We start from the raw sequence: 144,179 nt of genomic DNA, 5'->3' as shown, positions 1-144,179 counted from the left end.
GTCATACGTCACTGGAATACTGTGTAAAATTTAGGTCACCCCTTTCAAGGACAGACACAGCTGTGCTCCATATGGGGGAGATCCACAGCCACAGCCCTGTCACAGGGCCCCCGAGCATGTGCCTGGGCTCCCATGTTTGTGTCTGGGAAATCCTACGCCATGCACCGCATGAGCAGGAAACCCAGCCTGTGGGAAACGTGAACGACACAGATGGCCAGCGAGCGAGCAGCCAGCCCGATGCTCTCCGGTTGCATGGGGCTCACCAAGATGGGTTGACTACATGGTGCTTTGAGTTGATACAGCAGAGAGGCTCCAGAGATAGCGTATATAAGCTTCTCGTTTGTCCTTTCAATTTCAGGTAGGTCCAAGCTGTGTTGCAGAGCACTGATCAAATAACCCAGCGCACGTAGGGTACGCCCAGCATGTCCCTGACACGCCACGCTCATTGTCCAGGTGTTCAGCTGTCAAGCTGCATCTGTGTTTGTCCGTGACTTCCAGACATCAACCAGACTGATGAGAATGATTGTGCTGAACCAGTGACCGTATGTTGTGCCAAACACTGCTAATGCAAGGAAAAGAGGAGACGGTAGAGCCATCTCTTGTTCTCCAATTAATCTCTTCGTATATGATGCAGGAAAATGGACTTGACATGAAACAGGTGCAGACAGTTGCTTCTAGGAGGACCAGAGAGATGGAAAATCCATCTCATGAGAAGAGATTGTGAGCACATCTGAATAAACAGGTGCAGATCGATGTGAGCCTCAGTTGGCCTCATACTGGCCCAGAATCCATATAGACTGAATTATCATGGTGCTAATGAAGTCTCCAGCAGAACTCACCAGCTCAAGCTTAGCATTACACTGGCACGGTCCTGTAGGCATCAGGAGAGGGCAAGTTTGCATCCAAGCTCACTCAGATCATTAGCTGAGAGCCTGAATCTGTCTGCCCTCCTCTGTGCAGATATGCCCCACAAGTTTGGCTCATCACTGTGAGCAGAATGGTGCCTGAGGGGATAGGACTGCCCTCTTCAACAGACGAGAAAGGGGAGGCAGGAAAACCACCTCAGCAAAGAGACAACATTGGCATAAGAACAAACAGGTGTAACTCTGCCACAGATACCTTTAATCTGGAAATATGAATAATTCCAGCCATTGTGGCAGCAAGACCCTGGAAGCGCTCTCACGAGCAGCAGGGGCAAGAATGAAACTAATTTTAAGGTGATGCTGGGCGCTTCTGAACCGAAGTCCGTAACACAGAGGTGCCTGAAATACTCCTGGAGTCCCTGTAAGATCCCACCCCGAAAATCTCTGTTAGCTGTGAAGTACAAACTGAAATCCAATTGAAATCAGGAATTTAATTAAAAACAGCTCTTCCGAGCCGGCTGCTGGCAGGCACTACGCTGGTAAAAAGTGACAGCTGCTTCATTGGCAGCACAATGTCAACGACTGTAAAAGAGGCCAAGGAATAGGCACGGGCCACGGCTGCCTGAGGACCACCCTGTTTCGGAGAAGGTATTTGTAAGAAAGGCTTCAGAGCTTATATCTAGGCTTTCATCAGCTGAGATACTTTACTCCTACTTTAATTTATATTATGCAGCTGTCTTCCTTTTTTCTTTTCCCCCTCAGTGGGAGCATAATGCCAATTAACATTAGTTAAGAAAGAAAATGTCGTTTTTTTTCCAAATACAACAGAATTGTTCTTAAAAAAATGTTCCCTCAGTACCTAGTAAATCCGGGGTTCATCTGCAATAAATATACATTCCAGAACTCTCTACAAGTGGGCTTAGATCACGTTGATCCACTTTATTTGCACATGTATTCTCCACTTTGTATATGACTCACATTAAAAAAAGGGGTTGTGAATACCTTTCCTAAAAAGGCACCATTTTCTTGGTTTACAAAATTCAAACTTGGTTTCAGGTAAGAACTAGTAGCAAGGGATTAGAACTCACAAACTCAATTTTATTAAAATGTCAGGAATAAAAGTACAGTTGGATTCCAGGAAGCAGGTTTGCACATATGTTAATATTCAGAGGCAATTTGTGGCCTTTAAATTAAGTTTCACAGAGGACGGTGAACCGCTCCAGGTATCCATGATAATTCACTGAGAAGAGAGAATTGGAACCCAAAATTTAATATCTAAGTTTAAAGTAACCAGTTAATCTTTGGGGTTTTTTTCTGCAAGAACTTCAGGTGGAAATGATGGGCCCTATGAAATGATGAGCTGTATCACATAGCAATGCTTGTCACAGTTTTTTCCCTGTGAAGAGACTGTATTGCTTGGTCTAAGAATAACTTTAAAATTCACAGAAAGTAAGAACTGTTGAACAGCTAAAAATAAAGTGTCATAGGAGGACGCGCTGTTAGGCATAAACATTGAGACCCTTCGAATCAACTTGAGCTGTTGAGCTAACCTAAACATTTTGGGTCAGATCCTGATCCCAGTGAATTCAAAGTGATTTGTGGTGAGAACTAATGCTTCTCCTCTTATTTCTGTTTTCCTGCTAATGAGTATCAGATACAACATTGCAAGACTATTCTGTAAACAAAGTGCAAAATTAATCATTTTCAGAGGAACATTTTATTCACAGTAGACTGTGTAGGGAAGGAATTAAGCCTAAGTAAACAAACAATGAAGGTAAATAAGAATACACAGAGAAAGTGAAAAGATTATCAGAAGATGCTGGTTAAAAATTCCTGGATATATGATGAAAGCAAAATATACCGCTTATGAGGATAATTCAACGACTGAGTAAAATGCTGAGTAATTTCATCTGAGCATTAAATTATCTGGTTTCCTGCATGAAAGCCAAAAATAGAACAGAAATTTGGGCCCTTGTTAAGCCAAAGATCTATTCTTCATCCAAGAGCAGAGCAGCTAGCAGGTTTACACAATTTATGTCAATTAAAATATTCCATATAAACAATGCGTACTTGTCCAGACTAACTGACTTCCACTTCCAATTCTTTCTGGGCAAAGTTGGAGAAAGAAATACTGCACTGCAATATAAAATAAGCAAATTGCATCTATTTTGGAACGAGTGAAGAATTGCATGTAGTTTGGATTTGTCAAAATCTTTCTGTCTGGCTGAAGAGGCCTATTATTCAGATGTGTCAAACCTGTCCAGAATCTTCTTTCTACTATTGATAAACAAGCCACACATTAAATTAAGAGATTAAGATGTGTATTCCTTCCAGTTCTTATGTATGTTTAGTCATTAATCCAAAACAACATTGCCAAAACCTGACCACAGAAATAGTAAAAATAAATACCAAAGGTCTGGGAAGAGAAATCCTGAGGTCACAAAGGGAAGGTAACTTAAAGGGAGTATTCTGGAAATTAGGATTTATAAATCACCATGGGCTGAAAGAAACAAATTTCAGCAACTGCATAATGCCATTTTACATGGATAAAAATAATAAGAGTCATGGGGCAAATGCCAGGAAAAAAAAAAATCACTGGAAAACTTCAAACATTTAGGTTCAAAGAAAAGGCTTGAAGCAAGCAAGTTATTTGATGAGAGCCTAAGTGCACAGTGATGGTGCCTTCTATTCGCCTGTTTGGCATGCCAAACGCTTTTAGCAGGTCTGTCATGCTTAAAGCGATTATTTACACAACACCAGGCCACGTTATGTATGTAATATACATTTTAGTGATGTTGGGGATAAAAGGTCAGTAGATTACTCATCTTTGTTCTATATTCAGAAGCAGACTGATACTCCTGCCCTTCTGGGTAAACTCCATTCTTGCTAAAGTGTTTGTTCCTCCACTCTACAGCTTATTCAAAATGGTTAAACCACTGTTGGGTAAAACCATTATATTGTAGAAAATGAGGGTCACCCTGAAACAGATTATCCTAGACATGATCCCTAAAGATTTTTCTTGAATAAATGTTTTTTAAATGCTCTTTTTCCTTCCTTCCTTCCTTCCCCTCTGAGTCTGTTGCAGATTGAAAATTCAAAAGAGTTTGTTGGTTCAGACAGGGTGCATTCAATTGCCTGAAATCCTGAGAACTATTAAATGATTTTACTTTAAAATTCTTTATATTTTACTGTACTTGCTAAGGAAAGGGAGGTGATGGAAATCACACCCTTAGTCTTCAACCCTCCTTTTGTCTGTTACCCTGCTACATGTCTTGGAAAAAATCCTGATCACAAGGAAGGTGCTGGGAGTCTTGCCACTGATCGGTCATGGCTTTCCCCACACAAACCTCAGGGGTCTGAGAGTCAGCCTGCAACAAAGACTGCCAGGCAGCAGTGAGATTTCCCCATGGCAAGGGAGCTCAGAAGAGTGACGTTTCCTTTATCCCAACAAACCCTTGAGTCTGGCAACCTAAAAGCATCCTCCTAACATCTTGAGAAAATACCCTTGCTGCACTGCCACTTTAAGGATGAGAAAACTACCCTCAGTTATCAGCCTGCTACTCTCATCCTTCTAAATGGTGTCAGCGTATTGAAATTAGCTGTCACGTAAATCTTCATAGAGGAGATTTAGATTCAATCTAATTGCATCTCCTGATCCTCCTCTGCATCACACCTGAAAACAGTATGAAGACAGACAATGGAAGAAGCATTTTCTCTTCCTGCCAAGGACTTAATCTGTATTCAATGTGTATAAAGTTGACACTTAAGTATAACTCTATGGGGTTCCACTTCTGGAGTAGACTGTTGTCTTCGCTGCAGTGCAAACCATTCAGATGACTGTAATTACACCATAGTACCAGGGGGTCCAGCCTGAATCATAGAATCATAGAATTGTAGGGGTTGGAAGGGACCTCAAGAGATCATCGGGTCCAACCCCCCTGCCAAAGCAGCTCCCTAGGACATATCACTCAGATAGGCGTCCAGACGGGTCTTGAATATCTCCAGAGATGGAGATTCCACCACCTCCCTGGGCAGCCTGTCCCGGGGCTCTGTCACCCTCACCGGGAAAAAGTTCTTCCGCATGTTGGTGCGGAACTTCCTGTGCTCCAACTTGCAGCCATTGCCCCTTGTCCTGTCCCCACAGAGCACTGAAAAGGGGCTGGCTGATTCCCCCTGCATCCCCTGCTTCAGATAATTATAAACTTTAATTAGGTCCCCCCTTAGTCTTCTCATCTCAAGGCTGAACAGTCCCAACTTACTCAGCCTATCCTCATAGGGGAGATGTTCCAGGCCCCTAATCATCTTCGTGGCCCTTCTTTGGACTCTCTCCAGGAGATCCCTGTCCTTTTTAAACCAAGGAGCCCAGAACTGGACACAATACTCCAGGTGGGGCCTGACCAGGGCAGAGTAGAGGGGGAGGATCACCTCCTTTGACCTGCTGGCTATACTCCTCCAGATGCACCCCAGGATCCCATTGGCTCTCTTAGCCACCAGTGCACACTGCTGGCTCATGGCCAACTTGTCATCAACCAGGACCCCCAGGTCCTTCTCCACTGAGCTCTTCTCCAGCAGGTCATCCCCCATCACTGAGCTCTTGAGTCACAGCAGCTTTGGGGAGTGTCTAGATAATCTGAGTTCCTAGTGCTGGAGGAAGTGTGTTAGCAGCTGCTGCTGAAGTTGACATTGCTGGCTTATCCCAGGAGCCAGCTGTGCACCCCGTTTGGCTGCATTGCCCAGCAGGTCCTTGTGAGAGCCACTGTCATCTCCTGCTCATCTTCTGTACACCTCCACTTCACAACAGGGTAAGACTATGTACATTTTGTTGCTTGTTCAGGAAATTTCTGTTCTTAACATATTCTCACTATGCAGTCTCACCCAGGGGCAGTTTGATAACGCTGTTAAAGCAGTCTGATGGGGTGGTCCTGTTAACTTGCCTGCATGCTGTGGCCATTTCTCTAGAGCCTTCTCTGCATCCCACATGACATTGTGTCCCTTCCCTTCATCATGAGCCAGTTTAGGGAACTAACCTGTCAGGTAATAACTCATTTTTCCAAAGCCAAGCTTTTCTGTCCCCATAGTCCCCACACCTGGTCACCGCAGGTCACTGTAGGACCACACCAGACACAGTGCACACAAGAAGTGAGGAGTGGAAAGCTGCACCTTTGGGCGTTCATCAAGTTGCACCATAAATTGTGCAACTACACACCATTTCAGAGGTCCTAAAGTAAACCTAGTCACCAGACTCCTCTGGGCTTAAAACCAGAACTCTTTAATCCCAAACCTTTTGGTTACCTAGTTCCCACAGGCTGCTAGTGCAACAGGGGCACTACAGAGCAGCAGTGTGGAGGCAGGTGCAGAAGCCCATTAACACATCAGGGGAGCCGCGCGCTTGGTCACACTGCAAAGCTTTCGTAGGTGGCTCCCAGGCTCAAGAAAACGTTGGTTTCCGCTTACTCAGGGTGAGATCTGAGTGTTGCACTCACAGACCCGTAGCTGTGGTATCAGTGCTCCCTCCAAATTAAACAATTCCTTCCCAGTTCAACCCAGAGTCAGCAAGTAGTGGAGAGAAGAAAAAAAAAAAAAAAAAACCCCAACCAAAACAAACCCAAAACGTAAAAAGCTTCAGTGAGGGAATCTCTTTGTCATATATGTGACATACTTGTCATGTAGTCAAAGGCGAAAGTGCCAGGGTGGGGTAGGAGAGTCAAAGTCCGTGGCTCCACCAGTGATTTTATAGACCAATTTGCAGCATGCCACTTTTTTTCTTTCAATTCTCAGAGCTACTCAAAGCACTGGGGAGCTGCTTGACTTTGCATGTTTTTTTCTGAGTCATACATATATTTTTTTTAAAAAAGGGAAAGAAAACCACCCCCACCAAAAAAAGGAAGGGAGCAAAAGAAAACCAGGTGTCATATGAAAGTGGTGAAAGATTGAGATGCAGGTCCAGAGACTGCCAGACCCATGCACAGACTCCAGTTTATGGCAACTTTTTTCCAGCCCTGTTACTAAGAGCAAACAACTGCAAATGGAGTTTATTCACCTCCAGTTTCAGCAATATAACATTTACCCACTTCTTACAGATACCAGACAGGTGAGTGATTTACCAGTGCACTACGGCAGCTCTCTGTAGTCACTTTTTTACAGGAGAAGAAATTGTCCAGCTCTTTTTGCAGGGCTGGATCCAAACTTCAGCAAAGCCTTCTTCGTTTCCTTCACATAAAGTTCTGTTCTAACACATTAACGACATGTAGCTTAGATGACATGAGAGGTGGATCTCTTCCAAAATACATTTTGTTTCCTGTCAGAAAGTATTGCGTGCCTTTGCGCAGGAAATTATAAAATAGAAAATAAACATGTAAATATACCATTTCAACACATCCTCTACATCAAAGCAGACCTGATGTTTTTAATTTCAGCTTTTTGAGGTTTTGTTTTTATAAGTTGCTGAATTTATTTTGTAGCTCCTGTTTATGAAAAGAACTTTAAGAGAGTTATAAATTACATTTATCAAATGGAGAAAAACTACAGCTATAAAGTTCTCAAAAAGGGCAATAATTTGAGCCCTGTATGCGCACGCATGCAGATACACACACACAAACTTATATATGTTTATGTTAGTGACTGCTGAACCACAGACCACATGCAGAAGAGTAAAAACCACCCGTGACCAGATGTGCCACTGTAAATCCCTTATTTCAGGATCTATTTGATGAACTTCACAGTGCACAGGAAGACCTAAGTTCCCACACTATTAGCAGCAGCAATATGGATTCCTAGAAAGACCAACTACCTTCACATACCTAAAAATAATCCAAGATCCAACTGGGAGGTGCAGCCCTTGTGAAATAGAGAGAGGGTTTACCGGAGTGAAAACACATGACTTGGAAAACTGTCCAGCATGAGACAGAAGTGAGAACAGCAGCAACATGTCACTTCAAACCTCCTGAGAACCAAAGGGCTGCAGAAGGAATTCCACCCTTTCCCACGGAGTTTCGTACAAATACACAGGAGCGCTGTGCTTCAACTGAACACATCAGTAGGTGGCTGGTAGAGCCACACAAAGCCACCGTTTCGCTATGAAACAGCGGCCTCCGGTTGTGCTTGAGTTTTCCTATGGCAGGAAGGCGTAGCAGTGGGCTGCCCGAGCAAAATGCTTCAGTTCTCTGCTTATCCACAGCTGAGAAGGAAACCCCAATTCAAAAGTTTCCTTCAAGCTACAAAAATAAAGCAAAGTTGTTTCCAGGGAATGGAGGAAAAGTAATTACCAAAGTCCCTATCCAGCTACAAATACACTACGTAAGACCAAACAGTTTTTTTTTTTTACCTCGGAGTATCTCTGACTGATCTAGTAGAGCAAAGTTTGTTGATATTCAGGGTTGCAAACCCATCTGTTTACTCAGGCTTTCGTCTGTCAGCATAGTTTGAAGAGGTCGCTTTGAGAGATCAATTTTTTTTCCTGGGGGTTTCTTCAGAGCTACCACAATTTGTTATTGCGTCTGTTTAGAGGCTTTAATTTGTGGTTTTCAAGATTGCATAACTGCACAGAGAGGTGGTGAGAGGCCCACATGAAGAGTTCAAAATAAGTTTGACAATATAGTAAATATCTACTCAGTAATTTTCCCTGGACTGAGCACCACGGAATGCCAAAAAAGTTATTAATCAGGCTAGTGTATGAACATGGCTTTTTGAGGACTGAAGCATACATTTCCATTCAGATGCTAAAATGCTGATTTCCCTCCACTTGCTGTTGACACCAACCAAAGACGATGCACGGGGTGGGGGGCTGCAAACCAGATGCCTGTTTAGGTTGCTCTAAAACAGCCTATTCGGAACCAGATAAAGAAAAAATGCAATGAGATTTTAATTTTTCCTTTTATTCAGCCTTCTCATAATAAGTTACATAAAAATGAAGTAAGCTGCCTAGACTCCCATGAGGAGCCCCAGCATTAATTTTTCCATTTTGCAGATGTTAGATGGAAGGCACAGAGACACGCACAGTCACATTCAAAGATGTGTGGGCTTGCACCCAGGCAGAGTTGCCAGTCCTCAGGGTCTCCGGCAATCTTGCAGCCATAGACCTGTTGCCAGCCATAGGCAGAAATGGGGTGGTTAGGACCCATGCACACATTGAATGCTTCAGTCTTGAGTCCCCAGAATCAACGCAGCAGGCACCTGGGTGAGGAGCAGCTATAGCAGCAGCTCAGGGATGCATGAGTTGTATTTGCATAGCAGAGGGCAGTGTTCAGCATTTTGGACAATTAATATCCCATCCTGAAGATGGTGGTGAGGAAATGATGTGCATGCTGCAAGCTGGGAACCCAGCATCAATGGAGTGGCAAGGCTGTGAGCAGAGCTGGTGTATTTTGTCTGGCTGTGGCTATGCACCAAACCAGATTTAAGCTCTGTACTGTAGGACAGGTCTCCCTCCATCTAGTCCAGCAAGAGGGAATTTATAGGCCAATTCCTCTTGACTGGGTGAAGACTGAAGGTGGCCAGTCTGTGCTTAGCTGCGAGTATTACAAACACTTTGCTACTGAAACACAACCCATACAAACTAAAACCAGCCCCTGCATGCCCTCTCTGTGGACAGAGTGTAGGTCTACCTGACCAGGTACATAAAGGGGACACTTCAGCCATCTGCTTAAGGACTTTGCTAGAGCTACTCACATGAGAAGCTTGTGTTTATACTTCACTTGACAATGGAAAAAAATTATTGCTGCCTTCTCCCGGGTCACCATAAAGGAGCCTCTGCCCTGACTTACACCTCACCTGGATGTAGCAGGACCCCCAGTGACGGGGGGACACCACGGAGGCAGGGCTCCCCTGCTGCCTCCACTGTCCTCGATGCTCACCCATCATGGCACCCCCAGGAGAGTGCAATCACGGCTGAGCCGGCAGGAGAAGCCCTGGTGACGCAGGCGCCGGGTGTGTCCCCGGGATGAGACGCGATGACCTTCCCCGAAGATTCCGGGGCCGGCCCAACCAGGCCGGCGTCGAACGCGGTCGAAGGCCGGGCCCCGCCTTCACACCCGCAGCCCCGGAGCCAGCCCGCGCCCCGCAGCCTCCTGCGGCCCTGGAGCTTCCCGCGATGACGCTGATTCCCGAGAGCCCGAGGGCGGCGTCAGTGACCCCAACCCCGAGGGGAGACCCGCCGCCGGGGGGACCCCCCCCTCCTACTCAGGGCCGGGGCAAGGCGTCGGGGCGCAGACACCTCGGGGCCGGGGGGCGGCAGGGCCCCGCGGCTCCCCGCCGCCGCAGCCGCCGCCGCCGCCGCTTCTCGGGCAACAGCTACCCCTAGCGGCCGGAGCGCCGCCCCGCGCCCCTCCTCCGCCGCGGGGCAGCGCCCGCCGGCCCGCGCCCACCTGGCACCCCACCCCCGCGCCGGGGCTCGCCGCTGCCGGGGCCCGGGCAGCCCGCGGGGAGGCGAAGGGGTGCCCGCGGGCCGGGACAGCAGCCGTGTCCCAGCCCGCCGCCGGATGGCGGGAGGATGCGGGAGCGGCACGCCCGCAGGTTCGAGCCCCGAGTGCCCCCGCGGCCGCGGGGCGTGTGGCAGGGCGGAGGCCGTGCCTAGGGGCGACCGGGCTGGCGGGGCGGGGAGGAGAGGGAGGCGCGGGGAGGGACTCGGCGCAAGCGGCACGTCCCTGTCACCTGCAGGCGCTGCCGGGACGGCCCCGGCCCCCGCTCCCGCAGCCGCTCCGGTGCGGCGCCGGTCCCGCGCCCGCACAGCCCGTGCGGAGCCGGGCCGGGCCGCGGGGAGGGCTGCGCCTGTTGCATTGTCCTTGGCGGAGCTGTTTGTGAGCGCCCGCCGCTATCTACGGCCGGGGACCCCGGCGGTGCCCTATCTCGGACTCTCTGCTGGTGCCTGATAGCGGCTGCTCCCTGCGTCGTTGCACGTCCCTCGCAGCTCCCGCCGGGGCTCTCTCCCCTTTTGTCTGTGTATTTTTAGGTCATTAGAGTGGAGGGGTAGGTAATCCCCAGGCTCAAGTTCCAGAGGGGCGGGTTCTGGCCGGAGGTGGAGTCACTTTTCATTTAAATCCCTGACTATAAAATGGGCTTAAAGAGAAGCGGGATCTCAGCTGTGCTGCACAGACCCCAGCAAGCAGGGTGCGTGAGGGCCCCCAGGCAGCCAGCGCCCTGCAGCACAAGCCGCTGCGATGCTCCACTCCCTTGGCGTTCACACCTTGCATCTGCTCACCCAGGCGGCCGCCTGCATCCTCCTCTTCCCCCGCTTCCTGCTCACCGCCGTGATGCTCTGGCTCCTGGATTTTCTGTGCATTAGGAAGAAGATGCTGATGATGCCCACGGCGGAGGAGGCGGCCAGCGCCAGCGAGGGGCCGCCTCCCGACGACCCTCCGGTCTGCGTGTCCGACTCCAACCGCATGTTCACGCTGGAGTCGCTGAAAGCCGTGTGGCACGGGCAGAAGCTGGACTTCTTCAAGTCGGCACACGTGGGCTCCTTAGCCCCCAATCCCGAGGTGATCCAGCTGGACGGGCAGAAGAGGCTCCGCATCCTCGACTTCGCCCGCGGCAAGAGACCCCTCATCCTCAACTTCGGCAGCTGCACCTGACCCCCGTTCATGGCCCGCCTGAGGTCCTTCCAGCGCCTGGCCGCGCACTTCGTGGACATTGCCGACTTCCTGCTGGTGTACATCGAAGAAGCACACCCCTCCGACGGCTGGGTCAGCTCGGACGCAGCCTACAACATCCCCAAGCACCAGTGCCTCCAGGACAGGCTGCGGGCAGCTCAGCTGATGAGGGAAGGGGCGCCCGATTGCCCCTTGGCTGTGGACACCATGGACAATGCCTCCAGCGCCGCCTACGGTGCCTACTTCGAGAGGCTCTACGTCATCCAGGAGGAGAAGGTGATGTACCAGGGAGGCAGAGGACCAGAGGGCTACAAGATCTCAGAGCTGAGGACCTGGCTAGACCAGTACAAAAGCCGGCTCCAGAGCCCCAGCACGGTGGTCATCCAAGTGTAAAAAGGACCTGGCAAGAAGTGCAGGGGTGGAGAGGCGAGGGGAGGGCGGGAGGAGAGGTGGGGAGGGAGAAGGCATTGCGACGCGGATGGCAAGGAGCTGTCTTCCCCCGGGGACACTCGAAGGAGGCTGCTGTGCGAGCTTTCGAGCAAGATGTGCCATAGTCCTTTCTCTATTCAAATCATGTTGATTTGCCAGCCACGCTCTGTCAATACTGTATTTCCATGTGCGTTTTGTAAATAACTCTTTTTTTTCTTTTCTCTTTTTTTTTTTTCTTTGAGAAGCGTTTACTATTTTTTAAGGAGCCTCTCTTCCTATGGGATCTGTTCCCAGCTGCGTGTGTGCGCGGGTGTGTGTCTGAAAAGTTGTGTACAAGTGCTCCGTGCTGCCTAGCAAGTGCTAACTGGGATTTCTAGTATTTCTTTGTGATGACCGATTTTGAAATGGGTTTCTCTAATGCCAGGAAATCGCGTCTGATGTTGTCAAGTACTAGAACTGCCAATAGCCAGAGCTGAACGGAATGTCCTATTTATGTTGGGGGGGGGTTTTGTAAGACGTTCGTTCACCTTTTCTCTTTTTTTTTTTTTTATGAATTTTTTTAAATAATAAAGGTTGAGTAAATAAACGTCTAACCTTGACTGCCTCTATCTTCAGACCGCTACATTCACTTTCCCTTTTGCCTACTTCGCAATACCCTCCCCGCAGCCGAGGAGGGGAAAGCGAAGCGGAAGGCGGGAGAGGATGCGCTGCTGGGGGCTCGGGGGCGGCGAGCCGCTGCCGCGCCTGGCGACAGGCTCTTGCTCGGCTGCGGCGGGAGCGCACACCGCCCGCGACCCGAAAGAGAAGGGGGGTACCGGGCGTCCCCAGGGGGAAATCCAAACCTACGGGGCTCCGGGGCGGGGGGGGGAGGGAACACCACAGTGGTCCTAGAGGTCTACCCGCTGGACTGTGCGCTCCCTCTCTGACCCCGGCGAACCGCCCCCGGGGCTGAGCCCTGGGAGGGCGAAGGTGCAGAGCTGGCCGGCGCCCCGCAGCAAGTGAAACCCGGCCAGAAAAACAGGCGGAGGGAAGAAAAAAAAAAAAAAAAAAAAAAAAAGCCGCCCTGGCTGGGAGAGCCGTCCCGCCGAGGACGCCCCGTCACGGGCGCGCAGGCGGTCCCGGAGCCGGTGCCCGGCCGAGGGCAGCGCGATCCGCACCTGCGGGGGGGCGGGACCGGCCCCGCCGAGCGACGGCGGCTGCGGGGCTCGGGCAGAAGGGCAGCGCCCAGCCCGACGGTGTGAGGCTCAACCTCCCTCCCCGGCGGCTGGCAGCTGCGTTTCAAAGGGTGCGGGGTGCCGGAGCTCGCTCCCCCAGAGCCCGACAGGTGAACCCGAGTATGGAGAGCATTCCGCAATCCTCGCAGGAGCTGCGCAGAGTCGCCCAGAAGCAGCAGGTCTTTAAGCGCCTCTGTTGTGCTTCTGAACGCTTCCTTGTCCTTGACAGCAACGGGACGAGGTGCCCGGGCTGTTCAGCCCCTAAGTTTTGGGGAGGGGCGCACCGCCCCACGGTAAGGCGAGACGCAGCTGGGAGACCGAGTCGCTCCCGCAGTACTAAGCTAAATCTGAGGAGAGCTGTTTGTGAGGACCTTATAGCACCTGTCTGGTCCATAGAAACGTTCCTCTGTCCCCGCAACGTTCCTATCTCTCAACAATACGGTTTAGATTAGCCCGTGTAACCGCTCCCACCGCTACCCCGCAAAACAAGCGCTAAACCAGCGGCTTCGACCTCGCTGCTCTGTTCCCTTCGCCCTCACAGCTCCTGCCCTCGACGGGAGCACAGCGCATCTGGGAATCGGGCCATTTTGGCTGAGGTATCAAAAGAACCGGCTCAGGTGCCCGCTTCGGGCTTCCCAACCCGTCTGCCTGTGCAACTTGCTCTGTCGGCCCTTGAAACCCTTCAGCACTTTCCCGCTGCCCGCATGAGTGGGCTCGGGATGCACCGGTTCCGCCCGGCTCAGGTGTCTCCGGTGATGTCAGGGAAACCCGAGGTGGGTTTGTTTCCTCCGGTTGTGCGTTGGGTGCTAAGCACACGAGCCCTCGACGAAGTCCCGGAGGGGGAACCTTCGCGGCAGCCCCAGGAGGGTCGGCTGCGATCGGACATCACCCCGCTCCTCCAGGCGTGGGCAGCGCCCACCCAGGCACAGCAGAGGTGTGAGTGCCTGAGCCGCTTCCAGCCACCGTCCGTGCCTGGTGCACGGCCGCATGCGCCTCGGCTCCGTCCCCGCAACCCCACGCCGGACGAAGGAGCGCTCTTCCCCGACCCCAGGCTCCCAAGCATCAGCAAACTCGGTTGCCCCTTGCCTAAGGACGGCGACGCCCTTTGAACGTTGCTCCCAACACGGAAGGAACAAAAGTCATGTTGGCTCATCCAGAAGGAGGAGAGAGGAGGCGAGGCAGGCGCCTACAACGGGCTCCAGAGACCAGGTGAAGGTGCTGCTTCTCTGCCAGACCCGGGCGGAGGGCGGCTGCCGGGGCAGCACAGCAAGCCGCCAGTGCCCCGTCGCCCCTCGGCTCCGAGCGCAGCCCTGTCTCTGCCCCCCGCAGTGCCTTTCCCAGCCCCATGCTCGTCGTGCCGTGAAAACCAAAGGTGGAGGAGCCCCTGCAGACTCGCGCAGCAGGTCTCCTTTCTGGAGGCCGCGGGAAAAGCCTTAGGGGGAGGGCGGTGGGTGCCCTCCGTGCCGCGCCGCTGCCCGCAGTACGACCCCGCGGCCCCCGAGCGCAGGCATCGGAGAAGCCCCATGCAGAGCCGGGTCGCTTGGTAGCGCTAAGCTGATGTCGGACGCACCTAGGTGGGGGTCAGAGACCGCGCGGCTCCGCGCCCACCCTCAAAGCCGGCGTCGGGTTAGCCAAGGTTGCACGGGCTACGAGGGCAGCTTCTATCTACTCGATTGCTTTTTCCTCCCCCCCTTTTTTTTTCCCCATAGCTTAGTTTCCCTTGCTTTACAATAAAGCCCTTCTTTGCTTTCTCACCTCGTTATCTCTTTTTCTTATCTGCTTTTGGCATACTTTAGTGGCAATCCGAAGTTACGGGCAACCCCCGGGCACGTCCTCACCCCGGCCCGGCCCCCAGGACATTTTCCGGTCATAAGGACAGAAATGATCACTGTCCTCGCTTGGGGTTTAATAGTTACAGAAACAGCCTCGCCTTTGCTTTCTGCTACTAGCAGATTTTGGTCAAAGGCTGTCGGAGGTCAGGATTATTTATTTTTTCCCTAAATAAGTCAGCTTTCTAAAGCTACATTCCTCCTTTAAACCGAACGCAGAACTCTTATTTATCACTTTCTCTTTAATCAGCAGCCTAAGAAAAAATCACTGTGGATACCCGGAATCCCTGAAAGAGATCACACTTTTCCTTTGCACAAATCAAAGTTACCTGTTCCTATTATATACTCCTCTTAAAATGAATCATAAGCCTCCATCCCACTGAGCTTTCCCGGGGACACTTGTTTAGCACAGACAAGAACAATATGCTTTACATCTAGACAGCCCAGGGTGTCAGAAGTCTCTCCAGCTGATAGAGTATTGAGAAACATCCAATCTTTAAATCGCATTTTTACTTCCTTTCCACCTCCCTAGTGCATGACAAACAGAAGTCTGGGAGATCAGAGAGAGATCTAAGTGCTGATTACCTGTTCTGTCAATAATTAATTGAATTATTTCCTCAGCATAATTATATACAGTCCTCTAGCCAGGAAGGGAAAAGAAGGTAGTTGTGGTGTGGTCGGAGAGGGATCTCAGGACATGGTTCCAGTTCTTAGAAATGTGATGTAACGTTGCAGTCTGGTGTATTCTAAAGTACAAATGGTACCAAACGAAACCAACTACTAAAACATTATTAGCTTTACAGCAGGGAGAAGAAAGCAAAAGCACTTGCTTTCACTAGTTATTTTCATTATTGCTTTCTACTGGGGATCTAAAAGTGTTTTACTATAAACAGACCAGAGGTCTTACTCATTTAATCTAAAAGCTTTGTGTTGTAGGGTTTGTATTGTTCACCACATGCCGACTAAATTTCATGTTTGAAATTAAAATCAAAATCAGTCCTGAAATTAAAATCAGTCCAGCAAAGCATCGTATATTCAATACAAAACTAGAAATGACATATTCAAAGTATCTTGCAAGCAAATTCTTACTTTGACACTAATTTTTCTGTACTTCTTCCAGTCATAAGGGAGATCATCATATCATTATTAATTTATTATTTACTAAGAGCTGTTAGAGTGCTCTTTTGGTACACAAACACAAGAAAACAAAGGGCTTGATTCAGTTCTCACATAAGTTTTGCACTGGTGTAACTTCAATGACACGGGTGTAGTCACTTCAAAACCACCTGGGTGTAATTATGATCAAAATCTGGGCTATTGCACTTCCTTTTCTTTTCTAATGGCTCAAACCCTCTATTTTTCTATAGCATGCTGCGGAAGACAGACAGCTGTTTGAATACAGAGCTCAAAAATCATTCTCAAGTTCCTCCTCACTGCCAGTGTCAGTGTCCTAAATCCTGCCAGATGACACAGTCGTGTCATCACTTTTCCTCACTGCTCTGTGCCCTCCCTACAGCCTGAGAGTTGTAAACCCTACTGATGCATGTTCCCTTCCACATCTTAAGGCACATCCTCTCAGTGTCTTGAGCTTTAGATCAGGTAGCTTTTAATTTTAAACACTTTAGCATCCAGCTGCCAAAAGGAATTTGACACCTGCTTCCTTCTTTGCAAATTTCTCTTTTCAGACAAATTCTTGATGATGCCTCTTGAAAAGGGATTCATTTATGACCTTCGCTTAATTGACTCCTCCATGTATTTCTCATCTTCTTGTCCTTCCACCTGCTTCTTCAGAGATTTTGGAAGTGGTTTACAGTGGTAAATGCACTAACAATTAATGGCCAAAAGCATCCTCGCTAGAACAGTAAGCAGTATTTAATCCTTCCTGCGTGAAAATACATTACTAGACAAAGTTTAAATCCTTCAGCTAATGTGTTTTGTGTAAGAAGCCTTCTCAGGGCATAGTGCTTATGCTCACAAAAGGATCCCGCAGTCTCGCCCATGGAGTTCCTGCACCCATTGAACACAGAGGACCAGGCCTATCTGAAATTTCCTCTCTCTTTCCCAAGTTACTATCTCCTCCTTGACTTTGCTCATGGAAGCATTTGCTTCCAGTTCCCTTTAAGTAATAAATACACTCCATCTCAAAAGGACCTTTAGGACAGATGGGGTAAGGTAGTTCAACCTCCTACACATCGCTCCCCCAGTGCCCAGAATTGCCCTGACACGGAGGCGATCCCTGAATGTCTGACAAAGACAACATCTAACAGTGGCATTTCTGACTGGAGACATGCAAGGACTAATTGGCATAGAGCCCCTAGCAGAAGGGCATCCCATTATCCATTATAGAGTAATGGGCACTATAAAAAATGATAAACAAGTTTTACTGAAACCCTTAGCAATGAGGGTAAGGACCATGGCACAGCTTTCTATCTTTCCTGTCCATCTTCTGCTCACCTAGTTAGGCTTACAAAGCAACCAGTGCTTGAGCAGTCTGCATTTGACTGGACTTTCACATCCATTCCAAGGCATCCTGGCTGAGATTTTTAAGGTGATATTTCTATTTTCTTGTCAGGTCTTTTCTTGCCTGAAGAGTCAGTCAGGACGTACTTCCCTTGCAGTGGCCAAAATTCAGTACGCTTATTTAATCACTGCAGGTTATCAGGCACAAGTCCTCAAATTATGTACCGGACTGTGGAATTTAGACAAGGTCTCACAGCACAGAACCTCACTCAAGTATCTTAAACTTGAAAAAAATTACTTTGAAACATCTTTCAAAGCTTTTTCAGAGCTTGCATAACTTCATAAGTGTAATTATTCCAAAGATAGCTGGTGCCAAAGACCTGATAGTGGAAATAATTTCTAAGAATAAAGATCGTTACATAACCTAAGGATAAAGTTTAAAACATATGTTTATGAAAAGTTATTAAGTGATAAATAAAACTTAAAGGTACATGTTATGACTTTTCAAATGTGTTATAAGGGAGGTGACCCTTATAAAAACTATGGGACTGGGCTGAAGAAGTTCTGGAAGTTGCCCAGTTCAAAACAAGAAAGAAAATTTTTCTAGTTATTCAATCACTTACTATTTGTGATGAAAGACAACCAGGAAAGAATAGGGCACAAGGCTGCTGTCAACTGGATTTGCAGCACATGGACATAGAGAACATACTGTGCTACTAACACAGGCACACATGCATACAATTGCAAACAGAGATCAAAATTAGTCCAAAGTGGTTTTGGAACATTGAAAAGGGAGAGGCAGGGAGTTGTGCATTTTATAGAATGAAAAAATTATTTCAAAAATTGGTAATTATACAAAAATTTAAGCAAATTACCAACTTCATTCCTATTTCTTCTCAAAGTGGAACACATCCATTGCACGTATGTCAGTGAATAATGAACAGTTCTGGGGAAATGGAAAATATTAGATGGAATTCAGTTGTCTCATTTTCTCTATTTCATTTTCTTCTTTTTTTTTTTTTTAACTGTACATTGCCACCTCCAGAATCCATACTAATGGAATGATTAGGTTGAGCTCTAGTTTTTCTGATGTTCATGCAGATCTATTGATGCTTCTAGTTAGTGTTTACCTGACTGATGTATCTCTGGTACTAAATAATCGACCATACCATCAAACTAGTTCTGTCTGCCTGATTAGTGTAAAGGTGTGGTAAGCATAAGCAAGAAAAGGATTTGTAATATGTAGACTCATTCCCCAGAACTGACCTGCAAAACCTTTCTTGTTCCCACCAGATGTCTTCACTTGATTCACTCAGCTGAAATAATTTCTAAAAAGTATCTATTGGGAGGACTAGAATGGAAGGAAAAAGGAGCAGATCAAGAAGAAATGTCTTTGGTGGTGGGTTTTTCTTTTTTTTTTCACTGACTGAACTTTAAAGTCTTCAGCGACATTCTCATGAACACAAAGAGAGGTTTGGGGAAAACCAGCAGTCATTTACCAGTAGAACTGAAGCATATTGGTGTTTACTAAGAAATACATCTGTTTCCTAAAGTTGGATAGGAAGCTATCCAGAGGGATGTGTATTGGCACTTCCTGCAGACACTGCTGGAAGCTGGAAAGATCTCTTTTGTCTTTTACCACATATTCTGTGTTACTATGAACCCTCTATGGAATCTTTTGTTTTGCTAATAAATCTAATCCTTAGAAAAAAGACTTGTCAAAAAGGAAAATCGGACTTTATTTTATCTTTCCAGTTGCTGAACGTGCCCACTGACTCACAATTCATTTCCAGATCTGTCAGGATTTTCTTGCTCAACACAGTAAGACAGAGCTTCATGGGGAAGAAGCCACTGAGCATATGGGGCCTCTGAGAAAGACCACAGCACTGCATTACAAATGCATGAGATATGGCCCAAACTGTGGGACAATGGAAAGAGGGAGCTGGTCAGCTATTTCCCATACACAGCACTGACAGCTGACAGATGTGCCCAGCTAAATATTGTCTGTGAGTGAAACCTGGTACTATTTTTAATGCCAGGTAAGCAATCAGGGCATTCACTGTAATTCCCATGCCATTTGTTTTTAGACAATGGATGTGTCATCATTGTAAAATGGAATTTGGGGTTTTTTTTAAAAGAAATCAACACTTAAGCCATACTTTGAGCAAGTCAAAAGACACCCAAGGGTATGATTGCCTTGTATGCTGCTCTTTTTAATAAGGCCAAGGAAAAGCATCACTGGATGGGATTATAATCAACTGCTGCTTTAATGCAGAGAATCGAAGAAGACTCCTTGCTGATGGTTGTAAATTCATCATTAAGGATACCACTCAGAGTCATTTGGCATGACATTTTTTATGCACAGAACAGAAAAGTGCAGTATTAGTTCCTGAGTGACTGGATGAGTTGTACATCCCTTAATGGGCATATCAGAAAATGTTTCCCAGCTTTGACTTATCTGCTACACAAATGGAGAAGATGCACATTGTCTTGCTGCTGTTTACTCACATTTTTGGTGCATCTTTTCACTGTGTCCAAGATCCTGTTTATTTGTGAACGCATTGTCATCAGGCATTGTAGATTTTACTGCTGACTCTGAGATCATAGCAGTCTGGCTGTGTTCACATATTATGAAATCTACAGGATGACAATATGAGAGCAAATCAGTCACACTAATCGATAATGGATAAACATTTCTCAGTTCACTGCCTTGGGAAATGAGGGAATTGGTAGATCATAAGTCCAGGGAAGCTGGACAAATTTTTGATTGAATGTTTTATCCACCTAAGTTGCCAGTTCAACCTGGCTAAAATCTGTGTGTCATGCACCTGAAAACTGTGAAATTATTCCAACAAAAATTTATGTAAACATAAAAATATTAGAATAAAACCTAAAAAAACCCCCATGCTAAAACCTAAAAAACCCCATCTATTTCATTTGAAATGTTTCATTTCTAAATATAACTGGATTTCATTTTCCAGAAGACATACATAAAAAAAAAAATGCAACTTCATTTTCCATGAAAAAAATCTATGTTTTCCTGCTATACCAGAGAAATAAAATGTACATTATTCAAATTCCCTGCTCTGTAGTCTTTCTTCCTGTTCATGAACCAGTTATGATCTGTTAATATATTCTTTATCCACCCACTTCATCAATCAACTTACATGAACAAATTTCAGCCAAGAACATATCAACTAATTGTTCACTTAGGGTATTTATCTAAGTGTGATATATGGCCACCACTTATACAAATGGTGTCACACTTGCTCCCTGATGGATAAATGATTTTTTTTCAGAGATGAAGTACCAAATATCAAGCCATGACATCTGTCAGATGTGAATTTTCAGATGACTAATCATTAAATATTTCAAAGATACACAAAGTTTCTACCCAGACAGCAGCATTATCCACCTTCAAGCCATTAACATATTTTCAGTGCTCTGAACCAACATATTTTATTAAACCATAGGCACAAACTATAGAATTAGTTTATAGGAGAAAAGAGATCATAAAAATGCTCCTAAAAAAAAAAAAACAGGCCAAAAGAAAGGCCCCCAAGATTTCAGTATTTGGGCTTTCTAAGTAACAGTGAGAATTTAATCATACCTCAGCAGCCAGGTAATTAGTTCACTCACCTTAATGAGGAGGTTCTGGGACAAGCCCGGCCAATGTTCATGGATCTGAACCTGGAATTTACCCTTCCTTGCCAGTGTCACAGCCTGTGAAATACACAAACCATTTCATTGTAAGTTTAGGGGAATAGGTGCTGCTCAGCATTTGTGGGGATGGTTGGAGAAAGACTGCTAACTCTCCTAGCAAAGGGACTTATTTAGGGTATAAACCAGGTATGTTACAGTATCAAGGAAAAAATCAGCTGCATGCCATAACTGTGAGGCTAACTATTTAACTCCAGATAATTGTAATTCTTCTAAATTTTATTCTGACCAGAATCTCTGTTCTGCTTTGAGAAACCTTCCCAATGAAAATTTACTTTTAGCCAGTACATTCCCTCATAAAATAGCTGAATTTACCAGAAATTTACCCCCTCACCCCCCACAAAAAAAGTTTCATTCAGAAGTTTCAGGCCAGCTGTAGGATGGACTTTCAGAGCCGCATGGAACTGCTTTCATTGTCTGATTGGTCAACATGTTTACATATCTCCTCCTGCTGTGCATATGACCAAGCATTGTGTAGGCAGGCATGCTGGCCAATAAAATCCCAAAAAGCAGTGAAACATTCCCATCAGTGCAAGCAACAGTTCTCAGTATAAATAATTGTCTTGTCATCTCTCCCCAGGCTCATTCTCTTTCCTTTCTTTCTCCCTCGCCTGCATTTCCTCAGAGATGTTCTTTCTCCGTCAACATATCCTCGTGTTACTTCTCTGCAGCTCTGCTGCCCTCCATTCTAAAATCTGGCATTACAGTGAAACTTCCAAGAATTCCATTCTCTGAAGCACTATGAGTCACACTGTAGTCTTCAGCAATATTTTTAAAACACCAATGTTTTTTTAATCACTCTTGAGACCCACAGAAGAAAGTAAGGATATTATCTTGCTAACTTACAGTCGTGGTTGTTTTTTCTATTGCCACCCACACTCTCTCATCTTTCTCCAGATACTCTGCTCCAGTCTCTCAATAGTGCAGGCATATGGTATTCAAGCATGCCAGAGACTGACTTCAAGTTTTAGTCATTTTTCTTCCTGTAAAAAGGATGGAGGGACATTAAGCATACAACCATTTGAGAGTTTTCTTTATGTAAGAGTTTTATTAGGGTTTATACTTTAATAACTAAAGTATATGCTATACCATAAAACTAACAGAGAAACATCAGGTGTGAGCCATAATTCATCATCAATGCCATGTGTCTGGTATGTCAGAGGCAGCACAGAATTCACTCATGCAACAGTGAACACAGCAAGGGGAGAATTCCTGCCTTCTCCTTGCAGTGATTTCCAAAAAAGCCATTGCACAGAGAAGATGGTTATCTTTAGGAGCTGTAGTTTTAAATACTTGCTCCTGATTATAAAAATATAAATCTTTATTTGAAGAGATTTCCATTTTAATGAAAAAAAAATTAAAAAGAAACATTACTAAGCTATGGTAAAGTTATCAGTTCATTTTCATTGTATGTTTCAATGCTTTCTCCTTTTCCTGGTGCATAAGGGATGAGGCAGTTTGTATTACAAAAGAGTTATTTGCAGCTTAGGGCAGAAGTTCCACGAATTGCTGTTATCTGCCCTGCAGATGCTCATGTGACACACTGAATAAATACACCTCAAGGTAAGCACATAACACCGGACAATGGGTGTTCAATTAAGAAGATCCCTGAAGACAACAGTTATCTGACCTGCTGTAGAGACCAGATTCTTGCAGGAAACATCCAAGGATGACTGGCTGCCCCATGATAGTCTTTAGAAAAAACTGACAGGAAATAAGAAGACGAAGAGACCTAGATTTCAAATTGCCAGCTGATCATATGAAGAAAGTGCATTCTTAGGTCTCTAAAGTTACTGAAAAATGGTCAGTGAGCTTGTCTGTGCAAGAGATGGTTGAGAGAACTGTGAAAATAAACACATCATTGAGGAATGGAGGTAGGATGAGTGAGATTTGCTTAAGAAAAGGCGAGAACAGTGTTAAGTGAAATAGAAAAGAATCCATATTAAATAGTAGCATTAATGCAGTAAGCCAGGAAGCTACGAGTGATCAAGACTCCTCAAGAATCAGCTAGGTGAGGGACGTTATGCACACACATGCATCTAGTTATTTGTGTACCTAAAATAAAGCACAATCATACTATAAATGCTCCTTTTGCATCCATTGGGCTTTTCTGTCTCACTGCCTCATATCCAGAAATGTGGAAAAGCAATAAACTTGCCTTTCATTTTAGTAGGATTTTGCTCCTACTTTATGTATCTTTAAGAAAGCTTGGCCAATTTTTTTACTTAATTGTACCAATCCTAAGCTTTTGGAGGATGCTGTAACTACCAGGCCAAGATGTTTAAAAATTGCTTTACTTACTGCAGTCTTTTTAAGATTAAAAAGAAAAAGATATTTTTCTAGGAAATGGGGCCAGAATATTAGCACGGTTGCCTAATGCTAAACTTTTCAATCCACATTTACTCTCCCTAGTGTCAGTAAAGTTGTGATACCTCAGTGATAGATATCCACAAATCTCAGCGAATGGCTGTGAGATACAACCCAACTAAACAGCGAACTATTTATAAACTCATTATCATTAGAGATTCAGGAGCTTATTTAAATAGAGACATTCAGTTTTGAACATTTGTCATAAGACTGTAGCAGCAACGGACTAAAATCTTTGCTAACTGCTGGTGTCACTGATCAGCTGTAAAGGTTTAAAATTTTCACCAAAGCTATCATTACTGAAGGGCACCTCTTTAAGCCCCTTCTGATTCATGATTTTGTACAACTTCTAAGAAAAAGAACATTGCCATCTTCTCTGAACCCTCATCGCTGTGATTTCGTGCCTTGGACAGAACAGGATGAAACGAAGACTAAAACAGCCTCTGGTCTGGGCAGCACACGTCAGGCTCAGCAAAGAGAATGTCATCAGTCAAAGATCAATAGCTAAAATTTCCAGATTACTCTGAATCATTCTCCTGAGTGGCCCTCGTACCTCTTACCAGCTTTTCAGGAATAATTAGAAACAGGCGGCAGTTGCACCATTTCTGTAAGTTTAAAGCAAGCTGAAAATCAGAATTGAGTTGCTACATTTTTAAGAGCAGCAAATGTCAACAGCACAGGCAATTTTTGTCTGAATTTATACAGGCTTTTTTTCAGCTCTTCATGGAAAGAAAAGCCAATTGACACAATAGGGAAATCTAGCACATGCAAAGTATGAAGCTCTGAAAATTAAGACTGTTGTGAAATTTAGAAATGTGATACTGATGTGAATGTGCATGTCTCTAAACCAGATTCTTCTATTGCAGATCTCAGATTTGTATATGCCAGACATAGCTGAATAAAAGCCAAAGCCTAGATTCATCCACTTTCTATAAAAGTTGCTTACATATGTATCTGAAAATCAAAACAAAGAAAACAATATCAGAGAGCTCATAAAAAAATAATATTGAATTAGTCAGCTATACAAAAGTACTGGTTCAGGAACTGACTTACCTTGAAGGAGTTTTTGTTTGGTTTTGTTTTTTCTTGCACAAAATATACTTTCAGAATTTGGTTTTCTTTATAAGCATTCTTTAATCAACTCCCAAATGCTAATGATTTAGTCACAAAAATAAGTCCTTCTTTTTCTATAAAATGTCCCCTCAGTATATTTTATGAAAAAGAACAGAAAAAAAAAGGATCAGCATCCAAACAATGTAGAAGTCAAAGACTCTGTTTTACCCTAGCACGGCAATATGATGGGAGTTAGAGCTGTGACAGGCATTTTAACTGGGCAAGGATCAATGTAGATTTGCAGATGGACATCAACGTCTCAAAAACATTTTCAATTTGTCTAAAGGAACATGTGGATACAATGACTTGGTAACCACAGTGTTGCAGTTCTGTACTTGTGTGCCTTCAACCTGGCTTTCCATCAAGCTTTGGGAAAATTCACAGGCCTGTAAAAGAGCGAAGCTACTGTGGAACAAGAGGAATGGTCCTCTTGAGCATTGCTGGCTTTTTCCAGGTTAGGTAGGAAAAGGAGGAGCTAATGGTCAGTTGTCAGACAAGAGGAAGATTACTCACACAGTGTTACAAGATCTCTGCTGGCATCTGTGCTGTTCAATATACTCAGGAGTAAGCTCAAATACAGAGCAGACAGAAATTCTGCCTTCTGCTGACGATATGAAATACTCAGGACAATCAAAACTGAAGCTGTTTGAGGCAAAGTGACTCACGGTACCAAATGATGAGCTGGTAAAGTGACTGAAGAAATTAAATGCCATTTCTAGGTTGGGAAGAAAGGTGTGTACACATTTTTTGCACATAATGGCTGCCTGATGTAACTCTGGACAACAAAGTCTACAGAGTTTTCAATGATTTAACAAAACTATTTATTTTAATTAATTCATATCGGTGATCCCATGTATTCCAGATAATGTCTTTTCATTTCGTTGGCATTTAGACTACCACGGTATTTTTTATAATTCCATTTGGGAAATGAGATTGTCTGCCTTTACAGTGCTTAATAAATCTGAATTAATTATCCTAACACTCTACGAGGTAAATACACTACCAAGCTCTCCTCTCATATGGGAAGAAAACTGAGGGTTTTCAGCTAAATGATTCTCACAAGGTGCTAAAAATATGTTGAGCAACTGTCCACTAGAAAACTCTCATTTCCATTGAACCCTGTCCTAAAATAAATTTAATTTAACCTTTTCTTGACAAAGTGAAAAACACTTCTAAAATGTTGACATATTTCAATCAAAATTCAGTTTAAATTTTCACATTAAAATTTTTGTATTTTAAAATAAAAATACAAATGTTTAAATTTAACATCTTAATTTTAGACAAACTATAATTCAAATGACTTTTTAATTCATTTTAATATTTTATTTTCCTGAAGGTGTTCCTACCTGGGATGAGTTTCTTTTACAAAGCCTCAATTATTTTTTTTTTTGAGAAAGAGAAACAAAAAAGTTCATTCCCTGCCCCTGTTTGTCCATTACATGCCATGAGTTGACAACACCACAACAATTTATTTCTGAGAGGCTCTTTTTAAGTGTTGTCCAGTGACAAGGTAAGAGGCAATGGGCACAAACTAAAACATGGGAGTTTCCATCTGAACATCAGGAAACACTTTTTTTACTGTGAGTGTGGCAGAGCAGTGGCACATGTTGCCCAGGGAGGTTGTGGGGCCACCATCTGTGGAGATATTCAAAAGCTGCCTGCACATGGTCCTGGGCAACTGTTTCCAGACGGCCCTGCTTGAGCAGAGGAGTTGGCCCAGGTGACCTCAGAGGTCCCTTTCAACCCTAACTATTCTGTGGTGTGTGATTCCGTGAAATATTACTCAAACTGATAAAAGATTAAAGAGAGAAAATGCAAAAATGAGGAATAATTAAAATAAAAGTCTTTACCAAGAAAGTGAAGGGAAATACGCCTGAGCAACTAGAGCAGCAGAATCTTTCTGGTACATTTATTTATAACAAGTACTTAATAAAACAGCTAGAAAAAAATATAAACCAGAAGGAGGACATATGCATCCCCAGATCATAAAGGAATGAGCTAGTTAATTTATGAACCACTGACAATTAAATTGGTATGCCAAGAGGAACAGGTACTGAGAAATGGAAACATTCAAAAGGTTAACACTTTTCCTATGGAAGTCCAAGGAATTCTAGCACTTACTTTCCAATATCTCTCATTTCTCCTTCCAGAAAGATAATTGAATACATGCTAGAAAAAAAAAAAAAAAAAAAGGATGAGTCCAGAGAGAGAGACCAAGAGCATACTAGAACAATAAACAACAGAAAACATCAATAGGATCAAAAGATGACAGAATAATTCAGGTTGGAATGTATCTCTGGAGTTCATCTAGTCCAGGCTCTGGCTCAAAGCAGGGTCAGCTATGAGATGTGACTAACTTAGTTATATGCAGTTTGGTGTCAAAAACCTTCAAGGACTGCACAACTTCTCTGCACAATCCATTCCAATGCTTGATTGTCTTCAGTGTGAAAAACTTTTTCCTTATGACCAGTCTGATCTTGCCTTGTTTCAATTTCTGTCCTCCCATCACACAGCACTGTGAATAGCCTGGCTCCAGCGACCTTCTACTATAAGGCTCCCAAAAAGACCTATCTTCTCCCATCAAACCTCAGCTTCTCCTCCTAAGGCAAATCCTTCGATTCCTTGACCATCTTGGTGGTCCTCCACCAAATTCCCTCCAGTGTTAAATTTAAATGACAAATCTACCCACTTCAGAGACAGCCATACTGTAGTGGTGAATAGTCTTTACAGGTACCAGCTCTGCAGATTAGTTTGGAATCCTTCATCCCAGAGAGCTGATAAATAAAAGCCACAATTTGAAAAGATCACTCATTCAGGAATTAACTTAAAGTTTTGCTTAACTTTTATTGAGACAAAAGTCCCACTTAGACAATCAGATTTAAATTTCTACTTGCATTTCTTAACAGAGATAGACTCGAGCACATGTTAAAGTGCTTTCCTTAATTTGGGCAAAATGAGGTTTATTGTATGTAGAATATAACTTGCAACTGGACTTTGATTACAGTGCCTTTCAAAACTTCACCCACTAATGATTCATATTTTCCCAAACACTGACAAAACCTTATGAACTGCAAAGTAATTAAAAGACTGAAACAAAAGGTAATGGAAGAACATATATCAAGTCTGGAAAGAGGTGGTAGCGGACACAACAGAGTTCACTCAGTATTACTTAAGATTTCCATTAGCTATCCATGGTGACAGATAAACAGCACTTATATTTGTAAATTATAGTGTACCATTATGAATACTAGTGAGAAAAATGAAATACAATGCAAAGGAGTCCGAAAATACAACTATGGAAGGCAATACTGCTTGCCTTGCTTATGCAAAATCCCCATTAAAACAATAAGGTGTGCAGAATTTGGCTCCTTGATATAGGAAATAAAGGAACAAATCCAAAGCCCACTGAAGTCAATAGGAGACATTCTTCTGACCTCAATGGGCTTTGGATATCACCCAAAATGAGATTCATTCTGGAAAAACGCAAGCTGAAGGAAATAATCATTCAAAAAGTATCTGGGAGAGAGATGTTTGGAAAACCTGGAAATCAAAGAATACCTAGGAGACTTTGTGTAACATATGATACGTGACACAGTTACAAGATTGCAGCTTTTCTAAAAGCTTTTTAGTCTAGAAATTAAGACAGAATATAAGAGAAAACAACCCATTCCCTACAGTTAGGGAGCAGAAGTCCCAGGGATATCACATCACAGTGCAGGCAGGTTGTTTTGTATAGAATTTACAGTGTGCCAAGTATCAAATAAAAACCCAGCACTAGGATAACCATTCTGTTTAAGAAGCCACTAATTTCTTAGCACCTCTCCCAGGTACAAGTCTGCTAGTATCTAAAAAGATGAAATGCACAAACAGTTTGCACATAGGAATTTATGATCAGACTTCTAGTAAGAGGAAAGAAAGGGTCACATTTCTGATCTGGTCCCCTTCTCGTTTTAGTGATGAAGGTCAACAGAGCCTTTTAAGATTCCATCTTTCCCAGTATAAACAAATACCTTTTGCTAAACCAAGGATGTCCCTCTTGCTCTTTGATGGAAGGACACTCAGCTTTGTTCTCCTATGTCTCTTACTGCTGTCAGAGAAAATTTCTCAGAATAGACATACATCTTGGTGAAATGAAGACCAGTCCTTATTCTCAAGATCAATCGGACTCACAATGCAGATTATAAACTCTCAAACTATCCATCCTCAGCAATTGTTTTCCTACAATCTCACTGCTGACAACTGGAGAAGAGCATCTGTAAGCACATGCTACGTAGGAGAAAAAAATTACAGAACAGTGACAAAGGTAGTTTCCCCTGCCCATCTAGTCTTCTGGCCACAGAAGCACCTATCCTGATCCATTAATTCAATGAAAGAAGCTAAGAATGGTTTGCATAAACATTGTATTGAAAGGTTATGAGAGCCAGACTAACTCTCCCACTGCAGGTTGGAATGGCTTGGTGCTTCTCTGCTGTCACTACTGTTGCTGCTGAGGAGCAGAAAACTTTATTTCTCACAAAAATAGAAAAGAACCCAAATCCCAAACTCCAACACCAGCAACGTATGCCTCAACAAATAAGATTCATCAGGCTTTGTAATTTCCAGCTTCATTGATCCAGACCACCTCTGTGTATTTTTTGCTTGTAAGACATAGATAAGAAAAGCGAAACGACAACCAGACATCCCTGTGTAAATGTATTGGAATAAATATTGTAAGATGATTATGATAAAGACAACAAAGCTCCAGTTCATTCTGGAATGTCTTTAGATTTGTACACTGCAGATGATGTGCTATTTAGTACCATCATTTCTGGTTTAAAATCTTTCTATTCTTAGATTTTAAAACAAGAATAATTATTTTCTTTGGAATTGTATAGCTAACCCTTCACAGAAAATGTTGGAAAACATTGTATTTCGAAACATTCATGCTTCTGCTTCATATATTTTTTGGACCACTTCACACTTAAAGCTGACTGTCTTTTGCTAGAAAACTGTGCCCCAACATGACTTCAATTCTTTTAGTGGGAACAATCCTGTGGAATCCTGAGCACTAAACTTCTACCAACCAATTCTCAAGTTTTCTCTGGATCAGATCCTTTGTGACATCTTAAAAAATTTCAATTGAATGAAGTCACAAATAAGGGATTAATTCACATGGGTAGGAAGAAAACGAAGCACATGGACTTTAAAACATGAAGCCTGTGAAGAAAATTCCTCAACAATACAAATGAGAAAAGAGAAACTGTGGATAACATGATACACAACAGAACATTTCTGAGTAGTCTGCTTTGCAAAATCTTTTTATAAAGATTCAGTAGGTTTTTCAGAAAGTAGATCCCTATGCTCTTACTGTAAATCCTCCTTGATTTTATAACATTGATATTGGAAAAATCAAATCTCTTGCCTGAAAGCTCTAGTTTCAATTAAGGAGGATGTTAAGCATTTTTTTTCAGATACACAAAAAGAGTGACAGGATTATAGACCACCAAATTGTTGGTATTTTAAGAATCTGACAGGATCAGCACCATGTGCCATTCTAGCCTCTCTGTGTATCCTTTGTGGTTAAAACTCTTAAGCACTTTAAATTCTTTTGGTCAGTATTTTTTTCCTTTTAGGGCAGACAACTAGAAGAACATTCCAAGTAACCATTTATGGTGTACAGAAAATTATAAGATACTAAAATCACCTCTTTGAAGGTGTTTCCAGGCTCTGGATAGTAAAACAAATATTTTATTTATAAAAAAACAAAGTTGTTGTTTTAACTCTAGAATATAATTATCTATGTTCCAAATCAAATGAAAGACACAGCACAAAGACACAGCAAAATAATACATGTCAAATCCTAGAGCCTTTACTTGGACAAATCTCCCATCAAGCTTTGGTGGCAGCTTTGCCTGATGAAATATGGCTGAGCCAGACCTGAAATAAGCAAAAATCTAAGAAACCACACCAGTGGAATCAGCTATGAAACTACAAATGAAATATTTATTTTTGGTGTCTGAAAAATAATGACAATTTGGTGAATTATTAGTACAAAAGTAGAAGTCCACTAAAACAGCAGTCCCCAGACTGGTTTATCCAGATACAATAAAAGACCAAAAAGATGTTTGAAGAAGCAGAAGACTTTCCAGAATATTGGATACAGGCTGGGAGAAATATGCAAAAAAAAATTTTCAAATCATCAAGCTTTGGCAAACAAAATTGACTGTAGCTTTGCATAACTTCATTTACAAATGGCTCAGCCCTCTCACGTTTCCACTTTTCCAATGAATAAGACAAAACTGTGGACTGGTCCTGTGCAGGAGACATACCTGGATGGTGGGTCTTATGGCAGGGAAGAGGCCAGCGTTTCTGTGCTGCAGCCAGGAAATGTGCCAGCAAGCATGTTCCCTGGAGCCAGACACCTTGGTAAGAACTGGTGGACATGTAGCTCAGCAGACTGTCCCACTTGACAGCCCAGCGCACCCAGAGGAAGGGGATGAGAGGAGCTGCCAACCACCTGCAGCTGGTACATCAGGTCATGGAGTAGGAGAAGGATTCTGGCACTGTGCTAGGAAAGTATGTAAGACATACCCCTGTCTGTGGGGGTGCGTCGATGCAGGAGCCAAATCTGAGTCTCACACTCAGTGCACAAAAACTTAACAGCTCAGATGGATGGGTAAAATCTGTATCAGTGTAGAAACTGCATGGGATGAAAGCTTTGCAGTGCTGCAGAGGAATCTGGTTCTGCTCTCTACCATCTGTGCACCAATTGTGTGGATCGTTTGTTGAGCTTTGTTTGTTTGTTTTTCTCATTTGGGAAAGATATAGAAGTCAGTAAAAAGAATGCACTTTGGGTCAGTTTAACACTTGGGCTATTCTTTTTTGCCCTCACCACTGTTGATTATAGGTTACAATGTCTAACAGGAGTGAAAAAGAAAATTCATATTTACTATTTTCTGCAATTTATTTCATTTCAAAGACAACAATTTCATTTCAAAGTTTGTTCATGCTACTGAGGAAAGTGGAGAAAACCTGGAAATACAAAAAAGGTAAGATTCAAGGTCTGATTTTCAATGTTAGAACCTTGCAGCTGACAGTATATTTGTATGTGCATGTAATACATGCACAATCTGTTTGAAACCGAATGACCATGTGATAGTAAATACCTGGCAGATCCAGACCTTGAAGTGGATGCTCCCATTAGGTTTGTGCTAATACTGCTAATACCATGTGTGTGCTTGTATGTATTCTTACAATATACTTACAGGTTAGACAGAACAGTTCTGAGCAACAAATAAATCCAACAAGAGAAAATAATATAAATTTATACATACATTAAATATTTCTATAAATATGCACATTCTATGCACATACCACAAACACATTTCAGACAAAGATTTAAAATCTTAATGTCCACAGGCCCTCCAAACATGCTGTGGCACTCACAGAGTGAAATCTGAGACTATTAAAAACAAATGGGAGCCTTGCTTAATCGGGGCTCTGCAGACTGCTGAAGCCCAGAGGGGCACCCAAGAGAATCCTTTGATGAAAATTAAGATTATAATGAAATCAAGGTGAAAAAAGGCATTGCTGCTATCAGCTCCTCCAGAAGCTTCTCTTGACTTAGAGGAAACACAGCACCTTATGCTCTCAATCAGCAGAAAGCAGCAGGGGAAGAGATGGACTAAGAATTGCATAAACATTGGTAAATGTCATACAGGAATGTTTTTTAAAATCTTGATGTTCTTTTTTGGCTTCTGTGGTTTTTGCAAGAGCTCTGGTCTCTAGGCCCATTTCTGTGTACACACTTTAATGATGGGCTTGATTAAGGGACAGTAATTCCCTGGAGGTTTAGCTATCTTATTTATTGACACGAACACGGGTACAACGCCAAAATCAAATGGTTATGTCTCAAACCAATGCAAAATCACAGATGCAAAGCCATGATGGATTCTTCATTTTTCAGGCTCCATGTATTCCTATTGTTTTCCACTGTATATAAGCTTTATAATCTAACCAGCACCCAACCTGCCCTTGCAAGAGATTACCTTCCAGCAAAGAACAAGCAGTAGCCTACATCTGCCCATGAGGGAATTGCACTGAGGTCCAGTTATATTTGTCCCACTAACTCTGCCTGCCAAGTCAGCCAGTTTCCCTCAAACGAGGATTTAAAGGAAGAACACAGATGTTGGCTCTGGGATAAGCTAAGACAGGACTGCAAGGGGAAATTCTAGACAATAAACTGTGTTGTAGGGTAGTTCAGGAGTTAATCTCAAAAGAGAACATGGCAACAAGTTTATAGAAATGAACTTGCTGTCTTCTAACCTCCTACACAGGATTCCAAATTTCCAGTGAGGTCAACAGGATTTGCAGGCACATAATATATCTCAGGGCAGGACTTTATATTCAAAGCTCACCTTATCTCAATGAAGTGCAAGCATTTCTTGGATGACACTTGGAACTGTTTAATAGCAAAAGGGCACAAGATGAAGCTAGCCAGCAGAGCAGAATGTGGGCAAGGCAGCGTGCTTAGCGCTTATAAAAAGTACTCAGAGCTCACTGCTGATCACAACTCCTGTGTCTCTTTAAGATTACTTAAAGACACAAAAAAATATATTCAGGAATAGAACCAAGGCTCTGCTTTTCATAACTGAAAGGCAATATGAAGAAAACCCCCTTGCCATCCCCTTTACTAAACTAATGTCACTGAACTTCAGAGTAATTCGCTGTTTTGTTCCTCCTTGGCAGGCTCAAGAAGAACTGTCAGTTTAGCCTCTGCATTCCCAAGAAAACTCAGTCTTCTGAAGCCTCCCCTCTTGCAAGAGAAAGTGGAGATGCTCCACAACCTGCAGCTCTACCATATATATATTTTTTACTGGAATAACAAATGTTTCTAGATCAACAACTAAAGAAGCCAATGGAGCATCTGTGTGCCAACATTAAGCTCTCTTTTCATCTGTGAGAATTCCACGCTTTCTAAAAGCCTTGCCTTCTCATAGGAAGATGGCCAAAATCTCACAGATACCAGTTTGTGGCAGAAAACTGCTTTGATCACTAATTACAGCATTTCTCCTGCTGAAGACATCTCGGCGTACACACGTATGTTATTCTGCATGCTTTCATTTCTGTCTTATGATGTTCTTCAGTTTGACTTCCATCTGATTTTCAGTTTATTATGAAATTGTGAATATTTCATTTTTCATCTTTTTAAATTTTGTGGTTGTTCTCATTCTGGTTTTAAATGACTTTCCTTTTCACTTGTTCTTTTGTATTTCCCTAAGGCAACAAACCATTCTTGTGGTGCTGGATGGGGATATAAAGAGCTGTCAGCAACATTTTTGATGCCCATGCAATCAAAGACCTCTCACCCATTCAGATCTGTAAAAGGTAACTCTAGGTGGTATTTCTACATACAGTGGCACATTTTATCCAGAGAGGTAATTATAAAGTCTTAATTTGTCTTATTACTTTTATATATCATATGCATAGATATTTGTCACATAACACAAGAACGTAACAAGCACTTATACATATTATACATATGAACATAAGCACATACATAACGTTTTCCAATGCTCCAAGCAGCACAAATAATTCTTAAACAACCAGGTACTTGCAAACACTATTATGTGAACAGAACAAAATGTAGATGTCAACCAGTTAAAAATATTCATGTCTTTTATTGGATCTTTTGAGTTAATTTTAGAAAGATTTTTAGACCCTGATATAATTTCTCATGTCATAATGTCTTTGTCAAGGCTATCTATATGAAATCTGATGATTCTTTTGCTGCGCTAGAAGCCCAACAGGGTGATAATCTTAAAGAACCAAACAGTGAAATAAAGTAGATACAGAAAGCCCTCACAGTCCAGTTTCACTATTATGACAAACTGCAAAACCCAAAATCCAAATATTGAATCTGAGAAATATAAACTATGTTGCAGTTGGAGTAAGTGTGATGCAAAACCTACTGATATCTTTTGGAAAGCAAATGAGTGTCACAACTTACACAGAAGGTCATCAAACTGAGAATCTAGTACAGCAGAGAAAAAACCAGAAAACCAGTATAAGCTGTGTAAAGGTTACTGATGGTTCAATTCAACCTCAAAAGCTGTTTAGTTGAAAGAGAAAGGTGTCAAAGACAGCTAATGAAAATGTGGTTAAAGGCACAATATGACCCTATTAGAAGAAACTGAAATGAATAAGTGACAATATGACACAGGCATCAGATAATGAAATTTTGGCAGCAAGTGCCAAGAACTGTTACGCCTGCAGTGGTGTTTGACAGGAATTCTCAGCAAAGAAAAACATAAAAGAAGCCTCATGTTTCTGATCACTACTGTAAATGTAACAGAGAAAGAAAATGGAGGGGCTCAGTCATAACCTTCAACAGCCTGCCAAAGTAAACAAGAAGGCGTTTGATTTTCTGCCAATAAAGACAAAGTGAAACAGAAAAGTGGGAAAGCTCTGGGTAGAGGTTCTTGTGATAAAGACAGACAGATGTGTGTGATATGTTATATAGTGCTTTGGAACAATGCAAATGATTGGAGAAAATTTATTTAAAACAAAATAAAATTAGAAAGTATTAGTCCTTCAGACACATGCTGAAAATGTTTTTAAAATGTATAGAGATTTTTTGAATAATGAAAATTCAATTGGAAAAGTGCATTTTTGTCCTGTGAAACTGAACTCAACTATGGAATTAATTTTCCATACACATTACCAGACTACCTAGGATAGACTCCTTGAGAAGAGGCTACTGGAGACAACTGATGGATGCAAAAGAGTCAGCAGGACAGAGATATGAAATATTTCTGGAATTAACCCCTTGTACCTGCTGTGCCAACAGCAGGATATAAACCAACAAAGTAATTTCTGAAAAACACTTTTTAATGCATTTCATGAGATGTTAATTCATATTTGCTGCAGATGTTTGACAAAAGTAGCTACACTTTCAACTATGACCATCACATAGCTCCCTCAAACCAGTTCTGAAGTCGTGCTGCCTATGCACAAAGGATCAGTGTCTCCTCCAGCTCTGGAAGTGGATATGGCAGTCGCATCACTGCATGCAAATTGTCTGCCCATCTCTTCCTCTATTTCCTGCCTGCTTTTTTCCCCTTAAGTAGGTCCTTAATGATTTCTTTGATACCCCTTATTGGTGGAAAGGTGAGGATATGATTGTTGATTGTTAAAAGTGTTAAAGCTAACAGAAATAATTTTCCATTGTTTTAGAAAAAATATGGTCCATAGGTAATTATCTTATTAAATTCTGGATACACTGTTTGACACCATGACAGATACTCCCAGACTTTTCATCTCCCAGGCAAGGATGAAATTTAACACATTACTCCATGTCAAAACTGAAATGTAAAATCCTGAAAGATCCAGAGTGCATGGAGAACTATTGCAAGATTGTCTTCTATTCTGCAGAGTGCTTGGTAGCATACCAATCAAAACAGGCTTTTTGAGATATTTTCTGTATTTTTTTCACTAAACAGATACATCCATATGCCCTGTGAGATGACCTAAGAAAAGCAGGAGTCACTAAATAATAAGGAAAGCCAAGCTGAAGGAGTCAGGGAAAGAAAGGATTAAAATAAACAAAGTTCACCACTTAGAGAATCTATCGAGAGAACCAGAAATGGTGACCATCAGAAGCCTTACAACTATTCAGGAAGAAGCATTTAAAAATAATGAAAAAATATTTTACAGTGACATGTATTTATCTTCCACATACTGACCACAGTGACAAACAAGTGTAATTCAAGAAACAAAGCCAAATTTAAGGAAAAAAAAAAACCAAACCATTTTGCTCTTCAAGCCATGGATCTGGTAACAGATGGAAACTGAACCTCTTAAACTGTTTTTACCATAATGACTACTTGGAAAATTTACTAATTCCAATTATAACCAGAATTTTGCACTTTTTAAAGACAACATGAATAAAGCCCTGAGACAGATCTAACACCAAAAAACCCCCCAAAACCTCAAACAAAAAAAAACCCCAAACCCAAACCACCCCGTTTTCTGTTGCATTGGCTTATCACACTCCGCAACTGGAAAAGGATTAACTTTTTTCACCAATTCCCCAGATTTCCCGTGTTCTGGCTTCCAGAGAATGGACTTGTCTTCGTGATTTTTAGTGACACCTGCAGTTCTCTAGGAAAAATGCAGTAAGAAGTATTTTTCCCATGGTGCAAACCCAGCATAGTGGACTCTCTCTCATTTATCCACTACCAGTGAGGCACTGAGCACAACCAAAAGGCACAAAATGGGATTTTCCAGTGGCTGTTGGATCATCCCACTGAGGCATTGGCAGGTAGCATACCTGGGACTTAGAACAACTCAGAGCACTCTCTTACTATCAGAGAACTTAAAACTCTTCCCTTTCCCTTTGGCAGCCCCACAATATATCCCAGTTACACCTCAAGATCTCTCTCTTCATTGACACAGTGTCTCCTAAGCTAGAGGCTTTATTCCAGTCTGTAATACCAGAGACAGAATCCAAGCACTATTTAGTTACTCACCAACACACTGAGCAAATTCTAATGTAACTTCCTATAGTTCCTTCTGATAGAATCTCATCCTATGTCATTAATGGACGTGTATTTTAGTGATTGTTAAACATTATCTGGAAAAGCATTGTGCATCCATGAAGCAGAGATCGAATCCCTCTTAAAAAAAAAGAAAAAACTTCTGGCATCAACAGGTTGTAATGGTGTTGCTGCCTATCACACATAATCACTGTTTATTCAAAGAGCTTCTGAGAAACTGAGAGAAGGCCCATTGCTATTTTCCCCAAAGAATGGATGGAAGCCTGCAGTTGGAATGGAAACAGACTAACACTTCCAATGAAAAAAAAAAACCCCTTCTAGCCAAATTTTAATTGAAGCTAGATAGCAAATAAAACTTTTCTTTTTTATTCCTCCTAAGAAAAGACAGACTTTGAAAACAAAACTGTATGAATGAATTTTGGATTACGTTCATACCCAAAGTATAAATAGAATTATATACAGAAAACTATTTATAAAGCCTTGAGTGAATAAAGAAAAGCCAAAACTTTTCTTCCAGAAAATACTGAGGTGAATACTGATGTATTTTTCCAATGTGAAGATAGTTATCTGTTAACAATCTGATATTCCCAGCTCCATCTGCTCATGGTCATAGGCTAATTCTTAAAATTAATCATTATTATTTTCATTCCACAGCTTTAAACTGAGTATCAACATGTTCTGAAGGCTTCGTTGCCTCTTAGAATTTAACATTCCCAATTAGTCATTAAATAATAGATTGTATTGTATGCACTGTCCCCCTGTTGGAGCAATGTTTATCATTGATAGACAATGGTCTGATAAGTATTCTGTAATAGATTAATTGTTTATCACTACAAGTCATAGGCTTGTCTAGTAATGAATATAAACTGCTATTCTGTAATTCAGTAAAAGAAAAATATATGGCACCCAAACATGCAATTACTGTCCTTTTTATTTACAAGACACACATACTAAAATTTATCAGGCAAAGCAGTCTGGAATCATTAATTATTCCGAGGATTATACTTCTAGGAAAGCTTTGTACAGAAGCATCTTCTGCAATACATACTGACACCTTACTAAATCCTAGCTAAATAGTCTGGATCAAGACCGTAGTTGCAGCATTCCATAAACAAGGATTGTCTGGAAAAAATACCCTTACAATGTTTAGATCTCCCCCCAAAATCAAAACTAGTTACTTTAAAGTTTGTATAAAGCCTGAGATTACAGTGATATTAAAGTGTAATCAGTGGCTATGCAGCAAAGTCGTGGAGGATGAGATAGGGAGCTTAATGTGCTTGTCTTAGCACTGCCTAGACTAGGGACATTATATAGAGATTCCATTAAGTTCAAAAGACAAGAATATCATGCATCCTGAAGAACTAAGTGTTTTCTAAGGGTTAACAGTAATGCCATCATATAGAATATTACCATTGGGCAATACCATCTATCCCTTTCAGTAATTAATTAAATCTGATAAAAGACAGTTTATTCATTCTGAAATACTGGTTGACTTCCTCTCTCAAGTACTTGGATTGCTAGATATGTCCAAGACAGAATGCCTAGCTTGCCAGCAATTTCAATAATCTCCTTCAGTAGCCAGATACTCCACCCAAAAACTGAGTACAGAATGTAGAAAATAAGGGGATCCTATATCACTTGCATGTTCCCTGGCTGGGAGGAAACATAAATCAGGGATGTAAAATGAACAACACATTGCCAAGGCTTACAACCTTCAAAGACTGGAGGCACAGACCATCTAATATTAGAAATTAGTAAAACATTGTTCCTTTTGCAACAGAAGACTCCTGGCAAACAGAACTTGTCTAAGAATTCTTAAGACAGTGGAGCTTAATTCTTGAAATGAAAATGAAGGAATCATTAGACAGCAAATTCTGAGAGTATTGCAGGTCCTAAAGGGGACAGTGCTCTGTAGCTATGAAAACCACCAGTGTTGAACAGGTAATGCAATAAAATGGGAACTTATGTCTGCCACATCAAGAACAGTCTGGAGTGATGTGGATGTGATGAGATGTGATGTGAGACCATCCAGCCCCCATTAAAAAGAGAAAAGAAAGTATTAGGACACAAGAATACAGAGAATAAACCTGTCAAGCAGTTTGAATGTGTGTCTAAGAAAAACAGCTAGTACTGCAATGGTGTTGAGAATCAACACATAAGCCAGTTCAAGAAGCAGAGACCCTTCAAGTAAAGCACATACATAATACTGGGTGCTGTTATGAAGAGTTTAGACTCCCTGCTATAAGATCTTCTTTCAGTGATCATATGAAAGCCTATATCCTCACCATTCCTTCTAGCAGAATGGTTTAAATCCCCATGCCGCACAAGTGACACTCCTGCTGACAGGGACACCCAAAGAGATTTTAAACTTCAAGGAGGAGATTTCTGGCATCTTATTTTTCTCTCCTCCCTGTCCTGCTGAGGAGGGGGCTGATAGAGCAGTTTGGTGGACACCTGGTGTCCAGTGGAGGGTAACCACCACGGCACTATAGGCTTAACTATCTAAAAGATGCAACAATCAGATCCACCAGGGTAGAAACATTCAGGAAGCAATAGAGAATGAGCCAATGTGGATACAGTCCTGCTGTGTTCTGTGGATGATGCCAAACATCAGGTGACAGACTGATCCTGTAGGAGACAAGCACTGTGTGAACATCCAGCATTTTCCATATAGACTGTGCATACCTCTCCAGGCTGTATGACACCCCCGATGCTACTATGAACGCCTCACCCATATGATTAGCCTATGTACTTTCCCAAATGGCACAAGAAATTGTGGCTCTGGTGGCATGCTCAGGAGAAAAAAACCTGGGAGTCTAGCTGCCTTTTGCAAGGTGTTTGCATCCTGAACAACCAGCAAAGGGAAAACCCCTGAGAAACACCTTGGTTGAAAAACCAACATATGCTGCATGTAGACTTGATTATGGGACATAACCTTCACAGAACATAATCAAGTCTACATGCTGGATACATGTTCTGTGTCCTTCACACAGGTGCCAGATTTAGAGGGGAGAGCAGAAAATTTGGGACTGCTAAACATCAAAGAGATTATTGGAAAATGAAGAAATACCAGGACAAAGCCTACATTACAGCAGCTGATTTCTCTTTGCACAAGGTAAACTGCACATCTGCTCCTTCTGTAAACTACAACCAAAGCACCACACCTGAATATTAAAACTTTCAAAGGAATTGTAATACACATTTATTTCTGGTTGCACATAGCATCACCCCTAAAATTGTGCTGTGTTAGCACTTAAATAGTGCTGAAAATAGCAATAGTGCTAGAGTTCCTATCTCTGTACTCCATCACACAAAACACCCCAGATAACTTTTTATCTTTCAGTGTCCAGCTGCACACTGGTGTCCAAGGCCCTGCTAATGAGGACAAAGCAGAAACTCTTATTAATTTCAATAATGCAGAATCTAATCCTACATGTAACACTAGACAAGAGACTGTCATATTTTCAGGCAGATCTTTAGTCAAAGACCATTTGCCTAAGGACAGTATTTTTGCAGAAACCCTCTGTGAAGATAATAAAGGGTTAAGCAGAAAGATTTTGAATCAAAACACTTATCAGTTCTTCCCACTTTTATCAGTCCTCATATCATATCTCCTCAAAAAATAGTGAATCACTTAAATGGTTGCAGCTGGTTATTTGGAATAACCATGAATTTCTACAGCTTCAGCAGCAGCATTCTTTGGCTTAAACAGTCAAAGGATGGCTCAAATTCCAATCATCTCTTCCTCAAATAAGTGCTTTCTCCCCGGTGTGAAAAAAATTAGTAACATGTCAAAGCAGGAAATTAAACAGTTTGGGATCTTACAGAGGAGTGGAAAAAACATAAATTATGTTAAATCTGACCAAAAAAGTAGAATGATCAATTAACTTAGTGTCTACATGAACTTAAAAGTTTGTTGAAGACTAATTGGCTTAATTACTTCAATGAAGACTAACAGCATATGGACAGAATAGAAGGAAGTATTAGGGGTGAGAAAAATTAGTCAGGACAATCAAACTTAAAACGTACTGCTTGCATTGCAGAATTATCCTGTACTGAGCAACAGGAAACAAAATTCATTACCTACAAAGACAGTATCTCTGCCTCTGGAATTTCCTGAACTGCAAACTGCAGGAGCTGAGGAGAATATTCTGACAAAGTAACAATACATGATGACCCTGTTCTAATGTGTTTTTTAGCCAGTGTTGGAGACAGGAAACTGGCCTAGAGTAACCTTTGTTCTAACCTAATGCAATCATTCTAAGATTCTAAGGTAAAATGGATAACAGATGCATAAAATCAATAAAAGCAGCCTAATACATAAGGAAAAAACATTTAAAAAAATCAACTATTATCATAAGAGGTGGTCTTGTAGTCATTATGGATGGTTCTCTGAGAACAGCAGTTCAATATGCAACGGGATTCAAAAAGGCAAACAGCATAAACTACTGGGAAGGAGAAAGAAATAATTCTGAAACTTAAACCTACCATGTTCCTAACATCTATGAATTATGTAGTTCTGACTATCTATCTCAGAAAAAAATTGTAATTTTAGTTTCTAAAAAACTACAGCTTTTTATGAAACTATAGAAAGAGTATCAAAGATGTGGGACCTGTAGAGCAGCTTCACAAAAGAGAACAAAACATACCAAGATGCTTCACTTCAAAAAAACCCCAGGAGACTGAAAGCAATAGATGACTAAAAATGCCTTAATGTAATTAAGACAGTTAACAGAGAAGAATAAATCCTTTATTTGTTACTCTGCAAATAATAAGGCTCACCAGACAAAATTCTCACATGGCAGGTAAGAGGCAATACCAAGCTAGACAGACCTTTGGTCTTATTTCATGTGGCTGATTTTATATTCTAACTGACATCAAATAAAATAGGTCAAGTACTTACATGTAAATATTCAAATAGATATAATATAAATACAATGGATGTCCACAATTATTATAATTATTTATATCCATTTTATGGGAAAGAGCTACTAAAAGTTGAAGCAGGGTAGTGATTCAGAGTTCAGGAACCACAGTGCTTTCCTATAAAATTCTTACACCTTCTTCTGAAAGCACAAATATATGAGCAATTTTCAGAGACAGGATACAGAACCAGATGGAATTCTTATATTCAGATGAATATAGAGTGTAAGTCTTTGAAGTTTTGTTTTTTCACAATTTCTGAATAATTTTCATTTCATAGAGCCTCATATTATTTCAGGCAATGCATTAATGCCTTTATTGGTCTGTATTGACAGTGTTTCTTAAACCTATTTCCCAGCATTGTTTCTTTTAAAATGTACTACTTGTCATGTTCCCCTGCCCAAACATACCCATGTGTTGGGTTTTGTTTTGGCTGTGGGTTTTTTTTAAATTCCAAAAAGATTTAGGCACACTGAGTAAACAGATTTAATATGCTGAACTCAATAGTGACTTCTCCAGTTACATTTTTTGGCAGAAAATGCCTTTCTGCGTTTCTATTTCAGTAAGATTCACTTAATACAACCAAAGCCGACTAGGCCTTGATCCATAATTATAAAGCTAAAATATATGGAGAAAGAATAATGCTGGGAAAATGCTCTCTTGGCAAATAAAAGCTGGAGCAAATTAATCCCACCAATTTCCCACCTTTAATGAGTTCAAATGTTGTCATTGTTAATAATACTGAAATAGTTATTAACATTTATATAAATATAATTAGAGGAGGTCTTTGGACATGCCAGTAGGATCGGAAGCTATTAGAACTTTTATCACATGAGTAAGATCAAAACCAAAGCAGCTATACTCCTTTTTTTTTCCCCCTTGTATTAAGTACCTTTCATAGCCCAAGCATCTGACTATCGTCTTGACTTAAAGTACTTGTCTATAATCCAAAGGCAGGTTCAAATAAGGTTCTTGGATTCCACACACATGCACATACACACATTCTTTCAATCCACCCTCTTTGCATGCAGCGGTCAACAGGAGTTAGAGGCAGTCAGCACCTCAAAACATGTTCAGCACATTGCAGGATGTGGCCCTTTATCCTTATTTGCTCCCCTGTACCTGCTTAGTTCTCTTTTTGCCAGTTCTATTAATAATGTTCCTCTGCAACAAACAATACTGTCCAACAAACACTGACACCTATGGTCATCTTTCCTTGAAGTGCTATACAGTCTATATCCCCAAGTTACTAAATGTAGTTTCTACATTCTATGTCATCAGCTGTTGAAACCAAGATAATTTTGAAAAATAAGACAGGAGCCATGGTAAAAAAGCAGTTATTGAGACAGGCAAGGGCACACCTACTGTGTTATTTGTCATGCATCTTTAACAGATGTTCTGTGTAGCGCTTGACTGACATATCTCCTTTCCAGGTCACTCTTTAGTCATCTATAAAACAGATACAATATTCGTATCAGAAAAAACAGATGTTTATTAATATTAGTTAAATGCTTACACATTCTTGCATTATAGGCACTAAATCAATCAAAAATGCTGAATACTACTTGCAGACTCCTTATTTAACAAGTCTCATGAGATAGCTTATTAGCAAATAGATTCTTAGAAATTGAGAACATTACCCACTGTTAGTGTATAAATTGAACATTTTACAAATTTCATTCTTAGAATCATCTCTCCTCCTAAAAATTTGGCACTAGAAATTGCTTAGCAGTAGCCCCACTATTGGTTTTTGCACTATAACCTGTGTCTACTGTTTCATTAGTATTAATGCATTAGGAAATCAGGACATATTTTTATATTAGTAAGATATAGTAGATCATTCTTGTATGCTTGTCAGAAAAAGTTATACATAATGTATACCAAAGTATACATTACAGAAGTGGGATGATATTACAGTATTCCAGTACATTGCCTTAAATACCCTCCAGAATAGGAACTGAACTCAAAAAGAGTTGCAGTATCTTGTATAAACACTACTTTCCCAAAGTCTATCTTTTGCAGTACGTTTTCTATTTTTAAAGAACATTTTAAGAGCTAGAATTCTACAATCTGTTTTAAAAGACTTAAAATACAGTTATTAATGATGCTTATTGAACAGTTTTGGAACTAACAAAAACTAACAAATAGAAAACCTGAATGGTCTAACAGTTCTTTTTAATCAATGAATTTTCCTTATCCTATGTCAGAAATGCATTTTAACACATTCCACCGATCATTCCCTCTAATAAATCAGGGATAGGAATCCTAAAAATGATAAGCACTCTCTTTAAATTCAATGGTGCAGTACTGCTGATCTCAAAACGTGCGACTGATCCACTTTAATACAAATGTACTTTTTAATCCTTACCATGTAAAAGAAAAACAAACCTGATGAGTCATACATTTGTCAGTAGTTTTATGGCATTCAAATATACTCAGTTTTTTTAAAAAGGCTATTTTCACACTTAAACACAAAAATGTAGCTCAAAGCAATCACGAGAAAGTAAGAATAAAAATAACTACACCTAACTGGGACAAAACCCCAGAGTGACATATAAACTGTAGGCACACATACCCAGAATACATAAGGTTATTAGGTTGTTGGGGATTTTTAGATTCTTTTATCTATAGAGTCTTCTCAATTCTTGATAAAACTCAGTTTTCAGAATTCTTCTTGTGAAATAGAATAAATGTGTTTTGCTGAAATCAGTAAGAAATTCAAGCACTGAAGAGGTAATAGAGAAAAAAACCCCTATGTATCACAGAATCATACAAGGTTGGAAAAGACCTTTAATATCATCGAGTCCAATCATTCCTGTCCTATGCTAAACCATATCCCTAAGTACCTCATCTGACCTTTTTTCAAATACATTTATTTACATAATCTGCAAATTATATTAAGCCACTTAAAACAAATTAACAAAAGTATTAAGCAGACAAAGAAACATTAGGGGATGTTAAACATTCATAAAAAAATGTTCATAGTCTAAAAAGCAATGAATTCTTCATATGCTGAATGGTTGTATGTATTCCAAATTAACAAAGAAGATGAGGAATGATGGGGTGAAGAAAGCACAGTAAGGACCAGGTCCTGGACTCTTTGTTCAGGTGTTTTTCTTCTGCTCATAAAACTGAATGGAACAGTCATTTTATTAAACATCTTTAATTAGTCAGCTACTCTAAGACAATTTTGGGGTCATATTTTGTGGCTCAGTCTGCTCTCACTACAATGCTTGAGCATCAAAGACGACTGGACACTTCTCTCTAGACAGAGCTGGAATCCAGTATAAACAATTGTTACAGTCTGTATGTCACTGGGCATTTTTTAACGTCCCTTCCGTTCCAAACCATTCTGTGTTTCTATGATTCTGTGAACCAGGGAGCAAGCACAGAACATGGGCAAAATAATTTGAGCTGCTGGACTGCCTCATGTAGCTCATAACTGGGGTAGGGAGTTCGAGTGGTGCCCTTTCTGTAATGCTGCAAGGGCTGATGCAGAAGTGGATTTAGAATCTGACAGTCCTAAGTGTCTACCTGCTGGTCCTTTGCCACAAAAATTAATCCATTGCCACTACATGTTGTGAATCCTCATTTCAATGTTTTTATCACACAACTCTTACATGGGCAGTTCTTACGAATGTGTTTGGGTAGTTACAGTAGTAAAGTCCAGGTGCCTAAATCTTCCCCTTGGTCCCTACCCAGGCATCCCCTACTACAAAATATTGCTGATTCACAATTCCAATGGGGAGTTTTCTGCAACTCTCATATGCATTAGTAAATAAAAATAAATTTTGCTGTTTCTGTAACAACCAGGAGCACTTTTGTACAAATCTTTTCTTTTTTTTCTTTTTTTAATGATTTGATAAATCTGTTAATGCTAATGAGAATTCTGCTTGTGCAAGGACATCCACAACAGGGACTAGTCAGGAATATGGAAAAAGCAGAGTACTGTGAATAATATTGTTAATGCCTCTTTACACAAGATTACAGAGTCACATTCTCAAATCCTGAGGGGAATTTGGCTTAGTAGCTCAACCTCTTTGATACTTTTAAAGAACAGAATGTAAGGTGCTAAAAACATTTGTTTGGCAAGAAAATGGTCTGAGACACTTCTGAGGGTGAAATGATTTCACAGTGGGTGGGTCCAGGCATAGGAAACAGTTTGAAAGGTAATGAACAAACTGAGGAGCGTTGTGATTACACAGACAGAATGTCATTATGGACTCACACTCTTCATTCCTCAAAAGAAATGTGATCAGTAACAAACTCACTGCATAACATGTTTCTCTACTTAAGTTCCTTTATCTACTTATTTCTTTTGAGTAGTAAATTACTTAGAGAAGTGGTACTATAGACAATGGACATTTTATGTAAGAATGGTTAGACTGTAGAATCCTGTGGGGTTTAAGCTGGTAAAAAAAATAGTAGCAATGAGTTTGATTTAGAACCTAATTAACCAAGCAAACACACACACACCCAATGAAGGATTATTACTTAGTCAAATATTCTTGAAATTACAACATCTGACTAACAATGCTAATTCCTCAATGCAGAAGTTTGTATTCTCCAAGTGGAAAGAAGTATGTAGAATTTAATGACTGTTTTTTAAAGATAGGTCAATGAAGAATAGGTATTTTTCCCTGCAGAGAACAGGGACTGACATAATTACCCAGAAAATGTAAGAATTAATATTATTTTAGACTATTATAACACTACAGCACTATTTGGTTTCAGCAAAATTTATTATTTTTAAAGCATTCAGGCCTGTCAGACTCTGTTTCCAGAAATTTTTGTAGCACTGTTTCCCAGGAGAGAGCTACTCAAACACAGAAAAAGGCACTCCCTGGAAAAGCTGTGTGACTCCTCTGTCTGGTAGTACTTTTGTTACACAATATTTTGACCAAAACATTTACAACTCTCAATTTAGGATATTTTTTTATTATTATTTCACATCTGTTTGATTTGTTAACTTATTAAAATATAAAAACAAGATCTCCCATCCCAAACCAATTTACTTTAGTACCATGTCCTTCCAGCTGCAGTTGGCAACTCCTATTTCTAAGAAAGCCAGCAAAGAAACATGCATCCACAAATTGTGTCATTTACCACTTGAAGAAACAACTTCCCCCACACCTCTAAAGGTTCTCAGCTTAAAACATAAGGCATGAAATTTAATAGTGATTTGCTCCCAGAGCCAGATTATGAATGATTTTCCTTTTGCAGGATGGTGAGTTCTTATTCTCTTACATAGTCCCAAATGAGCAACTAACAATTTATTTAAGTGGCCATGTTCTGGCTTTCTGTTCTACTTGTTAACATATCAGTAGTTTTGTCATTTCATACTACTGACAGTATATAATATTCTTTAAAAAATGAGAAGCAGGGACATAGCTTTCCCAAGCCAAATTCTGATTTATACTACTTCTAGGAACACTTCTTTAAAAGATTGCAAAGTGAAAAAATTATGTGGGTTTTTTTTCCTTGCAAATTAGATGATAGTGGACATTGAAACCAGTTTAATTTTTTAAAAATATAGCAAAGTAATTGATATGAAAACTATACCCTTGCATCAAATACAGTTCTGGTTTAAAAATTTCTTCTCTCTAGCTTTTCTTAGAAAACACATCTTTTTTTGACTTCATATTATGGGAAATCACAAGGCTCTTTTATTCTAGAAAGATTAATCAGTTGACAAAGAGTCTAACTCAGCAGAGGATTCTGCTCCCTGTAGCTCTCCATTACAAAGACAACTTAACAGCTACACTTCATTGTACTTTTTAATTTTTTTAAGGCTCTTATGTATCCTATTCAATTCAAACAAATTCTCAGCACATGCTTGTATGATCTGTCTATTCAATTTATATTAAAAAGAATTCTTAATACTTGCCGGGTACTGAGGCAGTAATACACATAAGAGAGAGTTGATAGTAAAAGTTTTGCGTCAAATTTAACATGACAGTAACTGAAATCAGTGCAGACAGATTGTCAGACTTGTTGTCATAGCTCTGCCACATACTGTTGGTCTGCTTTCTCTAACTTGAGATGTCAGAGCCCTTTTTTAAGACGGATTGCTTCCAGATGTATGGGGCTGTGTCAGTAGAGTGAGAAGTGATACTTCTCACTGGAATAGTGAAAAAGCAGCCTCCACAAATCAATCTCTCCAATGTATTTGTTTCTTTTGTCCTCTGTTACATACCAAATTTTTATTTCTTGTGTTTTTAGCCAACCATCAGAAAAACTAGACATTTTGCCCGTGCAATTTCTTAGATGAAGCAACAGAATTCTGTTTGCTGCTTTGTTGCAGGCAAGCTGATATCCTTAGTCACACTGAAAAACACCTGCCCTAATGAACTGAATTCAGTGAAGCCTTTGTAAATTGACGTATTGACTATATTCACTATATGAAACTAATATGCTACTCATTGCATACAGCATGTCATCATACCATAATGGGCTGACTCATGTGGTTATTAATGGAAACAGAGTATGACTGTGTTAGATTGCAAGTTCTCCAGATCATTAGTACGCAACTACTATCTGTTTACGACATTATAGCTCTTTCAGTGACCTGTGAGAAATACATGTGCTGACTGCATTTGTCCTGCATTTCTTTACAAATGTCTATTAGAAGAAAACGCTGCCATGGGTCAGGGCAACCCCAAACACAACTACAAGCTGAGTGGAGAATGGATTGAGAACAGCCAAGAGGAGGACTTCAGGGTGTTGGTGGATAAGAAGCTCAATATGAGTTGTCAATGCGTGCTTGCAGCTCAGAAAGACGTCCTGGGATGCAACAAAAACCAGCATGACCAGCAAGTTGAAGGAGGTGATTCTGTCTGATCCACTCTTCTAAGACCCCACCTGGAGCACTGTTCTGTGGGAAGTCCAGAGGAGGAGTGGAGTCCAGAGGATGTCCATGAAGATGATCAAAAGGCTGGGCTGAAGCACCTCTCCTCTCCTATGAAGACAGGCGGAAAGAGTTGAGGCTGTTCAGCCTGGAGTAGAGAAGGCTCCAGGGAGACCTTATTGCAGCCTTCCAGTGCCTAAAGGGGCCACAGAAAGGCTGGAAAGGGACTGTTTACCAGGGCATGGAGTGATAGGACAAGGGGTAATGGCCTTAAGCTGAAAGAGGGGACATTTAAATTAGATATAAGGAAGATAATTTTTATTGTGTGGGTGTTGAGGCACTGGAACAGGTCACCCAGAGAAGTGTTGTAGGTCAGCAGAGAAGGACATTACCAAGGAGCTTTAGCTATTCCTCTTGTGTTATTTGTCCTGCTAATTCAGTTTTGCAGAGTTAGCAATCAAGCCCCTTTTGAAAATATTATAATAGATAAGAAAGTCTGTGTTTATTGCAGAGCTCCCTTAATGTCTATTCTATACTTCAATTAAACACTCAGAAAAATCCTGTAATGTAATCCTAAACAATAGGCCATTAGATGATAAGGCTTCATAGCCAAATATAATGCTTTCAAATGTTTCAGAATAATTTACTTAACTTCCTTTATTTATATTTAAGGCAACATTCTTTTAATTATGAACATGTGAAACTGAAAATCACAATTAGTATTTGCTTTTAGTGCTTACTACATAAAGAGTATTTTTCTAAAGAAAATTTAAAAAGGTTCCCTTCTCAAGACAAAATATGTACAAAGCAAGAAGAACGCTTCAAAAAGCACTGACAGAATTAAGTTAGTATGTGTTTTTCAGTAACATAATATAAAATTAATTAGCTTTTAGTCAACAAGAACTCTAAAACACATAACATCCCATAAAACAGTAAAATCCACCTTCTTATGACTTCAAGCTACTAGTTCTAGCAAGCCGAATCTAGAAACACAGAAGTGAAGATAAAAACAGGAGACAGATTTACCTGGTGTTACTAACTATTGAAGAGAGGAGCTAAGACCAAAGTTTATTCCCTCCTTCATCACAGCCTTATTTTAGTGTAGTTTAAGAGATAAAGAGCATTATTTTGATCACCTCTGATGTAGGCCATGTCTTCACAAAAACAGACTGCAGCCTGTTACTAGCAGTTCCCATTCACAGATCCTCACAAGCATTTCCCTCAGGACATCTGGGTATTATTTTTCCTCAACATTATTCTCCATTTCTTTATTGATCTGCAGAATACCCATAGCAGGGCCAGAAATTCTGAGACCTCTCTGTATTTCACTTTGACAATACTCAACTTTCAGAGAAGAATTAGAGGAGAAAAGGCAATTCAAGCTTCACTTGGCATTCAATCATTGGTAACAAACATTGCCAATAAAATTAACAGTTGGTGTCCAGGGCGACTAGACATGTATGGTTAATTCATGAAACACAGTCCCATTGTATAATATTTTGTCACTAGCAACGGGAACTGGAATTAAACTGATGAATCAGAAGCAAAAGGCTCCATAACTCACCACAAGCCCCTGAATAACATATTCCAAGTATAAGACCATCTGGACTTTTACGTGACATTTTTAAAATAACACTGTTCACTGCATAGTTACTTCTGACCCTTAGTGGGGCACAACTTATACTACTAGTAGTTTTTATTGGCACTTTAAAAATAGTTGTCTCAAGAGAATTGTTTCTTTACTAATTCTTGTTCTGTGGCTACAATTCTGTTGTTGCAAATTTTATGTTTTCACATGGCAGCACCACTGCAGCTTATACCATTACAGCAAACACTGCTCCAGGGGATTGTGGAACAAAGACAATGACCTCTCTCTGTGCACATGAGCTGTCCAGAGCAAGTCTCTCCTTTGGTACAAACACAGACCAAAGAGAGAAAAAAAAAGCAATGCAAATATTTTGCAATATTGATTGAATGCTAGGAAAAAGATGCTTTTATTAGTTTCCTTTTGCTTTTCATTTTAAAGGACAATTCACATAGAAATTAAGAAAATATTTACCTGGAATTCTTTGCACAGATATCAGAAAAACAAGTTGACACAATAGGAACAAACACACTTGTGGATTAAAGTCTATGAAGTACAAGTAACATTTATGAATTCTGTAATATGCATCAATGTCAATATAAGCTCTTTAGTATCCACGGGTTGTATTTTATGGTGCATTCAGTGGTAAAATTTAAGAGGTGTAATTTTCATTTCTCAAGATGTATTTGCTAACTGCCTGGATAGTGGAAAAAGTAAATGAAAGCACTGAAAAAGCTAGACATGTGTCTTTAACTGGGTCTTCTCTGCTTCCTGCTTCCCCCTTCCACTGTCCCTTGGATTTAAATGGAGCATGTGTGAATGGGAAGCACCATAACCTCTTTATTCCCAAAATATATTATTTAGATAAAATATCTCCAAAATGTGCCTGAATATTAAAAAACAAAACAAAACACAAAACCTGAAACCACCAAAAAGATAACTCTCATTGTATTTGAAACATAGTTAGATACATTTCCAAACTTCCAGAGCAGGAACCTTTGTTATGTTTTTAGAAGATGAGTGAAAAATCATTTAATTTCTTGCAAGACCTATCTTCACAGTAAACAAGTACACATTCAGTCCAGACTGGCTCTATTAGTGGGTAAGTTTGTAAAACTGATAAATTGAAACCTCAGAGTTTATTCTCTTACATAGAATTTTGACTTTCCTTATTTTCCCTTAAAATAGATATACGCTGGATTTTTGAAATTTGTCACTGAAAAAAAGAAATTAGGAATATTGTTGTGCTTGTGGATACCAGTGTCTAGAGACACTTTCACCATGAGAGTTAGATTTTAATGCCAGATTTCAAGAGTAGACTAAATACACCTGGTGATCCTGACATGTGAAAGGCCACACCTATGAAAAGCTACCATAGCAGAATACAACTACATTAGTTGGAACTCAAAAATCACAAGAAATCATACATATACCCTGTTTTATAGTCACATAAAGATACACATAGTGCAGCTGTTTGACACATATGTTATCAGCCAATTGCATGCATCACTTGGTTAATTATTCCATGTTATGTTATGTAAATCAAAACTCTGGATTTGTAAATAATAATGTGGCCAACATAACATCTTTTCAACACACACAAACCAATTCGCATTGACGGAGATTGAGATCTGTGTTAACACATACTGCCACTAGAGGATAGTGTTGTCATATTACTATGCACCCACACTCAGGACATTAATGCACAAAATTGCTTATTTTCTAAAGCCAGTAAAAAAAAAGAGAACATTTATATTTCAATAAAGGATTTGTTTTGCCTGACAAAGCCTAAAGCCTTTTTAGAAATGAAAATGAGAGGGAAAAATCACAGGGCAAAATTAGTTTGTGTTTAATAATATTTAATATGCTATTTGTTTTCAAGTAAGTGAAATTCATTTTCCTCAGGCTGAATGTGCTACCTGGGAGCCTCTTGGAAGGAGACAGTCCTTGTGCAGTGGTCTGCCATGCAGCAGATAACTGCATTTTGCTGCAGTAGTGCCAGAAATAGATGGTCTGAGATGTCTGTTAAATGTGATGCAGATCATGGCAAGTTAAGCTGGTTTAAGTACTTCCTTCCACATCTCTATTCTCTCATCCTGCATTCTCTCTTGCTCTGTACTGATCCTTTCAGCACATGCTTTAGTGAGTTTCCTGCCATTTTAGCTCTCTGTGGTCAAGCAGGTCACGCTCAACAAAAAGTGCAGGAATTCACTGCCCAGCAATGTGTGGCACCAAAGACACTTCAAATTAAACTGCTTTGTAATCAGAGTCTAGAAAAAGTGCTTCTCTGCCTAAACATCCATAAATTTCTGCTGTAAATAACATAGCAATCAGATGGAAACAATTCCATTTTTATTGAGTTTTAAAATTATTTACAGAAATATAGACTCTGAAAGCAGGCATTGATCCTTTTGACAAGTGTCATATACAATAGAAAAGGTCTCTTGGAGAAGCCTGCCTTCCCAAAGGGTTCAAAATACATCTGGATGAGATGTCTATTGGATTCCACATTATTCCAAGTATCTTTTTTAGAATGTTATCATTTCATTGTAGCATTAATTTCATTTGCTTGATGAAGCGTGAAGCTATTGGGGAGAGTTAGAGGTATCAGACTTCAAAACTGATTGACAGTCTACTGGGAAGCAGATCAGGCCACACTCATATATGCTCACTTCAGTTCAGTTAGGATTATAACTCCATTAAATTTCATTGGGTCATCTTAATTTAAAATGAAGTGAATCTAAGTAATTTTGAGTCCAGCAAACTCCAATAACAATTTAAAGGGATTTTTTTTCCTCGTGAACTTCTTCATACCTTACAGTTGTAGAGATAAAAATCACCTACTGTGGTTGGTTTTAGAAATGTATTTTACTCCCATTTTAGGAGAATTTTATAGCAGCCTGTGTTAATAGGTTTACTGTCTCCAGATGATATTTAAGTAATAATTTTTTTTGTGTTATCTCCACAGTCTAAAGAAATCCATAAAATCTAACAGATCTGCTAAACTATGAAGAGCTTCATTCACACAGGTTTTTTTCTCCTTAAACTTGTTTTAAGTTGTAGTTCTCATTTTCTTACAAATTAATTTAATTTTCTCTGAAACCTTTTTATGCAATTAAATAGCTCTTACAATGTCAGAACATGTGCCCTGGATTGCTCAATTAAGTCACTGTTATTATTATTACATAATATTATTATATCTGCACTAACAACATACTTGGCTGAAGGCATAAGTGTCAAGGCACATTCAGTTTTGTTTTTAAATTTACATTATTAAGCAACTGTGAATAGATAAATACTGGGAGATGATCTTTACAGAAATAGCCAAGAGCTTTCATAAAAAGCAGTCCAGATACATTGGAATCTGATCTATGGAATACTTTTAACTTCTATAAAGTCTGGTTTGGGTTTTATTTCTTTTTGTAAGAAGCCCTGAAACTGAATTTCACGTTCTGGAGCATGACCACTCACACATTAACCAGCAGTATGAGTTGAATTTTTCTTAAAATTTAATCAGCAAGTTGCACAGGTATTAAGAAAACCAAGAACCCAGATTATTTTCTCCTATATTTTACCTTTCAACCTCTGGGCTATGGTGATACATCTATGAAACACGTACTCCAATTGCCAGTGACTGTGGCGAACCTGACTTTTTAATGTCAGGACTGCACCTAGCAGACATTCTGAAGAGAATAAAATAATAAAACCAAGAACATTTCATACCTCACCTCATCTTTAATACAAAGGCTATATGTGAGGTTGAGTTCAACTGCAGGCTTTACTTACACCACTAAGTCAGTCAGGGTTGTGGAAAATAGCCTTTTCTGAGTGAGCTAGTTATGTTGGTCTAAGTGCTACAGGAGACAGCAATACTGATACCAGCAAAAATGAAACACAGTTTGTCTCATTTGAAGAATTACACTGAAGTATGGCTGCAAAAAGATCTGCTCCTAAACCAGTTTAAGGTCCATCTGTACCTGTTTATCTATGCAAACTCCAGAGTATTTTACACAAGGATGAGCACTAAAACAGAAAAGGCCTTGATGCTGGTCCTTGTCCTGAAGATAAAAAAAAAAGAGCAGTCAGATCAGCAGGAAGATCAGTTTGCAGCAAATCCTTAGAGATGCTGTAATTCATGCTGTCAGTTACCTACCAGGCAGTGGTTACCATAGCTATAGCTCCTCAGTCCCTGCGTACTGCAGTAACACAATCTTGAAGCCACAAAGGCGTAAAAACTGCAGAGACCTGTATCAGAAAAAACCAGCCAAGCCTTTGGGTGTTTAGGTCAGTGATACTACCTGATATTAAAAGCACACACATTTTTAAAAATCGCAGAATAAAAAAAGAACTTTTATTCTACAAATGTCTTGGATCAGGGACTAAGCCTGCATGCCATTTTCTCCCAGGCACATAATTATTTTCCCAGTGCATATAAACTGCCCATTCTAAGGAAAAGAAAAAGATCAATACTTCAAAAAAGCAAGACTTTCAGGGACATTAAGAACTTAACAGCTACTACTGTCTCATTTTAGCTGCAGGCTTTCATTCTGACAACTTTTCAGATCATATTGTATAACCTTTTAAAAAAAACCCAATTCACCCAAATGATAAGACCATAAGTTATGGGTTTGACTGGCTTAAGGTCTAATGCAATGATTTTATTGTGCCTGATAGAACTGTTAATTAAAAATGTTAAAACACTGTCCAAACCAAACAAAATTCTCTAAGTATTTTTGGCCATTCTTCTGACATTTCCAGTAACTTTGATCGAGTTGCACCAATTTATGTCAGCATTCACCTCCCTAAGTCCAAAACGTTACCTTACTCATTTCATAGCATTAAGTGATTTATATCATCAAGTGCTAGATTAGTGTAGTTGTGTCAGTTGTAATAAACTATGATACAAGTTACTCTTTTTTGATAAGACTCCCTCTTTTGCAAAAGTATTTTGAAGCAGAGATAAAATATATTAATATAGTGAAGATTCTTGGGCAAAAAGTAAGATAACTCATACTCATGGACCAATTTTAATGTCACATCATATGTTTTCATGTCTTTTATCTCCTAAACCAGAAAACATCAAGCAACTTGCCATGGCTACTAAGGAAATGTTAGAGCTCAGAAGCTATATAATGCCAAGATAGCTCATGCTGGAATAGCAACATAAAAGCCAGAGCACAATCCATGAATACATTATTAATGATGTTTTCTTCTCAAATCAGCAGATGGACACTGAACAGCTCAAGTGACTTGTAATGGGATACACACACAGCTTTGCATCTCAAAGCAAGTGCTTCAGATATGCATCATGTTGATTGTAACTGAAAGTTACTGTTTGACAGGTATTCAATAGCCAGTATGTAATGACCAGTCTTATTCTAGCTTTTTCTGTACAATCTGGTTAACAAAGCTGGCATGCTGTTTCCAAACTCAGGGTTGAGTAGGCCAGAAGACTTGGTTATCCTTGTATGTCTAAAAGCTCAGCCCTTCAAAACAAGTTTGAAACCCAAGTGTAAAGCACATACTACACTTGTTCAATGGTTAGTTTCCATTAGTGTCTATCAATCAGGCAGGGTTTTTTCCATTACTAAATTAACTTTAAAAACAAAACCAAAACAAAAATAAGAAAATCAACCCAAGATGAATGGGAAACAAAAAACAACATAATGAGACAGACTATTGCTTTCACAAAGCTTGGCATGAAGGGCATGATGTGTTGTTATTCTTTTGTATGCTCGAAACACAAGAAATTTCAGCAGTGATACAAACATACTGTATAGATGCAAAGTATCTGTATCATCAAAAAAGCATTAAGAAATTGATAAAAATTAAGTGATTCTAACTCCTTTTTGCAGGAAGCCTAGAGAAGACTGGAAGCTACTGTTCTCAACAAAACTTAGCATGTTCATAGTTTAGATCTGTATCACTGCATACCTATACAAACCCATTACAAGTATCCTTCAATACAATGACTGAAACTTACTTCGTATTTAATATTACTTCTTATTGTTATAGAATCCCAGTCAAGTCTGCCTCCCTCTTACTCTCTTACTGTAGACACAAATAGCAGTAAAGATACACGAGAGAGAAAAAATGTGAGAGAGAAACGCAGAGGTTAACTTGCCAAAATCACACTGCAACGCAATGGTCAAATTAGGAATAGAATCCAGATCTTCCAATCCCCAGTCCTTTGCTGAGCTCACAGAGTATTCCCCTGGTGTTCTGCTAAGACATTTTTGTTAGCCATTGGTGTTTACCAGTAGCAATTAATGTTAGACCATACAAAGTCACAAAGCAACTGAATTTACCACCTCTCAAAAATCCACTTCCTCTGTAACATTTACAGTATAATCCAAAAGTTTGCTAAGAGGATCTTTAATATGCCTGCTGTACCATATATACTCAAGCCTACAACAGTCTGTTAGGCTAGCTGGATATAGTATGCCAACAGCATTCACAGGAAAGCAATGATCAACACCATAAATGATCAGCTTTACCTCTTCAGACTCAATGACATAGGACCTATATACAGCTGAGTAACCTGGAAATGCACAGTCAAAGCTTTACCACACTCATCTGAGTTAATACTGAGCCTTTGCATCTCATATGGAATGCATACATAGTAAATTTTCTTTATAATTGCACAATTTTTGATCATTTTTCTGTCATTCCAGCTTCAAGCCCACAGTTTATGTATATAGTTAATGTAGCTCTTAATCAAAAAATACTGTTTATGAAGCACACAATTAGGGAAGTAGCAGAAACCAGACTGTTGTGTGAAAAGGACATTTTCTTACTAACATTTTACATGCAGAGCCAGGATACTTCAGTTTTAGGAGCAAATCTATGGTTGGTTCCATAATACAAATAAATTAAAAAAAAAAAAAGAGATTAGCTACTAGCTCATCTAGTTTCTAACACAATTTACTGAAATAAATTGCAAAAATTCACTTTAAGTGGGGTGAGGAATAGGATTTATACACAAAAGCACGTAAAGAATCCTTTATTTAGATGTATAACATATATCTTGCCTTATTTATACACTTTATTTACCTTATTATAATTATTTTCTTCACATGTATCAAGTAAGCTTTAAATTTAAAGTGTCACAGGAATTAAGGACAGGCAGTTACCAATCTGCTTCTTTTTATATGCTAATAACAGGGATTTTCCATTTCAATATGTATATAAAAACAATTAACTTTAGTTAAAATGCCTGCTAATTCTTTCTCTGAAACAAAAAGGAGTCTATGAAGTAATCTGATCATTTATTCTATAAATTAAAATACACAAGAGAGGCAAGGGGCTTCCTATGAGACTATCTTGGCAGCCCCTGTGAAAGGAAGGGAAAAAAAGCTCTCACAAGTGATTGTTGAATCAATGTTACATGTATACAGAACACTTCTCTAAAATAGCCAAGAAATGTACAAACAGAGTCTTCTGATAAAGCTGGAAGGAAACATGTAGGATAGCAATAAACACACAAGCAGAGACATACAGCATGCTGGAGACATGAGCAATTTTATGAAAATTAAAATCTATGAGAATGGCTGTGATTAATCAGCTCTGCTCACATCAATAAATGCCATTTTTATGGACAGAAAAAACTGTTGTCAGCAAAGCAGAGCATAAAGTTATAAAAACCTGAACCTCTTCACAAAGGGAATGCATCAAGTATAAAGATTATGTGTCATGCTTCTGTGGAAGGCAGAATAAAAAAAATCTGTTCAAAGGCCTTGGTTCTTGCTTCTTAGCAATTGCCTTCTGATGTTATTGTCTCTCAGTACTTTTATTTACCCACCTTCTGTTCAAAAGAAATCCTAACATGCTGAAGAAATGATGATATAAATGTAAATACAACTTATACCTATGCAGATTGTTTAAAATGAAAACACTGAACACAAGATGCAGACAAAGTTAACTTTGGGGCAGTATGGTACAGGCATACCAGACAGTCAGTACACAGCAGGGTATAAATACAGATGGAAGAGAAATCTGTAGTCAAGTTTGCCTAACACTTCCTATTATAAGGTTCTAGTTTCAAATGCTTATAAACTTTGCCAATGTTTAATTGCTCAGTTTAAATTCTTTCAGTGCCTGATTTTTTAAACCTTTAGTAAAAATGGAGCTGATACCTTCTAAAATGTGACTAAGCAAAAATATTCTGGTTTGCCAAAGTTGACAAATTCCTCTAGCTCTTATGTTGCAGAACTGAATCTAGAATAATGGACTTGGGAGTTTTGCCATCCAGTAAAATCTACAGCTGAGTTACAGACTAAGACTCCCCACTTCACACGTAAGGAGATTTTGAGTGCACCGACGCTATCAGTTTGAATCATAACCTGGTTTGCTCCAAAATCTCTTCATCTCATAACACACCTCTCTGGTAACATGCAGGTAGGGGGTATGCTGCAGGCATTTCTCTTTTTCTCTTGGTCAAACAAAAAAAGTGTTCCCATTATTCAAGAACCTTTCAAAACTGTTCAGATGTCTCACATGCAAAGATAGACTCCAAGGTGCTGAGAAGTAGTCAGCGCAGACTATCACAGCTCCTGAAGAAAGGGGAACCCTGACTGCAGGAACAACCCTGACTACCAGACAAGATGTGGTTGGGCAGCTTGATATGATGATGATGAAAAAAAACCCTTTCTCCATCTCAGGGTACACAGTGAGAACGGGCATAAACACAGGATGTGAGCACAGCAGAGGAGTGACATTTGTGCTGTCTATGTAAAAAGGCTGCGGAAAGGCCTGCAGAAGACTACAAGTTCCCTCTGAACATTGCACCATGGTGCAGATGCAGACAGCCTGCCCTACGGGGAGAAAGCCAAAAGCTACTCCTCCCATTCTGACCAGGAAGCAGTGATTGCTCTGGAAGCATATCAGAGATCCAGCATGTGCATCGGGAAGGGGGATGCTTCTGAGCATACTTGGAAGCAGACACCCACGCATCCACAAGCTGACGGCACTTGCAGGGTTAAGTCCTGAGTATGCCTTCTGAGTATGTCTTTCAACTCTTCCCACACTGAGATAAAAATATATAGCTATATTAGCTATGACAAATCCTAAAAAAGGCAGAAAGAAGGATGAAGTGTTGAAAGAGAAAATCTTGTGCGGCATCAACAGGAGGTACAATTAATTGGATCTCTTCATTCATTCTATAAATACCATCTTAAATATGATAAAAATGAAGACGTAGGAGTCTTAGCTACAGTCACCTTTATGTTACTAGTCTCACTCATCTGGTACAAAATTAACCTTCACTTTGATATCATGTGGGAAGAAGGAATGGTAGTATGTGAATAGGAACATTGCAGTTAATGCAGCAAAAACCTGGAATCAACAAAGACTGCTAAAAATTGCACCAAAACACACCATAATAATACTCAATTTGGATTAGAATGAGATGAACTAGCAAAAATAAGCCTATACCCTTTGAATGTTAGGCACATTCAATAAATTTTAAAGAGAATATTAGATCATATTTTAAAGTATCCCTCAACTCATTATAAATCCAAAAAATAAAACCACAAAAACAATAGTGGAAACATGAAAGCAGACATCCTAATTTCATGTTACCAGCAGAGTTGCTCCTCCCTGAGTTTATTTGCCCAGAAAGATTCAACTACATGACATGCAACAAAGTCTTGCTTTTATGGTCTTCTTCTTTGCAACACCGAGGCAGAACATCAAGTGATTTGTACGAAGTGGTTTTATGTTACTATTTTTGCAATTTCCATCTCTATGGAACTTCAGTGCCAGCACACAAGTGCAGGCACTTTTCATTGGAACTGGCATTCTGGATAAGACAAATGGTTCATCTGGCTTAATAGCCTGTCTTTGACCATCAGTCAAGTTCCCACAAAGAGATCATTTTAAAACAATAACCACTGTGCAAACTGTGGCCACACACAGAGAAAACGTTTTAACGATAATTAGATATCATGAGATTTTCCAGAATATTACTGATCTCAGTAATGATGCCAGTTGTGGTTTAACCCCAATAGGCAATTCAGCATGACAGAGCTGCTTGATCACTTACCCCCAGTGAAATGGGGGAGAGAATCAAAAGGATAAAGGTGTGAAATTTCATAGGTTGAGATAAAGTATTAGTAACAATAATAACAACAACAACAATAATAATAGTAGTAGTAGTACAAAGGAGAAAACCCAAACAAAACCCCCGACTGCTCACTACCAGCAAAGCAATGCCCAGGCAGTACCCAAGCAATGGCAGCACTGCCAACCTCCCCATCCTCCATCCAGCTCTATACACTGAGCATAATGCCATATGGTATGGGCTATCCCTTTGGGCAGCTGGGGCCAGTTGTCCCGACTGTGTCGCCTCCCAACTTCTTGTGCACCCCCAGCCTGGTCCAGAGAAGTGAGGAGCAGCAAAGGCCTTGGTTTTGTGTTAGCACTCCTCAGCAGTGAAGTAAGCATTCTTCTGGAAGTTTAGTGAAAAGGGGGTTCACACGAGCTTTCATTACTTAAAGGAAAGAGAGTCCTGAATTTTTAACAAAAGTTAAAAATCTCCTAGCAAACATTGTCCATATTTGACTAAACAATTGATAATGTTACTCATTACATTTAAAATCTTACCATTTATTTTAAACTTTAGAGGCAAAAAAGAGAATGAAAAGTTTAAGAACAGACAAAACTCAAATAAATCTCAAATAAATCTGTGCCAACGCAATACTTCCACACAGTCACTGAAAATTCTTAAAGCTGAGATTTAGATAGTATAATTAGCATACATGAGATTTTTAAATTTTAAAATTTTTTACCAGCCCGTGTCCTACAAAAATATAGAGTAATACAACAGCTAGAAGGTATCCAATATTACACTACAGTACGTAGGTATATATGATTAATTATGGTTCTGAATGAGTAACTCTGGTTCTATGTTAACAGATGCCAATAGTTGCAAGTTACAACTACGTGGTCACACACAGGGCTGAAATACCATATTCTTTACATGCATGAAGTTCTAAAATTTGACCTGTTAATCCTTACCTCAAAAGAGCCTGACTTATACAGATGTGAATAAATTACTTTGTAACCTTTACAACACAGATCATCACAGCGCAGCATCCAGCACTAGTGGATATTAAAAGAATTGAGAACAATAAAAGCCTGAGAACAGCCCAATAAATAGGTAGTAGGCAGAATAAATCCATGCTAGTGAAAAAGGTTTATGAAAGATGTTTAAGCTCTCTTGTGAAGTTGAATATGCTGGCATTGCAGCTTTTGATGCTAGGTTGCATAGAAGCAGAGTCTGTGGCAGGTGCTGATGAAGTAGTTTATTCCCTGAATTAGTTCATTCAAACATAATCTTCCAGTTTTACTACTCCCGACAGGAAAGTTAAGGTATAACTAGTAGTTTAGCCTGCACAGGCATGGAAAAATTGTTTAAATTTCAACCCATCTATTCCAGCCTCCATACTGCCAGTGGTGCTTCTGTTTTCAGTTCTCCCTCTACATCTGGCACAGAGTGCCAGAAAACAGGAGATCTGCTTCAGTCAGTAAAGAAGTGTTTTGAGAAATAGGCTGCCAGTGTTTGACAATTACATGTAATGATGACAGTTCACTGGCTTCTCAAACCCAGTCCACGAGCACAGCTGAATTGTTTCAGTTGAGCCAAATTAACAGCTTGCTAGGAAAAGGTCTCATTGTCTCCCATCTTCTCTGCTCAGTTAGCTTTATGCCATTTTAGCAAGGTGGATTGGCATAGCACCCAATTCAACTAGAGAGAGCACAGGCAAAGCACTGCATACAACTGCAGGTGGAAGATGGTCCTATCACAGTAACAGTGATCTGTTCAATAAACTCAGGCCAGAGCACGGCTGCTCAACCACTGTAAAGAGATCAAAACACAAACAAAAGAAAGCAAAACAAAGTATCCAATACAGTTGGAAAGGACTAACTGTGTAAATACTCCCCTTTCATTGGCATGCTGGACACTTGGCCCAGTTACACACTATTAAATATTATCCAGGTGTTTTACACAAGACTTGAAATTTTGCAAGTGTAGACAATATAATCAGTACAGTAAAAAATGCAAATTGGTAGCTATACTACATGCATTAGTTTTTGCTGCTTTAATTATAGAGATAGCCAAATCAGTCTGAAACTGTTCTGGTTTCTGAAAACATCTAGCTTGCATGAAACACATTCAGAAGTTAATGCAAATATGAATATAGTCATATTCACAGCCATATTACATCACCTTATTTACATAGTTAAACCTACTCTGTAGCAGAATAATTTGGCCCACACTGATGTAACGCTGTAGCAAAAATAAGATTTCACCTTAGCACCACATGAAAATACAAGCCACTTGTCTTATTCTCGTATTTTATTAAGACAGTAGAGCATACAGATGGAACTATTTTTCTTGTAAACCACTTCCACCCACTGATTATTTCATATAATACAGCAGGCCTTGAAAAACACAATTGCTTTCTGTTACTGGTGAATAAGGCTCTTTCCACAGCAAGTGAGGTGAGGGGGAGTTAAGTTTTCACAAGAGTTTCTACATCTGTAGCCACAAAGAAAACCTAAATGTTAACTGAGTCAGTGCCACCTTTTGAACCTGCGTTCAGTCTGATGTATTGATTCAAGGTTTCTGGGCTAGCAGCAAAATAAGGACAGACCATTTTCACTGCTGCGATTCAGAAGCACTTGGGTAACAATGATACTGACGGAATTTTTCCATTATTCAGAAAAACTATGAGCACTGGGAAGCACAAAGGAGGCCAAGAGCCAATGAGAAACTCATTAAGCTGCTTAAACAGATCTAAATCTAGGCTGTTGAGGTCACATCTCGCCCCCGCCACATATTTCCACCCCCTTCCTTGGCCAGTGCTAGTGTTTACAGAAGCAGGTGGTTGTGTGCCAGTTCAAGGCAAAAAAAAAACCCAAACCCAAACCAAACAAAGAAACCACACCACCACTTTGGGGGGACAGTTTTTAAACTGATCAATTCTCTGAACTGGTTTGAGGAACTGCACGGTACCAGCATCAATGCAGAGGAGGGAGACAGGAACACAACAGCTGGGAATTAAGAGTAGTTTAAGCTTCTATGAAACTGAAACCTATCAAAGAACTGAAAGCTCTTGAGTTTATCCTCTGCTGCCCTTTCATACACTGATCAAACTCCAGACTAGAGGTGGAGGTAGATTTCTTTCTCACACTGTCTCTTAGCTATCTTAGTATGTTGAATATCCATGTCTGCTTGCTAGAAGTCTTCTTTAGTAATAGTAACTCACTCATAACTTGATTCTTAACAGGAGCACAACAGTGATAACTGCACCTCATTTCTAAATCTTCACACCAGGGAAGATCAGGGAAAGGGTAAGAGGCAGACATGATTTTCTTCCTACAACTTAAGCAGGAAAGGAGGGGAATTGAAGCAAGAGGAAGCAACCTTCCATAGTCAGTAGACTTCTTTGCATTGCCTGGGCAAAGTTTCGTTGTCCTTTCACTACAGCAAAAGCTGTGTTCAAATACAATGGGTGCAAGCTGATGTTAGATACCATCACATCAGACACGTGGTTATTAGAAATCCCAGTTCCTAAAAATGAGAGCAGAGACGCTTGCTCATTCTGGCTTCAATAATCACAGGTTTGGTAAGGAAAGAGATCAATTTCACATTTATGCTGGTATTTATTAGGCTGTAATTTTTCTACCCTTTAATAGCACAGCACTATAAGAATTCAATAAGTACATCCAACCTAAATTTTAAAGGCTTTATGTCTTGGAATTTTTATGAACACTATTATTCCCTGTGTGTTTTCCTCAGCTAACAGTAACTCAGAGCTTAACCTGGGCACGTGAGAGTGTGTAGGTTTTCCAGATGAAGTATATGGACCTTTCTGCTTTTGTCTAAGATTGTTCTGATTTTTGCATTCTGGCTTCGAGAGATTAGAAAGTGATTTGTTTAAAAAATATTATCTCTGGTACAGGTGGACATGATGAAAACAAAAACACCTGCACCCAGGATTTTGAAACCAAAGATACTATTATAATACCAGGCTGTAACTGCACAGAGCTCACCTTCTCCTTATCCACACTGCAAGCATATACTGAAGTCCTCAGAGTGACGATGGCCACACTGGGTTTGCATGAGAGGGCCGGCATGCTTCAGACATGCCCTAGGCTGGGGTATTTGTTCTTCCTTAAACCTTTGCCGCTCTCCAGTGACAGACTCCCGGACCCCGCACGGCGGCCCCACCAATTCCACAGCGGCGGAGCCAAAGCCCCTCACTCAAGAGGAGGCTCCGGACGGCAACTGGGGCCAGGGTGCACCACGCGCCTCTCCCTTCCCGTGGCATGCCACCGGCTGAGGGACAGCCCGCCAAGCGCCCGCAGCGCTGAGGACACCCCACCTCGCCCCACAGCTTCCCCTCAGAGAAGCGGCGGGATCGGGACGCGGGGCCGGTCCAGCTCAGGCAGCGGGGCCCGCCCCAAGGCGTGGCTGGAGCCCCGGGGCCCACCCGCCAGCCCGCGCGGAACAGCGGGAGGCGGAGGCTCGGCCTCGGGCCCACCAGCCGCCGCCGCCGCCGCTCGGGAGCGTGACAGGGGAAGAAGGGGCGGGAAGCCGCCGCGCGCCCTGCCTACGAGGTGACGTTACCGGAGCCGCGGCTCACGTGACGAAGGCAGCCAATGGGAGGCAGCGGTCCGCTCGGCGCGGGCGGGGGGGGGCGGAGAAGGAAAGGGGGGTGGGGGGGGGAAAGCGCTGAGGCCGTCGCCGAGGACGGGGGGGAGCGGCAGCGCGGGGCGGGCGCAGCGCGGAGCGGGGCCGCCGGGGGTTGCGCCGCTACGGCCGCGGCGCGCGGGGCGGCCATGCCGAATAAAAACAAGAAGGAGAAAGTGAGTCGGGGGGTGGTGGGGGGCGCCCGGCCTCGCGGGGAGGCTGTGGGGCGCAGGCCCCACGGGGAGGAGGGGCCTGGGGCAGAGCGCGGCGGGGGTGCGGGGGGGGCAGCAGCGGCGAAGGGAGCCGGGCGCCGAGGGGGCGGCGGGGCGCTCGTTGCTGTGAGGGAGAGCCGGGTGAGGGGCAGCGCCCTCCCGTCGCCGCTGTGTGCTGGCCCCCTGCCTTTCTCTGGGGCTCGACTAGTGAGGAGGGGGCAGCTCCCGGTGGGGCCTAGTCTGGGGGATGCCGCGCAGCCGGGGGTGTTCCTGGTATCGTCTCGCCGGACTCCGGGGGTCGTGGCCCCCCCCCGCCCCTCCCGCCTGCCGAAGCGGGGGCGCGGAGTTGGGGGCAGCCGGAGGGTGGGAGTCGGCGGAGAGAGGCCGTGGTTTTGGTGTGCGGGGGAGTGCTGGAGGGAGGGGATGGGAAACGTGTCCTCAGGCGTGCCTGGCGGAAGGGGAGCTGGGCTGGGGGGTGTTTCTCAGCCGGCCCGGGTGTGCTGCTGGGGCGGGAAGGGGGGTTTTCCATGGCGGCGCGGCAGGGCTGGGGGGTCCGTCCCCACAGCTGTATGCCTGGTCCTCGTCCCGGGAAGTTTAACTGCTCCGTGGCTCTGGCTGCAGCCGAAGTTGTGCTTTGGGGGAGCACCGTAAGCACTCAAGGAGCACTAATCGCAATGCCAGCTATTTTCATCCCCTTTTCCTGACAGTGGGAGAGGTTGTGGGTTTGGCCCGTCTTTGCCTCAGTTTCCCCTGGCGCTCCCGGGAGAGATTTGTGTGGCATCCATGAAAAGGGCTTCACAGGTCGTGGCCATACCTTATGTGCCAGACAATTATCTGTATGAGCGGAAGTCTTAAACGGTGAAGTACAGTCTGTCTCATCCTCCAGACCTTCTTGTGCTTGCTTGGCTTTGCTCTTCTTTTAGTTTTTCAGCAGTGTTGAAAACTAGATGTTGGGTGTTGTGGTTTGTGGGTGGGTGTTTATTTGTTTTAACTTTTTCCAATAGCTTTGCCACCTTCGATATTAAAAACACTCAAGTTTTATTTTTTTGAGAAAAGCTAATCTGAAAAAACATGCTGTGGGTGCAGGATGCAAGCTTAATAGATTGCTGGGAGGGAGAAGCAGGAGTTATGGTCCTGCTTCTTGTACTTGCATTTCTAGATTCTAGAACAGATAAAATAAGTATAAATGTGTACTGCACTGATGCTTATTTCAAAGCTAAACTAAATGTAAGTATTCCTGAAGCTAAATCCCAAAAATTGTAAGGGTAAGTTCTTAGGCATGGCTCAAATCACATATGTTCTTTGCCCCTACCTGCTTAGCTGTAGGAAAGCTCATCTTTATATATTTAATAGGTGAATTTTCAGGCATAAATAAAATTCCAAAACCTTCCTGCAGATGAAAATGTGTAGAGCAGCTTAGTAGTGAGTGGTACAAATTTCTTGACTCAAAAATCTGATCTAGATTTTTCTTTTCAAAGTAACTGAAACTGCGAACTTTTTCTTTAAGGAACCTGCAAAATCAGCCAAGAGTGGAAAAAGTGGCAAAGATGGACAAGATAACCAAGAACATGAGGTAAATATTATTAAGATACGTAGGGTTTTTTCCAGGTAAATATGTCATAACTCTTGAGGAGCGTTTTAAGTTTTTCTAGATGTAGTAATTTTGACATAACACGAGACTGTGAGGAAAGTGGCTGTGGAACAACTACCCTGGCATTTGACTCAAGTGTTTTGACTTAAGATACTTTTGAGGGAGTTAATTTGATTTAGAGTGAGAAAATGCTTGCTTGATTGCTGCCTTAACTAATTTTTTTTGTTTGTGTTGTTACGAGGCATACATCAATCTTTTTTTCTACTTTTTTATGAGGTTTTGGGCTTATTGGTTGCTCATTGGAGTTTTTGTCATTCTCTAATTCCTAGTGCTCTCTTTCAAAGTGTGGATGTTGGCATGTCAGTTAAGTGTCAGTAGCCTGTTATGTTGTCAGGAGACCTTGGGCTTAATCAAGGGCTGCCAGTTGGTTTGTTGTGCGATTTCTTTTTATAGGTATACAATGGAGTGTTCCATTTCTGACTGATCATTCTGTTGTTGATGCTGACTTTTTTTTCCCCCCTCTGCATTCCTCTCTGTTTTGCCCACCAGCCAGGTGCAGTGACTTGAAAGAGTTCAATTAAATAACTGTTCACTCTCTTTCCCACTTTAAATCAAAAATTCAGAGTTAATAGATTTGCTTCATTTGGAAATCCACTGTCTAGGTGGATTCTGAGATTTCCTTTAAAATGTTTGTACCAGCCTGAATGTAAAATGCTAGGCTGAAAAACTTACATGTATTTCAGCCTCTAAACTGCATGTCTTGATACTGGATGATAATGTTTGAGGAAAAAAAATACTCAGACAGCTTTATCATTTTTCCCCTCCCTAAAAGGACTGTTGGGCATAGGTGGATGGGAACATTTAGTATACTTCAGCAAGGCCTCATTTGTTTGTTGTGCAGAAAGATGCATAGTACTGTAATAAATTACTGTTGTAAGCATAAGTGAGTTCAGGTAAGAGTGGTTGAGTTTTGGTGAGGGGAACGTAGCTACTAGGAATGATTTTAGTAACTAGGAAAATTCTTACAATGAAATAAGAAATGTAGTGGTGAAGATGTTCATAATGATGTAAATAGATGTACTTTATTGTGATATGTTCTGTCCTTATGTTATATTGCTGTGATTTTAAAAAGAGTATTACTTCTTGGTTTTAATTTCTGTGTGTTTCTAAGGCTCATCATTATCAGCATCTTTGCTGTACACCTGTTGAATGTTTATTTTCTCAAGCTTCTGAATGTCAAGCTGCTGAGACCAAAACTGATTTTCTTATTCCTTCTTGGTACTTCTGGATAGCATGTAAAGCTCCCAAAGTTAATTAGCAGAGACCTTTAAATGTTAAATGAAGATGTGTATGCAGTTCTCTTTGTAATTTCTTTCTGTGTTTGCAGAGGTAGGTTTGAAGTTTTTTTACTTAAAATGAGAGATAATTTCAATAGGGAACATGTTGTGGTGTTCATGGTTTGGTTTTTTTTTAGTTCTCAACTGTCCTGCCAGGTATAATTCACAGTGAGAAGTACAATTTACTTATGTTGGCTATGGCACCTACACATGAGTAGGGACAGTCTGGGAAAGGGACTAGGCAGTGTGACTGGCACATATATTATGATTGCTATTCCCAGTGGGCATTATTTAGTCTCCATGCAATTTTGAACACCTCAGTGCTTGGACTCATTAACTTAATTAATAGAATAATTGCACACAAATAGGTACGTAGACTTTGCTTTCTAATGTGGCTGGCTGGAATCATGACGTATGTTAACTGGTGCTTATATGACAGCAAGGAGATTATTTATTAATGTAGTGAAGATTAGGAAATACAGAAATACTCTGGGATGTACTGTAATACACAAGAAGGTTGTTGTCATGTTTCCTTCTACATGTGGCTTTAACATGGCTTTTAAAAAAACCCTCATTAGACTATGAGTAGATATAGGAAAATGCTGGTTCATTTATCTTTTTCTCAAGATGCATTTCATGCATTTGCTTTTAATGCAAATGAATTGAATGCAAATGGCAGACTGTAAAGACTAGAAACTGTCTGCTATTCAAAGAACAGGGACAACACAAGCAGCAACATCCCACAAATACTTTATTTATAGACACTTTTATAGCACTTAACTAAATTCATGATGTCTTGGAGTTCTGTGGATAAAAAAGTGCAACAGATCTTAATATTTACAAAAATGAACAAGTGCTTTTCCTGTCTTGCAGTCAGGAATATGAGATTTCAGTCGAATTAAGCTGTACAGCGGGTTTGAAATGATTCTTGGTATAGCCATTCAGGCTGCCCGTGCTAAAAAGCTGTAGAAGTGACTTATGCTGATGCTTGTCATGGTTTGAAAACTTCAGCAGTAGGCCATAAACATGTGCAGAAGTATTAAATAGTAGCTACAGCACACAGGTGATATACTGTAGTAAATGGCTTTTCATTTAAATCTCAAAATCCCATTGTAGTTGTCTTTGAAAGTAGGTCTTCCATCCTGGTATGCTTTTCTTTAACCCAGTGTGTGACTTAGAAGGTTGATTATCTGAGGTGGTGTACAAAGTTGTTTTCATATTATCAATTACTTTATTGACTTTAAGATTGTCATCTGTAGATTATTTTTTTTTTTACCCAAGCCCTGTTTAGCCTCCCCTAGGTGGGAGGACTTTGATTACTTTGATAGTCCTCTGTTTCCGTGTTCTCCATTTTGTGAGGGAGGTACCAGAAATGTACAGTAGGTATGAGGTGACGGTGCCTTGTCATTCTGCACCCTGAAGCAATTATTTCAGATTCCAATTGCACATATTGTTCACTTTTGAACACTTAAGAGCAAATATGATTAAGCTCCCTTCTACCTTCAGTTTGTAGCCTATTAGTAAACATGAGTCAATTAGGCTCAATAGGTGTCAGAACAGTCAAATCTGTTCTTGTAAGTATAACCTCTTATTTCAGCAATTAGTCCAGTATATTAGTGTCTTCAGATTGTGAGCAAAGACATAATCTGTTATGTATTGTTTTTCCTTTGTGTGGGTGTAGTGTCTGTTCAGGTGAAATACTTGAATGGGTGGGGGTGAAGGGGGTGTTTACTAGGTCCCAAAACTTGCACTCAGAACACAGACAAATAATGAAGGAAAAAAAAAAACAACCTGGGTGTGAGGTTTGGCTGTGCCAACAGTTAGTAATTTGTGGACATATTCCCTGTGACCTAACTGGCTTTTGCAGAAGTTAGTTGCCTCATGGGTAAGCTTTATTGTGAAGTTCTGTTTTGTCACAGGGGTGTGGAAATGTGCTTTTGAGTTAAGGCAGTAGTAACTTATGGCCAGTCTGATTTCTTTAGAAAGAAGTGGCTTGGTCATAGTTAAAGTTTGTTGAGAAACATTACCTCTTTTCTATCTCTGGCAAAACCCTAACACTTCTAAGGTGCTTCTTGCAGAACTTTATCAGTAGTTTTCAAATAAAGCACAGAGGAGGGAAGTTAGAATTTTTACCCTGTAGGCTCTGTTTTGCCTATGGAATGCCTGTGCTAAAACTTGCACTTTTCACCAACTACTGAAGTGGTCTAGGAGCACTTGGACAATTCACTGTTGTTTCACCTGGGTGATAGAAGGCTCAGAAATACCTGGCAACCTGCCATTCAAGGCAGTAGTAGGTGATGGAGTGATAGCATCTTCTGTGTCTAATTGCAGTGGCTTAAGAAGGCATGAAACATGTACCTTTAAAACTGCATTCATTTTGCATATAGGTGCTGAATAGTCTGTAGAAGGGAAAGACTTGTTCTATTGCTTAAAGTATTGGCTTGATGACTCTCAACAAATAAGAACAGAAATCATAAGTCTGTCTTCAAGTTCTGGGCCTACAAGAAAGCTGGAGAGGGACTGTTTGTAAGGACGTGTATTGATAGGATGTGGGGCAGTAGGTTTAAATTAATAGAAGGCAGATTTAGATTAGGTATCAGGAAGAAATTCTTCCCTGTGAGGGTGGTGAGGCACTGACACAGGCTGCCCAAAGAAGTTGTGGCTGCCCCTTCCCTGGCAGTGTTCGAGGCCAGGCTGGATTGGGCTTTGGGCAACCTGGGCTAGTGGAGGGTGTCCCTGCCCATGGCAGGGGGTTGGAACTAGGTGGGCTTTAAGATCCCTTCCAACCCAAACCAGTCTGTGATTCTATGAAGTTCTTCTGCCATGCAGAACAGGAAATGGAAGACTGATGTGGTTTAAGCAGAGAGTCTCTGTGTGTGTCTGTGTGTTATATCACTGTTTCCATGTGCTGCCCTCGTTCTATCTACTTCAAAGGGTGGGTTTTTTTAATACAGACAAATCAAAATGTAATAAGATATAAATGGCATTGGCCAGTCATTTTGCTGTGCAAGAAACTTCTTGGTTTATTGACAGCATGTCTTGCCAATGTTTGACTATAATCACCGTTGAAATACTTAAAAAAAAAAAAAAGAAGGTTTTGTTAAGTACTGATCCATGCTTCTGTCCTGCCACTGTCTCTCAGCCATCAACTTTCAGTAGGTTTATTAAACACTGGCAAATAGCTTCCAGTGCAGCAATTTTGTCAGGCTTTGTTTTCAGAGGTTTTTTCCCTTGCAGTGTGGAGCCATTTTTTTTGACAGTTGATTTCTGAAGCTATTCAACACAGTGAATATTTTTGGGGAATGGTAATGCAGTTACAGAAACTTCTCTTTAATGGGCTGTCTTTAAAACACTGTAGCAAAAGGAATGATTTTCATCTCTGTGGAAGAACCTTCAGAGGTGGCTATCCAGTTTTCTGTGATGACCTTTCCTATATCAGTGGGGGAAGACTGTCAGTATTCTCATTACTTCTTGTACTGATTCCTGATTGCATTTGCAACTTTGCCAATTTCCTTAAAACTAATAAATTGAAAAATGGGATGGGAAGTAGAATTGTTGATGGGTTTGTGTGGGTTTCTTAGCAGAGATCATGTGTAGATGTATCCTCATGTTAAAAGGAAAACTAGGAAAAATAAAAGATATAAATCTATTATTCTTTGTGTTAACAGGTTCCTGTGATAAGTAACAGGTTCCTTGTAATCAGCAAGTTATTTAGAAAGTTGACTCCATATTTTCTATGTGCTGTTTGCTATTTTTCTTAGTTTTGTTTACTGTGTTCATTGCAGTGTTATTTAAGGTGCTGTGCCAGTTATTAATAACCCTGAGAAACAAATGTACCTGATCTGATCTGGAGGACAGTGTATGGAGACTGTTGCACAGTGTCTGGCTTATGACTGGACTATTGTACACTCAAAAGTCTTAGCACAGTTAAGTGCACATTAGGCAACTGAATAGGGTCTATAGCAGAGGAGATTTGGGATGGGGTAATAACTTTCTCAAAGTTTTGGGGTTGTTTTCCCATCCTTGTTTATATCTACTAGGACTTCTAAATAATTTTTGGAAATATCTTCCTGTCACAGAACGTTTGAACAGATGAGATTATCCTGTTTTAATTGTTTAGTATGCTAATTTGTACCTGCATGTGATTCAGTGTGTGTATATATTTATTGTCACTTGTATAATTAAGCTGTCATTCAACCTCTTTGCCCGTCTAACAACAGTAATGGAAATCTCTGTCACTTAGTGTCATAGCACTTTCAGATGCATTGAGTTCAGCATCTTTGAGGTAGTAGATTCTTCTCTGTGTTCTTCATGGAAGCAGGTGTCTGTTACAAAGAGATAATTATTTAGCATAGATCAGATTTATTTCTTCAAATTAATGCCTGACTTCAAGTATAACTTTATTATAACATTAAACAGTGTTTGGTTAATACTCCCTACCAGACAGTCAGTTTTATGCCTGTTATATAGCCGTCCAGATCAGGAATGGTTGATAGCCTGTAATAAAGCGTCCCCAAACCCCAAATTTTCAGCAATAAGCTGTTGGTCTTGTGTTGACAGTGCACAACAAACCCAGCTCTACTCTAGCCATTTATTCAGTATGTATTCAGTCATATGTCCCAGCTGGACTGCTAGGCAGAATAGCCAGTGTTTTTGTGAGTCAGTCACATGAAGTAGATGAAAATTATTTGGAAATCAGGCATCTTTCATTTGGAAGAAGAGATATAATCATATTATGAAATAAATTTGAAATTTGGAGCAGCTAGTCTTCTGAGGCTTGAATCACAGAATGGCTGTACCTGGACAGGGCTAGACTGTGTCTCTTAGTGCTGTCTAGGGCTGTTGGTTTGGGATTTTACGTCTAACATTAGTAAATTAGGACTTTCCATCAAAACTGTGATAAAATCAGGTTCTACTTTCTCTTGTATCAGTGATGTAAATAAAGTCTGGATTTGGGTTTTTTCTTGTTTATTTTTAAAATGTTATGCCAACTTCTTAAAACTATTTTGCAAATAATTTTTTTATTGTTTGACTTTCAGTTCTGCTTCTTTTCTAGGGAAAATTTTTAATGGGCTGATAGAATCGCTGAAAAATACTTAAGTGTAGCAAGTGAGTGTACCCTTAGTACTAAGTGAGGAGTTACTTGCTGACTAGAAGGTTGCACTATGTGCTACTCTTAAAACAGCTGAGCATTTTTTAAGTTCTGTAATTTTTTGTTAACATCTTGCATTTTGCTGAATGGTGAAACAGGTTACCTTAATAATGCTTGTTGTGTAACTTCAATGTGCTTTTAAAACAAATTGATTAAATCAATGTACTAAACACAGCTGTGTACAAGCATTTTGTTACCTAAAAGGAGATACATCTGAAAACAGGATCCTTTTTGTCCTCCTTGTTCTTACACAAGTCTGACAACTGCTTGTGTAACATATGATGTGTGAGGTCTTTGGTTTGTGGTTTGTTTTAGTACTTGCTATCCTCTACTTCCTAACCGTGTTTTTAAACTCTGAATCCTTCCTGGCTGGAAGGACAGCAGTGAAGGCAAAGACTGTTCCAGTAAAAAGGAGCAAAGTGGTCTTTAAAAATGGGTCTCAGCAGTTTGTAAACAGGAAACAACCTTTTTCATCTTTTGTTTCAACTAATTTCTCTCAAGTTTTTTCCTAAGAGTTAAGGCCTACCACTCCTTAAACTTTGAGAGAACTCAGGTGTTCATTAATGCAGGTGTGGTACAGAATTATCAATAGAAGTATCACATAGAGAATACAGTGAGGAAAACCAAGTAGCTGGTGAATCCACCCATATGTTCATAGACTTTGCAGGCATTAAATCTTGTTTGGTTTTTTCCCCTCAATTTCTTTTGAAGTCAGAATACATTTGTAGTTCTGCAAGTGGGACAAGTGTGGTCTTTAGGCTTTTTGAAAGTGAAAGTGTGGTTCAGGCTGATCACAGAGAAGCTACAATTGAAAATCAAGAACTAAAGTAACTTACCCAAGCCATTGTTTGTTCAGATTCTTCATCTCTGTATTCATATACATGTTTTGAAGTAATACTTCAGAACATTATCTGTGTTTAATCATACTTAATTACCCGCCACCTTCAGTTAGCTAACACTTTACTTTTCTAGGGGCATTTGTTTCTTTGAAGTTTCATTATAGAAAACACATTAAGAAGCAAATGTTGCTTTGCTGCTGATGTTTGAGTATTACCAGGTGTGCTTACCAACAGTGGTGTCTTGGCAAGTGCAGAACAGCATCAGCTGGCTTATGGTCCAGACCTGGGCACCCTGTCATCTTTGTTACTACTTCACAATGTCAGGCTGCAGATCTGATTTCTGTCTGAAAGGAATCAAATGTCAATTTGTTCCTGGAGTAAACTAGTTAAACCAAAATTAGATTTACAAGGAGCAAATAAAACCCAAGCCTTATGCTACTGATATTTAGCTATGAATGTGAAATTACAGTGCAAGAATGTCAAGGATGTGGTACACTGAAGCTGAGAAATCTTTGGCAGTTGTCAGGATTAGTTTGATGTATTGCAAGTCAGGTGTGTTGCACAAACCTGTGATAATGCAATTCTGTAGAAGATAAAATTTGAGCTGTGTGTGTAAGCAGCTAACAGGAAATACAAACAATGCTTTGTGTTGTGAAAAATAAACACCAGCAGGAAAGGCAGAAGAGCTTCAGCAAATCATAGATCAGTCTAAGATGGTCTGTGACCAGAAACTTTCCATGGGCACCCTTCCCCAGTGAAGATGGCCAGATGACATTCACTGCTCCTAGGGAACTTCCTACGTATGGATGCAATTTAATATACTCCACGTTATTTCTGACAAAATACTAATGGAACTTCATAGTTAGACATCATGAATACCCAGCAGCAGCATTGCTGTATTCTGTGATTCTGGGAAATGCAAAATCACAGTTGCTAAACAAGTACCACAGCATAAATCAGTGAGTGCTGATTACAGTGAGCTAAAATATATAAACTTTGTCATCGTGACCCTGTTGAAAAGTTATGCTTTTTGTTTATCATTATAGCAATAGGAATCCTCAAAGCTTCAGGATTCAGCTCTTGCTGGTTTTATTTGGTAAAATAGCAAGTTATGCTGGGACTACTGCTATACTATTCAAGGTATCCCAACCACGGAGAGACTCTTAAATGATAATAAACATCATTGCTAGAAAAGCAGCTTCAAAGATCATTCCAGCAGGCTAATCTTGGTATTGTTCTGGCAAATAATTTTGATGATGGAAAAAAAAAATGCATATCTAAATTACAGTCTCTGTGAAACCAACCAAATGAAGTCTTCAGCATCATAAGCTGAATCTTTGGTGGCTTCTCCAGAAGTTGTCTGTTCAACCACAGTTGTCTGTGGTGGTGAAACTTTAACAAAGAATGAGCCTAAGAACTGTTTGCCGTCTAGAATGGAACCCAACAAGCATCTTTCCATGTTTTATTTTTTTTTTAAACTGGGTTGTTTATGGATCAATGTCCTTTTTTTTGTCCAGATAATTAAGAATCCATATCACGCTTTGTATAGTTTTCACTGAGTGTCTAGATTGAAAATACCAAGTAGCAGGCTGCTCCAATAAACTCCTTACCAGTTCAGGTGCTACGTGCATAAACTTACTGCACACTCTCTGAATAGTTCTGTCAAGTCATTATCTTTTATACCATAATAACAAGAGTTTATTCTGATGTCCTGTTGGAAGGCATGTTGAACTAGTGGTGTTAACAACACAGCATTTGTAATTAGCTGATAAATATTGGTCCTCTGGTAGTGTGCTGTCTTGAACTGCTTGCCTTGGTCCCAGCTGCTAATCTAAGCCCACCTTCTGTAGGTATGCTGCAGGTATCTTTACTAGATTGATTGTTACTGGGCCATTTGCTGCATATGATCTGTTCCTACCCCCAAAACAGAGCAATAAATGAAGATCTGCAAAGGAGAGGGGTCTGAAGCAGAGTTCAAGATTCCTGGAGTGTTCAGAGATTTTTTCACACTACTTTTAACACAGAGGGGAAAAACTTCATGGAAGGCTCTTAACTGCTTTCCACCCATTTTGACTCTTGATCTTTCATTTCAATTATCTCGAAAGATCAAATTATTCAATTTCTCAGCCAAATTACATTGCTTGTGTGTTGGGCCTCAACATCTTAGCCATATTATTTTGATTATGTACAAGGCTCTCATACAGATTTGAAAATTAAGGTATATATGTCCCTTTTATATTTCCTTATGTTCTATGTTTAGTTTAAGTAAATTATATTTCAGTTTCATTGTACGTATAGTTTAAATTTAATCCAGAGTGCTTTCATAGCCCCTTCTGAGTCTGCCTTGGCAAGAAATGAGCTCTTCTGGGTGCTATAGATCAGGCTTCCATTTATGTTAATGAGAAATAAATCCATGGAGGCTACTTGCTATACCAAAAGGAAAAGAAGGAAGGGATTAATTCTGCATGAATATAAACATTCTCCTTCTGTTCTCAGATTGAGACTGGTTCTCATAAGTGTTCTATGCTTCTTGCTCTGCGCACCCACCACAAGGAGTCTTAATTATGTGTTAATTGCTACGAAGTTCACCTATCCAGATCTTGTAGTTCAGAGATTTTATCGAGGTTCTTGCTGCTACGTGGCTTGCTGCTGCCATCCTGGGATGGTGTACACACTGATATTAACTGGAATTTAATGGTGATATGAGAGGGAAGACATTTGGGGATTAGTGTTAGATCTGTGTAAAGAAACATGGTATAAGATACTGTCTAGCATTGTGTTTTCTTCAGGCAAAGAGCGAGAGAATGTCTATTGCACTTGTGCTTAGGAGGTGGTCTGATTTTTGTTGCAGCTAGGCCATCCAGGTTTTTGTATTTTGAATGACAGATGCATCCAGGTGCATGCTTGGTCAAGGTAGATTTTGCAGGGTACTGTTAGTGTCAGAACGGGAAGAATCGTAGAACAGTTTGGGCTGAAAGGGACTTTCAAGATCATCTAGTTCCAACACCTTGTCATGGGCATGGTCACGCTCCACTAGACCATGTTGTCCAAAGCCCCATCCAACCTGGCCTTGAACACTTGTACAGGATCTTCTGAAAGGCTTGCTGACATACCTGTGATGCAGGATAGATCCTTATGCCAGATCCCAAAACCCACACTCTTATGCCTTAGATGACTGACCAAAAGTAAAAATTGCCATGTGGGCTGTTTGATGGTCAGTTGAATTTGAAAATAAAAATTGGCTGTACTGTAGATGTGCTTGGTCTACTCAAATCTTTCTTTCCTTCTTCACAAACTTAGCGTTGTGCTCTGATCTGCACTTGCCTGTGTATGAGTTGGGGCTATGAAAGATCTGGCTTTGCTCAAAAGAATGACGTTATGATAAGGAATGTTCCACATTGATGCAGGAGGACTTGAGAGAAGAAGAGATTGCAAGGACTGTGTGTCAACTGTCATGACTAGCAAGAAACTTCCTCACCTCCCTGCCTTTCTATCTCTTGAATTTGTTTTAAGCTTATTCAAGGGAACTGAAGAATATGAATTCTAGTTTTTTTTTTTAGTTGTTTAAATAGAAGTTAATTGGGACCAGTGTGATTATAGCTTGTCTTAATGTTCATAAAAGTATGTAAAGCCCCAACTTAAAATAATTGACCAGAAAATCTGAGGGTTGTTTTTTAATTATCTGAAGAAACACATTCTCAATCTGACTATTTTCAGACTAACTTGTACACATTTTTAGGGGCTTGCCAGCACTTTTGTAATCGAGCATGTCTATGAATAGACATTTCAGTGGGGGGGAGCTGTTTGCCAGAACAAGGGAAGAACAGGTATTTCCTATTCTAGTCACAGGAAGAGAATTGATAAAAATATATCTGTAGTTTGACTGTTCTGGTGTCAAATAAATTGAAATCTTCACTGATGAGAACCACCTGATGAACATTGTGCTACAAGAGTTGTGGTTTCTGAAATAATTTGGTTTGTTACTGGGAGGAAGAAGTGGAGCTTGGTTGGATCTTCAATCTGAATTCATGAGTGCTGTATCTTCATAAAAAGTCAAGTATGTTACCTTGAAATGTTTAGCAAATGAATACACAGAGTTGTTAGTCTGAATTTATTTTCAGAGAGGTGCTTGAGATTACTGAGTTCTGTGGTTTAGCATGACTTAGCTCACTCTTTTCCAGGGCTGGTTGTCTCCCAGCTCTGGAGGCCAGTTCTCTGGTGGTAGCACCAGAGTGCCACTTGCAGAGGTCACTGGGTACAGCTGTGTAGTATTCAAATGATAATGAGCTGGGAACTGGGCAGTTTTCTGATAGTGCTGTGTGAATGACTGGAGCATGGTTGATGGTAGGAAGGAGGAGGAAAACTGCTGGATAAATTGGCCAGTGATTCAGGGCTAGAATTACACTGGAGTCATCACTGCTAGCTGGGAAGTTGCCATAGTAACAAAAAAATGCTTGCTTTTAACATTTCTAATTAGAAATGTTATCCATCCTCTTAAATAACCACTTTGGGCTAATTTTGGAATTTATCTCCAGTTTAGAGTACTTGGTCCCCTGAGGTGTGTGTTACCTTAGGATACCGTAGTGTGCATATGCGTGCAGGCAAATTCAATATTGGGGATTTGTTTGGCAGGAGAGGAAACAGGAAAGCAGTTTTTCCTGTTCCAAGTAATGAATAAAAACAGGTGGCACAGGAAGATTTGTTCAGAAAACCACCATTAGGGTTCAAGCACAGTATTGAACATATAGAATCATGTGCAGTAATAGTGTTTATAATGCATCTTAATTAGCCTTTATTGTTTAATATAGGGTAAGTGATTGCTTCCTAATTTTTTAGTGCTGTTTTTATTTCTGCTTAGTTTATCCATAATTTCATTTGGAATGCCTTTTTTTAACCTTGAATTGACAGAACCTACCTTGTAGGTTGATTGTATTTGAGCAAAAAGTTTTTTAAGCACTTAGTGTTTGGGATTAAAAAGTGAAATTGTCTGATAAAAATGCAATGTAGCAGGTATTACAGGATTTTAACTTGCTTATGTACACCACTTTTACTGAAACAAGTTTGGGAGTATTTTGTTAACTTAAGACTGGTTTTCAGTCGTCTCCCTTTACAGGTTCTATAAAGCTGTAAGGGGATTTGTTATTAATGATGTTAAATTTGCTAAATGGTTATCTTAAATGTGTTCAGTGAAAACTAAATATTGCATTCAGTCATATCTTTGAAATGCAAAGTACTACATGTATAATATGACACAATTGTTAATCTATTTGTGAAGGATATACATTTTTCTCCCATTTAGGCTACTAGAGCAAAATTTGAAAAAAAATTGCCATCTTAAATTTCTCTTCTGTTAGAGGCTCTATATATGGTAACATTTCCATGTGCACCCAATGTGTACATTCCCAGACCATATGGAAATTGCTGATGAATAAGCTGTTCTGGAAATCCTTTTTAGAACACAAAAAAAGTGATTTCTGTTGTTTTAGCCATATCCCCATGAAAATGCCATTGATGATGTTTCATGCAGGAAAAAAAATGCTGCTTTCATATCTACTATAATTAACAAAACTCTAATTAAATCCATCCAGTCTGCCAAAACAGCAGCTTTACAACTTGATTTCCATCCTAAATCCCATTCTCATCTGATTATTTTTTTCTTATCACATGGGCACTTCCAGAAAAGGAGAGTATGATCTTTTCTGTAAGAAAAAGGTGTCAAGGTGTATTTTCAGATGTATTTCAGTTAAAACAGTTTGAGCACTTTAAAGGTCCTGTAAAATGAATGCTTGCAGTAAGATTTCCTGCTCAGTTGTTTCTAGGTTCTTTCTGTAGGTCACTCCTAGATGTTATATCATTCTTGTAAAGAATTTAATGAAATTATTCCTATGCAAAAAGTTAACTATTACCTACTTTAAACCTGCTTTTCCTACTTTAAAAAAGGAATGAGAGGCAGCATCACAAGTTCTGACATGCTTTAGTTAATGATGCACTTTATGCAGCTTGAGAGAGAGTGCTGTCAAGTGTAGCCTGGGAAATAACAGCAAACTGGAAACCTATAGGTGAGAACCATTTTTCTGGTTTTATGCTATTTACTTCATACAGGTGCAGTGACAATCTGGTATGGATTATTGCAGTAAAAGCAGCTTGCTCTGAGGAGGCAGTTAACTGCTACAAATCTTCATGTCTGCTTTAGAAACTGCTGAGCCTACTACAATAACAAGGCTTGCTGCTTTAACTTTATATCAAAGCCTGAATGTTCTGATCCAAACTTAGGACTCCAGCAGCGAGGCACAGTGCAGATAGCCAGTGAAGGGTTAAGCTGCTGTAAATAGACAAAGTCCTGTGATCTCTTTGAAGTTTGAAGCAAAAGTTAGATGGCCAAATGTCTTGGAAATGTTGACTTCTCGGGGAAAAGATGAGAGTAGCTGAGGAACTACACTACTTGAAAATTTCAACTGGCTGGTAAACTCAAGTAAATGGGCTAGTGCATGTAACAGGGTGACCTGTTCCCATCTATGAGGGCTATGGTATGGAAATGAACATTGACAAGAGAAGAATAGATAAGTGCACATGCAGAAGATTACGAATAGAATGGTTTGATTAAAAGCTTGTTTTGCATAATTTATTTTTATAACATAATTTATTTTTATAACATAAATAGATTTTTTTTTAGAAGACTCTCTCAGTTAAGTTCAGCTGCAGTTAACTACTTTTATTTCTTTTTAAACAGGTGTCAAACAAAAAATCAAACAGCACTCCTCCCCCAACACAACTATCTAAAATCAAAGTACCAGCACCACAGACAGTACTGAAGAAGGAAAAGCGGCAGAGTTCTTCCAGGTTTAATGTTAGCAATAACAGGGAGCTACAAAAACTGCCAGCTTTAAAAGGTATGTCTTTCTCAATTAAATTACTCTTGTGGAGTGTCTTGGCCATCAGACAGAAGCATCTCAACTATGATATTTCTTGTATCTAAACAGTATATGTTATATGTCAAGTATACACATGTGCAGACTTGCCCATGCCTGCATGCTTGAACACACTGTTGGTGGTTGATTTTCTCTTTCATTCCTTACATGAGGACTTCCAGTGGGCTGTATAGGAAATGTATAGATTTCTGCAACTCAGAAAGGCCTATGTGAGAGTATATTCACTCACCTCACACAAAAGCATATTTGGGCTCTTATGCGAAGTCCAGCATGCTCAAATCTTATTTTGTCCTAAAATACCTCTTGGCATGGTGAGAAGACCTGTTCTGTCACTATTTATTGGTTTGTTCCTGAACATGGGTCAAGTGTAGTGGCAGCTTCTTAGTGAATGTGTATTTTTCCTTTGGTCAACTGTAAAGCTTTGTTATCTTTTAGAATTATATTTATTGCCATCTGTGGTGAAAAGATTATGGAAAGGCATCTTTTCTTACATTGCTCTTAGGTTCTGCATTTTAGCTACTGTGTGTTGTGTAGGTATGTGCTTGCATAGTGCGCTTGTGGTAGCTTGTAGTAGTGTTACGGTAGAATTTGCCAGGTGTGGTCAGATGTACTGTTGCTGATGAGCAACTGATTTGCTCCAAAGGTTTATTTAAAAAAACAAGCAAACCACAACAAAACCTGTTTTGAAGTGCAATGCATAGACCTTTCCAGTGTTCAAAGTTGGTAACAGAAGCCTAATAGATTGCTAAAGTGTTGATAATACTGTTGCAGGCAATGTGAAAGTGTGAAGGGGTAAGGCTCTTTTCCTGCAGTCACTGTTTTCTTGATATAATGGATTAGTGTTTCCTGAAAGTAAGAAACCTGGCTTCTCAGCCCATGTGAGTTGTACTGCTTTTCTTACCAGCAGACTGCAACATACTTCTCTTCACAGAGATACTGTTTTTACAAAAAGAATCATGGAACTGTAGCATTCTATATAAACTGTGCCGCTTTAAATTTTTCCAGACTTAACTGCTGTTTAATTAGTGAATTTCAATCTCTTTTATTGTTTGAGAATAAAAATATTTAGCCCCACACATTAGGAATAATATCTCCTGTTTTTTAAACTGACATTGTAGGTTCATGCACAAGCTGTTGCATCCAGTGTGTGACATAAGCAAATGGCACTGAAGTAAAGCAGTGACGTTTATAAAAAGTTATGCATACAGCCTCGTTGACTGGCATAACCTTCTGTTCAAAGGCTCAGACACAAAGAAGCTGTTATTTGGTCTAGAGTCTCCAGTTTGCCTTATTTTAGATACAAAGTTTCTGGGACTGGCAGCTCAGGGAGACTAGAGCTGAGCTTTCAGTTGGAAGCAGAATGGACAGAGAAAATGTGTCCATATGGGAGAAAGGGAAAGTAATTTGTCATACATTGGGTGGGGTGAAGTTTTAGATTTGATTGCACCTTGGTTCTGTTGCCATTTAAACGAGGAGGTCAATGAAGGGCAGAAGAGTGCCTGCCTAGACTTGGGGAAAAGGTGGAAGGAGGTCTTAAACTGTGTAAGGCTTTTTTTCTTAGAGTTTTCTAGTGCTTTTGACACAACATACCTAGATAGGAAGAAATGGTAAAGGTATTGTGTATATGCATTATATTTGCCTTTCAGTCTACAATCAGACCCTCTGCTTTCAAGTGGAATGAAAGAAAAGGTGTTGAGCTTATCTCTGGTGGAGGTCTGATGTCTGTGTCCCCCCAGGCTGTTGAGGGTCAAACATGATGAAACACTAGTGCAATTGCTGATCTAGTGATGGGTAGTGATGGATCATAGGAGGTGTGTCTCTAGTTGCTGTGCTCATGGCTCATGCTCACTCATGACTTAAATCCTGCCTGTTAGTTGCTGAGTGCTGTTGGCCAGTCACCTTGTTCTCCTAATGTGTACGTAGATATGTGACTTAATGTGTGTTGGGTGGGTCAAGTGAAGGTGGGGAACTTTATTTTCAGATGACTGTGTGTTGTTTAATGTCTCTGTCTGAACAGGAGTTAAAGTGGACTGGGAGGCTGTAATTTAAAGGACTGAGATAATTAAGGCAGGCTTGATTTTTGTAAATTGCTGGGAAGAAAATGATGGTCCTTCAGGTTAGCTGTGTTTAACCAGCTTCCAGTTTTCAAACTCCAGTTACTCGTATCAGGTGGCTCTACTGCTGTGGCAACAGAACCTGGGAAACTTTTCTTCTATCTATAGGAGACAGAGATGTGTATTTTCTTAATAAATGTTGGATTAACTACTGTGTGGTGTGATGTACTTCACATGAGATTGTATTTTAAACATCACATACAGGATGGAGTTGTCTTTGCATACTTGAAGGTCTGTGTTAAATCTGTGAAAGCTTGTAACTGGTAAGCTCTAAATGGCCTGTGGTATTGCTGAGGTAACAACCTCACTGCTGTGCCACAGGACTGCAGTTAAGGTCAGTGAATCACTTGAAATAGTAGGAAAGGAAGAGAGGAGCTGGCAAATGGGGGTTTGGGTTTTCATCGTTCTTGTGTAAGAAATACTTCACCTCTTATTCTGAAATAGTCTCAATTTTTTGTCTTCAGGCATGCTGTAAATTTTCTCTTGGGCGTTGCTCAAAAGTGCTGATGATAGGCTTCTGGAAATACCAGCCTATTTGCCCTGGTGACTAGTATCACTGTGGTATGATTTATAGTCATTGGAGCAGCTTATGATTAACATTCTACACCCTGAGTTTATTCAGGAAATGGAGGAGCAGGATAGCTCAGATAATGCAAAAAAGAAAAGGAAATAAATTATGAGGTAAGAGGCTCTAAGAATAGAGATGAACATAAAAAAAGAGAAGTCTCTAATGCAGTTGGTTTGTGGAGTATCAAGATCCATGTATTACCAAAGCTGCAAGCCGACAAAGCTCCCTGCAGCCCAGTACAATACACCCTGGTTTATTTTGGGTAGAATAGGGAGCTTGTCTGCCCACAGATAACCCAGAAGAGAGACTTGCACTGGAGGAGTGCCTTCAAAACTGTGTCAAACATCTTGGGTCTTTCCTAATTTCACCAAACCCCCAAAATTCTGTGTCAGTGAACTGTGAGCTTTGTGTTATTTCAATTTCTGCATATCTGGTGGTTGTTGTTAGCTAACATTTGTAGTACAGGTACTTCAGTTACAAAAAGTTGATTATCTTTTTTTAAAGTTTATTGGGAAAAAAAAATACTTCCTGGCCTGAAAGGTCTGTTACACTTCATGATTTGAAAACTTCCAGATTGATGCTTTGGTGACATCAAATGTAAATGGCAAAGGGTTTTTCAGGCTTCAGAAACTTACCAGTTTCTTCAAACTCCTTTCTTAAGAAAGCAAAACTGTAATTTCAGCTACATTGAAATTGTTTATAAATTTAAAGATGTATTTTGTGTGAGATAAACAGTGTAAGTTTTCAGTGAGTATCTAGTAAATATATTTTCCAAGTACCATATCCAAGCTTGTGTGTTATGGGTAATTTTTTGGCAAATAACTCCACAGTATATGTGACGTGTGCTAGATGATGATGGGTTATCCTTGCTTTAGTTCTTGATGGAGGTTCCATCTGTGAACCTGTGACACAAATACATTATCTGTTGGAATAACTCTAGAGCTTGCATGTGATGTGTATGTGGTACTCCATCTAGCTGCATTCATTCAGTTTTGAGAGGAAATTTCTGAGAGTGTCTTCATTTGTTATGGATTATGTGCTTGTTGCCTGCATGATTGATGGCAGCAATGATGATCCAGCTCTCATGGGCTTAGTATCCAAAAACCATGATACACATCAGGTCTCTAAAATTTTAAACAGAATAAATGGTCTGTATTTAATGCTGAGGGAAAGGAAGATTTCTTTTTTCTTTTGTTTTGATAACTATTTACTTACAGATCTAGTGGCTTTATTTTTTTTTCTCCTAAATGTATAAATAGGAAAAATTCAGAATTGTAGAATAGTTTTGGTTCAAAAAGATGAAGATCATCAAGTCCAACCGTTAACTTAGTGCTGACAAGTCCAACCACTAAGCCATGTCCTGAAGCACCACATTCACACATCTTTTAAATACCTTCAGGGATGGTGACTCAGCCACTTCCTGGGCAGCCTGTTCCAGTGCTTGATAACACTTTCTGTGAAGAAATTTTTCCCATCATCCAACCTAAACCTCCAGTGGTGCAACTTGAGGCTCTTTCCTGTTGTCCTATCACTTCTTACTCTGGAGGAGAAATCAACACCCACCTAGCTACAATCTCCTGTCAGGTAGTTGTAGAAAGCAATTAACTCTCCCCTCAGCCTCCCTTTTTTCCAGACTAAACAACCCTAGTTCCCTCAGATGCTCTCCATCAGACTTGTGCTCTAGACCCTTCACCAGTTTCATTGCCCTTCTCTGGACTTGCTCCAGCACCTCAATGTGTTTCTTGTACTGAGGGCCACAAAACTGAGCACAGCACTCCACGTGCAGCCTCACCATTGCGGAGTACTGAGGGGGTGTTTGTGTGTGATCACTTCCCTGGTCCCCCACTGGCCACACAATTTCTGCTACAAGTCAGGATGCTACTGGCCACGCTGCTGGCTCATATTCAGCTGGCTGTTGACTGATACTCCCAGGTCCTTTTCTGCTGGGTAGCAGCAAACACTTGTAAATTCTGTAGGCTTAGTTTACTATCTAAACCATTATGAGATCAGACTTTCTGCCCAATTTAAAAAAAAATAAATATTTGTTTTCTTGTCTGATTTTGCTGAGAATAGTTGTGTGAGTGGTGTGCAGGTGTTGGCATCTACAGGACTGAGGCTTCTGCTCTGATCAGCTCAGACCAAGATCCAAAAAGGAACAGAAAATAGAACAGCCAGCAGCATGACATTTCATAACTGGTTAACTGGCAACCTAAATGTTTGTGTTTCACTTCTATTCAAGACTATGAAGACAGAAAAGTAAAACTTAAGTTTAATGATTAAAAAATATACTTGTTATTAAAAATTAGAATTTATATTCATAAGAATGTACCATTTTAGTAATACTTAGCTTAAAAGCTGGCAGTTTTTTCCCCAAGGTACAGTCTCGCTAATAGTGTATTCCTAAGATGCTCCCTTGCCTAATGTGCACTTAGTTTATATGCTACTAGGGATTTTTAACAGTACAAAGAGGTGAGTGTGCTTGTGTGTTATTTTTTGTGTAGATGTGCAGCGTTTAGAGGTAACTGCTGTATGAAGTGGTGAGATTTTTTGAGGCCTTGGCTTGAATCCCTCCAACACCTAAGAGAATGTCGCGATGCGGATTCTTAAAGACCATATTAAGATGCCCTGACTGTCAGATATCATTGTGTCAAAAATGTAACTTTAACCTGCAAGTAATATTCATTGAAAGGTAATGTTCTCTGTCAGCTCTAGAATAACGAATTTGAAAAAAATAGTCAGTGCTTCTTAATGTTCTGAAGTGTAAATTTTCCCAATGAACATGTGTTAGTCACGCATATGTAAATTTGGGCATGATTCAAAACCAGGCTTTTTTTGTAGTGTTTCTGTAATATGTTCTTTAAAGCTGGGTAGAAATCCTTTTATAGCCTTATAGAGGACTCCTGTGATGCCATGACATGGTTGTATGACATGGTTTTGTTCATGGGTTTGGGGTTTTTTGTTTTGTAGATAAGTGACTATTTCACGTAATCTTAAAGAAGACCATTGCAATTCAGCTTTTATTTTCAAATAGAGTTTGTAATTTATTTACAGAATTACAGTTTGCCTTTTGGAGTTGGACTTTTTCTTTTTAATCTTGGAAATGTAGATACAGTGTTCTTAATAGTATATATCAAGGTAGGAAGAAATGAACTGTATTGACAGATGTAGGAATCTAGGCTAACTTTTAGTGCTAAGAAATACCAGACTATGGAATACTGTGCTCTTAATACTAAATAACTGCATGTGATATGATTAAATAGATTCTGCTGTTTTGTTATTGAAGGTCTTGCCATGTTTTTGTATCTTCTGGTGGAGATGTCTTGTTTCTGACTTGATACGTTGAATGTTGAAGACATTCTATCAGCCATATCTTTAAAAAGAAAGGAAAAAAAGAAAAAAATAAAGAATGAATGTGGCAAGTCATCGGGTGCTGTTTTTCTGAGCTCATTTCATGCAAAGTTCGTAGCATTTTGTTTCTTTTTTCTTTTCTTTTTTCTTTTTTCCCAAGCAGAGACTTTAGAGCTCTGCCAAATTGTGAGTCTTCTCTGTGCAAGAGGAGACTGTCAGGGTGGTGTCTCAACTTGTCTGTCTGTGATACAGGACTCTGATAGGGAGACAAGAGTTATTAAAGCTTTCCTAATGTTTTTAAGTCATAAATGGCTGTCTAGGAGGTAGCTCTGTTTTCATCATCTGTATAATATTAAAGTCTGACGAGTCAAGATTGCAGAGAGGTGATTCCAGTTTAAGGTTCAGATACTTAAAAAAAAGGGGGGGCAAATTTTCATTAACAAAATAGTTGTAACCACAAAAAAAAGTGCAAATTTCTCAAGAGGTTAGAAATAGAAGGTTGTTGTGTGTTTCTCTCAACTGTAAAGTACAGATAAGTGAACAAAACTGCTATCAGGGTAAATTAAAGCCAATTATTTCTCTCTGTGCTTTAGAGAAATTCAGCTGTATATGTTGGTAACTTCCAAAAACTTCTATCAGGGTAAATTCAAACTTGAGCAGTGTGTTACCTGTCCTGTTCAAACTGTCATCTATTTTTGTGATACAAAAGAGGCTGACTGGATATATGCAATCTGGTTGAATTTATGGGAATGATCACGACAGTGGATTACTTTGGGTTTTGAGGAGTAGTTTTCACCACAGGCTGAGACTGGAGATCTCAATGTTTAATGTCACTTTCATTACAGAAACCTACTCTTGCCAGTTGTAAATTAGGTGGAGAGCAAAGATGCAGTACTTTAGCTCTTGCAGTTTCATCATGCTTCTTGTATGCAGACATGGCAGTTAACAAATTTTGTCCAGCTGCAAGGTGGTAGCATCACTGTTTAGCTAACCGAATTTTATGCAAAGTAAAATGATAGATTAACCAAGGTAGTTTACCCTAAAATCTAATGTATTTAAAAGGCAAAATACTGAGGCAAAACAAATGAATTCTTGTGCAAAACATCAACGAATACACTTTTGTCAAACAGATTATGCTCTTGTCCCTTGTACACAAACTACCCTGGACTAACTCAGTATGCTGAGTGCTGTCCTTCTGGTCCTGGGTGTGTGCATGCTTTTATAGTGGTTTTGGCAGGCAAATATTGTATTGAATTTATCAAAACAAAGGTTGTAAAGGAAAATAGTTCAGAAGCTTGCTCTTTCCTACATCAGTATGGCTAGGTGTCAGTGCATGTATGTCTTGTATCATGTGAAAGAATGGTGGAGACTCTTTGCTATGTTAATTCAGTAACTTTGTTTTTGAACTTTGATCTTTAAAACATTATCACAGTGTTGAATAAACAGACTTTCTTGTACTTACTCTTTTAAAGGTTTAGAAGACCTATTAAAATGTATAGTAAGCATATACATTTTGCTAAGCAAAAACTGGCAATCGTTTGTTTATACAGGAAAATATGATCGATCAAATGAGTAAATATTTTAATATTTTAGGATTATCAGATTATTAATATTAAATTTAGGAGTTATTCAGTCTTAATTACTACTTAACATTTTAAAGATTAAGAAACGTGATAGTGAGTAACTACTAAATAAAGGTTATATAGGGAAATACTTCACTTGAGTGTAACTTTTTTCTTTAGCTAGCTTTACTTGAACTCATGGGCTTAGATTAATGAGCTGCTTTTCATTTCAACTGCCCTATCAAACACCTACTCATTAGTCAGCAGCTGAAAGTGTTAGAAGAATGCTCTACATCTGTCCCTGGCAGCACTTCCTACCAAACTTGTTTCCACTGAAGCTTGGATAGAATCCATAAAAATAGGATTTAAAATGTAGTATTGACATGTTTTCTAGATCTTTCTTCAAGTGTATTTTACTATGCCCTTATTTACAAAAAGAACACTTTGATACAATGAAGACCTGTGCAATGGAACAGACTTAAATGTTTTTGCTGCTGCAATGACTTCCGCCTTCCTAAGACCTCTACTGAATTAAATACTTGTAAATATAAGTCTGTGTTTTCTGGATTACTAACATGCTATCAAGTTTTTAAATGTAACTTCATTTAATGCTTCATGTCTTGGAAAGGACCTTGTGACCTGTGCAGTAAGGACACAGACAGGGGTGAGTTTGGTGGTATACATGTTAGCTTTTGTAGTAGGCTTGGTAAAATAGGGTGCCAGGTATTATTCTTAAGATACATTTCTCTTAAGGTAGCTAATGGCTTTTACTTGTGTTGTACGACTTTGTCAGTTCAGTCAATGTCTACTGATTTCTCCCCCTACCTCCCAAAAGCTTTTTGGATATACAGTGTTGGCTGAAGGAAACTTGGCTCTGTTGAGTCTGTGTGTGCTGCAGTGACCATGCAAATATTAGGAAATCCAGATAGACAAAAATCCAATCAGAGGCAGATGTTTGCCAATTCCACTTGTAATCACTTTTTCCTGTACTAGAAGCAGTAAATATCACCAATTTCTCAGCATGGAGGGTAGAATACTGTTTTTTTTCTGTGTTTCAGCCTTCAGAATTCTTTAAGGGGTCCAAATGATGGTGTTTATCTGTTACGTTTATGCGGCTAAGGATTTCTTTTCTTATCTGTGTATTTTGATAGCTAGGCATTAACATGGTGTTTACTGCCTCTGCTTCCTTGAATAATTTCCTGTTGCCTGTCCTTTGGAATTGAATCAGAACCTTGTTGGAGAATCCCAGTATCCTTCCTACTGCTGCAGCTTCTCCTCTAGAGTTTGTAGTATCCAGTGCCTTTTCTCCCCTAAAGCAAAGTTACTGTGCTGGAGTAATACATTTGAAGAGACCCTGACCTAATTTGTGAGAATGGTAAATTTTTCTTAGGCTATAATTGGAGGGGTAAAAAGTAAATGACATTGGTCCTACCAGTAAAAGCAAGTCATGTTTATTCCTGTCCTTTCTTGGGCGGCTGTCTGGTGAACCAGATAATGGAACTAACATGGCTCAAACTCACCCTTCTCATTTAAACTCTGCGCTCTTTCCTAATCTTGTTCAACCATGCAGCAGCACAGGTCCTTGCACAGCTATTTCAGACCTGTGCCTCAGAAGAGGTGGGATTGAAGCGGTCCCTTGTATAAACTTACCTCAGTTTAGACTGCTGTGGAAGACAGTCTAAGTTAACAGAAACCCAACCTGAGAATGAAGTGAGTGGCTTTCTGTTCAATTAGTGGACTAAAACAACTCTAACACTAAAACTGTGGGTTTGATGGCCACTAAAGCAGATGAGATAAAAAAAGGGACTGAAAAAAGATCACCGAGAAATAGCAACTTCAATAGTTGTGGAATTCTGTCTTTACTTACCTTGGAGTTCAGACTAAATACCCACCTCCTATCCCAGTTCAAAAATGAAAACTCCGTGTATAGTAACCACCTTAATCCAAGGTATTTTCATGTAAATAGATAATTAAAATTTCATTAACTTCTATGTTGTTGATTTTGTCACTGTGAGTTGGAATAGTAGCTAGTTCAGAATGGAACCACCTTTGGGTAGGTGAATTTGCTGTTGGGGGGTGGTGGTGACATCAGATTTGGTTGCTTTTTAAGTGACAATCCACACGGAATACTTATTTGGAGAGAAATCTTACATGGCCTCCCAGTGTAAAGAGAATCCATCAGCTATATAGCAATGGATCATAAATGTAACACCTTTAAATAGATCTTGACAATTTAATAGGATTTTTCTTCATTCCCATCATCAGGAAGATAGAAGTGATGAGCAGGGTTCAGAGGAAACCTGTAATAGCTACAGTTTTGCTATACTGTCAGTATGGGGGTTTATTCACTTAATTCCACAAATGAGTAGCCAAAGTTAATACAGTTTCTGATTCTCTTGTAACAAAGTGTCTTCATAAATCTGTTCAAGTAACATCTTCCTCCTCCCACTGATATTCATTAGCACCATTCCACTTGCCCCAATATTCTTTCTCTTCCAATTAGTAAGTCAATTCCTAACTTAATTTTCTTCGTAATTTTTTTTTCCCAAATGAACTTGCCCAAAATAATTCAGCTTAAGTAAATATTTTTGTTTGGTGGCAAATCAAATATTTTAGGGCTGAATCAAAGGGAGGGTACACAAACCTCCGGAGCAGAATGTACCTCCCAATATGCATGACTGGTGAGAAGAGAGCAGATTCTGTTAATTAGTAAAACTTCTTTTAAAGGTGGAAGGACTGATGTCCTGTGAGAAACACGCCAGCAATACACTGACTTGCAGCTGTTTGAACCAGTCTCATGGTAGTGTGCTCAGTAGTGGCCTCAGATGTAACACAGACATGCAAAGATGAAGAAATGTGAATACCACGTGTATCTTGCAAGAGAAAACTTACTTGAGTGACTCAGTGCTCTGCCAGTACTGCTGCTAGTGCTACAAATGGCACATTTACTCACTTTAGTGAAGAAAAAGCAGGGTTGAGGGTTTGACCATTACCTAAAATTTGCTAAGGAACCTCCAACTTTTTCAGTCATGCTTATTTATAAAGTAGGAAATTGCACTGAAAGTAAAGTAATGCTTATTTTGTACTCCGGTGTTCCATTACAGTAGTAAAGTTATGTGCAATTGTAAGAGCAGTCTTCCTATCCATTTTAATCCTTGCAGGGAGCTTCCAAGAGACAGGAGCAGCAGTTGACCATTAAAACAAAGACATGAGTAGTGAGGAGGAGAGATAGAACACCTGTCTCTTAAAGATGTGATTACTAGATAAACTGGAATTTTAAACTTAATTTTTGCTGCTTCATACTGTAGCTTATCCCTATAGAACAATCTAGTGGTATTTTAGATGGGGAAAAGAAACAGAATTTGCTTACAAAATTCTGCATATGAAAATACTGGGAAAAAATATCAGAGTTGTTCAGTTTTTCCCCTTTACCTATCAAGATCTTGTAGGAAACGTTGTTTTGAGGTCCGTCTTGTGTCTTTTTTGAACCTAGCTTTGTTAAAGGTCTGTATCTGGGGTGGCTCACTCTTTTAAAAAAGACTAAAACCCCATGTGTAAGGTATACTCAAGGGATATATGGATCTAAAACCCGCTGGTTTTGGAAATAACCTCCCTCGTTTTTGCCTGGACTGGATCTCTGTAGTCCTAGGGAAGATGTTTAAAAAGGCATCAGATGTACATGTAGTCCACTTTGACATTCTCCAAAGCAGGTTCAACTACATTCCCTGTATTTGGCCATTTTGAAACATTATTAGAAAGCTTGCTGTCTCCTAGTTTTGTTTCACTATGCTTATTGCGAGAGGACTTTGTTTAGTATCTTCCTTGGTGTAGGTGGAATTTACTGTCTGTAGCAGATGTGGAAAAACATAATTTGCTCCATCTCTCTACTTTTAAAAATGCTTTGATATTCTTAGTCTTGTCCTTTCTGTCAAAAAAAACCCCACAAACACATAAAACCCCACAAACAGCACAAACACGAAAAAAACCTCTCTGGAACATCCCACACCACACCAGAGCATTGTTTTAACAAAGTAATATTTTCTAGATTGGGCATCTTTGGGCTTTCTCATTAGGTTTCCATCCTACATTAACTGTGACATCCAGGAGGTACTATGAACTTGGCCCAGCCAGCAACCAGTAAATTCAGTTGACTTTGTGTGTCTTATGGATAATACTCCTCTTTTTTTATATTCGTTAGTCTTTTCCCTTCATCCAATTAAATAATATCTAGTACAGTTCTAACTCACCTTTTAACAGTGTATTATTCTGGTGTGATGCTTTTTCTCTAACCAGGTGTGCATATGCTTTATTACTTGGTTTTGTTCCAAATTTTCATCAGTAAATTACCTAATTGAAAAGTCTTCTTTATGTACTGCTTTTTTTGAGCAGATAAAAGTTTAGGTCAGTGTTACAGATGAAGTAACCTAAATACGTAAAGGTCACATAGTGATGTAAGTAGTATTTGGGGAGAAGCACAGATTTGGAGGTGGCATGAGTGTAACTTTCTCTGTTTCTCTGAACATCACTCCCAGAGGTGCAGTACCTAGGAGACAAAATGGGCCTTCAAATAGCTCATTATAAAAATAGATGTGCAGGTCTGATACAATGAAGAAAAGGTTGCTTACAGTTTCGTTCCGAACACCTTAGGTAATTTAAATACAAAGTTTAAATATTTAATGTCGTGCTTTTCTTCCATTTTTGGGGTTATGCAGGAAAGCTGTTCTTATATGCCTGTATCTTGGTTCTTTGTGCTGCAATAATTCAGTTATTAATGGTAAAAAAAAGAAGTTACTTGGAATTACTGAATATTCTAGAAAGGAAAACCTGAATTTTACAATATCCAAGCTTAACAGCATTAAGTTGAACTTAAGATAGGTCCGTTTCTAGGTTGAAGGAAGTACTCAGATAAGCATGAAACACCAGGTTTTAATCTCATGTGTATATTTTTATTCATAACATATTAGCAACCAGCCATAAAACCCTGGTTCCCGCTTCACGGGAATGCTTATGAGGCTTTATATTTCTAAATCAATAATAATAATAATCCAAGGGCCTGTATCTTACTGGGAACCACCTTTCAATAGGGCTCTCGAAAGCTAAAGTTGTCGACCCCGCTGTTGTTTTCCACTGAGAAGCCGAACTCCTGGTCGGTAATTCCCGGCAGCCTTACTGGAGGAAAGAATAAACATTCGGCTTGTTCGGGGAAGGGGAGGGGGGGGAGGCAGCCTGTGCCCTTTCCAGCAGGTGCGCACCGCCTGTCGAGGGGGAGAATAACAGCAGCAGTGAGATCATCCCGCGTTAAACCACGCACGCAAGCGGCCCGCCGTCCCTCCCCTCCTCGGGGCTGGGGGCTGCGGAGCGACGCGGGGAGCTGCGGGGCCGCCCCCCCGGGACCTGCGGGGCCGCCCCCGGGCGCAGTGACAGCCCCGCACCAGCCCCTGCTCATTCGCGGCCTCCTCGGTGTCATTTTAAGTTGCTGCCGTTAGCCAATGGGGCTCCTCCCGCCCGCTGACATCACGAACTAGCCAGTTTCCTCCAGCTGCAGAGCGCTTCAGTTTCTGTCTTTTTTTAAACTAAAATGGAGGCTGGTTTCTTGCCTTAAGGAATACATTGCCTTGCCTGCTGGAGCCTAGATGTTGACATGTAACAGAGCTGGCAGCAGGATGGTGGTTGACGCAGCCAATTCCAATGGGCCGTTCCAGCCCGTGGCCCTTTTGCATATTAGAGGTGAGTTATTGTGTCTGTGAATCGCGACCCTCCGAGGAGCTCGTAAATGGCTATTGTGGTGCTCGGATAAGGGGAGCAGGAAGGCCTTTGGAGCCCGGCCCTTTTCGGTTTCTTGCAGCCCTAGTAAAAGCGGGGGAGGTCAAAACCTGGCCGCTATTAAATGGGTTTGGGGAAGAATTCGTGGAGGCATTGCACGCATAGTTAAAAGCAGGTTTTACTGCTTTCAGCCGTAGCTCTCCCATCCCCCTTTCAAGCTGTGCTGATGTCAAAGGATGTGAAGTCACTACCCCAGAAAGGTACTGAGTGGGGGGAGGGAAGAGCCAAGTTATTTCTATGCGATTTCTGTAGAATAAGGACAAACGTTGGGTGTGCTTCAAAGCCTTTTTCATGTCAGTCGTTCAGGTGGAGCTCCTTTAAAGCCCACTGCAGCTTGTGAAAGGATTGGAAGTGGTGTTGGGGAGGAAGGAGGGGAAGAGATGTGAACATTTATTATGAAAATATCCTTTATGTATTCAGAAAGCATTTCCTAGAAGAGATGCGTGTCGGCTTTAACAAGCAAGCTCTTGTGTGCCTGTCGCTTTGTGTGGTTTTGGATGTGAAATTTCACAGAATATGTTCTTCTGGCTTCACAGAATTAGTGCCTTGCAAATCTGCATTTTATATAATTCATTGGGAAAATACACATTGGTATGACACTTTTGCATAGTAGTATGTATCTCTTGTGTATTTGCAGTTAGTAAAATTTGGCATTGCTGTGAAGGGGTTTTTGTGGTGGGGTTTTTTAGCTGGCTGTTATTCAACTAAAGCTTTTTTTTCCCCCCTTAATGTCTTCCTTAAGGTGGTTTTGGTTTAGAACTTTTTATGAAAGCAGAGCATGTATTAGCTGAGATCTGCACACCTAGAACAATGGCATTTATACACAGGAGACACAGCTGATACTGTTCTTCATTACCTCTGCCTCTCAGCCTTTCTCTGGCATAGGCTAGATGTTAGTACTGAAAATAATATTTTTTCATTAATATTCCATACACTGAAAAAATTTTGCTTTGGAAGTGTAAAAATCCCCAACTGTTCAGAAGCCTCCTCCTTTATAGCATGCATCTAGAAATCATGATTTCTCTTTACCTTTTAAAAGAGCCATATCCTTCATCTGATGTGGGTCTGGATGTATTCTAGAAGACTCTAATTTTGGTCAGGGGGGAGGGTGAATGCGATAAAATTCCCTTGAGTTAGACTGGGGACTGTGCTTGTTGTCAAGGGAATAGAAATGCAACTGCCTGACCTGTAGACAGGCCTTCACTCTGCGTAAATCACCTTAATTCTCTGGTATATGCTGCCTCTTGGAAGGGGAGAAGCACTGTGGTTTAAAGCTGCAAGTCAGGAAAACAAAACAAGGTTGGAATGGGAATGATGAAGTGTTAATAATGATGAAGTCTAATAATCCTTTGTCTCGATATATTAATGAGGTGCTTGTCAGTGACTTTATCGCCCCTGTTGCTGCTCAAATCAAACACCTAATTGTGGAAACAGTGGATTTTAAGAAACTCTCCTGAAATTTACTTTCCTAAAACCTAAATCTTTGTTGCACTGGATAATACAGTAATAAAGTAGAGGTTAAGGGTTTGGGGGATTTGTGTTGTGTTTTGGTTTTGGGGTTTTTTTTAGTTCTGGTATTTTTGTGGGGTTTTTTAATGAGTAATTGAGAGTAGACTTTCTTGTAAGCAATTAAGGAGTAAATGGGAGATTGTTTTGCATTTTTAAGGTGTTAGGAAATAAGATGGCTCTCTGGTATTACAGCCCAGAGGACTTTCTTGACATTGGGAGAGGAAAAGCATCTTTTCCATACATAGACATATACAAAGGTTGCTTTGTTTTTCCTATGTACCTCATCTCACTAGTTGCTCTGATGTCACCAATTCTGAGCAGCCTCCAAAATGAAGCTTGTCAGAACAATATATACAAAATTAATAGCAGTAAAAAGTGACTTGGCAACTCTGAAGCCTAATGATAGATGTTTATTGTTTGTCCCAATCCATGCTTCTCTTACAGTTGTCTTTTTACATATCTGTTGCAGTACAGGATTAAATTTTCTAGTAGAAATCTTCCTCTTTGCAGCTATAAGAGCTAAAACTTCAATGTCAAAAGCAGGGGGGGGGCAGGACACATAAGCCACTGAGTTGATTCTAGTAGATCTAGTTTGTTGTGATAGGGAAGACACTGCTTTATCACCAATTTCATGTAATCTTTGCACTAAAATTTTGAGATGGTGTATTGTATTTTTTTTACCCTTCTATTGTAGCCACTATATTTGGCCCTAATCTTAAAAAAATAATATATCTGTGATATAATATTTGCAGAATAAAAAAGGAAAACTATTGATCAGACAGAAGCTTGCTCCCCTTCCTCCTGCCCCTCCTGAACTGAGGACAGCTTTGAGCTGCTTACAGCTTTGCTAAAACAAAACACTCAGAGAAATAGATGGAGGTACTTTGATGCTACGAGCCTTGTGACTAGAAGATAAGGATGTCATCATTTTATTGACAGCTCATACCATCAGTGATATTTGCATCATCACCAGTAAGGAGAGCAGCAGGTATTTGTGGGATAGGATGTGATAGATACCCCTTTCCTCCAGCAGTTCATTTAGCTGCTGGTGCTCAAGGTCATCTTGGATATGTTGCAGCCATGTAATCTTGAGTCAGACTGCCGTGGAAAGAGCTGTGAGAAGTCTTGTCAGGGTTCCCCTTTCAGGAGCTGTCTTTAACCTCGTGCCCTTGGCCTTGGTCCCTGTCTCAGCTAGGCTGTAGCTATGTGGTTGTCCAGCCACGTACCTCTCTGATCCGGGTCCCAATGTGCAGACTCCCTGACTTGGTGTCCCTCTTCGCTGTGAACTTGTTCAGCAACCACAGGCTGCTGGCTGACCCTGATCACTGTCAGCACACCTGCTCTCCTTCATTCAGGTGCAGTGACGCTGTGCCCTTTGTCACAACTGTAGACTGTTGGCAGTTGTTCAAGACCAACGTGTAGAAATCAGGTCTGTAGAAGATGACTTTGGACCCGTTGTTGGAAAATACCAAGCCCCAAAAGAGCCTAATCTACACTCTGAGCACAAGTGGAATGGAGCCATTACTGTATACTGTTTGCTTGTGCTGAAAGCCCTGGCTCAGTGAGCCTGTTGAGCCCTCTGGGGTAGTGAGCTCTTGGTCATTCCACCTGCAACAGGCTTTCTAGCAGATCCCAGTTACACTACTGCTGCATTGATCTTCCCAGAGTACAGAGGTAGTGCATAGTGGTCAGCTGAGCTGCTTGTCACTGGTTCCCATGCTGAACTGAAAACTTGCCTTCTTCGGAACAATCCAAAGCTTCCAGGAAAATAACCAGTTCAGGTTAAGCAGCTGTTACAGCCATGGAAATAACTGGAGTGGTTTGTGATTCTGGATAGAGACTTCAGCTTGTAACAGGCTGTGCCAAAGCAAATGGTCATGGGATATCTGCCCAGAGAGCTCCTTCAGGATCTTCATGCATAGACAGGTCACTAGCTATGAAGATGACATTGGGACAGCACAGAAAGAGTTATTATGTATTGGAGATTTTTACAACAAGGAGGGAAACAGAGCTGGGTGGTGTTTTCAAGATGTTTTGGGGGTTTTTTTCCCCCACTTATAGAGCCCTTCTGGCAGCTAAACCCCTTGGGTGATGGAAGTGCACTCAAGGCCCTGACAGGAGGAGTCACATAAATGGATGAGGCCTGGGGGAAGCCACTGGGATCTTTGAATTTCCATCTCAGCACTTTTAAGAAAAGAAAGCAGCTGTAAAAGCTGCATGGATTAGGACAAGCAGCAAACATTTGTCACTAGACCTCAGTTACTAGTTCATATTTACTGTTGTGAGCTGCCTTGTTGAAAACTGTAGCTGTAGTACAGGATGCTACAGGTAGAAAATAGTCATAATTCATTGTGTTGGCAGATTATAAATGTTTGTTTATCATGGGGCAGACATTTTTCATTAGGAATACAGTTCAGTGCTGTCAGAAGAATCTCATAGTACTGTTTTATCAGTACATAGAAGTAGCCCAAATAGTAGTGTTTTTATGAACTCAAGACACAGATAGCTGAACAAAACTCAGGTAAAAGTCTGATCTGCAATGGCAGAATTAGCAGACTACAGAAGTTACTTTAGTGGCTTAGTTGCTGACTGGCTAGGACTGGTAATGTCTGTTCATGCTTTTCAAAAATTATTTCCAAGGTGTTTTGCAAGGCATACTGAAAGTTGTGTGGGAAGCAGGGTGAGAACACCCTGATACTGTGTTAACTCAAACTGATGCTTCCTGTAGGCTGTATCCTGTTTCAAATACCTCATTGTCCATCTTTCTCCTCTGCCTTCTAGAGCAGCAAATTTTTTTTGGCAGATTAGACTTTGTCATTACTTAAATTTATTTTAGATCTTGTGAAAGATGCTTTGACTTTTTTCAAAGATGATGTAAGTAATGTTAACTCTATCCATTCTTTCAATTATGGAAGGTAGTTCATATTCCATCTTCATGTAGTGCTTTCCTACAAGGCTAAAATGTCAGGGATGTTTTCCCCAAGCTTGGGCCACCTCTGATCTGGAGCTGAAAATTAACCAGATCACCATGAACTGCTGTCAGGTTTTTAAAGCAACTGAGTGCTATCTAGCTATTGCAAGGTTCAGTTCCACTTAGTTTATATTTTGATACATGCCAATGAAGGGTCAAGTCTCTTTTGACAATGTGTAAACATAGGAAACAGTTTTTAAGTGAACTGCTTATTGCATTTAAATGTGAAGTATGCATTTTTTTTTCTTAAAGGAGAAAAAGCTCTGCACTTTCATTTTAGGGAGGACCCATCACGTGTTTCTTTTTGATTCATCTGAAGCTACTTCTGATTAACCATACTTGCTAAAAATCATGAAAGCACTTGCTTTTCAGAAATTGTTTGAGCCAAAAAAAGAAATCCATTTTGTAATGAAATGGGAAGCAGAGGCCAAAGTTCACACTTCAGAAGTAATACACACCGAATTCAGCAGGCAGAACAGTAGCCATTAATCTTATGATGTGCAAAAGGAGGCTTACTGGGCTGGCTTGCTCCAAGGAAGGGAAGGCTAGAGGGAATTCTTGGGTTCAACTAACTGGTGGGAGAGTATAGAGAGCAGAGCCAGATTCTTCTCAGAGGTTCGCGATGATTGGGTGAGAAACTATTGTGAGAGTATGAGTTGTAACACAGAAGATTGCAACTGAGAGAAAATTATCACCATAGAAGTGGTTAAATATTGGCACAAGATTCTGAAAGGGGCATTTCTTAATATCCTGTTAGGACCCAAAAAACCCAAATAAAAATTGTGATAGATACGTGTCTCTTACAGAACATGCTTAACTCTGAAAGTATCTTCTGAATAAGCTAGAACTCATAAATGTTACACAGTCAGCTATTTCACCCACTGTTTTTTATATTTATCAGCTTTTGGAAAGATCTAATAGCTTGAATTCACTTGCTCAGTATTGTGAATTTTTCTTTTTAACAAGCTTGAAAGTGACAATGAAAACAGTAGTTAGAAACTATGTGACCTTGCTATTCATCTTCTGTGGTATTTATGAAAGCGTGGAAGAGTGTAATTTCTACCACAGATCCTTACAACATGTTTCTGATAATGTTCCTGCATTGTAAAAAAAAAAAACAAAACATGTTAAAAGCCTAAAATTCCAGGGATAATTGTCATTTACCAACTTTCTCATACTTTCCAAGAACTTTGAGATCTTTCAAGCCTAATTTCCATTATATGTGCTCAGTTTGCCCCTTGGGGGCTGTTATGTTTTATTATAGTCTGAAACTGGTCTATGCTGTTATGAAAGCACACTTGAAAAAATCTCCAAAAGTCACTTTTCATGCTCAGTTAGTATATACTGCAGTGGAAAATTTAATCTGGTTTATTCCTTCTGTATCTTCTGTGTAATGATAATCTTCACCTTCATGCGCATCTTGCCTTCTTCATAGAAGTAGATATCTTTAAGGACGATGAATCTAGCTGGTCTGAGCATGTATGTTTATTTGAATATGAATTTCCTTTAATCCTTCAACACATTTAAATTTAGTGTACACTTACAGTACAGTGGCTCTGTTGTGAGGAGTAAAATTTTCCTGGGAAGAAAGGTAATGTGGAAGAGGCATCTTTAAGAATTTTCTTCAGAGATGTTGCCATCACAGTGATGAATTGTGCTAGTTCTCTTTTAGTGAATTTAAATTTAAAAATTACAGCTGGTTGTAGAATAGCAGGTTTGGTTTTACTTATTTTTTTAAATACTGCTCTGTAAAAGACCTTCACATATTTCTTCACCCCCACTGATCTAAATGGGTTTTCCCATGGCCAGCACACATCAGTCTTGCTTGTGGGTCAGTTGTGTGTTGGATCAAGTGGATAAACCTCAGCTGAAACTTAGAGGAGATAAATATACTTGTTCCTCACTTTTCTCCCAGATATAATTCCGTCATCTGAAGGGTTGAGAACCAGCTGCATGTTTGGGCTGATACCTGTGTCTTTCTACCAAGTCACCCATACTCCATCAGTGTTCAGCCTGAGTGGGATTTCAGTAGTTATCCATCTTGCCAAAAGTTTCCTATATGCTCATAGCAAATTCTCAGCCACTGCTGCTCTTTAACATTGTTCGACCAGTTGTACACTGAATTGTTGGCTTTGAAACCCATCCACTGTTACTTCCTAAGTGTTGCCTCAGCAAGGAGAGGAACAAGACCATCTTCAAGAGCAAACAGCAGTTCTATTCTTAGTGAACCTAGGCCACTTATCTCTATAGGGTAGTGAAATGTTCCTTTAAGAGTTCTGTAAATTAATACTGGATTATCATCTGAATTGTCAAAGGACTGGTACAAATGGCTTTGTTATTGTATTGTCTTTTGAATGGTTTTGCTAGACTTTTTGAAGGACATCCAGACACAGCCACAGTACATAGCCAGACATAGACTCATGGGATGGGATGGTGTAACATGGTGACATGCTTAACTCCTTAGTTACTGTGTACCACTTTGTATTGGAGGATATATTTTACATTGTTACTGCTTTTAGTCTGTGCTCTGTCATTCAGTCATTCCTCCTACCTTACAGAATCACAGGCTGGTTTGGGTTGGAAGGGACCTCAAAGCCCATCTAGTCCCACCGCGGCCATGGGCAGGGACACCCTCCACTAGCCCAGGCTGCCCAAAGCCCCATCCAGCATGGCCTTGAACACCGCCAGGGAAGGGGCAGCCACAGCTTCTCTGCTCAGCCTGTGCCAGGGCCTCACCACCCTCACAGGGAAGAATTTCTTCCTGATATCTAAATCTGCACTCTTATAGTTAAAACTCATTACCTCTTGTCCTGTCACTCCATGTCCTTATAAACAGTCCCACTTCAGCTTTCCTGTAGCCCCTTTAGGTACTGGAGGGCTACAGAAAGGTCTCCCTGGAGCCTTCTCTTCTCCACGCTGAACAAGCCAAATGCTGTGAGCTCCAGCCCTATGATCATCTTTGTGGACTCATCCCAACAGGTTCACATCCTTCCTATGTGGGGCCCACAGAACTGGACACATTCCTCCAGGTGGCATCTTGTGAGAGCAGAGTAGAGGAGGAGAATTCCCCTCCCTGGGCCTGCTGGTCCTGCTGCTGGTGATGCAACCCAGGATACAGTTGGCTTTCTGGCTTGCAAGCACACATTGCTGGCTCATGTTTTAGCTGCATGTCCACCAACACCCCCAAGTCCTTCTCCTCATGGCTACTCTCAATCTGTTCTCCACCCAGCCTTTAATTGTGCTTGAGATTGCTCCAGCCCATGTGCAGGACCTTGCTCTTGGCATTGTTGAACTTCATGAGGATTGCCCAGCCCTCAAGCCTGTCCGGGTCCTTCTTGATGGCATCCCTTCCCTCCAGCACGTCTGTTGTACCACACAGCTCGGTGTTGCTGGCAGATGTGCTGAGGGTGCATTCAGTCCCACTGTCCCTGTAGTGGATGTTCACTTTGAGTTGTTTCCACCTTTGTACAGATCGTTTGCCCGTATGAGGATTGTATTTCTATGTTCTGCTGTTGGAAGCAATGAGGATATTAAGTGTTTGCACTGCACTTATAATCTCTGAGGGTATAACGTCACTGGAAGGGACTTCTTGTTGAGCCAGAAATTCCATGAAATTATAGGAAGGTAGTCAGCTGGAATTTTCAAGTTATTTTTACAGACTGATGGTCTAACTTGCATGCCCTATCAAGGAGGCAAAATTGTATGGGCAAACTCACATCTTTTCTCCAATTTTTACTCATACTTCAGGTCTTCTGGTTTTTGGTGTTCCTTGGAAGTATATTTTAAGATTAAAATTCAGTCTCATCTGTTCCGAGGAAAATCTTATTTCATTTCTACTCAAAGCTTTTTAATAATTAAACTACTGTAGAGTCAGCTGATTCTGTCCATGTGCTATCAAATGCTGTTGACTACTGAAACTGTGTTGTAAATCACCCAGATTAAATGAGCACCAGCAATATTTAATAGATACAGGAGTATTTACGTCATACCCAGACAAGATGCTCTTCTGGTGGAGGTGGCATTTATGTTCTAACCTTTATGCCAGAGGTAAACACCCAGTGAAAGTACAGTCTTGTCAGATGACTGAGCGGGTGTTTGGCTTCTGCCTGCAAGTCCGTTTCAAATGACAGAATGGAGTGAGATGATGCCATGAGTGCATGGCATGTTGAAGCCACATCCACACATCTTTTAATCAGTTCCACTTAATGCACATACAAAGCATGCAGTACCATTCCTGCTATTATAACTTGCCAATTAAATTTTCTTTTTCAAATGCAGTTAAAATTAGGGGTGGCATCTGGCTCTGGGTTGTTGTCAGTAGTGGAAGTGACATTTCTGTGTCAATTTTTGTAATTACTCTAGTTATTGATAATCTGAATTCTGGGAAATATTTTTTATAAGCTGCACGAAGGAAAAAATGATACTTGAAATGTTAAAAATGTAAAAGCAAAAAATTATTCATTGGGGGCTTTTCTAGCTGTTTGTTGCACTAAAATCGACTAATTTTGAAACACTTTGATTTTTAGAAGTTTTATGGAAGGTTTTTAACTTGCTTTTTTTTATTAAAGCTGCTAGCTATGTGGCTTGACACAGCCTCTAGAAACAAATTCTTGTATTGTTCTTTTTAAAGTGAAAGCATTACCATGTCAGCCATGTCAGAAAGAAAATCTGAATAAAATTGATCAAACCTTGAAATTCCATAAATAGCTTAAAGAACAAGAGTATTTGTCCTTTGGGTGTAACAAGGTTTTTTCAAAAATACTTTACAAACTGTTAACTAGTCTTAACACTGGAACCCAATGTTTTTCCAGAGTATTTCTGTATCATCTGCTCTGTTACATCTAATGTTTTATGCCAAAGATATTAAAAGATGGACAAGAATTTTTTGAGGACTGTCTGTTGATGTTACTTGCATGCTGTTAAAACTTCTGTGTTGTTCTTGTCCCAGTAGGAAATTAACCTTTGAATCAAAATAAACACATCCTATCTAAAGTAAGACTTTGAACATATACTTGGCTGCATAACTTTCCTCCCTCTTACTGAAACTCAATATTCATTAATGTACCTTAAGGAGTAAAGAATCCTAAAGCTAATTTTTTTTAAATGGAAGAAATTAAATTGTTTTCATTACACACCTAAATCTTCTGTTTTAAAAGAAAATATTAAACAAAATAATGAATATTTTGGGGAATGCAATAGGAGTGAGATGTCTAAAGATGTTCATGGGTTCTGGATGTGCTATATGGGTCAGTCTTGGATTCATAGCTAAGAAAGCAATGCAACTTGTGCCCTGTAAATTTACAGATTTGTTGGTAATGCCAATTTAACTGGATTATATACTTAAATTCTTCACTGTGCTGTGTGAGAGGGGTGGAAATTTGGGGAAAATCATCAGCAGAATGTCAGCTTTTGAGGCAAGGAAGCACCATACTCTTAGAGACACTTCCTAATAGGTAGTTTCTGTTCTTAGTAGAATTCTTTTGTGAGACTGAGGATTAGTTTGGCCAGATGAAAACATCTACTTGAGGAAAATGTATGTGTTTTCAGACAAATGTGATGAGTTGGTTTGAACAGTAATGACTTTTTATCTAAATGCAAATTTGAGCACTTAATTCCTGAAAAAACATGCAGGTATTTCTTTAACCTTTTTAAAATATGCTTATGTTGAAAGCACGTATGTTAATATATTTTGAAATGGGCACAATTTGCTTTCTACTATATTTGAGTTAAAACTTTCGCCTTTGAAAGGTAATCTGTATTTCTTAGTAGGGAGCTGCTGGTAATTGCTATTAGCATTTGAAGTGATTGTTGCTAGCATTTAACATGGCCAGCACTGCTGCTAAGCAAATTACTGACTTAAAGCTCAAATTATTTATTTTTCTTTTTTCCAAAACATTGTTCCTGACATTCCTGACCATTTCTTTTACCTGAGTCACACCACAGGAGCTGCCTAAATTTCACAGGTGTGTGAGTGTAAAGAAGTGTTGCTTATGTCAAAAAATTAGGAAAACCACACACTGAATTGGAAAGCAGGGTTTGTCAAGAAATAAAGCAACAACCCCCCTCCAAACCTAACCAACCAAAAAAACCACAAAACCCCACACTAAAAATCCCTTCACCCACACACACAGGGAATGGGACTTTCTGTCTATTAAAAAATTATTTTCAAATTCTTCTCAAGAAAACAACAAAAAGGTCCTGGTGATACTTTTTGCATATCTTGTAATGATTGCTGGAAGTTTTAATGCTGTGTCATGATTTGGAGTGATTCTAACTGTTGATCAGCCATTCAGGATCTTTGTTTGCATCTCAGCTCAGTTACCTGCACTGTGAGAGCTCTCCCTATCAGTGGGCTTTTCAAAAGTTTTACCCTATTCCCCATCCTATTTTAAGTTTGTGAAGAGTGGAGAACTTAGAAACACTGTTTCAGTGTTGTCATCATGGAAAGGTTATGAAAGTTTTTGTTAATTTAAAAATAAATGTTAGTTTCAGACAAGCTGGAAAGCACCTGCAGTTGTACACGTTAAGCAGAGCTCCTCCATGGGGGCTGAGCGTTTCGTGTAGGTGGGATTAGTATGAAACACGTATGTTTGGCTGTAGAAAACCATGGGGGGGATTTTCTTCATGCTCTGCTCTATTCTGTCATCTCTTTCTGAGCCAACACACACCCCAGCATTCTTCAGTGAATTGCTGTGGTATCAATTAATTATTTTAAATTTCATCATTAAATTCACCTCCTTTGTCATTCAGAAGCATCCAGTAGAAAGCAAGCAGTCACCCCCAGGTTTTAGATTATGTAAGGAGGAATGGGGGGAAGAAGAAGCAGGCTGAGAGGCTCAAGGGAAATAGTTATTTTATGTTTTGGCAGTTGATTGCCCTTCGAATTGTATTTATCAGAGGTAACATCGATTGGCAAGTTACTTGCACGTGAGCAATATCTGAGGAGAATTACCCAAACTCCACACACCAACCCCCAGTGTTTCAGGAAACAGCAATCCTGCTTCCAGCTGATAGTTAGGCTTGATTAGCTGATACTTACGTCATCCAGGTATCTAAAGTGGCTGCATTTATTCAGTGGTTCATGGGTTTCTTCAATTTCCTTAATATAAATCACCTTCTGAATTGCACCATGTCCTTGAATTATGTTCTGTAGTGTAAATAATACCTGGTCTCACCACAGTAGCACTTCACTTTTTCAGAGAGAATGTTAGACATATTCTAAAACTGTTTTGAAGTTTTCAAGTGCATTTGAAGTTATTGCATAATAAGTTTGGATTTGTGCCATGAGAATGCATTTAAGTGCACTGTAATGGCTAGGAAATTGAGGATTTTTTCCTTAGATTTCTTGTGTTTAAAAATGGGGTTTGCTGTCATATTAACTGTATGTGTGCCAGAAAGCCCTACTGAGAGTTCTTTATCTGTTGGTTTCTCTCTTTCCTTGTTAAGACAAGTTGTCTATTTGATTATCCTCCCTGTCATTTTTCTCCTTAATTTTCAGGTAGAATTTTTATTTCATTAGCTCAAGCCCCTTTCAGCTTGTTTCACTTGTCATTTCCTGTATAAGCATTCCTGTTTTCCTCTTCATGGTACAGTGCTTTTAGAGTATTTATCCAGGTATCACTCCTACTATTCACTTTCTGTTTTAAAACATTTTAATAGAGTCTAAAAGTCTTTATTCCCTTAAACATTATTACAAATACGTTCTCAAAGATTTTTAAAATATTTCTTATGATTTCTAACAAGCTGACTGCTGATAGAACTGTAAAGCAGCACCTTAGGTGCTGCATGGTGTTGGTCTGCTTTTGACAGATGATTAGATAATTAGGTGCACAGATTATTCACTGTTGATCTACTTTTATCATCATTAGACTTATGATGTACACCTGCAAAAGTCATTATGTATTCTGTATCCTCCAAAGCACGAGGTAATCTTGAGAGCGCTGCCCTCAGCAATAGCCGCCAGCACCGGGTTCCCCGAGGCCCGAAGCTTTGAGAGGGGATCAGTGTTGTGAATCCCCTGTTTGGAGCTTCACTCCAGGACTGACAGACTTGTGCTGCTCATTCCTATCAGGCTCGATTTTGGGTGGTGCCGCTTTTTTGGGTAAAAGGTGGGTGGGAGTGGGTTTGGGGTGGTTTTTGTGCTTTAGCCTGGTAATGGTTCATTTCACTCTTAACAGCCCTTATTTTTATTTTTTTTTTCACTAAATGGAATAATTTCTTGCTTTAAGAGATTCATAATCCAGTTAAAAGCCACTCGTTTGAATGAAAATTTAGCCAAGAGGTTTCTTTATGCAAAGGGCAAGATTTAAATGTTGTGTACCTTCCTGCTTAATGAATTCCAGCATCTTGCTCCTGCCTCTCCCCTCTCCACACTTCTGTGTCATGATTAAGACTAGTTTCTTACATAAGCTGTCATAGGTGAAGTAACTTCTTTTTCTCTTAACTGGAGTTCTGGCTGGATCCAGACTGCAGACCAGCATAGAAGCAGTACCAGTGCTATTGTTTTACTGAAAACAAAGCTTGAATGTTCACTACTAACCAGGACATGTTTGCTAGAGATACTGCTTTAAATAAAATCACTGGAGTGCTTGAATGTTCAAAAGTGTGAACTACTTGAAAATAAATTGAAATGCAGCTTGCTTCTGAATTTTAAGTAGAAAATGTGCTGCATATTTATGGTTTTGAGCATTGCTTTTAAAACTTACTTGCTGACAATATTCAGGGATGTAGCTCTCATATTTGGAGTGCCAGTCTTGTCTTTCGGTGCGTTAGGGAATGTGACCCAGCAGCAGTTGGGAACAGTGCAGTTTCTCCAAATGCAGGGAAATGTAAATTTCCAACTTGTACCCTATTACAAATTTCTGTTATCTGAAGAACAGCCAAAAGGTATTTCTGGCAGCAGCTCAGTTCCTTGAAAGCAAAGGAATGAGCATAGCCAGTAACTGCAGCTGGTTCTCATTTCCCTCTTCTGAATGCCTGGGCTGGTACTGAGCTTAAAGGCAGCTGATGCGGACAAGGTTCATGCTGTGGAAGTGTCTGATGGGCAAGTACTTGAGATTCAGATCTTCCCTTCTGCATCCACCCATTGTTCTCTGCTCACTGTCTCACCAGCCTCGAACAAAACAATTTTGCTGTGATAATAGCTGGTTGGAATAGTAAGTGTTTTCTTGTAAACCATATGGAAGCTCTAATACCTGTAAAATATTTTTAATTATCCCCAAACAATTCCTGATCGATAGTGAGCTTTGTTGTAAATGAGGCTCAAAGTCCATCTAATCTTCATTGTCCCATTTCTGACAGGAAATGTGTTGAAGTGTTTAAAAAAAAAAAATTGTTGAGAGTTACAGCCCTGTGCTTTTGGAGTGAGCCTGCATTCTTTTATGACACTTCACATCGCTTACGTGTGCATCCCTTTACCCCCATTAGGGAGATAAAGAGCGGAAGTTTGTTCCTCTTCTATGCCACTTAAAATGTTTATATATCAGGCTCTCTTGAGTCTAGTACAAGCACTGCTTTTCCATGAGTGTTCCTGTGGCTTTGATCACAGTGGTCGTTTTTCTTGTTTTAAGTGTTTCTTTTGGCAAAGAAATGTTTCTACAGGATCGATAATGTTCCAAATAAAACAATATAAACAGCACTGTGTTTTATGTACTTTCTAGTCAGTGTATGCATACAACACTATCTTGCCTGCTTTGAGTTATCTGCCAGCCAAACTCCCACTCCCAGGGTTGCTATAGTATAAAATGCATTGCATATTATATATAATTATAGTACTTGCTTGTATTCCACAAGTTTTATTTTTAAGTGCTGCTAGAAGTAATAGCTTTAATTAAACTTTTCCATACATGAGTTGGAAGATTTTTTTCCTGGAGCCACCTCCTTTCCAGTATTGTGTATTCGGATAGAACAGTGTTAACTTGAAGAGTGTCATCTCTTAAGTAATGTTGATTATTGTCATCAAAATTTCAGTAAAATCAGTAAAAACTATAATGAGTCTGTCAAATTAGAGAAAATCAATAAAAATTAAGTTCTGTAACCAAAAAATACTCCTTGCTTGCGGTAGTAATTTAACCATTTCAAAATTAGGTAAATACTTTAAATGGAATTCTATCAAATGTTTTACAAGCTTTTGCAGTCGTCTTTCTAGATGTCTGTGTTGGTCTTAGATTCTTCTCTTTTTTTTTTTTTTTTTAAGGACTGGGAAAAGGGCTAATTCTGGTATATCCATGTTTCAACAGATTATGTCCTTTTCCCCATGCTTTTCAATCTCTATGCTTTCCTGTCTGGCAATATTCATCTCTCTTACTCAAGATACTGAACTCTGCTTATGCATAGTGTGAGTTACTAAAGCTTGAAGTCAATGCTGCTTGTGTTTCCAAAGGATAACATCCTATTTGAAATACACTGATGCTTGCTTTTGACCAACAGAAGGGACCATTGTATTAATATACTTGATGATACATTCAGGGTAGCACCCTAGTTCACAGTTTAAATTTTGGGTTTGCTTATAATTGCTACCCTTTGGTAGGTAGGTTTGCAGACATATTTTGTAAGATGTATTGTCTACTTGAAATCGGGAGTCACCTTATGTGCTCAGCCTTTTGCTCGACACCAGTGACTTAAGGAAGCAGTTACAAAAACATGTAATTTCTAGTTACACTTTTCTTCTGTGACTTTAGTTTTGCATGTGCTCCTCCTCTGTATGATGGTCTGTGTATTCTTTGACTGAAACCTCTGTCTCTGTGTGGAAAAATCTAGCTGCTTTTTTAAAATGAGAGAACTTTTTTTACTGGTGTGCGTGTGTAGATAGTGTGATCGATATGGGTATCTGACAGTTTAAAGGACAAAAGAGCTATTTTTCATTTCATGAGATGGGGAACTGTCAGCAGAATAGAACTGTTACTTCTGCTGAGCCTTTTTATTAGAGCAAGAAAGTTCTCACAGCTGAGATGAATTTTACCTTTATGCATTTTCTGCTAATTACCATTACCTCACTTTCTGCTTTCAAAATGATGTAAGGTAGTGAGCTTTACTGACAACAAACTGTGTTTTTTGGAAGAAATTGTATCAGATGTTCTTCGTGTAAGGAACATGACCTAAAAGGTTTAAACTTCTAGCTTTATTGTAGTTACAATCTGTACTTGAAAACATCTGGTTTGTGGCATCTCTGGGTCACCTACTTACCCTGCCTTGCCTTTGTCCTCCATTCAGCAACTATTAAATTACCGTTGTCACAGAGAAATGGTCTTCTATGAAAAGGATGAACTAGTCATTAGTGCCCAGTAATGCCACAATTACAATAGAAAACTAAATAAGCTTTTTTTTTTACTTGAAGGAACATACAAAATGTTATCCAGAGAACAGGAAGTTCTCTACAGTCCTACAATGCAGAAACATTCATGTACCATGCGATATTGGACATATGTTCAGGCCATTAAAAACTGAACTTCAGTGTTTTCTGATTTATTTTTTACTTTTTCTGTTTCTAATTTTCTTAAACCAGGCAAAATTTGTTTTAAGAGGATGGAAAAATCTTGCTATCTTGAAAACTGTGTGGTTTCTCAGGGTGCTGGAGTCTGTCCCAGGTGCAGAATGATGGCACATCCTGGTTGAGGAGCAACCGAGGATAGAGGGAGCACAGTTACCACTGTACACAGTTTATTTGCAGTGTGCTCATTTACCTTTAATTCACAGTAAGGTTGGCTGAAGACATGCCTGAAGCTTCCAAGGAATTGTTTTTCATACAAATTCAACTGTTAAAATTTTAACTCTTAAAACCAATCATCTGTGTTCTGTTAAGGCAGTCAGTAGCTGAGTACCTGGTCTTTTCCTGGCAGTTTCAAACAGAGATAAGGACTAAAAATGCTGCCTTTCACAGAGTAGGACACTGCCATATTTTGTCTGATAATAAAAGTACAGCTGGTATCATTTACACAGTGAAAATAGACTTGCTGATGAGTGTAAAATATGTTTATGTGGCAAGGCCACAGTCTACGATGAAGATTGATTTTAAAATGAAATAATTACTCCTGCATTAATAGTTAAAATAGAAGTGGTAGACCTTGTGACTCTGTAGGTTGTGTAAGTTGTTCTAACAGTTATCCTGGGATTGGAAGGAAAGACACTGAAAAGCCTGGACAAGACAAAAAGCTGATCCCTCAGGCCCCGAGGCTTCCCTTGTTGTTATAGTACCTACCTTCTCTTCGTTTCCTCCAGTATCTCACAGAAAGGTCAGCAAGATAAATAATGCAGACTTAGGAATAAAGTATACAATTACAATATTTATCTGTGCCAGGAATTGATGGACATCCAGTCCAAATGTAATACTGAAGTTCTTTGTGATTCTGAAAATCTATACTCTTTCAGTAGGAGACCAAAAACACAACTCGTTTAAAGCCTCATTGCTGAGAGGAGTAAGTATTTGGATTGAATGAAGTCTCCTAAGATCATACTAGTGCTACTGTTTAGAAACAAATCCTGTGAAAGTGGTGTAGTTGCTAGCAAATGGAAGAGGGGAGTGTGTATGGGCTTTTGTTTTGATTGGGTATGTGTGTCTGGTTTGTGTGGGTTTGTGGTGGTTTGTCTTTGGGTGTGTTTTGGTGTTGTGGGATTTGTTGCGGTGTGTGGTTTGTGTTTTTAGGGGGTTCTGGGTTTTGGGGGGGCGAGGAGGGGGAAGGTTTGGAGGGGGTGTTAAGAAATTGCTCAGTGAATAACTCCAAATGTTGAGTTTGGACTAATTGTTACAGAGTAGCTTCTGAATAACTGTGGCCTTCCTGAGCTGTTTGGGAAATGGATCACTGGAGTTGCTGAACTGTGGGAACTTCCAGCTAATGGCACTCTCTTCACGTATGTCAGTTAACTTCAGGGGCAGTTACTGCTTAATTGAAGGGGAAGATGGTGTACAAGTCACCATGCGGTTAACTGAAGGAACATAACCAGATAGTCCCTGGCAAGTGGCGGAGGATAAATGACTTCTCGGGGTGTCTCGAGTTACTCTGCAGGTGTGCCTACATTCTCTGCACAAAAAACAGTCTATTCAGGCCAGCTGCTTATACGCCTTCTATTTTCTGTCACACTGAAATCAGCCTTTCAAACCTTCAAAGTCAGGATGATCTTGACTTGATGGCAAGTACTCCAGGCAAGATTTGAGATCGGGACAGTTGCAAGCTGTTGATGAGCGAACCCAAAGGGGAGGAGGGGGAAAACCAACCCAAGCAAACAAAACACAGTTCCTTATACAGACTGAGAACCTCATGTATTTCCAAAGAACCCCTCTCTCTGCTAGAATAACAGAGATGGCTTAAAATAGTCTAGCCACTTCAAAACAAATGGTGAGGGAGGTGGCTTGTCTTGTGAGGGTGTTTCTTGACCCTCTTAGTTGTCAGTATTTAACTTCCTAGATCAATACTAATTACAACTTTAATGCTTCCTCTCCTTTCAGGTTAGTGTACTGTAAATTGCTGTAATTGTATGCCCATTACCTGTATGATTATAGTCTCTATTGAAGCTTTGGATTTTGTGGGGTTCCATGTTCACAGCACAGTATCCCACCATGAAATTGGGTGGTTACATGTCAGGTTGAATCACTTTCCACTTGATGGGGCATTAGGAAAAGGTAACATTTCTGACCACTCAAGGCATCTGAGACTTTTTACATTCAGGTCGTAAACTTGGGTTACTTTCAGTATGCAAACTACTCAGTCTTTTTTTCAGGAGAAATTATTAATTGATATAGTTTTTAAATCCGAATAGACAAAAGTGTGTGTCTTCAGATAAAAAAATACAGGTGACTTAAAGTACCCTCAACTTGTTTGTAACACTGAACAGGAATTTTGGTTTATTTGGCAGAAAGTTGTTGCTCTGTTTAGGGATACCTGTCATTTAGGACCTTTTTTCTAACTAGTGACTCTTCACACACCAAGGTATCTTGGTGGCACTGAAGTCTGTATCTGGTTATGGTGGTTTTTTCATGTATGCTCCATTTTGTTCTGTGTTTTTCAGGGCTATTACTTCACAGCTACTTTTTTTTTTCCTGGAATTAATCATCAGAGCAATTCTTGGTACATAACTTAAAAACAATTGCCAGCTATTTTTAACCAAATATGTTCTCCAGGTTTGTTATAGCCAAAGTACTTTTGAAAGGAACTTCTTTTGGGGGAGGGAGGAACTCCTCAAGCTTTTGTTACTGTAAGAAGTTTGTCAGGCACTTAAAGGAGAGCAACTCATTGTAGTTCATCAGCTGTACTGTAGATACCTGTTCGGTTTATTAGGTTGTACATGCATCTATTAGGTTGTGTGTGCTTGTGTTTAGTAGTACCATTTCAGATCCTTGCTGCTAAAAAAATCTTAGCATTTTATGATACTCTGTGGAATAAAAAAAGTCATCAACTGGAAGAGGTAGGAGTAAGATGTGGAAATATTTACAAAGGCAATCTAGTCTTACTCTGTTTTTAACATGCTATTAATGTCTTAGCAGTTCATATCTAACAATAAAAACGTCACTATGCAGAAATGTAAAATGTGTTACAGTGTTAATTTATGGATGCTTTCTGTGGTGTGTTCACATTTCTTGCCTTAAGCTTAGTGTTGTAGCTCTGGGGCCGTTTTAATTGCACATGAATTTTTGCAAGTTCAGACCTGTCAAAGTACAGGACTCCCTGTTTTTTTTTATGACTGGCCAGTTACTTTAGTATTTCCTAAGTATTGCAAGTTAAGGACCTGGTCCTGAAATTTTTTGCTGCATGTAATGGTCTGTAATTTCACATGCGTTAGTCATCTGAACTGCTCCTGGGATTACTTATGTGAGAAATAAAGCACATGCAGACTTTTGTGGCATCTGTTCTGTAACTGTTGAATGGTTAGCAGTACACAGTAGGTATTTGAATTTGTCAACATGATATTGTTCTTTATAAACAGCAGTCTGATGTTAGTTCTTTCTTAACAGTAACTTAAACTTCTACATTTTATTTGGACTTAGTGATTTGTGGCTTGCTTTAATTTCAAATTATAATTGGTGTTTTTCTGTTGATGTGAATGTGTGTTTGTTTTTTGGAAGGTTCATTGTTTTGGAAAATACTGATGTCAAAATAGTGTTGACTTGCTTATCAATTTTATATATGTAGTTTGAACATAACCATACCTGTCCTCTACTAAACCATATCCCTAAGCACCTCATCTACCCATCTTTTAAATACATTCAGGAATGGTGACTCAACCACCTCCCTGGGCAGCCTGTTCCAATGCATGATAACCTTTTCAATGAAGAATTGCTACAGTTTGTTTATAAATACTTCTGCTAACAAAGTTTAAAAAAAATCTTACATATTTGTTCTGTGCCTAGACATGGTCACTGTGTGCCTGTTGTGTCATAGGAGGCACTTGATACAAAAATAGACTTTGTGAACTGGCAGCTCCCAGGTCTAAGTGACTCTGGCCTAATTCTAATGCTGAAGCTGAACATCCACCTATTTATCTCTAAAATTAAACCCAGACTATTTCTGCAAATGTGGTATAATACTCTTTATGCAAACCAAGCTGTTTGGGGAATTCCTTGAGATATTTTTTTAGGTATATATTTTTTCCACTCAGTATCTATTTCTGGCAAAGGCAAGTGTGTATCACCATTGCAATTTTGATAAATCATCCTGTCTTGAACAGTGTATTTTACTGGGGTTCATAATCTGGACCATTACATTCCTGGAAGTGATTTGAAGATTCAGAAGGTTGGTTTGCAGTCTGAAGTACTTCTATGCCTGTGCCTTGGGAAGTGAAAATGGGGAGAGGAGCAAAGTCCACTACAATATAATTCATGATTAATTATTTTCACTTTTCAGATGTTCCTCCTGCTGATCAAGAAAAGCTTTTTATCCAGAAGTTACGACAATGTTGTGTACTTTTTGACTTTGTTTCTGATCCACTAAGTGACCTGAAGTGGAAGGAAGTAAAACGAGCAGCGTTAAGTGAAATGGTAGAATATATCACACACAACCGCAATGTGATCACAGAACCTATTTACCCTGAAGTAGTACATATGGTAAGTGATTTGAAAATTAGGGCTATTGTTTTTTTTAATTCACAGTTACTTCTTTAGCTGTATTGATTTATCTTAAGAAATCTTACTGAAAACTTTAAAAAAGATCAGTTCTGTTTGCACATCTGCAAAACATTAATACAACAGTACTTTTAAATCCCATTGCCAGTGTTGACTCCCTTTCTTTGTGCAACAAATTAGACACAGGAAGCAGAAGTAAATTGCCTTTTAAGTTGGTAAAAATGAAATCTTGGACTTAAAAAGGGGCTGGTGGTTTGTGCACTGTTTTCCCCCCATAAATATTCTTTGAATGGGTGTTTATAAAAATAAGGAGGAAAGTTAAATACATCTAGCTGTTAAACCTGTGTACACAGCAAAACTGAAAATTAAAAAAAATACTAGAATGAAATCAACTCTGCAGCTGTAACTCTTAATTTGATATAGTACTGTTCAGTACCAGTGATTGATTTGTAGTATTCAGAGGTGAGAGTCAGACCTTACTTAGCCTGTAGGACAGCTTGTTCCAGCAGACCCCTCTCATCTGTGTTGTGAACCCTTCAGACCTGCATTGTTTCTCCCTGCACACCATCCAAATCCTAGACCTTGTTTATTTTGGTATCATGCCTAAATCTGCTGCAGAGGAGATGGCCATGAAACTACAGGAGAGCATTGCTGCTCGCTCGGCAGTGATTAGACAGCAGTTGTGCCTGGACTAGCAGTTGGGTTGAGATCTGTAGCTATTGTCTGGAATACGCTGAGATAAGAAAGCATCTTTCAAAATTCCTGATTATTAAGGCTCTGAGAAACTGTTATGTGTGTATGAAGTTTTTCCCAAGATTTTTCCCAAGATTCACCCCAACTTGGGGTGAATTTTCAGGGGGATGACAAAACAGTGCATATTTAATGTAAATATGAACTGTCAAATTGTAAGGTCCTCCTACAAATCAGAGCCTTTAAAGATTTCTTCAAAGATTCTAAGGGTTTATAGTATGAAATATGTGACTTATTCTGAAGATTGCTTGTTACCGAAATCAGCCATAAGTGTTTGCTGATACAGAAGTTATTTTCATGAGAAGTTCTGAGTATGGGGAGTACATATAATTCTAGATGTCAAACATGTACACAAAGCATTGAGGATGGTTAATGAGATGTGGGATCATGGCTTTTCACATGTCTTGATAGCTGGCTTGTATCTCTGTTTTTTACTAATTGATTGCTTGCTTTGCAGTACTTGACATTGACAAAAAGGTCGTTATAAAAAAAGAGTAGGTTTGCTCAGGCTTCATTTAGGTAAAGTTGAGTTCAGGATAAGTTCTTGAATATTTGTCAGACATCAGTGTTTGCTCCATGTAAGAATTCTGAACTGCCCATAATTCAATAACTTTTGCTTTATATGCCTGCATTATTTTCCTTCAGCATTTATAGCCAGAATACATTTAGCTGAGGAGAGTATGTACTTTCTTTGCCTTCAGTTGCAACTAACAGTAATAAAGTCTGCACTTCGGTCAGTTTAATAAATTTTGGTGCAGTATTTGGCTGTTATCTTAACTGCCAGTGTTTTGCTGGAAGTGTTCAAGATCTGTTTGACAACTCATTCAGTGAATTTAAAATGCTTTCTTTGTGTGTTATGTTATGCAAGATTCACAGATTCACCAGGTTGGAAAAGACCTTTAAGATCATCAAGTCCAACTGTTCCTGTCCTATGCTAAACCATATCCCTAAGTACCTGATTTACCCTTTTTTTTAAAGGTATCCAAGGAACATGACTCAGCCCCCTCTCTGGGCAGCCTGTTCCAGGCCCTGAAAACTCTTCAGTAAAAATTTTTTTCCTAACATCTAATCTGAACCTGCCCTGGCACAGCTTTGTGCTCTAGGATCCAGGGTTTCCTGGCATGGGATTTAGACCACACTGTGATAGATGCTGTCACCTGGACTAGTATTTTGAGGTTAAATTCAGATAGCAGGTTTTTAGGCTCCTTTATAGAACCATTTTCTTTCGGTCATCTGTTCTGAAGCAGCTCTATTCCTCCTGCAGTAGTATGATCAGGTTTGTTCTTTCAGGTGTCTATGTGTAGATTGAGATATACTTTTGCTAAGTTGTAGGAGAAGATTTGAGTTGATTGTGTTGATTTTAAGGAAAAATAAATTGAATGTCTTTTTTTGTACTCTAAGACTTCCAAGAGACATTGGTAAGTTGTGTGCTGCTGCTGCCACTAAGAAGGAATAGTGTTTTCAGTAATGAGTCATCAAGAGAGTCTCAGATTTGAGAGTGATTTTGTTTTGGAAAGTTTGTGATTGCTAGTTGGCAGAGGAATTAGGATTTTACTGTGCCATTATGTTCACTTTCACAATTTGGAGGTTACTCATTTATGCATGAATACATACAGGTATACATGCATATATGTGTGTATGCATAACCTCTGGTTATGTTATTGTATTAGGCCAAACACTTAGGGCAATGAATGGCACACATTAGCTGTTTAATAATTAAAAAAAATAGGTTTCCTTTCAAATAGCTTCAAATCTTCTTTCTCTCTGACAAAAGAAGTGCCTATTTTATAATCTGGTGGTTCTTTATTCTTAGTAATTATGGTGTTTATGTCATGTCCATCTACCTCACGCTTCTTTTTTAGTTCAAGTGTCCCCGGGCTAATGTGTAGTAAGATCTTGTCTTTTAAATGTATATTCATCTACTGGCTTAGTTCAATTATTTCATGTTAATCATAAGTCTCCTTTTCAAAAGGTAGGAGAGAAATTAATTTCTAAAATGGATCTAATGGTGGATACAAGAGTTTCTTCCTTTTCTTCCTCAAAGAACCAGCTGATAGCTCCTTCAAATTCCTTTTTCATTCGTAAGCAAGGACATGATGGTAAAGGAAATTTATTTATCAATCACTTGAATAACAAGTTTCAACTTTTCAGCTATAATATAGCATGGTTGGATTGATTAGTGTCAGAGCAGGAACTTTTTGCTTCTGAAAGCTGTAAGTCGTACTCAAATGTCTGAATAAAGTGTAAATTGTAAACATGGGCTTTTTATCAAAAGCATCTGGTAGAAATTCTTACTTTAAAAAGAATATACATGCTTGCTCTTTTTTTTAGCTTGTTTTTTGAGGAAAACGGCTTTATGAGAATAGTTGTGCACTGATTTGTGAGAACCACAGACACTGAGGATAGTAGCTTTGTAGAATTGCTACCTATATAGAATACATACCCACATTAATGCCACTTTCCATGTCAGGAAAGGACAGGCAATATCTGGATTTCATCAGTTTTAAGTGGGACTGTGAAAGTGAATATCCTTATGAATATGCACGGCCCCAGCTAGCTAGCCAGCCTCAGGGTGTTGTTGGAGAGGTGCAAGGAGGCTACAGCAGTACTGGGTGTGGAGGTCCAGGGTGGTAGTGTTCTGAGAAAAGAAGTAGGTCAAAAGCTTGTCTAAATATGGCTTGCTTATTTTTGTTGTGCTCACAATCATTTCCTTCGTGATGACAAACTGTATGTGGATGGGTAACAGTTTTGTGAAGCATATAGGCTAATATTGCTTAGAAAATTCATAATACATAGGAACCAATCAAATTTTATAATTAGATATTTTCCAGCAACTGAAGCAGTTTTCTCTGCAACTTTGCATTATGCAAACGAAATTACATAGTTATACACAGAGGGAGGATTTTTTTGCATCAAGAGTTTTGTGGGTGCAGTTTTTTGGTTTGGTTTTCTTTTTTACTCTAATCTTTGGCCTAGAATAGGAGATGTTACTGTGAATAGAAGCGTACTACTTGTGGCTCTGTTTGTCTCTTAGGGGTAGCTTTATTCCCATGAGTATAGAAGGCGCAGACTTTTAGATGATGTAGCTTGTCATTCAGGGCTCTTAATGTCCAGCTTCAATCAGGCAGCTCAGCAGAAGGGAGGAGAAGATGTGTAATGATATTTCTGATACCTATTTGAAAATACTCTCCAGTGTTATACAAAATGGGCCATCAGAAAAACAGGACAGAACACTGCCATCACAGAAAACATAGCTATGAAGTGGTAAAAATGCAAGTTTTTTGCTTCTCCCTTTTTGATCTCCCATACTCTAAGTTACATCCTTTGGAGTCAGGCACTGTTAGCACGGAGAGAATTGTGACACACTAAGTTTTCACTAAGACTCTAATTTCATAACGTGAGGAGGAGGATGTGTTTACATTGTTTACTTAATACTTCTGTGAAATTTGGCCTTAGAGGAAATTAAATTTTGCAGCTTGTCTTGTCTGTTCAGGCACAAGACTGAGACACGAGGAAAAAATCAGCCATTTGACAGAAAGGTAAAAGTCACACTGATAATAAATAATTTCCTAAATTTGATTGGTGAGAGTTTTGAGTTTGTGCCTTCACTGGGAGATGCTGCACATTGGTTTGGACTGTTTTGTGTTCTGTTGGTCAGGAGATCTAAAACACAAAACATCAAATCTTTATTGGTTCTACTGCTCATGGAACAAATTACCCTGGTTTTGGGTTTCAACTTCTTCCATTTGATATTCTCAAAAATAAAAAATATGAAGTATGGTACCTAACATGTGACCTAGCTTTTCCTTTATATTTAGAGTGAGAGATCAAGACTTTCTCATCAAGAAAAGGCTGTTTCTTCTTATATTTGCTTAAAAACTGTAGCGAGCTTTAAATGTCAAGTCTAGTCTTCCTAGGTTTGTTTTCTTGGAAGACCATTGTTTAGTTAGACATTTTCACTACATGTTTTTAAACAAAGGTTGGAGGTTGTTAGTTGTTTGATGTCTGTGCTTTCAGATTGGAGAAGGTAAATATATCTTAGCTTTAGTTCTAATTCTCTGAAATAGTAATTACTCTGATATGCCAGTCTCTGTATCAGAGTTACTCAGTTGCTGAAATGAGGGAATATTCTGAAGAAAAACAGTATGAGCGTGACTTTTCCTTCATGGGAATATGATGTAATTCTTGCAGATTTAGCTGTTGCAGTTTGATACTGCCTCCCACTGTCTGCTCTGCCATCTGTCAGATGTGAGATGGCAGGACAGCGCATACATATGCTCCTTAGCCCTGCCAGTTAATAGGTAATTCACAGCATTATTTTAAACTGTGAATGGAAGTGTTAATGAGAAGAAGTCAGAATGTGAAGAGGGAAACATGGAATTCTGGTTCCTTTTCCCAGAACCCCACCCAAGATGGGTGGAATGTATTGCTCTGTAAAACAGCATCTTTAAAATGAAATGGCTTAATCTTTCAGTTTTTGAGTAATCTTCAAATGATCAGATAGAAAGGTTTGATGCTATAAAAAAAAACCCAAACCAACAACAAAAAACCTCAAACCCTCAGTACAATCTGAGAAAAGAATAAAAATGTGTGTATGGCATGTGATTGCTATCTGTGATGGAATTTGAACATAATAAAGACTCAACTTGTGGCATAAAGAATAGATTATAAATGTGCTATTGGAGTGTACTTTGCATTCTGAATAGCTACATTATAAGTAAATTCAAACTTACAGGGTTTCATGTTTTGGCTTGGTTTTTCTCCCTTAGATTATAAAAGCAGTATTATTTCTTGAAAGCATAGGAATCTTTCAGCTGATTAAATAAAATGTTCTTTTGCATCCTCAAATAAGGCATTCCCTTCACTGTGAGTTCCAATGGAGTAATTGATTTGTGGGGTTTTTTTCTGTCTGGTTCTGGAGTTGCCCTGCACTGTCATGTTTGCTAAGCCAAAGGTTGGCTTCTTGAAAAAGCTCTGTAACTGTTTCTGCTGCTCCTGGTGATGAAGCCTTTTGCAAAGCACTTTCTTTTTCCTGACAGACTGTCAAAGTAAGAGACAACATGGCAGAGAAGCCAGACTTAAGAAATGCATTCTCAGATTTTCCCCTAAATACTTCCAAAAAGACACCTGCACTCTGTTACAGCAATAGAATATCAATAACAAGGTATAGGTTAACTCTTAACCACTGCTTGTGGTACACATTTAGGATGGAACCTGTGTATGCCTTATGCTGAAGCTCCATGCAGCCAACTGCCGCTGGTTTGTGCAGAATGTAGCTGTCCATTCAGTGTAGCCACCATTCTTGTTAGGAGCAAACTTTTACCAAAATTTACTTTAAAGTATCATAGTATTTCATAAGGCACAACTTGATCTGTGTGTTTGAAAGCAGAATTTATTCTTGTAAGAAAAAATAAGACTTTAAAAGAACTTCATATGAAGCCTAATATACTCAAACGTTACTCAGGGCTAGGACAGTACACCAGTGTGTTTTTATTTTGGCAGTCTTCTCATTGTTTCTGCAATGGCTACAAGCTGCTGAGTGAGAGAGACATTTGTTTCCAAGGATCGTTTGGAGGTGGTGGAGGCTGTTTGGGACCATATACTAATTTGAATTTATTTTTGTTGTTCTGTATTTTTTTTTAAAGTTTAGACTGCTTGGTGCTGATTTGATAATGAGCCAGCAACAAAGTAGAACAAGAAAATCTCTAATGGTACACTTACATAGCTAAATGGATTATGTTTTTCTACTTGCTCAGCAATTTGGTTGTCTCCTACCAACATCTGCCCTACCTAATGCTCTGGATTAGAAGTGGAATTGAGGAATTAGTCTAATTTCGGTACTGACAGCTGCAGCTGCCTTGCATGTACAGATAGCAGCTTTCTCAGGTTCTTACTGGCACGTGCAGAAACCTGTTCACTCCAACTTGCTTGATAGAATTTTAATGGTTAACCCAGGGTGTGCTAAAAAACATTTGAATCACTAGTTAGTTGTTCCTTTCATATCCACAAAGATGCCAGCTGGTTTTGCTAGCTGTTGCTACAGGTAGAGAATTTAGGATACCATAGACCTGCTAAATCTTTGCACTGTTCTAGATAAGGATACTCTTTGGCACTGTTTACTAAATTTATCCCAAAAGTCATGTAAGGTTTTTTTGCCTACAAATCCATTTTACTTTGTGATTATATGCATTGCATAAATTGGTATAAATGTAACTGTTTCTGATTTTAAAATAAATATTTATTTACTTATTTTCATCAAGGTGCATGCATTTAGTGATGAAGTGGGCTTTTTGCCTGGAATGGGATCTTTTAGGAAAGTTTTCTGTCCAGGGAACAAGTTTTTTGTCTTTATAGGGATTTTGAAACCCTCCTCATGGTCAGGAGTTTGTGAAGAGTACTGCTTCAGTTCGTACATTGTATGAATGTGTGTCTAGACGGTTTTCACTTGGAAACATAAAAATAATTTATCTGTGTATATATAATCTTGTAGTCTGCTCTGCTTCCATGAGGATGCTGAACAATTTTCAGGAGGTTGAGAATTCATAGGAAGTGAAAAGATAAAGGATTAAGCTGTGCACTCAGTGCCCCCTTGGTGTCAGGTAGATGGACATGGTTTAACAGAAATACTACTGAGGTGGTGGAATTTGGTTTTCCAATGTTGCCACATGTGTATACCCACAGTGTGAAATGAAGCTGATCATATTTTATAGAGAACAACAGTGGTGGGTAATCTTTGTTTTGCATCTCTGCTTCTGACTTCCACTTGTGCAGGCTGTTGCAAAGCCTTATGAAATGTGTATATATAAAAAATGTTTCTGTAAACGTTTTCCATACATATATTTGGGCTTTTTAAATGTGTGTAAAGAGCTGAAGGCAGTCCTCATAAAGAAACAGCCTGAAAGTAGGTTTGTGTTTTAAGAGTACTACCTGGAAAAGCGTTCTCCTAGTTAGAAATCTTTAAAGAAGTATCAACTGCGGGGTGATATAGCTTGTACTTTTGCAATTATTAATTAAAACAGTGACTGTAAATATTTCTCAGTCAAAACCATCTTTGAAGTCCTTTTTTAATCATTCACTAATTTCAAAGTTCTTAAAGGCACATGTGATTTCAGTTTGCAGTTAATATGTTTCGAACATTACCACCATCTTCCAATCCAACGGGAGCAGAATTCGATCCAGAGGAAGATGAACCAACTTTAGAAGCTGCATGGCCTCATCTACAGGTATTTAATGAAGGCTTATGATGTCACAGTCTAAGAGAATTTTGACATTAAAGTCATTGCTTATGGCCTCAGAATTGTTTAGGTTATATGTCAATCTCAAATCAGTTATATTTCTCTGCAGTATTTAAAATACATTTCTTGAATTCAAGTCGACTCTTCTTAAAAAAAAAAATCTCACTATATCCTAGGTTAAAGGCTCATTGTTTCTTGAAGTTCAGATGTAACTGCTGTGATTTTAAATGAGCTTCCATTTGTCACTGAGTGCTTTGATCTGACTCTGGCACAGCTCTGCCTTTCAGAGGTACCAAAGCAAACAGAGGAAAACTGGGCATTTTCAGAACACGTACTTCTAGGCATGATGAACATTAGATTGCTGTATCTCATTTGAGTAAAACCTAGTGACAGAGCTCAGCAGAATTCCAATGCAGCTTAATGAACCTGAAGTTCTTGTACTCTGTCAGGAGAGCAAGAGCAAAGCTTTTACTGTGTGGCATATAAATAAAAACATAATGCAGTTCTGAGCAACTAATTAGCACTTTTGGTAATGTACTGCATATAAAATGGTTTCTTGTTTAAAAGACTAATACTGTCTTTGTGTTTTTTTCAGCTTGTTTATGAATTTTTCTTAAGGTTTTTAGAATCTCCAGATTTTCAACCTAATATAGCTAAGAAATATATTGATCAGAAGTTTGTATTACAGGTGAGGTAAAATTAATTAATTTTTAACATCAAGCTCTATTTTTACAATGCATTGGATTCAAGTAAAGTGTGTCTCTTCTCCCTCTCTGCAGCTTTTAGAGCTCTTTGACAGTGAAGATCCTCGTGAACGAGACTTTCTTAAAACAACTCTTCACAGAATATATGGGAAATTCTTAGGCCTAAGAGCTTACATCCGGAAACAGATTAATAATATATTTTATAGGTATGTCAGTGTCTTTGTCTTATGGTGCATGTGATCAGGTATACAACTACAAATACTGAGACACTGCTAGCATTTGCTTTCATTCTTAAGTTTACCCTGTCTTGCAGACTCCTACTCTTGACTGAAGTGTCAGGAGCCAGTACATCCTAAGGAAAAAGTACACCTAAGGTGTCTCTTTGAAAGAAAGATGGACCTTTTTCCCTTGTTTGGAAGGGACCCTTTAGTCAATGATTCTGTGGCATTTAACTATGCCAGGTGTTCTTGTATTGTTGTAATATTTGAGACGTTGCTTACGGTGTTCAGTTTTGCATTGTTAAAGTGACACAGAATATGAATACTGGACAAAGCTCAAATACATGCTGCTTTGTTAAATGTGGCAAAAAAGAACAAGCCTGAAGGTTGAAAGCAGCTTGATGTGGTACTGTTGGCTTATATTTCCACAAAGTTTCTTTTACACTGTATTTCTGGTTTGTTTTTCTTTTTTTACTCAGTGACTAAAACCTTGGGAGGTCAAGGTTACCTGTCATGTTTGATGGGGGACCTTGGTGTTTAATTGTTTCTCTCCTCAGAAGTAACTGAATAAAACTTTCCATATGTTTTTAGGTTTATTTATGAAACAGAACATCACAATGGCATAGCAGAATTACTGGAAATACTGGGAAGGTAAGTTGTAGGGTTTGTTTAATTAAACTCAGTTGGTCTCCAGAGTAGATGTTAAAAATCAAGTTGGGGATTGCAGATTGCTTTGAGACAAGATTAAAATAGCTCTGTGTCAAAGCTGTAATGAAGAGAGTAGGTTTTGTGTAAGATTGCAGAAACAGAGAAGAACCTTTTTTTAGGATGTGACAGTGTTCTAAATACTATTTTTAAGTCTTATTTTCTAGCTTAGAATCCATGTAACTAATATTAGATGTAAAGTCATTAGAATAGCATGTAATGAGTTGAAATTTTTTCAAAAATTCTTCCAACATCACTAAATACACAAATGAAATTTCAGAAGCCTTCATTTGTTAATCCCACTACTTTGCTTCTTGAAAGGCCTTGACACTGCAATTTTGTAACGTGATACGGATAGCTTTGTCAAAATGAGTGTGTGTCTTATCAAGTGATTTCCCTAATCCATGTGCAAGCTTTTGGGTTGGGTTTTGGTGGGTTTTGTTATGAGTTAATACACTTTAAAAGCTTAGTTAGGTCTACTTTATGGTGTTTCCATATCTTTACACATAAAAACAACAGGTGAGTGAGAGCAAGTTGCTCAGGGTTGTGTCTGGTCAGGTTTTGTCTGTTTCCAAGGTTGGAGGCCACACAACCTCTCAGGGCCATGCTCACAGTAAAATACTTTTTCTTACTGTGTTTAAATGAAATTCACTGTGTTTCCATTTGTGTTCATGGCCTCTTGCCCTTTCACTGGGCGTTACTGAGCAGTAACTGTTGTAATGCCATTCCTTCAGGTATTTGTACACAAGGGTAAGATCTCCCCTTAAGCCTTTTTTTCTCCAGCCTACACACCTTTCTCAGCCTTTCTTTGTCTGTCAGATGCTACGGCCCCATCATGATCTTTGTGGTGCTTTGCTGGACTTCCTCCAGTATGTCCACATTCTTTTTTGGGGAGCCCAGACTGTGTCTTACCAGGTCTGAGCAGAGGTGACTGATAGCTTCCCTCAACCTGCTGGCACTGCTGTTCCTCTTGCAGCCCAGAATGCAGTTAAAATTGGAAATACATTTTTAAATTTTTTAGGTTTACATGTCTGCTCAGAATAGCTCTTTAACTTTCAGTAGAGTGTTCAGTGATTAAGGGAATTGCATATATATCATTATTTCAACATACTATGTGGAATCCAGTAATACTTATCAAGCTATACAGAGCTTTACTATGTAAAGCTTAAATACTAGAATATGGAGCTAAATCTTCAAAACTGCTAGTTAAGTCACTAACCTTTTTGTTCTTGGCTTTGTTATGTTAGCCTTATGTGTTAAAAATTTGAAAATTATTTGGGGATTTTTTTTTGGTATTGTTTCCACCCCCTCCCCATGCTCACTCCACCCCCCCTCCTTCCCATCCCGACTTCAAAATTTCTACTAGCCTAAGTGAGGCTTCTCAACTGTCACTGTTCTGTTTTGGTTATTCTTCTAATCCATTGAGTGGGGGACACACACAAAACAAAACACACTGAGAACAAGAATGCTGATGTATCCTGTACAGTAGTTCAGATTTTGTGTAATGACAGATGTTTATTTTTAAATTTCTTTCCCTGGCAGCATAATTAATGGATTTGCCTTACCATTAAAAGAAGAGCACAAAATATTCCTGTTGAAGGTTTTGTTACCATTGCACAAAGTGAAATCACTCAGTGTCTATCACCCACAGGTAAGATTTGGTCAGTGTTTTTCATGCCAGTGTTAAAGTAAGCTGGCCTAGAGAGCCCTTGGGGGAATTACTTAATATATGTACTTACAGTGCTTCACTTGTTCAGTAAAAAAAAAAAGTGTAAATAAATAGCTTATTTTAAAAGCACAGTAGTGTTTGTACACGAAAGGCCATGAAGTAGTTGGTTGAGTTGAGAGTTCTTGATATATATCCACATACAGAATTTTTTGTTTCTCTAGTTCCTGTCTGCAATGTGTAGACATACAAAAATTGGAAAAAAAAAATTAATGAATGGCATCTATGAAGAGGTTTTTTCTAAACTATGTAGAATATTTAATTTGAATTCAGTTTCTTACAGCTTGAGGTTTTGAAATGAATTGGGAATTTACTTGGCCATGATTATTTAACTAGATCTTTTTAGAAGTACACAGAAAAAATGGGGGCATCTGAGTTGTATCATGCTTTTAAACCAGCACTGTCTGTTCTGTGCTGAGTTTAGTTCCGTTCAGAATTCCTAGAGGACTGGGAAATTGTACAGTGTTAAAGAAAACACAGCAGTATTGTGATGGGCTGAAATTTTCTCCATGTGAGGTTGTACAGACCTTTGTTTTTTTAATTTGAAAGTTTGGTGTTGTCTATGTAGGTTCAAGTACTCCCAAGTATTTTAAGTACCATTTCTTCAAATAAAATTGCTAAAAACTTCTATTTTTAACAACACTATTTGTATAATTACGATTCTGTAGTAATTAGAGATGCTTATAAGCTTTTGCTTTAGATCTTGCCTACTGGGGCTCACATCAGTTCCTGCTGAAGTTGTGGGCTATAGTGGCTCCCATTTAAAAAGATCTTTATTTTTTTTCCTAATGCTGTGAACATAACCTGCTGTGGTGCGTGGCTAATCAGACCTTTTGTATAATTAGACATAGTGTGGACCTCTGTGATGACCTCTTTTCCTTCTGTCTACCTAAGCTGGATTGGTCTTTATCTGTTCCACTTAATTCACAAAGTAATTCTCCAGAATCTTAATGTTGTTTGCATTCCTCATTACTGCCAGTAAACGGAAAGTGACATAGCCTTTCTTACATGTCCTACTGAATACAGTGGGAAAGCACTTCAAGTGAACTTAGTGTGTGAGACACCAGAGTAAAACCACAAGGATTTGCACTCAACCAGTGGCAGATATTCAGAAGGATTTGCTGCCAAATCCACATACACGTGAAGGAAGCTAATTTCTGCATTTAACTTGAATTTTAGAACATTGGAGAACAGTAGATGTAATCTTTGTACCTTCCTCAAATTACCTAGGGACAACAGGAAAGGAATTGGGCTCCTCAGCTGAACTGCCATAAATGGGGAGACAATAGGAGATGAGATGTGCAGTGGTTTTCCCATAGACTTTGGGAATATTGGCCTATCGGGTGAAAAGTGCCTTAACAGTGAACTGTTGCATCCAAACAGTCTCCTTCTCAGAACTGAAGTGGTAAATACTGTAGCTGAGCCTCAGCTTGCATCAGCTTTACATTGATGTGCATAGTTACCATTAGATCTCATATATAGACAACCCTGCAGTTTACACCTGTTCAATGCATTTTAACTAACTTAGGTTATGAAATATAAAATGCTTATTAAATCAGCATAGGCCACCAAAATGTTTGTGAGTGTAAAGCACTTCAGAGGACGAAATTTGGGGTTTTTTAATCTTGTTTTGAAAAGATTGTGTGCTGAAATGCAAAGCACTAGGTCTAAAAGGAAAACAGCAAATGGTGTGGTTGCCTATGTTGTAGCCCAGATAAAGGGGAGGATGGACTTGGAAAGGTTGGGAAAAATTGATAACTTGTATTTATCCTTTTGTTTAGATTGTCTGCCAAATAATTTCTGTAAAACTACAGAAAAACGGTTGTGGTTTTATTTGAATTCAGTAGTAGTCTTTGCTTATGCTAGTGATTTCAAACTTTGTTCAGTTTCACAATAAGCATTAATAAAAATCTTCTTCTTTTTACTGTAGCTGGCATACTGTGTAGTTCAGTTTCTAGAAAAGGACAGCACGCTTACAGAACCAGTAAGTTTATCTGATATTGATATTTGTTTTAGAATATTAATATACCTTTCATCTGTAGACGGTTTAAGGAGGTTTGGGGAATGAAGTATAAACAATGTATAATGTATTTGTTTATATTGGGAAGAGTCAACTATTTAACCTTTTTTCCTGTTAAATTCAGGTTTTCCAACAGTTGTTTGGAATGTGTAAAATGAATTAAAACAATGTTAAGAGCATACCTCTTACAGGCAGAGTGGAGCTTACTCTGCTTGTGTCATTCTGGCTGACTGGGTATGAGATGCTTGATCCAGAAGCAGTTTAGTCAGAGATTACGTTGCCTGCACTGTGCTTGGTTGAGACACTGATGTCACACAGATTTCTGGCACGCAGAGCTACCTACTGATACAACGATTTTGAGTTAGATCCTGTTCATGTCTACCAAGCCTAGACCATAGACAGAGTCAGAATCTGATCTGGCTGTGTGTAATTACATGAATGAATGTTTTCAGTCATCCTTAGTAGTGTATGATTTTGCCTCATTGTATCTAATATTAACTAGGTGAGAACTATTATGCTTAATCATTGACTAGCAATGAGTAAAACAATTGGTACTAACAAAAGTGCACATGAATAGATTATAACCATTTCCATATAAACTGGAAACTGGGATTCTCGAAGCAAAAGAAGTATGCAGCTGACCAAGAACTCTTACACTTGGAGCGCTTAATATTTGTTAAGAATTGTCAAGTCTCAGATGTTCTGCCACTCCAACAGTATGAGATCTTGAAATCTTAGCTTTCTTCCAGACATCAGCTAGGATGTTAAGTATTTTCTAACACAAATCTGATCTGACACGCATCCAAGTCTGTTTCCTGTTTTGATGCCAAATCAGTACACAATTACAACGTTGTTTTAAAACTTAGCACATGCATCACCAAAATACTAAGTTCCCCTTCAGAAATTCCAGTCATTACAAAATAAACTATGTAAGACTTTTTGATATCATATTAAAGCTGGACTTTGATAAAAATGTTCTCTAGAAAACAAGAAAAAACTGTGATATATTTCCTAAATGATATTTTAAAACATCGTTGTCTGAGAGAAAAGCTAATGGATTGTTGCAACTTTTAAACTATATAAAAAGACAAATGTAGACTTTATTTTATAAAAGTTTTTCAGGAAGTCTGTAATGTTTTGCGGGTATTTTGTCCTGTTCTGCATCTAGTTTTGTGTTCTGTTTATCAGACTTGTTAATGAGATATGATGTAGTGCAAAGTCAAGTCAAATTGTCATGAAGCTTATGTTCAATTTGTCTCTACAGGTTGTGATGGCACTCCTGAAATACTGGCCAAAGACTCACAGTCCAAAAGAAGTCATGTTTTTAAATGAACTCGAAGAAATTCTAGATGTTATTGAACCATCTGAATTTGTAAAAGTTATGGAGCCTCTTTTCAGACAACTAGCCAAATGTGTGTCCAGTCCACACTTCCAGGTCTGTACTTACTGAAGGTACACTAATATGAGGATTTCTGAAAAACAGGCATGGTAATGGTACTACCTGCTGTTATTCACTGTAATGAATCTTATTTGTTAAAAAAAATAAAGAAATTTTGTGTTCTGTGTCAAATTTTAGGGATCCAAATGTTACCTTTATTGTTGCTTTTCAAGGGTGCAGTATGTGCATTCCTGTTGGGAGATTCACTTCGGTGGTACACTTAACATTAAAACTTAGAAGCTTGCTGTTTACAGAAGTTACCTGAACCCTTCAAGTACACAGTGTTTGCATTTCACTGGTTGTAATAGAGTTCTACAAATACTCTTTCTTTGGGAAAATGTTTCTTTGCTTGAATTTCAAAGTTCATAGGTTATAGCTTGAATCGTGTCCCTATCAAGGAATTTTTCCATCTCTCTGCCAGCTCCATTACTCCCGTTTACACAAGAAACACCTTTCCTTTGTATTTGCCAAACGTTTTGATTATTTGCTCTTTAAGAGATTGTCTGAAAAAATGTTCCTTTTTTTCATGTTGTCTTAGGTTGCAGAGCGAGCATTATACTACTGGAATAATGAATATATTATGAGTTTAATTAGTGATAACGCTGCAAAGATTTTGCCCATTATGTTTCCATCCTTGTACCGGAATTCAAAGACGCATTGGAACAAGTAAGAAACACTTCTACAAATAAAATTCCACTACTTAACTTTTCTCTAATTTCAGGCTTAAAAGTGGTTCAATTCTTTGAGTTCCTAGTTTTAAGTCTGTTGAGCTGTTATTCTATGACATGAAAGTTGCTAGATAAGAAGACTGTTGTCAGGGTTTTTAGGAAATATTAAGAATTGAAGAAGATAGTTTTTTCTTTTTTATTATAAAAGAATCAGTGTTCTAGTGCATCTAACCCATGACGTGTTTATTAATATGAAGCAAATGTGACATTAATCTGTAGTTCAGATACTTTTGAAGACTGACTTTGATTTCTGACCTCTAACGTCTTTGCTGATTTGCATTTCTTCTGTGTTCTAGCAGATTGTAGATTAGGTCATTTTTTCCTATCCTCTTTCTTCCCCCCCATCTCCTTTCTGTTTATTGTTTTCTGTCTCCATTGACTATTTTCACTTTTTCCCCACAATAACGTAGTACTTAGGCATGAAAACAGTCCTGGTCAGCTCCTTTCTGCAGCTGTTCCATTGTAAAGTGCCTCTTTGTTTGAGCTGTTGTGCAACTGCTGGGATGATGAAAGCATCATAGTCTAGCGCTGGCTATGAATTGAAGACTGCTGATGGGTTGGCCAAGAATGCATTTATCAGTCTGCTACTAAACATAGGAAAAGAAATGGAAGAGAAAATGATGTTAGAAGTGATTGGTTACTGTCACTGGATGTAAGCAGTAACAGATCTGTACTCAGAGAATTCCGAGCCAGCAGTGCAACTGTACATAGTAAATGGGGATTGTCATCTGTTGTTTATTCTGGCTTTCAAGGTCATGCATTTGTTTTGTTCTGTGCAGAAGTCATGCTGCCCAGTACAGCTGCACTCTTACTTGTAGCTCACATGGATGATGCAAAGTAATCACTAAACCAATTGCATGTGGGATTTAATGACCAGCAATTGATTACAAGCTGGAGCTGTGTAAATTACTCTAACAAAGTGCTTCACAAAACAGAAATTTTTTTTTAATCTAACTTTTTTCTGATGTTTTCCATTTTCCTAACACTTTTCTACAGTCCTGGCGTAACTGTGTTGAAGTGAGTGCTGTTGTTGTGTGGCAGTTTTCAAAATGAATGGTGTCTCTTTCTAGGTTTCTTCTAATCACTAACTTCTTTTTTCTCAATTTGTCAGTTGCCAGTTAGTTAGTTACATCACGATCTTAAACGTCATCTTGCATTTTCTCTAATAACCCTAGTCTGATCAGTGTCAGCTGCTAAATTTTAAACCTAGTCCTTTATTGTTACACATAGTATTAAAAATGAAGTTCAAACATGAAAAGTGTAAGTGATGAGTGATACTGTAGAGTACGAGAACTGCTTCCAGCGTTGATAACTTTAGTATCTGCATTAGCCCTTTTGAGGGCAAACTGAAACTTCCACTGACTAGTTTTGTTTCCACTTATTCTGAAATGATGTAATTTTCCAGTTATGTAGGCTATTGGCTACTGTTGACCAGAAAAGATAGATTTCAAAGTTTAAAGTACTCTGAGTTTCAACCAGAAGTTTTACTTATAGGACAATACATGGCTTGATATACAATGCTCTGAAACTCTTCATGGAGATGAACCAAAAACTGTTCGATGACTGCACACAGCAATTTAAAGCAGAAAAACTGAAGTAAGTTTTCATGTCAGTGTGTCTGTCTGTCCTTTAATAATTTGTTCAGAGTGCTTTTAGCTCTGAAAAACAACTGTGTCTGTAGTGGGAAGTTGCCCATTTGATTACAGTGCAGCAGTCTTAAAATCAACTTGGTGAAACTTGTTACATATGAACTGTAAGATCCTCTTGAGAACAGGATGCTTCATGTAGTCCTCAACCCAATAATGCTGGGGGGTCACCATCTTCCCAAAAGTTGCTTTTTGAGAGACGCTGCCAATTCGGGAGCCCAGTGTAAAAGATCTCTTAAAAAGTTTACATCCTGTGTTTATTTTAGCTTGTTTTATTTACCCAGTGTTATTTTCTTTCATGTTGTCACTGAGTTCTTCCCAAAACACTTTTTCCAGTATTTTAGTATTTTTAGCATTGCATTGTGTGTGAGCATACGTGCATGTTTTTCTAAAAGTTATCCAAAATAAAATTGTTACTCTTACTGTCATACAGGGCATTTGTACATTATTTGACAGAAGAATCCTGCTGAGTTTAATTTTTTTTGTTTATGCCCCAAAACTCAGCTGTTGTGATTATCAAGTCAGTTACCTTCTGTTCCTTTATTTCTAGTTCTGTTTAACAGACTTTTTTTTAATATTCAATATATTATAAAGCCTACTAAACTGAGATTGGACAGTCAAAGTATTACTGGTTTAGCTCTCATTTTAGGGGCTGGGGACCATAGTTAGCAATTAGGTTCTGAAAATACCTGGACTCGCATTTTAATGTTAATTTCAAAATGAACAGGGATTTCTTCAAGTAGTGGTTCAAATTACACATCTACTTTAAACCAATATCTGGAAGTAGTACAGATTCTTAATGTAGCTCATTTGCCCAAGTTTAAGTTCCTTATTGCAGTTGAAGTAGATGAAGTAGATGAAGATATGTCTATGTGTGCGTGTGTTCATAGATACCCAAATGTGAACATTGGCTTTTAAATAAAAAGCTGTGAAGTCTCTATTCCCTCATAGCAAATAAGTAGAATCCCTTTGAAGCGGGAAAGCAACCATTTTTTTGGGGTGGTGCTTTGAGTGTGACCTAAGCCAGCTGGAGTGCTGAGTGATGTAATAACAAAACCAAACCAAAACAATGCCCCCACCACACAAGAACTTAGAAGGGGAGCAGTTAGAGGGTTCTTCTAACCCCTTCCCCATCCCAAACTTAATTAGGAGTTGGAAGAAAAGTGTGTATGTGTTTAAATGCAATTGTTGAGCTTTAATTATTTGCAAGTGGATCATCTACTCTATGTACTGAAGCCTGGGAGCTTTTATAGCACTGTTAAGCAAAAAGCCCTTTTTAAATTGTACTGCTTTTCAAAGACAGGTATTCATTCCAGCCTCTGCAGTCAGTTGTTCATTTGTAAGAAAGAAAGGAAAAACCCCTAGACTTTATTATTTTGAATTACAATGGGCATAAAGAAATAAACCTTTCCTACTTAAAAAAAAAAAAGCATCCCATGTTATTCCTCTTGACTTGTGACTCCCTTAGTAAGTGTGGTTTTGTTGGGTGCTTCTCCTTAGTGTTCAGTTCAAAATGTCTCTGGGCCTTTTCCTTTAAACTATGACCTGAAGCTGTTGGACTTTTTTCTGGACAGATATCAATTTCTTTTTCAATACAGAATTCAAATTATATAACATTAAAACACAAACACACTTTCAACATAGATGAAGAACTCCTTCTGTTTTCATTTTAACTCTTTAGTAACTGTATGTTGTTAAAAGATAAATTGCTGGTGTAGCTTAATCCATCAGGCAGCTACAGCAACCACACAGCCATTCACTCCCTCCCTCCACAGTGGGATGGGGAGCAGAATGGGGGTGCAGGCAGGAAGTAAAGCTCATGGGTTGAGATAAAGTAGGACAGAAAAGGAAGAGAAAAATAATGATGAGAAAAGACTACACCAAACAAGTGATGCACAGGACAGCTGCTCAGCACCCACTGACCACCCATGCTCAGTAAGTTCTCAAGCCACAGTCCAGTCCCCCCAGCTTCTCTTGTTATACGCTGAGCATGATGCCACATGGTGTGGGCTATCCCTTTGGGCAGCTGGAGTCAGCTGTCCCAGCTGTGTCCCGTCCCAACTCCTTGTATCTGTGACACTTTGCTAAAACTTCAGTGTGTTATCAACATTATTCTCAGTCTAAATCCAAAACACAGAACTATACTAGCTACTGGGGGTGGGAAGAGGGAGGGAATTAGCTATCCCAGCTGAAAACAAGACAATTAGTATCTGCCAGCTTCTTGTTTTCAACAAGAAAATACAATTTTTATTTTTTTTTCCTTTTAAAGTTGCTTTGTGATCATGGGGTACTGATATGACGCAAATTATCCTGACCAACAGAAAGAGATATTCTGGGCAGTAGGCTAAAACAGGCATAACTAAATAATTTGTTGAATTCTTCTAATGAATTCCTTCATGTTAAACTGAAGTATAAAAGTTGTGATGCAGGATTCACCAAGCTGCTTTTGCCATTTATGCTTCTAATTTTTTATTTTTTTTTTCAGAGAGAAACTAAAATTGAAGGAACGGGAAGAAGCATGGGTTAAAATAGAAAATCTAGCCAAATCAAATCCCCAGGTATTTAGAAAAGATTAACATGTTCATGTTTAAATACTTCAGTTCTGTTAAATATCAGTGGGGAAACAGGTCTGATCATGGAAATAAAGCAATTTCACTAATTGTATTATGAAAGATATACAATAAAAGTACTTTTAAAATTTGTAACCTTTCTCTTGTGCAAGTAATTATTTAAAAACAAAAAAAAGGTTTCTGAAAAGTATGATATGAAGTACTCTTTTCCTTTTCTTATAATAGGAGATATACTGTATTGCGGTTTGAAAAGTTATTGTGCAAAATTATGGAAAATAGAGATGCCATAATTGGTTTCTCTTGAAAAGCTGTTTGCAAACAATATATTAGAAAAGAGATCTTTCCACAAACTGTGAGTTATGACTGGTCAGTTTTCCTCTGTGTCACATGGATTAAAGTAATATTGTGCATTCCTGTCTGCTGCCTTTGTTCTCATACTTGCATTGGGCTGGTCTTTTGGTGAACCTGCACCTCAGGTTCTTACTAAAAGGAAAACATCTCTCAGGCATTACTTGATGTATCTGAATTTTTTGATAAAAGAAAACAGGTCCTCTAGATTTTTCTTTGTTTTGAAATTATGGGGAAGGGGATGTCTTGGCTTGGGTCCCATCCCGTCCCCCTATATAATTTGCTTGGAAAATGCTGCTGGTTTATCTCAGTCATAGTTTGCTGCTATGGGGAAAAAGATCAGCAAACATTTCAATTACTTTGCAGCTAGAATTTTACTATACTGCAGCAAGAAACTTAGCTGTATTGTATGTTTCAGCATCATCTAGCTGAGATTAAGGTGCTGGAAGATAGAATAACAACACTCCATAAACAGAAGTGGGACACTATGATCTCAGTGCTATTTTAAAACAAAGTTATGGGGTCATCCTTTTTTCAAAGGAGGAATTTCATAAATGTTTTTTGCTCTTGTGGCATTCCTCAGGGAACAATTAGTAAGCTGCTCAAATAAAATATGTTAAAATTAAACAAAATATCAGTCAACAACTGATGAGTTAAATTAATCAAAAAAGAACCATTGATGTGAAAGCAGCAATTGACGTTGAGTGATAAAACCTTCCTCTAATCAGCCAAGCCATACAAAAGCCTTGCTTGAAGAGTACTTGATAGACCTGGTGATTTGCTGTCACAAATTCTGGACTATTGCATGCCTGACTAAATAAAGGAATTGCCTTGCAGTAGTTAAAGGTAGAAGTTTACAGGGTAAACTTACTTTTCTTCCCAAGTAATTTTTTGTAATAGTGTACTTTTTCCAAAAACAGTCAACATAATCTGTCCATGGCATAGTCTGCATAGAGACCTAATTAGAAACAATTTAAAGTAAAAATTATTACTTGGAACACTGAGTGCTCCACTGAATTGACATAAGGATATCAGTGGTTTTACAGTCTTTATAACGGGATTTTTAAGTTGTTTTTTTTTCCTGGAACTTTTTTATATGTCTAATTACTGACAATTCTTGTTGTTCAGAGCTATTCCCAGTGCTCCATGACACAACAATACATAATAAGACTTTTATATCATTATATTTGTTAAATCCTTGCTGTCAGGTTTTTTCCTATTTTATCCCATCTGTATGAAGTTATTAGAAGACTGAGATATTAAAATTGTCAAGGGGAAACATGAATGAAAAAGTGCATGTGTGTTTGTAAATGAGTTTTAGTTTCAAGACCACGTGCACCTCATCTGAATTAAAATAGTATTTAAAATATTGATGGCTGCACAGTAAACTTCAGATACTATAAAAGTGTGTTTATAAGAACAAGTTTTTATTATTCCTAAAAGACTTCTGTGGCTGGCTTACTGTCCAAGACAGAAAAGCTTATTTTGTTTTAAAATTATTTTAAATGTGTATTAGCCATATTTGACCTTTTAACAGTGTACTTCTCTTCCAACACAAAATTGCACTGGAAAGTAAAATCGTTGTGTTGGAGTTGCTACACTGTTCAAATCTCTAGATGAAGTATTAATAAGGTTTTGATAAATAATTGTTATAGTAGCCATTCAGTATTGGCAAGTCTGAATATTTCAGAACATTCAATCTCAGATAATCAAAGCATTTTTTGTCTGTTCTGACTATTTTTAAACCGGATGTTTCTGCCAAGTGAACGTAATGGAGTTCCATTTTTGAAATTTATTACATGGTGCCTGGGAGCATAAGATAAAGACACTAATGTCAAATAACTGATCATATCATTCTGCTCAAATGCACCCTTAGTATTAGGTGTTACTACTAAGAATGATTATTTTAACACTTTGCATTTTATTAGTACCCGACATATAGTGACACGAGTTTGCTGAACAGTCCTGTTGCAATGGAAACAGATGGACCTTTAATTGAAGATTTGCAGATGCTGAAAAAGACAGTGAAAGAAGAGGCTTGTCAGGTAAAGACAACAAAGTACTTTGAAGTTATTAATTACTTTTTTTTTTTTTAAGCGGCTGTTAATCATAGACCTACACTTGGGTCGTATTTTTAGGGTTGTAACCATTTATCCTAGAGTAATAACCTTCATTAGAGCTGCAACTTTTCATTGATACTGTAGCAGCTGGGAATATAGTGTTACATTTCTAATATCTGTGAATCTGCTGCCTGGTCTCTTCAACGTTTCCTCTATGGAAACTTTTGGGTTATTTTCATTTAGAAATAGCTTTCTGTGTCATGATGGGAACAATGATTATGTTTTAAGATTAATTAAAAGTATGGCTAAAATCTACCACATCATGTTCTGTTCTCTAGGTTGGTTTTTTCATTAGGCAAACTTGTATAAAATACAGAGGGATACTAATGATGCTTTTTGTTACTAAGGTTGCTGTAGTGGCTAAAGCTACTGCATTTTGAAACAAATGCATGAAATGTGCATTTGTCTTGCCCCCTCATGGGTGGTCTTCCTCAGTCCACCATCTGTCATGTTCCATTACCTTCTGCAGGGCAAGGACTCTCAAGGTCACTCCAGTCTTTTCATCTTTAGCTTAGTGATCATCAGATATTTTTAATGTTAAGTGGAACTGGAATTACGACATTCAAACTAGATGTTCAAACTTAGAACTAATGGAAGATGGAGGGGTGCCAGGGAGCATTGCACTACAATATCTGCAGTACAATATCTGGTACCAGTATCAGTGATATGAATAATTCTAAATCCAGAGAAGTTTAAGACCATAGAAATAATCTTGACCTGAAAAACTGGTGAAGATTGGAGATAAGATCTGTTATTTTGAACCAGTGTATCAACCGAGCAATTTCCCACCTGGGTTGTTTGAAGGGATGGGGGTTTTAAAAAGTAACGTCAATGAAAAAGAAACAAGTTGTGAACTAAATAACATTCTGAAACTTGGGTTAGAACTGTTTTCAGGTGTTCTTTAGCTGTCTCTCCTTCTGCCTGTTTTTCTCCTTTTCCTTGCTCAGAGCAAGTAGTAAATGAGATGATTAGATTATAAGCTTGTTTTCAAAGATAAAGATCCTACTGTAGCAAAACTAATAGAACAGTTGGAAACAGAAATTGTTGTTGTTACAAAAACTTACGGAAATCAGTAGGAAGTATAAAGGTTGCAAGAGGATTGCCTGGGTCACCAGGTGGAAAACAGGCTGGGGCATTGCAGAAAACAAGCTAGATAGCATTCTTGTATGAGTCTTTGAGAGGAGACTGGAGAGGATCCTTCCCTAAGTACCATCAGAAATTGATGCTAAAACAAGTAGTACTGCAATTATCAGGTTAAAAAAACCCAAACAAACCACCCAAGAAAAACCCCAAATCAAAAAGGACAACTTGGTTTTGAAATTAAACTCCCCAAGTGATAACTATGTAAAGATCTATACTGTTTCAGTGAAAGTAAGGTTTATGCCAGAGGTGAGCAGGATAGCTGAGTGTCCATACAGAAAAGGTGATACAATAACTGAGGAAAGTAGAATAGGAATTTTTTTTTATATACCAGACTGCATGAGCATTTCTTGGGAATACTCTTTCCTACAATAAAATTTGACCACCATGACTTACTAACTTTTTGAACATGATGGTATGTCAGTGGCTAAACAAAAGTTAATCAACATTTTACAAGGACTTTTTATAGAAGAACGTGAATAAACATAATTGATCTGACAGGCAAATTAAGGTAGGTGAGACAGGCATGTAGACTATATAAAGATACCATTATATAGTTTCAAGATACTATTGACTGCTTCTGAGAGAGCCTTGATAAAAAAAACAGCAGAACCTTAAATTTACAGGTACATGAATAGGGAAAGTAATTAGAAGAATGGAAAACTTTTAAAATAATTTATCTTACATGTGGAGATATAAAAATGAAAATTGAGAAAGCAGATGATAATTACACTTTTAAAGATGTTATCAAGTGACAGTCATGGTAGTGATGTCATAATTGCTGGTAGCTTAGAATTCGGTAGTTGTTTTGAATTTTTCCTCTTAGCCAAAAAAATGGGTTTGAGTCTTGAAACTGGGTAGCTGGTGGGGTAAAGTGGAGAAAGTATTTCTTTCCATATGTGGTGCGATTTTTTTTTTTTTTCTTTTTCCATAAGTGTACATACTGATGTACAATAAATATTTTCAGGTAATTGAGTAATATGTTCTGTTCTTATTTCAGGCACAGAAAGATCAGAAAAAAGATCGTCCTCTTGTGCGACGCAAGTCAGAACTGCCTCAGGATATCTATACCATGAAAGCCTTGGAATCACATTGCAGAGCTGATGAATTAATATCACATGATGGGCATTAAACTATTGCAGTAAAATATTCTTTTGGAGGAAAAGTTGGTTTGTTTTTTTCTGGACTCGGTTCTACAGTAGAACTTATTTTTTGTGCCATACCAATCAGTTACACACAAAGTCAAAGCATTCTTCAACCCAGTTCTGTAGGCAATAACTTAAGAGTATGCAGCTCAAGATTAGTAGTTCAAACAATGGTAAATTACCCAATTCCATACGCAGAATATTGGGTTGACTATAATCAAGTGGACACAATTTCCCAGAGGTGTTACCATAGTACCAGCTATCTGATAGCATGCAGTTTTTATAGTCACATTTGAGAAAAGCATTCTCTATACACTTTCAGTCTAAATAAGGGAAAGACCAATAGTTGGTACTAATGATAAATATACGTTTTAAAAAAGAAAATAATTTCAAATTTAAGTATTAAACTTTTTCTAGGATTTCTCAACTTTACAGTTGTTTCCACGTTATTGCTGTCTTGTAATATACCAGCAGTTTTGAAAATACAGTTATTCTTTCGTATTATAAAACATGGCTTGCAAACTGGTAACCTTCATGACAATCCTCAATCATCATTCCTTTCTAAGAATTCTGTAAATTTATTTCTGCTTTACTTAGGATAAAAATATATATCTATATATACCATGTCCTAATACTTTATGTATATTTAAAGCCATATTTTCCAGTCTTTAGTGTATAATACGGCACCAGTGTCCCAGATATGAGCTGGTAGAAGAATTTTTCCGAAATTGAAAATATTTACTATGACTGGGAGTAGACTGAATATAAAATTTAATTTTAAGTTTTTTCAAGTCAATAAGACACTCTTTCTCTGTTTTCTCCCTTATCTGAGCTTTTGATACTCAGCATTTTTCTTGGGCTCTAGGAGTTCAATATTCTGTGACAGATATCATGCGTGATTTCAGTTGCCTCAGTTTTTATCGGAAAGGTGAACATAGCCTTTCAGGAAACATCACATCACAAGCTTATTAAACCAAGAAAAAGGACAGACCCTTAAATTCCATTCTGCTTCTTTTTAAATGAGTCTAAGAGCTGAGGAGATAGTGACCATAATTTTACCGTGAAAATATTTTTTGTTGTTGCTGTAAAGAGCACATGTGCTGCAAATACACCTCACAAGTGAACTGAAAATGCATCTGAGTTGCTGATGATCTTCAAATGCTGCTATATATTCCACAAGATTCCTTGCATGTAATGAGCTTTTTGTTGTAGATGGAAAAAGCACGGGAGGAAAATCTCTTTAAAAATATAGTGCTTTGTCTTCAATATTTGATTTCTCTCAGGGTGGCCAGTATTTTTGACTTACTTATCCTGCTTACAAGCTGTTTGAGATGTGTTCTGCTATTCTAAATGGGTGATTAGTTTCTTTTGTCTCTGGCAGTAACATGATATAACTTAATGTTTAATGTCTTGATGCATAAAGAGATAAAAATGTGGCTTCTTTAAAAATAGGTTTGGTTTACTTTTTAAGGAAGTAGAACATCTCCTGCATCCATTTAAAAACAAAAGTTGCGCAAAGCAGACATTCATAGTAACCTTGTGCGGATGTAGTGCCTGCTGTTTGTTGGTTGCATTTAACATTCAGTTTCCAATATTCGTTATGTTGTCTACTGGAAGAAAATTGTGGGTGGTAAATATTGGCTTACAACAACTAAATTTAAAGACCAGCCCAACCTTTGAAGTGGAATGTCCACTGTGTCTGAAAACATTTCCTGTAAAACTTGAAAAAGAATATGCTTTACCATTAGGATAAACTATATTGAAACAGTTTAAAGATGCCTTCTCCTTTTGAGGGATAAAGGGTGCTTTTTTAATTGTGTAAAGCAATGTCTATGTATTTTGATATACCATTGTTTGAACTTCCATCTTTAGCTGGTAGATTATCAGTTACCTTTGATTTTGGGTGTTCAGTATGTTTGTGCAAGAGGTTGCTGAAAGGAATTATTCTTATGTTACCCAAGGGAAAAAGAAAACCAACACCTGTATATCAATGTTTGATTGATTGTGTGATGCTCAACGTATAAGAACATCTTTCACTGTCTAGATTTTATTTCTGTTCTTTACTGAAGATAAACACTCACCAAAATGAGAAATACTATGTTATTTTTAAAGGTTTAAAGTTCACCATAAATTTATGTTTGAAGTTTTGGGCCACTGAACATTTGCTTAGGGAACATTCCAAAATCTGTCATCACTAATGGTTTAGCATGTTTATTATCAATATTTATATACTACTTATTCTGTACTAAACCATTCTAAAACTAATACAGCCAAAATAAAAAGAAAATTTGAAGTAGAATTTTGGTGACTGTTGTTCTTCATAAAGTTCTGTGTTTGACACCTTCCCCTGTTTTCAAAAATTACACCTGTACATCAGGAATGTCAAAAGTAATATTACAAGTGTCTTTTTAGTGTGGCTTTAGTATGGCTTCTAATATTGTACATACATTGTACCTTGTTTTATGGTAATAAGTAATAAAAATGTAGACTTCATATTTTGTACAGAATCGTCCTGTGTACAGAATAAAAAGTTCCTAGAAACAGCAAAAATAGGTAAGTGGCACAATTATTTTTCATTAGACAATATCTGTAACATTATGGGTTAGTGGAATGTTAAGTTCAAATGTACCTACATATTTTTTAACATTTTGTAATTCAATTTTTTTTTTTGTTCTGGCATTGTTTCTGAAGAACTTCATACACCTGCCATTTAATATGCTTTTATCTAATTTTAAAACTTTAAAAAAAAATGGTGTATTATATGGACAAATAAAGAACATGTGAATTTTACTTGCTCATGAAACTAAATTTAGTACAGGGTGTTTTGGGGTGTCTTCATATTATCTTTTGCAGAATCAGTTGTACAAATTCAAATAATATTATAAATATCTTTAAGGAAAAAATATTGAAAGGCCATTAGTGTAAAAAAAAAAAAGAATAATGGATATTCATTTGACAAGCAGAGCAGACAACTTTTAGAGCTGTGAGTACTGAAAGGAACTTGATAACTCTACTATCTAGAAATGCCATAGTATTTCCCCTGCAATGCTGCCATATTGACAGGCTTCAAGCAAATTAGTCATACAGTTGGGGATTATCGTGTGGTAGGTGGTACGTGATGAGATGGCAAGGATGTGGGAACGAACTGTCTGCAGACAGAATTGTCTTCCCCTGGCATCCATAAAAGTTCCAAAGAACTAAGGAAATTACACAGAGCTGACTTTCAGTAAGTGTTGGGCTTTGGGGGGAGTGTAAGCCTGGATCAATATCTGACTACTGACATGAGTTATAAATTTAAGATTTGCTTTTGTAAATGAAGTTTTTGCTTACTAAAAGAGTTTTCTGCATGAGCTCGAAAATGAGCTCATCGCATACACATCACATCACAATCAAAAACTGGGTAGTGAAACTGCTGAGGATTCAGTCATTCTGTTTACAAAATTAGAATCATAGAATCACAGAATTGTAGGGGTTGGAAGAGACCTCAAGAGATCGGGTCCAACCCCCCTGCCAAAGCAGCTCCCTAGGACATATCACTCAGATACGCGTCCAGACGGGTCTTGAATCTCTCCAGAGAAGGAGACTCCACCACCTCCCTGGGCAGCCTGTCCCAGGGCTCTGTCACCCTCACTGGGAAAAAGTTCTTCCGCATGTTGGTGTGGAACTTCCTGTGCTCCAACTTGCAGCCATTGCCCTTTGTCCTATCCCCACAGACCACTGAAAAGGGACTGGCTGATTCCCCCTGCATCCCCTGCTTAAGATAATTATAAACTTTAATTAGGTCCCCCCTTAGTCTTCTCTTCTCAAGGCTGAAGAGTCCCAACTTACTCAGCCTATCCTCATAGGGGAGATGTTCCAGGCCCCTAATTGTCAGATACCTCTCAAAATACAATGTTTTAAAATCCTGACAGTAGTGTCTTTTTTTTTTTTTTCCTATATAAATACCTTAATGAGTGACAAATGTGTTCGTGAAGTTATTTTCAATCCTTTTTCTCTAAGGGACTCAAGCTTAGGGGCTTTAACCAAAAACCTTTTTTGTTACTGCTTGTTTGTTTTGGCTTCTTAGAAGTGGTAAATGGAAAGGAAGGCATGGCTAGCTGGGTAGATGGAGAGCAGTGGATGCTGTCTACCTTGACTTCAGCAAGGCTTCTGACACTGTCTCCTGTAACATCTTCATAGGTAAGCTTAGGAGGTGTGGGTCAGATGAGTGGTCAGAGAGGTGCACCCTCAGCAAGTTGCTGATACAAAGCTGGGAGGAGTGGCTGATACACCAGGAGGCTGTGCTGCCTGGACAGGCTGGAGAGTTGGGTAGGGAGAAACCTAATGAAGTACAAGGGAAAGTTTTGGGTCTTACATTTTGGGAGGAATAACCCCAGGCACCAGTACTGGTCAGGGGTTGACCTGGGAGGCAGTGCTGCAGAGAAGGGCTGTCCTGCTAGACAAGTTATCCACAGGCCAACAGTGTGCCCTCACGGCCAAGAAAATCAATACCTGGGGTGCGTTGAGAAGA

At 39.3% G+C, this 144,179-nt stretch overlaps 2 protein-coding genes across 3 annotated transcripts; both read left to right on the top strand.

The window, feature by feature from the left end:
• The first annotated feature begins 10,952 nt into the window (after positions 1-10,952).
• DIO3 (iodothyronine deiodinase 3) lies at positions 10,953-12,637 on the top strand. The gene has a single exon (XM_084270732.1). It carries the CDS (start codon positions 11,018-11,020, stop codon positions 11,840-11,842), a length of 825 nt encoding a protein of 274 aa, XP_084126858.1. The 5' UTR covers positions 10,953-11,017; the 3' UTR covers positions 11,843-12,637.
• Positions 12,638-65,295: 52,658 nt separating this feature from the next.
• Positions 65,296-139,752, top strand: PPP2R5C (protein phosphatase 2 regulatory subunit B'gamma). 2 transcript variants are annotated; one of them, XM_084270436.1, is made up of 16 exons: positions 65,296-65,346; positions 66,890-66,955; positions 81,032-81,191; positions 114,959-115,158; positions 123,039-123,149; positions 123,757-123,849; positions 123,941-124,071; positions 124,675-124,734; positions 126,331-126,439; positions 128,445-128,498; positions 129,799-129,969; positions 130,511-130,638; positions 132,195-132,296; positions 134,832-134,904; positions 137,193-137,309; positions 139,525-139,752. In XM_084270436.1, the coding sequence occupies exons 1-16, from the start codon at positions 65,320-65,322 to the stop codon at positions 139,654-139,656; spliced, it is 1,734 nt and encodes a 577-aa protein (XP_084126562.1). In that variant the 5' UTR covers positions 65,296-65,319; the 3' UTR covers positions 139,657-139,752. The 2 variants fall into 2 exon arrangements, with proteins under 2 accessions (XP_084126562.1, XP_084126561.1); XM_084270435.1 differs by lacking the exons at positions 65,296-65,346; positions 66,890-66,955; positions 81,032-81,191 and adding an exon at positions 94,343-94,549.
• The last annotated feature ends 4,427 nt before the right edge of the window (positions 139,753-144,179 follow it).

The sequence above is a fragment of the Gallinula chloropus genome, assembly GCF_964237585.1.
Source record: "Gallinula chloropus genome assembly, chromosome: 14".
Classification (NCBI taxonomy): Eukaryota; Metazoa; Chordata; class Aves; order Gruiformes; family Rallidae; genus Gallinula; species Gallinula chloropus.
This window is presented reverse-complemented; position numbering and strand designations above follow the sequence as displayed.

Bases quoted from the DNA above. Each gene is read 5' to 3' on its own strand.
- PPP2R5C (XM_084270436.1), top strand. From the start codon at position 65,320: ATGCCGAATAAAAACAAGAAGGAGAAA. The intron at 81,192-114,958 runs GTATGTCTTTCT...TTCACTTTTCAG, and splicing joins AAAACTGCCAGCTTTAAAAG to ATGTTCCTCCTGCTGATCAA. The intron at 132,297-134,831 runs GTAAGTTTTCAT...TTTTTTTTTCAG, and splicing joins TTTAAAGCAGAAAAACTGAA to AGAGAAACTAAAATTGAAGG.